The 121,513-nt window shown below is 42.1% G+C and overlaps 1 protein-coding gene, 1 long non-coding RNA gene and 1 pseudogene across 4 annotated transcripts; all 3 read right to left on the bottom strand.

Moving 5' to 3' along the window:
* Positions 1-3,125: 3,125 nt before the first annotated feature.
* LOC118374898 (homeobox protein Mohawk) lies at positions 3,126-30,026 on the bottom strand. 3 transcript variants are annotated; one of them, XM_052506924.1, is made up of 8 exons: positions 29,872-30,026; positions 28,706-28,997; positions 26,408-26,458; positions 26,066-26,225; positions 23,233-23,386; positions 21,114-21,455; positions 4,983-5,016; positions 3,126-4,499 (listed from the first exon to the last, which is right to left on the bottom strand). In XM_052506924.1, the coding sequence occupies exons 2-8, from the start codon at positions 28,885-28,887 to the stop codon at positions 4,304-4,306; spliced, it is 1,119 nt and encodes a 372-aa protein (XP_052362884.1). In that variant the 5' UTR covers positions 28,888-28,997; positions 29,872-30,026; the 3' UTR covers positions 3,126-4,303. The 3 variants fall into 3 exon arrangements, with proteins under 3 accessions (XP_052362884.1, XP_052362887.1, XP_052362890.1); XM_052506927.1 differs by lacking the exon at positions 29,872-30,026 and adding an exon at positions 29,677-29,861; XM_052506930.1 differs by lacking the exon at positions 26,408-26,458.
* Positions 30,027-41,094: 11,068 nt separating this feature from the next.
* On the bottom strand, positions 41,095-47,248 carry LOC127906103 (uncharacterized). The gene is made up of 3 exons (XR_008112906.1): positions 47,064-47,248; positions 42,304-42,503; positions 41,095-41,554 (listed from the first exon to the last, which is right to left on the bottom strand). It is a non-coding gene; the product is annotated as an uncharacterized LOC127906103 (long non-coding RNA).
* A 2,521-nt stretch (positions 47,249-49,769) lies between these two features.
* On the bottom strand, positions 49,770-110,498 carry LOC118383030 (outer dynein arm-docking complex subunit 2-like; annotated as a pseudogene).
* Between the last annotated feature and the right edge of the window lie 11,015 nt (positions 110,499-121,513).

Below are 121,513 nucleotides of genomic sequence, written 5' to 3'. Positions count from 1 at the left end.
TGGAACCATGGGTGGAGGGCTTTCCAGGGCCGGGCAGCACCATTCCGCTTGGGGTGTTTAGTGTTCACTGCTATTGGCTTGGGAAGGACTCCTTTAGACTCTCTGTTTCTGTCTTTTTTATCTCTCCCTCTGTCTCTCTCATTCTCTCTCTACCTGTGTATGTTTCTCTGTCTCTTCCTTTCTGTCTCTCCCTATACCTCCCTCTCTCTCTTTCTCTCTCTGTCTCCCTCTAACCCCCCTCCCTGGAGTGAGAGTACCTTGGCCCCGACCCCACGGTAGGGCTCAGGTTTGGGTGGCGAGCGGAGCAGTGGTGGCATGGTAGAGCCATTAAAATAAACTGAAGAGGAGAGGAAAGGAAAGGAAAGGAAGAGGAGAACACCACACCCAGAGGACAAGGACACACCTAGAGGCTCGCCTCTGTGCCATGAATTCACTCTTCCTCCAGCTTCACTGTGGAGGGGAGACAGCATGATCCCGACACAAAGGCTTGATTGTCCACTCTCTCCACACGGTCTCATTACATTACATTACATTTAAGTCATTTAGCAGACGCTCTTATCCAATAGCATTGTACACAATGCACGTGTATTCACCACAATAGGTATGAAAAAAGTTGACGCTTTAATAAGTCGATGTGCACAACACACAAAGAAGGCACAACTTTCTGAAAGCAATGTTTGAGAATCCCAATGAAGGAAGTGAAACAAGACCAGTGATACCAAACACCATAGCCCAGTGTAGCAGTGTATATGTGGCGACAGACACATCCCACTGAGGGGTTGTCTGATTTGTTTGTTTAGCTCTGAAAATGCTCTTTAGAAAACCACATCCCTCCTGTATTGTAAATAAATATGTCCCACATCTGTTGTTGAATCATGGCCTGCATCCCAAATGGCTTTTCACTGCTTTGACCAGGGCTCTGGGAATGGGGTGTGATTTGGGACTTAGTCATGGGAAGAATTAAGACCATCAGAACAGCGGTGGGTGACTTTTTTTCACTTAGGAAATTACATTACATAATTCATGCTCTCCTCCCTTGTATTTGTCTTCAGTGTTTCAATACTACTGAACAGAAACCAGACACTTGCATGTAGCTTAATTAATGGATTGCCTTTTCAGAAGAATTCACAGAAGAATTAGAGACTGAAGAAATACGTCAACAGCCTGTGTTTGAACCGGGGCCCAATCAGAGATCAATTGCTACATTATATTTTTGCGAGACTGTATGTTGAGGGATATATCCAGCAAACAAGACCGGGCTGGGAGGGAAGGACGACTTTAACCCAGAATGCCGAAAGTGAAAGTTTAAATGTGTTTTTAGCAGATAGCACTGTTGAGTTTGTTGTTTTGTCAGACAAATACACACAGTGTAGTTTCTTCTAAATCTTTCTATTTTATGTCAAATTTACTGATGCAAGAGTTTCATATTTGTTATCAAAATAAAAACAAAATAACATGGTTGTTTTTTCATGTTCGAAAGTTGACAGAAAAATAACCCAGTGGTTGAACAAAAAATTGTAAAAGTTTATATATTTTCCATGAATATATATTTTTTCTCAGGATCGCAAATTGAGCAATAAGGCAATATCATACAATTTCTTCAAGGGTTTATTCAATGTTTTGTGGAAGTAACCATAGTATCACGAAAGTAAATGTTACATAAAAGCGAAATCAGACAATACAATGAGATATTATTCATTTGGTCATTGGATAACAATCCAGTCTCTATCAAAAAATTTGAACTCATATAACTTAACAATAAAAAACGGACTATTGTCACCAGCTTCTTTTTTTTCTTTACAATCCTTAATAATTTATAGATTTTCAAAAATATGACAAAAATAAATTGCTCTCCGTTTGTCAGTTGTTGTTTTGAAAGCATGAGTTTGTGCACAGGAAAGGAAAATATCGATCACACTGAACCGAAGCTTTGGGGTACAGTTAAACACTGCGTATACTGAACATGAGGAAAACCTTCCTAAAATTGAGTTGCACCCCCCAGACGAGGTGTTCTTAATGTTTTGTACACTCAGCGAAGTTGCTGAGTGACTACAGGTATAACAATGGCTGTTCTGTTCTGTGCTTTAGAAGCCTTAGTTTCTCTGGCAACTGTGTTCCGTATGAAGGGGGTTGTGTTCCGTATGGAATGGGCTGCATTCCCTGTGAGGTGTGAGGGTTGTGCCCCAGCTAAACATATGGATGGATTATTAACACACTGAGCGAGGGAAAAGGTTACCCTACAGCGCCTCTTACAGGATCAGGTGTATAAAAAACACATGTGGACCGAAGTCTCCCGCATGAGAATATAGTGCCTGGGGATTGGCTAGTGTGATTCCTTAATTTATTACGCTGCTACCATAGGCACCCTAACAAAAATAAGTGTGTATATGTGTGTCTGTGCGTAGTTTAACAAGATATGTATAATAAACACATTGTTTTTCCCCCTAAACTCAATCCCATAAATTCTCAGTGACGGCTTTTCCTCTTGTTTCTTTCTAGTGGAGAACAGAGAGCTAAGTGCAGCTTATAACGGTTTGCACATTCAAGATTAAGAGTTGTTTCTAAAAGTAACTTTGTGCAGCTTTTCTCAATCACCCCTTGATCACAAGCACAGTCTAGGTTGTCAAACAAAGGGCCCAAACAGCAGAGAGAATAAAGAAGTGTACATTTTTGACACATAAACAGTACCTTGAAGATATACATACAATTAGTGAGTCGGCAGAAAATGACCGACGACAGTTACTCAAACAGTCCAACTTGGTTTCTCTCGGTTGCGTACTTGGCATCGGGGTTGCTACAATGTAAATAACCTAAGCACTGTACATACTTTAGAAGTATTTCAGGAGGATTCTTTCCATTCGGTCAAAAAAACAACACTTAATGCGGTATGGCTAGGTAAAACTTTGATAGAAACAGAACAACCTCTGCGACAAACAAACTCACAATAACAAATACTTGAACACGTGTCGCTTTGCCTTCTGAGATAATACTGAGGGGGAAAAAATTAGGTCAAACAGTAAGTCTCTCTCGTTCTCTCTCTCTCTCTCTCTTCTTGTAAACAGCAATTTGAATGTGATTCTAAACAGCTGAGGAGGAGTGTAGGATCAAACGGCCTGGTGAGCTAGTCTTTTTTTCCACTGTTGAAGTACCTTGTTCTGAACGGAAACATGTGAGAAGAGAAGGCAGCGACACTGTAGTTCATATAATACAACACTGATAACAGAAACAAAAGCATCCCTTTTAGTTCATGCCACACTTCGTTTCAACAGCACTTTGCCGACCAAACATTCGACCAGGTGTGTGTGTGCGTGTGACTGTGTGCGCCTGCCTGCGTGTGTATGTGCACGTGAGCGTGCCTGTATGATGGTGCTAGTTCAACATTTGCTTGGGCTTTCCAGGCTAAAGCCTTGATAAGAATACTTCCACGTTGGAAAATAAAATCCCTATGGAAAATATGATGGTGGTGGTGACTATCAACAGAACAGTGTATCTGCTGCTATCCTATCGATTCTAACCTTCATGTCAGTGTTAGTGTGTTTTGCTGCACTGGAGTGAACTTTATATATATTCACAATTATTGTTGGCAGGTCTGTTGTATTCTGTCTGAGACATAACAGTGTTCAATTTACAGTCATAATGAGGACTCAGACAAAACATACACAATGCCATCAGGGAGATGTGGCTTAACATGGTGTGTCTTGATAAATTAGATCAGTTCAGATGTTATTTAACAGCTGTGCCTCGATGATGAGCTAAATTCATCCAAGTTCTAAGGCACATATCAGGGAGAAAGGGACCGCTTCAGAAGAAGCTTATATGACCATATATTTCTACTTCACTCACCTAGCCACTTCAAATAGTCCTTTATGTTCCCAGAGACACTCTGTCTGTACATTATTTACCACACAGGGTGTGTTGCTCTGCTTCCAAAAGGCACTTTGGCAAAAGTACAATACAAATTTCGGAGTATAAAAAAGCGAATAAGTTAACATTACAAAAGTGTCTCGTTGAGAACAGAATAATGCAGTTAAAGATGATCATATCAACACTTGTCTAATGCATGTACTGCAGGTTTTAAAAAATAAAATAAAAACACATTGACCGACACACAAAATAGGTTGTCTTAAGTTCTGTTGCATTTATACTGACTTAAACCAAACAGAACCAAAGAAGAGAGTACTTGTTACTTGTTTCGTTTTTTTTTTGACTGACTCTTCAGAGTGAGTTTTCAAAGGGAATGTTGGTGTTGCATAGAGAGTGGAAGGGAAGATAAGTTGGAGGCAGACGACTCTGGTGATAGGCGCTAGTACTTCTGCACCAGAGGCACTTTGACAGTCTTTACTTCTGATATATGAGAGGACTTCTGGATGATGCAGCTCGTCGTCCCTGATGCATTGCTGTCCTTTCCCTGCGCCAGGTTAGTCAAGGCCATGGCTGCGTTGATCTCTTTCCAGTACGTCTCGTCTTTGCCCCGTACCTTCTCCTTCAGAACGCCACCCCTGAACACAACACACAGAGAGACAACGAACGCAGAGTTTAGAGGAGAGGACACTAAATAACACCGAGAGAGAACACAGATTTATAGGAGGGAAAACCTTACACAGCATGCAGGAGAGAGACAGAGAACGCAGTCAGAAGAAGGAGAACATTGCACAGAGAGAGAGAGAGAGAGAGAGAGAGAGAGAGAGCAGAGAGAGAGAGTAGAGAAAGAACACAGAGTGTCTGTGTCTACCTGTATGCTGTCCCCGAACTGCATTTTCTCTCACAACACACACAGAGAACGTCACAGAGTTAGAAGATGGGAAACTACACACAATGCAGAAGAGAGCATGCAGAGTTGGATGAGAGAGAGGTGAACAATACACACACAGAGAAGAGAGGCAGAACAAAAGCAGAGTTGGAGGAGGGGGAGTTCTACAAGTAGTTAATAATCATAGAGAGAGAAAAAAAACATGCAGAAGGTATCTGTAAAATACACTCACTTGTCACATTTACTTGATCCATGATCCATGGTTTCTGGAATCACAACAGTAAAATATTAAGGATTTTCTTGAGGGCTGGTGAGGTGGTGAGGTGGTGTGTGTGTGTGTGTGTGTATGTGTGTGTGCGCTGCAGTAACATGTGTTTCTCTGTTTCCGCTCTTGATTCAGATGTCAAAACAAATAGTAGCCATGTAATAATGGACTAAAGAACTAAAAAGGCACTGTAACAATCATATTTTGACATGAATCACACCTGCACTTTCTGATATTTATGAATCCTAAACTGTATACACTAATACTTTCCTTTGAAAATAAATGAGACTGAGAATATATGATTGTGTTGGCAGAGAGAGAGAGCAGGAGAGAGAGAGAGAGAGAGAGAGAGAGAGAGAGAGAGAGAGAGAGAGAGAGAGAAATAGAGATACGTATCTTCATATGCTTTACCAACACACACATACTCAAATAGTAGCCGTTTATAGCTCATATGAAAAACATTAGTCAGGAATAAAACAATGAAGTCAGTCAATCGGTCTGTTCACAACCAAGCCTGTGTTCTCACTGTGGGATTACCAGACAGACCTTAAGGTAGAAGGACTGTTATGATGGTGTGTGTGATTCTGTGTGTGTGTGTTTGTGTGCATGCTTGCGTCCGTGCATGTGTGAGCGTATGTGTGTGAGTGTATGTCTGCATGTGTGTGTGCTTGTGTGTGTTGGGTAATGGTGGCACAGTCGCAGCAGGCCTCATGTACTCTCACTAGCTGCCAAGCTGTAGAGAGCTTCGAGAGGGGGTAGGAAGTAGGGTGGGAGGGTGGGGTGGTGGTGTGAGGGGGCAGTGTTTGGGTCCAGGGCTAGCCTCTGCCTAGCGGCGAGTTCTAGCCAGTGATGATGATGACACTGGCTTGGGACCCTCCAAGCCCATTAAAAGAGACCAGAGCATCTGGATTTCCTGCTCATGAAGCCTTCAGGCAAACACTTTGAATTAACAAAACACATGGCGAAGGCCAATGAGCTGCTTTTAAGGAGGGAGGGTGTGAGGGGAGAGAGATGAAACTAAAAGGGAACCCGTGAGTGTCTGTGCTAAAGTTAACACTACCGCAAAGCTTCAGGTCTGTCAGATTTGCTGTGGAGTATTGTGCCTTTCTCTGAAGAATTTGTACAGTAATACCCAGCATTCTTTGCTTAGATAATCAGCTGTCCTGTGTTTGAGTTGAGCATTGAGTCTAGACCAGGCGACTGATTTGGGTGAGGCTCTATCTCTCTTTCTTTTTCTTCCATTTTCTCTCTCTCTCTCTCTCTCTCTCTCTCTCTCTCTCTCTCTCTCTCTCTCTCCTCTCTCTCCCCCCCTCTTTCTCTCTCATGTGGACGCCAGCTGCTTTCATTTACGATGATTGGCCTCCCAGATCGCCCCATAGACTCAAAGACACGGAGGAGAGACAGATGCTCGCCTCGCACCGCATTTCCCCTTAAAGAAAATGTTTGACAAGCAAACACTTGTACCGCCAACACCGCAAGTCATTTTGATCGTTTTGTTACACTAATGAAAATCCCCATCGCACATTTGCACTGGAATTTGTTCCCACACTTCTACGTAGCAGGGACGGAGGGTCGGGTGGGGACAGAGTTGTTAGTTACAGTCATTTCTCCTACACAACTGTGGAGCTGGAAAACCATGTCCTCACTTCCTCCTGCAAGGGTCCCAGAACCCCTCCGACACCGGAGAATGGACAGACGGATTTCACCACTGCGCACCGCCGCCTTTCACCTCACCCGTTCATTTTTCCAAAGACCTAAATCCGGAGTCCAGACCGGGAATACAGACTCCTGCAGGGCCAAACAGCAAAACACCTAATCATTCCAAACGCCTTTCTCTCCTCGCTGGCTGCTTGTTTTCCCGAAAACGTTCACATGTGCCGTGACCCGCGTTGACCTGCAAAACCCCAGGCTGATACGAGGCTGATTATGACATTTCCTGTTGTTTCCTGTTCCTCTCAGTAATAGTTTAACTCCACAGAGAGAGATGGTCTTTAGGGGGATAATGTCAACTCACCTTGTTTGAGATTCTAAGAGAGAGAGAGGAAAAAGTTGTGAGGCGATTACAAAGAGAACAAACTGCAGCTTGGGTTTCAACTCTTTAGAACATTCCTGAATACTCGTCTGGCCACATCTCTCTCTCCTTCTTTTCCTTTTTCTTTTGGTTCTTATCTCTCGCTTCATCCCTTGAGTCTCTCCCCTCTCTTTTGCTCTCTCTTACACTCTTTCCTTCTCTCTTTATCAGTCTCACCAGTTCTCTCTCTCTCTCTCTCTCTCTGTCACTCTTCCTCTGACTGGAGTGACGTACAGTAACACACTGTGTTTAAGGTGCTTCAGATTGACCGTTCACAGGCAGTCCAGCCAAAACAAATGCAATTATGTTTCTCCCTTTGCTTTCGCGAGGAAAAACTATATCTGTTATATGTCAAGAACAAGCATTTCTTCCACATTTCTTCCACAGGCCATTTAAAAAACCTTGAAATTAGTACAATGTGTTTTCTTCTTCACCCTCCTTTCCCTTTCCAGCTTTGCTCTCTGACTTCTGATTGAATTGACCTAATTTTTTACTTTATCTCTACAATATTAGGTGAAAACCCTTCTACTTTGTTAGACTGCTGTAATACTTCACAGGAATTTGCAGGGGTCTACTCATACATTAGTAATCAGTGGAAATGACAAATGACCCAATGGAATACGATCATTTTATGGTAAGAAAAGTGGAGGTGCCAAAACATGTTTGCTTCCCCTATTTTGATAGTGGGGGAGCAAGCACTCCGTTTTCTCTATGGCTCAGGTGCCAAAGGTTTAGTCTATTCCAGCATATTTCAAGGACATGTATCTCTATCTAGTCTCCCTGACTAATACCAGTACTAGAGACAGGATTGGGACTGATTTGAAATATGCTCCATTCATTCATTCTGTATAATCGCAGCTATGTAATTACATCCCAATTACATTGTTTTAATGTGCTGTAAGTTGTTATGTTCCTACATGGATATATTAGCACAATGTTTACTATGGTGTCAGGAAGGGTATGGATTGGTTGCTAATGACAACAAGCCATACAGCAATACCCTACAAGGGATTATGGCATTGCTACAAGACACCTTTTTGCCAATTGTGCGTCTCCCCACGGACCTCCCGGTTGCGGCCGGTTACGACAGAGCCCAGGCGCGAACCCAGAGTCTCTGGTGGCACAGCTGGCGCTGCAGTACAGCTCCCTTAACCACTGCGCCACCCAGAAGGCCTGTCAAATACTTTTCTATCGGATCAATTGCAACAGGCAAGCTCAATCAAGCACAGATTAAAAATAGACATTTTAAGTATTAATTGGACCCAGATCTGGTCTGCAGAACTCTCTCTGAGGCTGAAAAGGGTTCCAGTCCAGTGTGTTTCAGAGCAGGGCAGCCAGTGTCCAGATGCCATTGAATCCCCTCAAAGTCCCATAAAAGCCTTGTTTGTGTGACGCCTCCTGCAGGTTAGGAGCAGAGCAGAGTGGAGCAGAGGGTGGGGCCACAAGCGTGGTTTACCCAGAATCCCCGACTCAGACCCAGGCCAGAGCCCAGCAGGGCCACCGCCTCCGGGAAGGGAACGACGGATGGAGAGCTGAGCTGGAAATGGATCATCTCAAGCTAAAACTCAATTTCCAACTTCCTTTGCCTAAAACATCTAAAACTCAGATTTTTTTTAAAACAATGACCGTGCCAAACAAACTATAAATTGTCAATAAACCATAGCAGGTCCTTTTATTATTTTTCTGTTCTTTTGGGGGGTTTTCTCCTTCTTTGCTACTGAACTGAAAGTCAAGCAGTTAACTATGCTGTTGCCTTTCTGTTATACTGACAGCAGGATTTCATAGACCTTTTTTTAAAGATCGGCGAGGGGAAAGAAGTTTGATGGCTTCTGGCGTGGAGGTGAAAGTCCAAAAATATTTGTTCACTTAACATCACTGCGGGTAATAGAGGAGAGTGAATACAGCGGAAAATGTAGAAACAAAACATTGGAGCAAAAACAATCAACAACAAACTGACAAATGAGAGTGGGAATAAATTCCACCTGCTTAGAGAGGATGGGTATGCTTTATCACAACCAGCTGGTGCTGTTGTTAGCGACACACAACAATAAACACACCACACCAGCCTCTGGTGCACAAACCAAACCAAAGGCTGCGCTAGATTAGTGATCAGTGAGCTCAGCCTATTACCCGCGCAGCTCCTGAAAGCCAGACAAAAGAGAATATATATACATCACAGATGGGGACGGACGCAATCACAGACACCCCACTGATAGACCAGAGGTCAACCGACCAATGGAGAGCTGGACAGCACTGTGATCATCCAATCATGCGTCTCCGCTAACTGGAGAAGGTCAATCAGTATGTTATGACTCAGGAGTTACAGTATTAGATTCTGTCTCAAATAGCACCTTATTCCCTACATAGTGCACTACTTTTGACCAAAGCCCTTATGGGCCATGGTGAAAAGCAGTGCACTATATATGAAATAGGGTGCTATTTAAGAAGCATCCTAAGAGATGAGTAATCCTGAGTGCTGTCATCTCTAACAGAGAGGAAGCCGTTCAGTCTGCAACCAAGCTTTCAACACAACTTACTGGAAAAGAGACATTATGGGCCAAGTTAACTCTGTTCACTTCAAAAACAAAAACAACAACGGGCCATACTGGCGAACATTAGAAAATGTATTTCTCTGTCTCAAAATTCAATTAAAATCACTGATAAAGGGGTTAGGGCTCTATTTCATCTGTATCGCTGAAGCGCTACAGATTACGCGATAGGAATTTTAAAGATAATTTCCCATTGAGCCGACATATGCAGCATTTACAGTGAATCACAGGAGGTTTGTGGCACCTTAATTGGGGAGAACGGGCTCGTGGTAATGACTGGAGTGGAATTGGTGGAATGGTGTAAAATACATCAAACACTTGGTTTACAGGTGTTTGATGCCATTACATTGGCTCCTTTCCGGCCATTATTATGAGCCTCTCTCCCCTCAGCAGCCTCCTGTGCAGTGAATGCATGTTTTATAGTGATTGGGGTATACATGGGGGGGCAGTATCTACAGTGCATTCGGAAAGTATTCAGACCTCTTGGCTTTTCCCACATTTTGTTACGTTACAGCTTTATTCTAAAATTGATGAACTCGTTTTTTCCCCACATCAATCTACACACAATGACAAAGCAATGACAATGACAAAGCAAAAAACGTTTTTTATAAATGTTTGCAAATGTATAAAAAAAAAAATCACAAATATCACATTTACATAAGTATTCAGACCCTTAATTCAGTACTTTGTTGAGTCTCGAGTCTTCTTGGGCATGACGCTACAAGCTTGGCACACCCGTATTTGGGGAGTTTCTCCTATTCTTCTCTGCAGATCCACTCAAGCTCTGTTAGGTTGGATGTGGAGCGTCGCTGCACATCTACTTTCAGGTCTCTTCAGAGCTGTTTGATCGTGTACAACACCGGGCTCTGGCTGGGCCACTCAAGGACATTCAGAGACTTGTCCTGAAGCAACTCCTCCGTTGCCTTGGCTGTGTGCTTAGGGTCATTTTCCTGTTGGAAGGTGAACCTTCACCTCAGTCTGAGGTCCTGAGCACTCTGGGGCAGGTTTTCATCAAGGAGCTCTCTGTACTTTACTCCGTTTATCTTTCCCTCAATCCTGACTAGTCTCCCAGTCCCTGCCACTGAAAAATATCCCCACAGCATGATGCTGCCACCTCCATGGTTCACAGTAGGGATGGTGCCTCCAAATGTGAAGCTTGGCATTCAGGCCAAAGAGTTTAATCTTCATTTCATCAAACCAGAGAATCTTGTTTCTCATGGTCTGAGAGTCCTTCAGGTGCCTTTTGGCAAATTCCAAGAGGGCTGTCATGTGCCTTTACTGAGAAGTGTCTTCCGTCTGGCCACTTTACCATAAAGGCCTGTCAGAGTGACCATCGGATTCTTGGTCACCTCCCTGACCAAGGCCCCTCTCCCCCGATTGCTCAGTTTGGCCGGGTGGCCAGCTCCAGGAAGTGTCTTGGTGGTTCCAAACTTCTTCCATTTACGAATGATGGAGGCCACTGTGTTCTTGTGGACCTACTATACAGCAAAAATGTTTTGGTACCCTTCCCCTCGACCCAATCCTATCTCAGAGCTCTACAGTAATTCCTTCAACCTCATGGCTTGGTTTTTGATCTGACATGCACTGTCAACTGTGGGACCTTATATAGACAGGTGTGTGCTTTTCCAAATCATGTCCAATCAATTGAATTTATCATAGGTGGAGTCCAATCAAGTTGTAGAAACATCTCAAAGATCTCATTGGAAACAGGATGCACCTGGGCTCGATATCAAGTCTCAAACCGAAGGGTCTGAATACTTATGTAAATGATCATTATGATGCATCGTGTGTAGATTGATGAGGAAATGTTCTTATTTAGAATGACGCTGTAACATAACAAAATGTGGAAAAGGTCAAGGTGTCACGAACCTTGCCGAAGATGGTGCCTCTTCCTGTTCGGGCGGTGCTCGGCGGTCGTCGCCGCCGGCCTATTAGCTACCATCGATTCCCTTTCCGTTTGTTTTGGGTTATTGGGTAATTGGGTACACCTGTTTTGTATTTGGGTTTGTTTGTAGGGTATTTAAGGGCACTAGGCCCGCTGGGTATTTGTGCAGGCTTGTTTGTGTTACTCTGTGTTTGATGGTGTGAGTTATTCGTGTATTTATTCTCCGGACTATTTTGTCCTGTTGTTTGGACTGGCAACTTATATACGCCCTGTGTGTTGGCATGACTGTTTTGTTGCGCTGGGGAATAAATTTGAAAGAAAGACTGAACCCTGCTCTCTGCGCCTGATTCCACCCACCACTCCTAGTTGATCGTAACACAAGGGGTCGGAATACTTTCCGAATGCACTGTATGAAGATATTTGAATGGGGAATGGGGAAACATTTTCATGGTGGGAAATTCATCAACAAATATGAGGATACAAAAGACCTACAAAGAACATTTGTTCATGAAGCCAAAGATTCGCCTCTTCCTCCCTGTGAAATGCGTACTTAACAGGCCAACAGCACATTATGATCATCAAATCAACTAGATCACATGCATTTGACTGACTTGTCACATACTGTAACTCTCAAGGTAGAGCGCCTAGCCCCTCACATCAGATAATAATTTATGAAGTACTTTATTCAGTCATGATTGTTGAAAAATACATTAAAAACCCTATATGGACCCTATATTTATTCTCAAATAAACAAACCAAGGAGAGAAAAGAGTGAGGCAGAGAGACATATTGTAAATAGACTGTCACTAGTGACATGATGAAGAGCTTGGTTTTGTCCTCTTATTTTTGCGGTGGTTTTAAATGATCTGCACTTTTTCATAATGTCAAGGGGTGTCTGTGAATGAAGTTAGGGATGCCTTGGCACTTCTCTTGCCCCAGGACTGCCAACCCATCCCTGGGCCCTCCCTCCACCCTCCACCCTCTCTCTTGGGCAGCCACTCCGAGGCTGGGGCTCCATGGGCCCTCACTGGCACATTACTAGCCGTCCAGGGGCCAAAGCCAAAATATAAGCCAGTCACACTCACACATAGAGACACAAAGACAGAGAATTTATGGAAAATGTGCTTTCACTGCTTCCCTGCCTTGCTTACAATGACATGGCTTCGAGTTCATAACTTTTAAATTGAAAAAAGAAGTTCACAAAACCAGTGAGTGAGTAAACGCAAAATAGGCATAAAAAGATATGGTATTCTATTACATTGCCAATTTGCATGAACTTTTATATTCCTGTCAAGTACAGTACGTGAATCCAAACTAGCAGGCGATATTACAGAGTATTAGCATTCAAACCAGTCCAGAACGTTTCACCTTTCTAGGGATGCGTACCAAAAGGCACCCTATTCTCTACATAGTGCACTATAGGGAATAGGTTGCCATTTGGGATGGACACTAGGTTTCAGGTTTTCAGTCTGTAAATCTATCATGGCTTTGACTTGGTTGAGCGCTGCAGCACGTTGCTGAGTTGGATAATCCTCTAGTAAGTCGTAACTTTGCAGCCACAGAGGAGCCATTGTACTGGGAGTAATAGGTTGCATCCCAAATGACACCCTATTTCCTTTGTAGTGCACTATTTTTGACCAGGGCTCTAGTCAAAAGTAGGTAACCATATATGGAATAGGGTGCAATTTGGGACACAACACAGATTCAGGTCAGCAGTCACTGTATTCCTGCTAGAAATATTACATTATTGTTCTCTTTCTGGTAAGAACCCCATATATTACTGTAGCTAGTAATGACCTAGTAATAGTAATAACATCCAGGCTATGTTATAATAGATATTAACAATCCCAGATGCATAAAATATTAACCATGCACACTATATATAACTTTTAAAATGGCTTAGTCTTTCCTTTTTCCTATTCCTGCCACTTCTTCTACTACGTGGAGGCAGATGACACGGACCATGACATTCCCAGAACACAATGCATCAGTCAGTGATAGGGGGAAAAGATAACAATCCCCCCAAAAATTCATAATTTGTTTTTGGAGATGAAAACATAACAGTGTTTGGTGTGTTTAAACATGGCTGAGTTTCAGAGAGTCTGTATGTTATGTTTACGAGTGGCAGCAAACACTAGCTAATCAGAGTGACAGCCAAATGAGTGGGCTGGAGGAGAGCAATTCCTTGTTAATTAACTAAGGCTCATCTCTTTTTGTGTGTGTGTGTGTGTGAGAGAGAGAGAGAGAGAGAGAGAGAGAGAGAGAGAGAGAGAGAGAGAGAGAGAGAGAGAGAGAGAGAGAGAGAGAGAGAGAGAGAGAGAGAGAGAGAGAGAGAGAGAGAGAGAGAGAGAGAGAGAGAGAGAGAGAGACGTCGACCACCACCGCACATCAACATCCCTGAGGAAGATCTGAACCTCAGCAGAGATCAGCGTGACAGGGATTCCTACATGTCTGTTTGCTGCAGATGGTTGGCACGGAAACGGTCATCACGACAGCGAGCTCTGCTCCTCCTGCGGTTAGAGATTAAGGAGAGTTGGACACAAGCTCCAATCGGAGCCTTGTCTGAAATCTGTGGATCAGTACGTGCATACTTCAAACACTGACCTAAAGACCAGAGAGGTGTATGGTTCACTGGGGAAGTATTAATATGGTAACGATATCACCCGATGACGTAGACCGAATGGTCGAAGTGAGATTCAGAAAAGGCCCCATTCTTAAACTATTCAACAGATACTTTATCACGATCCTCTGTTTGAATGAACAGGTACAGACACAAAAAAAACACGCTGCTCTGAATCTGAACCAGAGCTAAAAGCTATTTCTGCTCCCAGCCTTTCTCAACAAACCCTGGTCCTCTGAGACAAATGGAAGTTGTTTGCAGTACACAAAATGCACTAAAGAAATGATGTACACCAAACTCTTTTGTAAACACAATTTGCTCGGGATTTTTAAGTGTTTTCTTGGACAAAAAAATCTGAAGTTGGAAGTTCCAACTTGGAACCCATATGATATGTTTGTGCTGCAGTCGTAACATCATATTTCACAATTCCCTGTGTGTGTGTGTGTGTGTGTGTGTGTGTGTGTGTGTGTGTGTGTGTGTGTGTGTGTGTGTGTGTGTGTGTGTGTGTGTGTGTGTGTGTGTGTGTGTGTGTGTGTGTGTGTGTGTGTGTGTGTGTGTGTGTGTGTGTGTGTGTGTGTGTGTGTGTGTGTGTGTGTGTGTGTGTGTGTGTGTGTGTGTGTGTGCGTGCGTGTGTGTGTGAGGGCCTTGACTCACTCCTGGTCACAGCTTCTACTCTCTCATTAAGCCATTCTCTCCCTTCACAGCCATCCCATGGGAACACTGTTGTGGGCAATTGTTTTAGACATGAGGCTGTTTGTTTTATTTTTATGAAACCAATTTGTGATTCTGGACGCTACTCAAACTTTGACGCTGACGACTAGCTTTTGATCAATGCCTCTGTCATTAATCTCCCACTTCTGACATCTATGTTAGGAGTTTCACTATAAACAGGGCCTGGGCCTATGTTTGTCACACTTAATTTCTCTATGAAACCGATTGTTCTGAATGAACTAGGCTTGTTCTGTACTACTCCGTTTCCGTTCTATTCGCATCACGCCCAATTTCTGTCTGGTAGGTGGTGGACAACATTTATCTTATAAATATAAAACCAGCCCAACCGAACTCAGCCCTCCTTTTCTTTCCATGTACCTATCCACTCACTAGCACACTTCGTACTCTGTACCACAAAATCAAGCCAAGATCAAGTTTGAATCAAGCCAGGATCCCACTTCTGTTTGCCACCATAAGCAGTTACCCACCACACCCAAAAAGACACAATGGGGTTGCAATACATTAGATATTCTACTCTACTCCACTCTATTCCACTCTCCGCTTTTGTGGGAAATACCTGATTTACTTCACATCCTAATCATTATGAATGTTTTACTATCGATGGCTTTTGTCGTTCTGTTGAAAAGTCTTCATTCTACCAGACACATGGACACACACACTCACTCATTCCAGCCTTTCAACAAAATATACTGGCGAAGAGAAAGAGAGGACGGCTGGTGTACGCCACGCTCTCTCTGTCTTTTACTAATCACAGCCGCAACGCTCACTTTCTTCTCCCGACAGCCCCCTCCACTCTCTGAGAAATATCTGGCCCCCCTCTAAAAGTCAAGATCTTTCTCACAGACACACACAAACATGCAGGAACGTGCACACACACAGACACCACACACACTGGACTTTAGTGAGTCTTGGCTGCCGGGTTGTTCTCTTGGAACAGCCTCTGTCCTGCTCCATCCCTCCATCCTCTCCCCCCTTCTCCCTCTCCTCCTTTATTATTATGAAAGGGTGGAAAGAGGAATCTGTGGCCAGTCCTCCCGTCCCTGCCTGGCTAGTTGGATTCCTAAGATGAGCCACTGCAAGAGGAATCCGCATCCATCAATGTCACAAAGGCTGTGTTTACACATGCAAACTAATTCTGATCTTTTGCCCAATTATTGGCAAAAGAGATGATCTGATTGGTCAAAAGACCAATTAGTGGTAAAAAAAATAAATCTGAATTGGGCTGTCTGTGTAAACGCAGCCACAGAGGCTTATTGTCATCATACAGAGCCAGTAAAGTATTGTCCTCTCAGCTCCCTGTGGCCGCCTAACAACTAGCTTCACTAAATTACACATCACTCAACGAACGCTACTGTCTGAGACGTTTCTCTTTTCTAAAATCAGACATTTTCCACTTTCCACCCATTCAACGGAATTGTACTGCTGCTTTATAAATCAGGACAGTACTCAGTTTCTTTCATAAACGTCCTGAGAGTAGTAGGTTGCGTTTACACAGGCAGCCCAATTATGATCTTTTTCAACTTATTGGTCAGATCAGATCAGCTCTTTCTACAATAGTTGGGCAAAATATCAGAATTGGGCTGCCAGTGTCAACGCAGCCATGGAGGAGTCATTGATCATGGGGATACATATCCAGCTGCATATAGTATTCTGTAGCTTATTAGACTAGACGAAAAGGAGACCAGCTCCACTGATAATGATGACTGTGTTCAAGACGTTGCCTTTTTCTTTCCACCTGTATGGGACGGCAGGCTGACACTCTCGCTATGTCATCGCTCCAAGGCACCTACCGAGTCAGCCTGGCAGCTACGAGGCTACTAAACATTTCCATTCAGGTAGATAGGATTTTTAAGTGCTTTTTAAACAGCTTTTTAGACTACAATTCTCTAGGATTCAATAACCGTCTAGCACTTGCTGTGACCTAATTCAACAGACCCTTATGAGTCTCAGAGGCCCTGTCAAACACTACTGTTTTCATTGAACATATTTCAGACTCAACGATGTGTTAAATGTTGCCTCCCTGCATTCGTAAAAAGTCACTTTGAGACCAATGTATTTTACAAATAATTTTACAGGTGCTCTTCAATCATAACGTGATGGTTGTCCCTGAATGTCAGTCAACGAATGGCCCTGTCTGTCTGAGAAAATGGCTGAATGGAAAAAGAGTGTGTTCTTCTCGAAATTACTGAGACGTTTTGGGCCTATGGAATATCGCAAACACATCAACCACATTTATCACTATTTAGTAGAAATAGAAACCATGCTGTCATGGTACTAAACTACAGACAATAATAGATTTTAAATGAAATTACACAATTAGGGAAATAGACAATAATTGATCATTTTCTTCTTCTTGATTGATCTACTTATCCAATCTCAACAGAACCTATAAAATATTTTTGGGGAAACTTGGCTGAACAAACCAACTGTTTAGTACATTTTTAAAAAGAGCACCATTAACTTAATATGAAATTCTAGCAAAAGAAATCACAAATTAAGGGCGCTATTCAATCCACTAAAGCAGGAACGTTGCCTTTAAATTTCAAAAATGCTATAAAGCTGAACTTCTGCGATGTGGATTGAATAAAGCCCTAAGTCATGTATTGATGATATATCAGTTGTGCTTACTTATACAGTACATTACACTACGCAGAACAGAACCTGAGAAAATGTACCACTGTCAAACCTCTGAGAAACCTCTGCCAAAGATCTTTCCCCTTTCGCAGAAATGAAGATAATTATTTGGCGTGTAATGATCTATATCATATCGGACGGGGCAAAATCTGGTAGTGAGCAAGAAGAAAAACATTCAGTGAGATTCCTGCCATTTAATATGCCATTAAAGGGTAATTTGGCATGAAACCACTGGCATGTGCATTAGACTTCTACTGTTCCTTGTTTTCAATGAAATTCCCAACAGGATATTTCAGAGATATGTTTTCTTTACGTCAAGCAAAAAAAAGGCTTTTGGTTTTCCCACTGAGTGCAGGGACAGAGAAAGCTTTCATCCCAAATGGCACCCTGTTTCCTATGTAGTGCACTACTTTGACCAGAGCCCATAGGGAAAAGGATGTAAGGAATAGCGTGCCATTTGGACGCATAGAGTAAATCTACACTCACCATCTCCTGCCACGTCTGACTGCTCTCTGAAGTCAGAGATAACACCCACGGCAGACATCCACCAATTGTCCCATTAATGGACATTTAACCAATGGGTTCTGATCAGCGGGCACGACACATTTGGCTTAAGCGAATCAGAAGTGAGGCAAAGGTAGGGGCTCATAACGAATGTGCCAGTGCCAAGAACTCTGAGAGTTCTGAGAGCTCAGTCTCTCAATCTCCTACAGCCCCTCAATCTCCTACAGCCCAGGCAGGCAGGCACGCACGAACACACTCACCCACACACACATGCACACGCTCAGACACACACACACCTCCAGTCCAGGAAGCTCAGCTCAAGCCTGAAATTTCAGACACTCTATAATTGTCAAAAGGCTCAGGAATTATTTCACTACTAAAATATCTGGAATGTTAAGTCAGGAGAAAAAAACTCCAGAGGAAATGATGCAAATTGGAGCTTAACCATTCTCTCTCTATCTCTCTAATTCTTTCTTTCTTTATTACTCTCGCTCTCTCTAACGCTCCTTCTCTCTCCCTCTAACTCTCTCCCTTCCTCTATTTCACTCTCTCTTACTCTGTCTGAGCCTCTCACTCTTTCCCGCTCTCTCTCTGACAACAAGATCAGATGTAGAATCATAGAATTAAACTTTAATTTAATTTGTTTTCTTTTTTGCTGAGTTTTGATGATGAGGGGCTAGCAGGTGTTCATGTGAACTTTCTTGTGAGCCCAAGCCTCAGATAACTTTCCGTGCATCGGGATTCAAGCTCCCTTCTTTTCTCGCATGTAACCGTTCCCAATAATGCCTGGCTGGCCAGCCCAGAAACCCAAGAGAGAGAAGTCACAGCCAAGACATTAGAATTACCATGGAGATAAAATAGTTACTTTCTATTAAAACATTATGTGGGCCAGGTAAATAATTCCTTATATATTTTTCTTATTAAATCGAGTCCTGTGCTGAAGCCTAAGCTAAGCCTCTCCCTCTCTCCCTCTCTCTCCCTCTCTCTCTTTTGCTCTCTCTCTCTCTCTCTCTCTCTCTCTCTCTCTCTCTCTTTTGCTCTCTCTGTCTCTCTCTCTTTTGCTCTCTCTCTCTCTCTTTCTCTCTTTTGCTCTCTCTGTCTCTCTCTCTCTCTTTCTCTCTTTTGCTCTCTGTCTCTCTTTACCTTTGTCTCTACCTTTTTCTCTCTCTCACTCTCTCTCTCACTTCCTCTCTTTCTCCGTCTCTCTCTCTCTCTATCCATCTCTCTGTCCCTCTTTCTTTCTCTCTCTCTCGCTCTCTGTATTTCTCTCTGTCTGTGTCTGGCTGGTGACTGCCGTGCTCAGCAGGTGTCTCAGTGAGAGAAATAGAGTTTTTCGGGTCAGGGAGTTTTAAGGATTTGATGGAGGATTGTAACAGTCGTGATCGCTGGAGAGATTCATTGGACTGCCTCCCCTATCCGGTTAAACATCACTTCAAATTCAAATCAAATTGTATTTGTCACATGCGCCGAATACATGCGCCGTGAAATGCTTACTTACAAGCCCTTAACCAACAATGCAGTTTTAAGAAAATAAAGTTAAGAAAATATTTACTAAATAAACTAAAGTTTAAAAAATCGTCCGGGTGGCCATTTGATTAATTGTTCAGCAGTCTTATGGTTTGGGGTAGAAGCTGTTAAGGAGCCTTTCGGACCTAGACTTGGCGCTCCGTTACAGCTTGCCGTGCGGTAGCAGAGAGAACAGTCTATGACTGGAGTCTTTGACATTTTTGGGGCCTTTCTCTGACACCGACCTGAAAGGCTTGGCCCCAGAGATCTACACATTTAGCCATATGATCAAGTTTGAATCAAAATTGGATAATATCCCTCACCCTACCCCATCCCAATCTCACTCTTCCACCTCAATCTGAATTCCATATAGGCACTTTTTAATAAACAGAGTCCCAGTTGTTCTAGAACTGAAGAGGAACTGTCAGAACTTCATGCAGCACTAGTAGGTCTGATTGGTAACAGCACCTGGAACCTGTGGGTGAAACATCATGAAACCATGAAGCCTTTATAAGACACAGCACATACAGCCGTTCTGATATCCAAGGCCAGCCCACAGGCACTAAAACCAGGGGTTAAGGGACACTGCACTGTGTGAAATTCATATGCCAAGTGGAAAACTCACATGCACACTCTTTGTTTCATGTGCCTCGCTCAAATATATCCATTTTTTTGTATTACTTTAGCTTTGGTTTTTGTTTTATTTGCACTGAGCCCCTGCTCCGCCTTGGGGAAAGCTGCACGCTCACAGACGCTGGCTCACACACGCTGGCACACACACACACACACACACACACACACACACACACACACACACACACACACACACACACACACACACACACACACACACACACACACACACACACACACACACACACACACACACACACACACACACACACACACACACACACATACACACACACACACAAGTTTCCCTCCCATGTCTGCCCTGTTCTCTCTCTTTCAGTAAGGCATCATGGCAGGATCAAAGACATGCTAAACAGTAGTCAGAATGTGAGTAAGTTACACATGTTCTTATTGTGTCTCTAGTGTTAAACCGTAAACCCCAGACCTAAGACAGGGCGAGACCAGGGTCTCTCTGTTGGTATGAACGGAACACACAGAGAGATTTATATTACACTTGGCCAGGTCCCAAATGGAAAAAGTAGTGCGTTAAATTGGGAATATGATGCCATTTGGGACACAGATTTAATCTAATAATAGACTAATTTAAGGCTCCGGCCAGGCTATCCTTTCCTATAGGTACCTAGGAGGTCCATTTCAGTAGCCACAAGTATCATATTAACTTTCACACATCTGAAATGAAAGGAGAGTGTGAGAACAGGGAGTACAGAGAACCAGAACCAGAACCAGGCTGTTGAAACTGGACAACAGGGAGTGGAACAGCAGTGGAACATCATCACAGCGCCCAAGAACGCCTTCCTCACAACGAATGGGCCAGATGGGGCTGAGGGCCGGGAATTAAAACAAAATGTGCAGATGGGGACAGAAAGAGAAAAAAGAGAAGAGAGAAGCAGCAGGCGGCTAAATCTTGAGGAAAGAATGTGAGAAGGAATGTAAGGACTCTTACCAGCTCGATAAACAAAGTTTGCCTCGGTTTCTGAGGATGACGGGGAGAGGAGATCATCGTCGTACTCATTGGAGCTGAAGGATCCTGAGTGGTTCCTCTTCCTGGCATCCATGACGGCGTTGGCTACCATCACGTGTCGCAGCGAATCGTTGAGGTAACGGTGGAGCAAGCTACTCTTGTACTTGGGAGGCGGAGTCACATAGTCCTCGGCCAATGAGGCAGCGGCGGCAGCCCGGAGCCCCACCCCCATCATGGCTGCGCCCTCTTTCTTGATGACGCTCTGGTACATGGGCTTGCTAAACTCAACGCCACTCGTCTGCATCCGCTGAGTGTTGTCCCCATCTACAACACCAGGGGGTGCCACCAGGAAGGAAACAGACAAAGTAGAGAGAGAAAGAAAGAAAGATCTGACATTTAGTTCCTCTGTCTGTATGCCCTCCAGTTTGCAGGACTTCAAACAACTACAGTAAAGAAAGACCTCAGCTATCAGCTTAAGACCAAGGCATTACCAAACCATAACGGTTGGTAGCCCATTTCCTCTCTATAAAAAGCACATTGCTGTTACTCTTTGCAGAAATAAATCCTTTCCAGGGAGCTCTTTGCGGCTGAGATTGAATTAAAATATTGGCCCCATCTGATGAAAGAAAATACAGAGGATAAAACACGTTGCTGAAAAACAGTAACCCTCTCGGGATGAGGGAAATCAAGAGAGCTCCACTCTAGATAGTGTCAGTGCCAAGACTGTAATTGGGTAATTTCGGCAGGTCTGAGTTTTGATTCAGTTTGGGCCAAATTATAATTATAGCTTTTACATATCAGAACCACATGGACAAATTTGCTTTCCTTCCCCCTGCTTTCTGAAGTAGATATTTGAGGCGTATATCGAGGCATACATTGCACATCCGAGAGTGAGGTTGAAATCGTCAGGTGACATGTAAAACAATCTAGCCAAAGGTTCCTTTTTTAAGCCTTTGACATTGCTCTTTCATGCCTTTCCTCAAGTCGGACATAAACCTGAGCTACATGTGACCTTTAGCCTCCCCCGGTCTGACCCCTGACCTCTTCCTGTTGAGGCATTGCCACGGCAACCTCGCCGACACTGAGGTGAAATATCTAACAGAGACCTTGACAGTTAGACTGAATAGATACAGGGTCATTGGGATCATGGTCTACTCGGTCTCATAACTAACTCTCTATAAGATCACAGTGGGGGATCTGATAGAGTGGCTTGGCCAGCAGTATATGGATCATGGCAGGGAGAAGAGCTGATAAAAAGTTCAGAACTGTATTATAACAAGAGAAGTAAGTCTCTGGGCACTGGAGAACACCATGCAAAGTGAAGACTGTGCAAACTATAGACATTCCACCCTGCCCACATTTGTGTGCCTCTCCTCCTCAACAAACCTAATTAGGGATTAAGAGACTGAGTGACACCACAGTATAGGGCACGGGTGTTTTTCTGTGTCACCCGGAAAGAGCTGAGAGAGAGAGAGAGAAAGAGAGAAATACACAGCTGACAGAGCCTCTCATTTCCAATTGCAGGCTGGGATCTGAAGGGGAATCTAGTCCTCAGCCCTGCTAGCCCAGTAGGGTGTCTTAATGACAGTGTGTCACAGCCTCTGAACCTCTTCTGTCTACCAGGACATACAGGGTGCGTCCCACATAGAACCCCATTCCCTATATAGTGCACTACTTTTGACCAGAGCCCGTAGGGTTTTTTTTGTCAAAAGTAGTGCACTATATAGGGAGTAGGTTGCCATTTAGGACACAACCACAGACAGGCCATTTATAACACCAGCACATGGCCATGCATAAATGGATCCTTACTTTGGAGCTGGAGCTGTCGGATACGAGGCATATGGGAGGAGGAAGATGCTTGTGTTTGGCTGACCTCATTTTCTGAGCTAGAGATATGATTTGAAGGATTCGATGAATGATGTTATGAGGTGTTATGAGCTGATACTTTGGCAGTGATGGGTGGTTACCTTTTGAAACATGTAATGTATGAGGTGTAATGTGATAGATTGGCCCTGGCAGTGAGGGTTATCTTTATTAGATTAGACATATGATGCTATATATAATATGATGGGTTGGCAGTGAGGGAAGGGTTGGGGCTTACCTTCTGAGCAGGTGTCATCGCTGCTGACACTCAGCCTCTCTGCGTTGCCTTGGACGTATTTGTTGTAGAGTTTGATGCGCAGGGCCCAGCTCAGGTCTGGCTGTCTCACTGTGTTCTTCAGCCTCCTTCTAGCGTTGGCAAACCAGTTAGAGACCTGAGAGACGGGGAGGGGGGGTGAGAGAGAGGGAGAGAGAGAAAAAAGAGAGAGAGAGAGAGAGAGAGAGAGAGAGAGAGAGAGAGAGAGAGAGAGAGAGAGAGAGAGAGAGAGAGAGAGAGAGAGAGAGAGAGAGAGAGAGAGAGAGAGAGAGAGAGAGAGAGAGAGAGGGCAGAGAAAGAAAGACAGAGAGCAAGGTACAAGGAGAGTCAGAGAGAGAGAAGAAAATGGGGAGAAATGGGAAGATAAGTAAAGAAAAAGAAAATAGAAATCAATATTATTGTTTGGATCCAAAACACCCCCACATCCATGACATTACACAGACTATCCTTTAGGGAAACGTCTGTTGTGCCTCCCTCCATCCGGCCTGCCTTACCCTGGGCATGAGAGAGACGGAGAGAGAGTCAGGTTGCCGTATGGCGGACCCTGATACCAATAACACCGCTGAACCAGAGTCGCCGAGACATCCCAGACACACTGAGGAAATGGGTCGGAGCAGCGATAAAACACTGTAGCATTCATCTAGTCTAGTCATCTATCGTCCTCTAGTCTATATCAAAGGCTTTCAAAATCCCATTCACAAAGGTTTAACACCCCCAAATGCTTGACAGGACCAGCGAATGTAACGTTACATTAACTTATTTCCAACCCAATGTACCCAGTCCTATGTGCTTATTCTGGATTCCAACACTCTCCTTCTAATATTTGTTTTTTTCAAGCACCCGTCTTCTCTAATGCAATGAAATGATACCCAACCCTGCCTTCTCCATTTCACAAGAACCAGAGCCCATCAGATGTTATACTAGAATATTTGTTCATGCTCAATAGACTTCAAGCAACTTATGAAAGGGTATATTAGAGTACTTATTTTTGGACCTTTCCTGTGTTTCAGTATCACGTTTCTCATTAACGAAGAGAGTCCCACGTCCCTTTGTCTCTAGCTGAGGGCATGTTACACTAGGGGCCTTAGCTGAGATGTCTACATGTGGCTTGGAGAAGGCTGAGAAAGACAGAGAGCACTTAGAGGTCTGAGGCAATTTGCTTATCAGCCTGTAGGAAAATATGTTATTAAGACTGAGACTGCGAGAGGATGGATGGGTGTCACGCCTGGTCTACATCCAAAATAGCACCCTATTCTCCTATATAGTGCACTACTACTAACGAAGGCCCATAGGGCTCTGGTCAAAAGTAGTGCACTATGTAGGGAATAGGATGCCATTTGGGACTCACACCTGATCACAATGACGGGTTACCACCACAGATATCAAACACAGTGTGATGATAATACACAGTGTTATGACACCACAGGGTTCATCACCTTGTTTCACAGACAGACAGACAGACAGACAGACAGACAGACAGACAGACAGACAGACAGACAGACAGACAGACAGACAGACAGACAGACAGACAGACAGACAGACAGACAGACAGACAGACAGACAGACAGACAGACAGACAGACAGACAGACAGACAGACAGACAGACAGACAGACAGACAGACAGACAGACAGACAGACAGACAGACACAACATTAACATAACATGGCATTGCACCCCCGTATAGGGTGTGTGTGGGCCTGAGTGTGTGTGTTCCATGTAAAGCATTCTTCTCCCCAAAACAAACAGCTTCATTAGGACCCAAAGGAAAAACAGATGAGGCGACCGAAGCAGGAACGGGGAAATAGCCGTGAAAGCCTTAGATCCCTCCCTCCCTCTATCATTTATGACCTTGTGTTGTGTGCAGATGACACAGCAACATGCAGATGTAGGATCTTAATTTGATCACTCTTTGTTGCTGAGGAAATTTAATTTTGTAGTGTATTCAAAGTTTTAAAATGTTTCTTAATTTCACTTTAAAATGTCAGACTTGATTTGCCCTTATGAAAAATGCATCAACCCCTACAAATAATGTCCATGAATTATAATCCACGTAATAATTTGCATTTCCTGTTGCTGCAGGATTATTTTACCATTATAGTAAACTGTCTCAAAATAAGATCCTAGGTCTGTACAAGCCCCATGTCAGACAGAACATACCATAGGGAGGAGCTCAGTTGTTGCGTTCTGTTGCTGCTCTCCCTATCTCACATTCTGGCTCTTTCTATTTCTATTTCTCTCTCTCTCTCTCTCTCTCTCTCTCTCTCTCTCTCTCTCTCTCTCTCTCTCTCTCTCTCTCTCTCTCTCTCTCTCTCTGGTGTTTGTCACTTTATGATGGAAACATAGTAATCTACAGGAACGCTATGCTCTATGACTCACAACACTAAAAGGTCACATAAGTGCAAACTGCCTATTTGCAAAGACAAGTAGGCTATAACGAGGCTATATTTTCAAACAAGTATAAACAAGCTTTAACAGGAGATATGAACAAGGAAAATATTGTTCATAATGAAAACCATAAGGTTAAATAAAGATGGATTATTCATAGAGACAATCGGAATGCCATGATTTTAATATAGACCATTTCTGTGACAAATGAAAATGTAGGCTACACTAGAATTCATTGTTATTTGGCCTTTTCACTATGATAATTACTACTATATATTTATCCATATACTGTTCTATTTTCATTTCAATACAATATCATATCAACAACAATCAAATTACGTTGTGGTTAAACTGCTGTTCCAATTGAACTGTCCTGAAATCTTGAAATATTTCAAACAAGAGAAAAACCCACCTGGACCAACGTCATTTGAGAGCCAAGGGCTAGCAGGATTTTCTCCGTTTTAGTCGGGTACGGATTGTCCCTGTGTTTGTAGAGCCACTGCTTCAGGGGCCGCGCCATGTCCTGAAGGGCCTGACGCTTGTGCCGCACCTTCCCGCTGTTCTGACGGCCCCTGCACAAGGGAGAGAGCGCGAGAGAGAGAGCAACAAGTGCGTCAGTCACTGCTCTAGAGAAAATAGGCCTAAATAATTGAATTGAGGCCCTTGTCAATAAACATTTTCGTTATGAAACAAATTTATCAAGAAAAATCTATATATTATTGACGTTTAATTTATGCGGAATAGTGGCACATACTTTTCTGATTTTGTTTTCATAACGGAGTTGTCAAGGTCGCAGACTGTAGGCCTATAAGAAATTGACATGATGAAACAATAGTGAATTTATAGAAAATATTAAAACATTGCTGTTAAGATTTTTTTTTGTAACACGGGGAAATTATTTTTGCTATTTCTCTTCGGAGGCTACAACGTATTTTCCCTTTATAGAAGTTGTTGGCAAAAACTTGATCAGTGATGCACAACTTTTACACTCAAGAGTAGACTAATTCGGTAATATTGTAACGACCCTGGGTTTATACTCGCGGATATCAATTACATTTAGCCTAGGGTTTAATTCACTGTGCATACATTAATTATACCTGAGGTAGGCTATATTAGTTCTAATATAGGCCAAAATACCATTTGGCTAATCAATTAAAGATAGTCTCTCATTAAAACGTATTTGGAAAAACAACGATAAAGGAATAGGCTATAATTACCAACATATCAATTTCATATAATTAGACCTACATCTTAATGCATTTTTGGGTGGGGAAAAACAAGTGACGTGATCTTAGATTGAATTCCTGGATGAGTGGTACTTTATAGATAGTAGAGAGAATATTGTTGTTTATTTACACACGCCCTAAAGTAGATATTCCGTCCATGTTGTAGTCTTACTTCATGAAGAAAGGCTATCCAGAGTCATAACACGTTAAATGGCCGTTGGAGAGTGTGTCATTTTTTCACCAAAGTGTGCTATATTTAAGCTGGCTCAGGGAAGCGTTTTATTGGTTGTCTGTTTTCTTTGCGGTGCTTCTCCTCCCGCAAAGCACGAAAACGTCGCAATTAAAAATAAAAAAAAAGCATTCCATTTTACACCCATGGTAGCATCTAGACGTGTCTCAAGTATGGCTACGTTTTGCGTGGTGCTGTCTGTGTAAGTGCTATCTTTCAACCAAGTGCAAAATAAGCTACTTCCAAATCGAGCAATAGCCTACGTATTTTGGTAACGAAACATTCTCAGACGTTGATAATTAAAGGGACTCCAAATGGGAGAAATGTTTTCTTGATACATCTCATCTGCTGCCTGTGATTTTTAAACCTGTAGATGTCACTATGGCCCTGCGATATTCCTGCGTTATCTTCTGTCTCCGAAGCTCCGTTGCAGATGTTAACATATTTTCTACTAACTTCAAGTCTGCCTGAAATTCATGTTCTACAAATACTTCCCTTCTAATGTAGATATGTATGTTAAAGGACATTTTACTCCCCTGTAGTGAATTTTGGCGACACACACCTCGTATCTAAATTAATATTCTTCATTAGTAATGATATTCCTCGCGAAGCGGCACCTCACCGCATTGTGTTATCTATCCCTCCGTCTCTCAGACGTAGCTCAATAACTCCGGCTCTGACGGAGACCGTCCGTGTGTAGGACGTTTGCTTAAATTGACTAGTGATTCACCCAACATCACGTTTGATTCGATGCTGGTGCCTATCCAAAAATAGAAGGGACTACTGTACTTGTCTGTAAATACATTGCGTCTTGAGTGTAAACAGCCCATGACTGGAGTCAATCAGAGGAATTGTGACTCTCTGAGTACTGATTAGATGAAAATAACGCATGACATTAATCCCTTTTTTACTCTCGCTCTCCCTCCCAAATAAAAATGCCATGATTGACTACACCACACATTGAGTTGAAGGGCACATTCATATATTGGAAACAGGCGAAAAGTGTTTTATACACGCTACTGAACACAGGTGGCCTAGATATTAATCTGTATATTATCTGTGAATATCAACACTAAAATACAAACCAGGTTGTAATAGTAAATAGTCATTTCCTGCAATTTCCCTAAAACGATGAGATTATATTGCATTGATGGGAAAATGAAATATGCATGTACAACCTAATGTGGTTCATATTTTGCTAAGATGTGCTGTGATTTCATTTTAGATAACCTTTTGTCTGAATGTATCATTTAAATGACTGTTTAGAACATATCCAAAACAGTATTAGATAACATTGCTTTCGAAAAGCCTACCTCTTGCATTATAAATACGTAATTGCACATCAAGCACACTTGGTTACCTGGGGTCACCATCATAAAAAAAACACGAATCTGCACAATTCAAACTTGCACCATCGACTTCTTACACCTTTCACACAATGTGTATCAAATCCTTATTCAGTTGCGCCACCAGAAAGGTTCCGTTACCCAAATATGACTTTACAATGCAAACCGAAGTGCATTCATTAAAACATCTAAACACTGTTGCAAGTTTTGTCGTCTGCTTTGTTAATGAGAAGTTTGAATGAGTGACATACCTCCTGTGTCTGATGCCGTTGTCTTTGATAACTTGATGATTGCTTGATAGCAGGTCTGGATGAAGGTCCGGATGCTGTCCATCTATTACCTCTAAATAATTGATGCTGCTCCTCTCGACCTCCTTCGCCTTCTCATCGAAGAGGACCTGGTTACTCAATTTGTTAAACACAATAGTATTCATCTTTGGTTCGGTATTCCTCTGTTATCTCTGCTTCGTAAAATTATATTTCTCAAATATTGTTGCACTTCACTTCTTATTGAAGCTGCTGCCCCAGTGTCCCGGTGAGTCCCCTGTGAAGCAAGTGGAATATTGATTCAAAATTCATGCAGCTGGGGTTATCAGATTCAGATTGTTATCATTTACTAAAGTTGGATATATGGTTTTGAATCTATGGATAATATGATGATGCGCAAAAAATCAAAGTGCATTATATTGTATCCTAATTCATGGTAGATCCATTTACGCAATAAGCGAAAGCCTGAATGAAACCACAGAGACAGTAGTGTTCTTGACTATACTCAAAGACCATCCATCTCAATAAAACACATCCCTCTGCACTGCTGTGCGGTGCCATGAATCCATTAAGCATTCATGTGAGCGATATTTTCATATTTTACTCACTAAAATATATTCACTAGGCTACAAAATGACTAAAATGTCAAAACAACCTCACCATACATACAGAGAATGTCAATACATTGAGAAAAAATACGGTCCATCAGATGTGCTAAATGGGTCCACAGCCGCACGGGCTCATTCGTAATGTCATTCCATCGCCTTTCCCCCCTTGATTTTAGAGATACAATGCATTCCACTCCACCACATGTTGCCATGAAATCTCTCTCTATCGTCGTCAGACATTTCAGAGGTGCATTTGAGCTGACACACAAAATAGTTCAGCTATACATTTTGTTTGATTTTAAACCGTCAAGGTTTATGATTTACAGTTAGAGTAGCCTACTGTCATACCGATAAATATTTCTGGCTTAACATGAGCATGACTCCAGTCACGGGAGGGATATACCGTGCCATCACCATGGAACAATGTTGCCAGATATATCCCATTCCGGGGATAAGGTAACGCGCTTTCAAGTTGAGGTAGACGTTTTTCCATTGTAGTCACACATAAGAAACCCCATCAGACGGTGTCTCGTTCTCAGTTACCTGTACCGCAGCCCGCCTGCGTCTTGTGTAGTGTGAAGTAATCCTGCTTCCAGTTGTCCATTCCCTGCTCACATGTTCCCGTTCTAAGTTCCTTAGCTGAAACCACACGAACCGCGGTCGCCTCTCTGCTTTATTCAGTGGCCTCCGATTCTCAGCCCGGGAATCTGAATGTGTCACCCTTCTCATGTTTCCTAGCACAGAGCCCCAGCATGCGAACATAAAGTTAATGCTCTATGCCTGTTCCGCGGCTCGCATAGCCTTAAGGCATCGGGGATACAGCGCTGCAGTGTTTTGCTGCTAGTTCGCGTCTAGACTTTTTCCATCGGTCTATTATTGCACTCGATATCAAATTTCTAAGCAATAAAGTATATATTAGTGAGATTTTTTGTTTCATTCTATTGTACGCACATTTTCTTGAGTATGTTGCAGGGGTAGTCTGAAGCAACACATTCTCACCAAATAACGGCCCCTGGCTTGGTCAACTGCATCTGTGCAGGTGCTCATGAGTTTCAGCTATAGGTCGCAGTCAATTGGAGCGTGTAAAATGCGAGGTTATTTACAATTATGGACTTGAAATGTAATTCTTATTCCAGACATCAGTTCATTTTGAGCATTTTCAATTTTATGCACAATCTGCCATAGTGCTTATGTTTTGAGTAAAGCCTATCAAAGGCTAACGTTTAAAAGTAGGCCAAGTTTAAAAAATGTTGTACTTTTAAGAAATACAACTATATAGCATTTGCTATTTATAACGTTAGCCTTATGTTATCACTTCTGGCAACACTTGATATTTTGTTGAGCTAACATGCTCCTTGGTTTTTACAAGGTCATCAATCCAGCCCTGCTGTAGGAAAACAGAAAACAGCATATCTATAGAGTCCACAGTTTTTTTTTGTGTGTGTGGTGGCATTCAGGAAAAATGTTGTGCTGTTATAGATAGCCTAGCCTATCACTGATTGCCACTGATGAACCCTTTCATTTACTGTAATTGCACACGTTTTTTTAAAGGGGCAATCTGGGATTGGTACATCCATTTTTGGACTTTGAAACCAGGTGACCGTTTTGTTGATGTTTAAATCCCAGACGGCTCCTTTAAGGCCATTCTGCCTGAGTTAGAAATGCTGTGCTCTTGAGTTGTTGCCTTTTCGGGTTTATCCAAGGTAGTGATTCTCTGTATGTGTCTAAGCAGCAGACCTATATAGATGTTTAGAGACCCATGCAATTATTGTTTATTTGTGTTTATTTCCATTTAATGGGGGCTTTGAATGTTTCTGTCATGTAATAACTGTAATTAAGGTTAGTTTATTAGCTCAATAAGCTAGCTATGTGTGATATCTAACTTGGCGGCATATGCACCTTCTGAAAGTAACTCACTTTACCTGCCCCTGATATGATCTTTGACATTTAGGGTCACCTTTAAGGGTCAACATATCACCCTGAGATGAACATGTATAGTGGCTCCTCCTTTCAACAGCATATCTAAATCTACCAGTTGGGCCATTCTACCATGTGGTGCCTTTTCTGTCCCCAGGAAATACATATCACTTCTTATTTAAAGTAGAACCTGGATTCCAAAAGGCTTTACATATAACATCAAGTGTCCTTTACCTTAAAAACACAAAATTAAGTATCTTGAAAGGGAATGTTATGTATTTAGATTTGTTTTAATGTGGATGTCATTATTTTTGCCATGTCCCTGGGTGATATTCATCAACTTCTACAATAAATATTAGCCATAAAGTAATAACATACAGTGAGGGAAAAAAGTATTTGATCCCCTGCTGATTTCGTACGTTTGCTCACTGACAAAGAAATGATCAGTCTATAATTTTAATGGTAGGTTTATTTGAACAGTGAGAGACAGAATAACAACAACAAATCCAGAAAAACGCATGTCAAAAATGTTATAAACTGATTTGCAATTTAATGAGGGAAATAAGTATTTGACCCCTCTGCAAAACATGACTTAGTACTTGGTGGCAAAACCCTTGTTGGCAATCACAGAGGTCAGAAGTTTCATTCAGTTAGCCACCAGGTTTGCACACATCTCAGGAGGAATTTTGTCCCACTCCTCTTTGCAGATCTTCGCCAAGTCATTAAGGTTTCGAGGCTGACGCTTGGCAACTCGAACCTTCAGCTCCCTCCACATATTTTCTATAGGATTAAGGTCTGAAGACTGGCTAGGCCACTCCAGGACCTTAATGTGCTTCTTCTTGAGCCACTCCTTTGTTGCCTTGGCCGTGTGTTTTAGGTCATCGTCATGCTGGAATACCCATCCACGACCCATTTTCAATACCCTGGCTGAGGGAAGGAGGTTCTCACCCAAGATTTGACGGTACATGGCCCCGTCCATCGTCCCTTTGATGCGGTAAAGTTGTCCTGTCCCCTTAGCAGAAAAACACCCCCAAAGCATAATGTTTCCACTTCCATGTTTGGACGGTTATGATGGTGTTCTTGCGGTCATAGGCAGCATTCCTCCTCCTCCAAACATGGCGAGTTGAGTTGATGCCAAAGAGCTCCATTTTGATCTCATCTGTCCACAACACGTTCACCCAGTTGTCCTCTGAATCATTCAGATGTTCATTGGCAAACTTCAGACGGGCATGTATATTGGGGCAAAAAAGTATTTAGTCAGCCACCAATTGTGCAACTTCTCCCACTTAAAAAGATGAGAGAGGCCTGTGATTTTCATCACTTTAACTATGACAGACAAGATGAGAAAAAAAATCCAGAAAATCACATTGTAGGATTTTTAATTAATTTATTTGCAAATTATGGTGGAAAATAAGTATTTGGTCAATAACAAAAGTTTATCTCAATGTTTATCTCAATGTTTATCTCACTTTTCAAATAAACCTACCATTAAAATTATAGACGGATAATTTCTTTGTCAGTGGGCAAACGTACAAAATCAGCAGGGGATCAAATACTTTTCCCCCCTCACTGTATTTAAATTCTTCTTTTATCCTCCTCATATTTATTCTATTTATTATTGTTGTATTTAACATTGTCTGTGTGTCCCTGATATCACTTTCCACCATGTTCATTTGTAGTAATTCTCCTTTAAGAAAACAGCCCCTTCCTACAATGACATCTCCTTCAGTAAGTGTCATCCTTTGTTTGGTGCAATGCTAAATCAATTAAAACACGAGGTTTTATCTATTTTCCATGTTTTATGATGTTAGCCTGTTCGTCTCACTGATACATTTCCACCCCGTTAGGCTAAATTATAGAGAAAATTAATCAAATGATAAAAATGTTAAAATACATTTCATATAAAAGTTCAAGTCTTCTTCAAATATTTACCATTATGCAATCTTAATCTCAATCACCTAGAGAGCTAGGTTCCACTCCGTTAGTTCGGATTCTGCAATAACTGTATGGGATTATGCACCTAAAATGGATGCACAGCGCATTCAGAAAGTATTCAGACCCCTTAACTTTTTCCAAATTTTTGTTACATTACAGCCTTATTCTTCAATGGTTTCCTCATCAATCTACACACAATACTTTATAATGACAAAGCAAAAACAGTTTTTTTTTAAATTTGTGGCAATTTCTTACAAATAAAATCATGAATACCTTATTTACATAAATATTCTGACCTTTTGCTGTGAGACTTGAAATTGAGCTCAGGTGCATCCTGTTTCCATTGATCATCCTTGAGATGTTTCTACATCTCGATTGGAGTCCACCCATGGTAAATTCAATTGATTGGGCATGATTTGGAAATACACACACCTGTCTATATATGGTCCCACAGTTGACAGTGCATGTCAGAGCAAAAACTAAGCCATGAGGTCGAAGGAATTGTCCGTAGTGCTCTGAGACAGGATTGTGTCGAGCCACAGATCTGGGGAAGGGTACCAAAACATTTCTGCAGCATTGAAGGTCCCCAAGAACACAGTGGCTTCCATCGTTCTTCAATGGAAGAAGTTTGGAACTACCAAGACTCTTCCGAGAGTTTGCCCCCCAGTCAAACTGAGCAATTGGAGAGTTGACCAAGAACCCGATGGTGACTCCAGTGTTCCTCTGTGGAGACAACCATCTCTGCAGCACTCCACCAATCAGGCCTTTTTGGTAGAGTGGCCAGACGGAAGCCCCTCCTCAGTAAAATGCACATGACAGCCCACTTGGAGTTTGCCAAAATGCACCTAAAGGACACTCAGACCATGAGAAACAAGATTCTCTGGTCTGATGAAACCAAGATTGAACTCTGGCCTGAATGCCAAGCGTCACGTCTAGAGGAAACCTGGTACCATCCCTACTGTGAAGCATGGTGGTGGCAGCATCATGCTGTGGGGATGTTTTTCAGCGGCAGAGACTGGGAGACTAGTCAGTGTCAAGGGAAAGATGAATGGGGCAAAGTATAGAGAGATCCTTGTTGAAAACCTCCTCCAGAGCACTCAGGACCTCAGACTGGGGCGAAGGGTCACCTTCCAACAAGACAACGACACTAAGCACACAGCCAAGACAACGCAGGAGTGGCTTCGGGACAAGTCTCTGAATGTCCTTGAGTGGCCTGAATACTTATGTAAAAATGATATTTCTGTTTTTTATTTAGAATAGGTTTGCAAACATTTCTATAAACATATTTTTGCTTTGTCATTATGGGATATTGTGTGCAGAGTGATGAGGATTTATTTATTTTTATTCCATTTTAGAATAAGGCTGTAACGTAACAAAATGTCGAAAAAGTCAAGGGGTCTGAATACTTTCCGAATTCACTGTAGATGTGCACTATCTTTTCACACATACACAACATGACCAAAAGAATGTGGACACCTGCTCATCAAACATCTCATTCCAAAATCATGGTCATTAATATGGAGTTGGTCTCCCCTTTTCTGCTATAACAGCCTCCACTTTTCTGGGAAGGCTTTCAACTAGACATTGGAACATTGCTGAGGGTACTTGCTTCCATTCTAGCCACAAGAGCATTAGTGAGGTCGGGCACTGATGTTGGGCGATTAGGCCTGGCTTGCAGTTGGCGTTCCAATTCATCCCAAAGGTGTTCGATGGGGTTGAGGTCAGGGCTCTGTACAGGCCAGTCAAGTTCTTCCACACCGATCTCGACAAACCATTTCTGTATGGACCTCGCTTTGTGCACCGGGCATTGTCATGCTGAAACAGGAAAGAACCTTCCCCAAACTGTTGCCACAAAGTTGGAAGCACATAATCGCATATAATATCATCGTATGCTGTAGTGTTTTAAGATTTCCCTTCACTGGAACTAAGGGTCCTGAACCATGAAAACAGTGCCAGACCATTATTCCTCCTCTACTAAACTTTTCATTTGGCACTATGCATTCGGGTAGGTAGCGTTCTCCTGGCATCTGCCAAACCCAAATCAGACTTGTTGGAGAGGTGGTATCCTATGATGGTGCCACATTCAAAGTCACTGAGCTCTTCAGTACTGTCAATGTCTTCTGGCTGTGTGCTCGATTTTATACACCAACAGGTGTGGCTGAAATAACCAAATTCACTCATTTGAAGGGGTGTCCACAAACTAGTTGCATACCCAGGGCTGTTAGGGCTATATCCCAAATGCGACCCTATTCCCTACACAGTGCACTACTTTTCAGTGGTGTAAAGTACTTAAGTAAAAATACTTGAAAGTACTACATAAATAGTTGTTTGAGGTATCTGTACTTTACTATTTATATTTCTGACAACTTTCACTACATTCCTAAAGAAAATCATGTATATTTTACTCCATACATTTTCCCTGACACACAAAAGTACTCTTTACATTTTGAATGCTCAGCAGGACAAGAAAATTATCTAATTCACACACTTATCAAGAGAACATCTCCGGTCATCCGTACTGCCTCTGATCTGAAGGACTCACTAAACACATGCTTTGTTTGTAAATTATGTCTCAGTGTTGGACCGTGGCCCTGGCTGTACATAAATAAAAAAAACAAGAAAATGGTACCATCTGGTTTGCTTAATATAAGGAATTAGAATTTCCTTAGACTTTAACTTTTGATACTTAAGTATATTTTAGTGATTACATTTACTTTTGATACTTAAGTACATTTAAAACAAAATACTTTTAGACTTTTACTCAAGTAGGATTTTACTGGGTGACTTTCACTTTTACTTAAGTCATTTTCTATTAAGCTATCTTTACTTTTAATGAAGTATGACAATTGTGAACTTTTTCCACCACTGCTACTTTTGAAAGTAGTCCACTATATAGGGAATAGGGGGCAATTTGGGACACATCCTAGATGCAATTAGTAGCCTTGAGACTTGCAATTCTGGCAATTATAGTGTGTTAAGGAATACTGTAAATGTTTGGGCACACTATGCACTTCTAACATTTCCTACTTCTATGTACCTTTAAATATACCGTATGGCCTCCTAAAAATCCATCAATGCCTTCTGAATCTCCTGAATATGTAGGTTTCATGCATTTCACATGTGTCTTTTATTGTTTCATATCTTTGTCGTTGACCAAAAGATTTCATGCCGCTCACTCTGTACGTGTGTTTTTCTTTGAGAAACTGACAGCAGAAAGTTGGGCTGTGCTTTAGCGTGACGCATTGCACGGAGGAGAAGGATATTCATTAATGTCAGAAACATAGCTGGAGAAAAACAGGATCCAATTCTGGGGAGGGAGAGCAGAACATGAGAGACAGGTTATGTATCAGGACGCCTGTCTCTATTCTATTGGTGGAATAGAGACAGGTAATAGAGACAGGTAGGTTGATTGACAGGGCAATCAAATGACTGGCCCTTATATAGCTTTTGAGTAGAAACCTTGAGCACAATCATTTTGCATTTGAATAGCTACCTCTGAAGCATAATCTTCTGAAAGTCTCTCATTTCAGGTATAAATGTGTCTTTAAAAGTGCAGAAATACGTCGTTACAGGTACTCAGTAGGAAGTTCTGTTATACCTCACAGTTGATGTGTTGATTGGGTATCATTCCTCTGTGTTGATGTTTCTCCCTCTGTTGTCCAGAGATGAGCTGTGATAACTTGATGAAAACACCATGATGAAAACTCAGGGATTATATAATTTTTCTTGGGGAGCCACAAGGAGCACAGCTCTCAGGTTGATTCTGAACAATGAAGAAAATCTGGATGGCTTATGGCTCACAGCTGTGTGGGAGTGTGTCTACGCCAATTCATCTCTGTCTTAGTGCATGTGTGTGTGACTCTGCATGTGTCTGAGCAGATTTACAAGGTACTGTACGTGTGCAGTAGCAGCCTACAGTGTATCAGTGTTTCCCAAAAGGTATATATCACAGCTATATCATTCCAGCTTGTGGTGTAAAGACTGGGTTTATCATAGTATATATTAGCTTTATGTTAGTAAATGATTACTTTTGGGTCAAAAGTTCATTTTTGTGAACACAATGGTAATGCCAGTTTTATTGATAAAACACCACAGGTTAACGGCTGAGCAATATTTGTCTATAAATCTCTTGCCCTTAATGGAAATGTTTCCTAATGCCCTAGCCATCACTGCCCTGCTCTCCTTGGTCTGTAGAACCACAGGTAGGTTTCCTCTTTGAGCAAACCTCAAAGTACATGGGCTGTTATTACTAATGTAGGTATTATTTATTAATATTGTTGAGACCTTTATGGAGACATTACTCTACTAGCCCTGAAACATGACCCAGACTGTGGTATTTGCCCACTAATTTATCTGTTTATTTATTGTCGGGCCAGCTAGTTATTTACACTTTATGGATGGGAACGTCAGGATTAAAAACGTCTCGAAACCACCCAGTAATGCAAGTGGATTACAAGAAGCATTTAACCTTTTGAAGGAATATTGAATTCTGAGAGCGCACATGATCCGTGGGGAGGGAGACTGTCACACTGCCTGTAGCCCGCTGGGCAAACAGTAGGAGAGTGTTACGACACGCTACCACACTACTGACCAACCAACAAACAGGCCTGGCTAGCCCTAGATGTTTGTGTGAGAGAGCTGATATGATATAAAACCACATTTACAGATTGAGAACAGAGGCTGTGTTGAGTCCCATAGCCGCAGGAAGTAGTTTGTGGGTCAGGGTGCTGCAATTGTTTTGCATATATATTTTTTCGCCTGGGCTGAAGTGGTCTATATTGTCTGCTAATACAGGACCAGTAATGGCCCAGTGCACTACTTTTGTGATTTAAAAAAAAAACAAATGTGTTTGAGTATTTACCAGCATTTGTAACTTGAGTCTGATAATTATCTATACAAAGTAGTTAATATGATAATACTTGTGGGAGAAAAAAAATAGTTGCTTGATATACAGTTCCAGTCAAAAGTATGGACTCAACTACTCATTCCAGGATTTTCCTTTATTTGAAATATTTTCTACATTATAGAATAATAGTGAAGACGCCAAAACGATGAAATAACACATAAGGAATTATGTAGTAACCAAAAAAGTGTAAAACAAATCTAAATATATTTTATATTTTTCAAAGTAGCCACCTGGGGAGATGTGAGGTTTTCAGAAACTTCAAAAGAAGTATTCCATTCTGAGACAGTTGAGCAGCTCGTATCCCAATATTTCACTACCAGTTCCTACTAAATGTATTGTCTTGTATTGTATATTAAACAGTCAATATGACCTTTGAACCTTGGTTAAGCCCATCACCTGACCTATAGAGAATTACAGTAGTACGAAGTCTGGACTGTGCGTGTATTGTACAGCAGAGTCATGCTATCGGTCAGAGGTACTAGTCAGTCTAGCGGGTGTGGCAGCCAGGCCTTCACATTTCCTTGAACCTGGGGACAACAGACCGGTCAACAACAGTCAGGGATATCCCTCCACTATGTCTGTCCCCTGTCAATGAAGCCATAAGAAGGAGAGAATCTCCAGTGATGGCGACTAAAGGGAAGGGACTGACCAGACGTAATTGCTGCCTCTGCCAAGGCGTGGAGACACAACCTCTAATTTTCCATGAATAATGTACCTGTGCCAGCCAACAGGCTACAGAAAGTGGCAGTTTCCTTTCTCAGAGGGATTGTGGCTCCGCTAATACACTCAACTGAACTGTGGGTTTATGACCAATGGGCCAGAGGACCAGAGCTCAGAGAAACCATCTTACTAGTTATTACTTCCCTTTCCTTTCCCTGATGTTCTTCAAAGTGCAGCACAGGGCTCAGAAACACAGTCAAGACAAGAAACACATTATTTATTGAAGATAACAAGGAGGATGCTTTCAATTGGTTAATTAGTCACCTTGACTGAGCAGCATACATTGGGAAGACATTGTGAACAAGAGGAATATATATATATTTTATTTTTAATCACTGTGGATAATGCTATTATGCCCCTTGAACTCCCAGGCAGCATTGCATCTGCCCCTCCTCTCCAATGGCTAAAACATGTAGTGGAGTTGTACATCTCATAAATTCCTTTCCTTCAGCAGAACATGCAACATTTGTTTAATGATGTTAGTTATGCATATCCTTCCAGTCAGCAACCTCCAAATTTAAACACTTAACAGAGAGAGAGAGCGAAACAGAGAGAGAAAGAGGCAGAGAGAGAGAGAGAGAGAGAGAGAGAGAGAGAGAGAGAGAGAGAGAGAGAGAGGGAGAGAGAGAGAGAGAGAGATACAGAAAAAACAGAGAGACAGAACACAACATGAGGGGCTTGCTCAAGCATCTGCTTGTTTAGGTTACCAAATGCTTCTCATTTAAACGTTTCCTAAAAATCTGTTTTCAGATATGGCATGTTTTTTGAAAGGTCGTAAAGTGCTGCATGAGAAATGAAAGTGCCATTAATCACTGGGGAATTTATTCGTTTTGAATCGTTTCGATACAATGGCCTTCCTCAGCCCAGCTCCAGCTCCTCGTTCAGATTTTTGGAAGGAGCTCCGTCTTCAGAGTAATCAAGTTAAAGTTCACTCTCTCCTCTCTGTCTCCGTGCTCCCACAGTAACCCCCAGTGACAGCTGGTAGTGTTTAAAACATCACAAGAGTGATGAAGATTTCTCGACCACATATTTTTGATGTTTTGCTAATTTTCAATATTAGCTCAGCCAGGCTGATATTATTAATGATGAAAGTCCCTTGAAATGTTTTATGGGAGTCAGGAGGAGTCAGTAGTCTCAGTGGGTGTGTCCCAAATGGAACCCTATTCCCTGTGTAGTGCACTACTTTTGACCAGAGCCGTGTGCACGATATAGGAAATAGGGTGCCATTTGGGATGCCTCCAGTGGCTCGGTGGCTCAGTGCAACAGTAAGCCTGGGAGGCTAATTAGGACCAGGACACTGGAGCAGCCAGACCAGAAGAGAGGTGGAGCAGCCATGGCCTGCCTGAATGCAGCCCATTGTAAAACAATGGAAACTAACATGGCCTGTTTTGACTAAGGACACTGGACACAAGACAGAGGAGGAGGAGAACATACTCACTCATCAAGTTTCCTACCACACTAGTAGGGATGTCTGAGCATAAGCAGCAATTCATTCTTCTTATTGAATCCCTTCACGTTTGTTATGTTTTGTTTTCTATTCAATAAAAAAGCAATACATTCTCCCTTTTTTATTCATATCATTATTTGTATAAATAGGCAGCAATAGTTATTGGATCTTAGAAAGATTCTGGTCACGTATGAGTCGTTTAATGGGTATTGTTGAGCAGATGCCATGCTAGTTTTTTGGTTCTAAGGTGGTCCCAGTGCCCACAAATACTTATTTGCTTGTTTTTTTTTACAGGCAAAAATAATGAGGACATTTCAAATATACATTTTCCCAATTATAATGGCCATGTCTACCCATAATGCAACAGATAATACATTAGGTAATTGTGATTAATAGGGAAACTGCTCATACCAATTACATGTTAAGATTCATATTTACTCATATTTGTAGTGCAGGAGGGACCTTCTATTATATTCTGAGATGTTATCGCCGTATTCTGCCCGTTTACGTCAATGTTGATTGAATTTATGAGTATCATTCAACATTTACGAGAATATCTTCTTGATTTTGTATACAGACAGACAGACTGTTGAGCAAATAAGCAAACCTAATATATACTGACCCAACAATGCATTATTATGTTCCCAATATCTCTCAATGACTCATTGAAGGTTGCGTCTGTGTTTGTGTTCCCTGTGATTCACAGACATATTTTCAGTTTTAAGGTGCATGTGTTGAAGTGAGTAACACAACCAGATGTGGTCTTGTTTAGATATCAGTGTCTCATGTTTATTACATAAGGAATGTGACTGAACAATACATGCTCTAAACCGCTTCACTCTCAGGTATAGGGATGGGGTATCATATAGGACATGTTTGCATGTCCTATATGTTTGCTTGACCTCCAAATGAAATAATGATCTAAACTCATGGGTAGCATGGACTAAAAGCTTCCCACTATGACAGATGGAGGCAGAAGGAAGAAGGGACACAATACACATGCATCACTCATCATATGTGATTTGAATCACACCTATATTCTGTGGGATGAGTGGAAAGGATAGAGGCATAGTGAGAAAAGTCTCTGTGGATGGAAGGCTACTGGAGTACATCTGGACCCATGACATCCAATCAGCAATAAGAGGTGATGATGAGGACACAGTAGCTGCTGGGGAGGTCGTTGTGGTTAACCGCATCATGCCTTCTTATTGGCCAGGGCAAAGACGGCGGATGTTAGCCACACAGCCAGCGGCTGCCTCCAGAAGGACCTCGTCAGTGGAGCCTATCATACCTAGTAGGAGCTAAATGAGCAGGGAGGAGAGAGGAGAGGACAATGTTAACCATCATCATCATCATCATCATCATCATCATCATCATCATCATCAGTACAGCGGGGGGATGACAGGGTTAAAGTCACTACAATCTGTTCAATCTCATTCATTCATGTAAGGAAGCAGTTGGAGAATCAGAGGTGATATGACACTTACATACTGTAAATCTCTTGATAATGGAAAGTGTTGTAAGTATCAAGTAGTTTGTGCAAAGTCAGATGCTACTTGCTAGTGCACACACTGCCACTCATGCTACAATGCACAGTATACGGTAGCTGTGACTTGTCTGTGACAGGCTCCTCCGTGTGTCTCTCTCTCTCACTGTTTGTCGCTCTTTAACCTCCTAACCAGGCCATGAGCAAGGGACATGGGTTACAGCTGCAAGCAGCACGTCTGCCTGCCTCTCTCTGCAAAGTTTGTTCAGATGAAAGCATTTGTCTAGCATGCAGCAGCAGAGCTAGGCATTAAAAACCTACTCCAAAGGTCAGATTATATCCGACTATTACTGCTGCTTGTATAATGGATCTGCTGTTTGATCTGTTTGCTGAACATGTTCTTTTGGGGGCCCCACATTTTGTTTTTTTTACATCAAATACATTCAAACGTTTTTATTGTGTTCGAAAGAGGTACTTATTATACTGTCACAACATGTAAACCTATGGAGATTATTTTATTTGATTTAAACAGGCAAGCCAGTTAAGAACAAAATTCTTACTTACAATGATGGCCTAGCCCGGGCAAACCCGGACGACCCTGGGCCAATTGTGCCCCGCCCTATGGGACTCCCAATCACGGGCGGATGTGACACAGCCTGGATCTGAACCAGGGACTGTAGTGATGCCTCTTGCACTGAGATGCTGTGCCTTAGAACGCTGCGCCTCTCAGGAGCCCAAATGGAGGAGCCTGCCAAATAAAAAAACTATATGGGTTTTAGTATGGTATCTTTGCTTTTTTCGTGTTTAAAAAGAGACTACATCAAGCTTGTGGGCAGCTGCAGTGCCAAATCAAAATCAAAGTAAATGCAGGCACAAATACTCTGGCACAATGGACATTTTAAATGTGTTCAATGTGTGCTCCTTCATAAAATCACAATGGTGTGCCGCACAACTTAGTTTTGGATTCTTTCTGGTTTGCATCAATAATAAACAAAACAGGTTACTTCAAATCTCTGAACTAAACACTCCAAAGCTCACAAGTCCCAAAGAAAATGTATACTTGACAGTGCATTAATCATCCAGTATATTCTAGGTACTTTTCAGGCTCTAAAGTTTGAGGCCTAACTCAAAAGTAATCTTTAAAGCTCTGTAAAATAGCAACTTTTGTAGTTGAAGTCTTGTATAGCAAGAATATGTTGAACCAGGCTTTGGAAGCGTGTATGAGCAGTCAACCAATTGTGTCCCTACGTTTTGGTGTTGAAACGACACATCCTTGGTGATCATTTAAGTAACACAGCAAACAATATTCTAAACAGTGTCCTGCATTCAAAGAAAATTATCCTACTTTAAGACCTTCGTAAACAACTAACTCCCCCTCACTAAATTGATTCAGACTCATTTCATGAAACGGTATGCCTGCCTCTCCAATGGTTTAGCTCTCTGGTCTCTGTGCCTTAGCCTGACTTAACTGGTATATATATATATACACACTGCTCAAAAAAATAAAGGGAGCACTAAAATATCACATCCTAGATCTGAATGAATTAAATATTCTTATTAAATACTTTTTTCATTACATAGTTGAATGTGCTGACAACAAAATCACACAAAAATGATCAATGGAAATCAAATGTATCAACTCATGGAGGTCTGGATTTGGAGTCACACTCAAAATTACAGTGGAAAACCACACTACAGGCTGATCCAACTTTGATGTAATGTCCGTAAAACAAGTCAAAATGAGGCTCAGTAGTGTGTGTGGTGTCCAAGTGCCTGTATGACCTCCCTACAACACCTGGGCATGCTCCTGATGAGGTGGCGGATTGTCTCCTGAGGGATCTCCTCCCATACCTGGACTAAAGCATCCGCCAACTCCTGGACAGTCTGTGGTGCAACGTGGCGTTGGTGGATGGAGCGAGACATGATGTCCCAGATGTGCTCAATTGGATTCAGGTCTGGGGAACGGGCGGGCCAGTCCATAGCATCAATGCCTTCCTCTTGCAGGAACTGCTGACACACTCCAGCCACATGAGGTTTAGCATTGTCTTGCATTAGGAGGAACCCAGGGCCAACCGCACCAGCATATGGTCTCACAAGGGGTCTGAGGATCTCATCTCGGTACCTAATGGCAGTCAGGCTACCTCTGGCGAGCACATGGAGGGCTGTGCGGCCCCCCAAAGAAATGCCACCACACACCATGACTGACCCACCGCCAAACTGGTCATGCTGGAGGATATTGCAGGCAGCAGAACTTTCTCCACGGCGTCTCCAGACTCTGTCACGTCTGTCACGTGCTCAGTGTGAACCTGCTTTCATCTGTGAAGAGCACAGGGCGCCAGTGGTGAATTTGCCAATCTTGGTGTTCTCTGGCAAATGCCAAACGTCCTGTACGGTGGTGGGCTGTAAGCACAACCCCCACCTGTGGACGTCGGGCCCTCATACCACCCTCATGGAGTCTGTTTCTGACCATTTGAGCAGACACATACACATTTGTGGCCTGCTGGAGGTCATTTTGCAGGGCTCTGGCAGTGCTCCTCCTTGCACAAAGGTGGAGGTAGCGGTCCTGCTGCTGGGTTGTTGCCCTCCTATGGCCTCCTCCACGTCTCCTGATGTACTGGCCTGTCTCCTGGTAGTGCCTCCATGCTCTGGACACTACGCTGACAGACACAGCAAACCTTCTTGCCACAGCTCGCGTTGTTGTGCCATCCTGGATGAGCTGCAACCCACTTGTGTGGGTTGTAGACTCCGTCTCATGCTACCACTAGAGTGAAAGCACCGCCAGCATTCAAAAGTGACCAAAATATCAGCCAGGAAGCATAGGAACTGAGAAGTGGTCTGTGGTCACCACCTGCAGAACCACTCCTTTATTGGGGGTGTCTTGCTAATTGTCTATTATTTCCACCTGTTGTCTATTCCATTTGCACAACAGCATGTGAAATGTATTGTCAATCAGTGTTGCTTCCTAAGTGGACAGTTTGATTTCACAGAAGTGTGATTGACTTGGAGTTACATTGTGTTGTTTTAGTGTTCCCTTAATTTTTTTGAGCAGTGTATATATCTCAGAGAGAGTACATTCCTACTGTGATTGTTTTCAATTAAAAGGGTGAAAAAGACACAGCAATAGCTTCTTAGAAAGAGCAATTTATCAAGCTATAATTTTGCTAGGACTGTCAGGGTGTGGTCTGAGTGGGGAGGGGAAAACTGGAAAATAGCTCTTCATGTCAGAGAGGTTTGGAACTGTCTTTCGTAGTGGTCTATTTACTCAATTACCACCTGGTGATGACACCAGGCCCAAAACTAAATTCCACCAGAACAGGCTGAAATATCAGCCAGCTCTTACACTAAAATGGCATGATCACAATTTCACAAATCCAACATAGTGTGGAAATATATAAGAAAAATCATGTTTTTGACTGCACTGGGCCTTTAAGAGGTCTATATATTGACTAATATATAGTGTGTGTGTGGGTGTGTGTGTGTGTGTCTGCGGGCGCGCGCCTTAATGTGAATCTCTGCCATCTAGTAGACCCTCACATCATGCCTCATTGACTCTTATCTCCAACTGTTTGAACCAGCCTGCCCTTGGCCCTGATAGGGAGTTCAGTACTGGGCTGATCTTTCCAGAGCAGTACTTGTCTCTGTTCTGTTCCCATGTTATCATTGTGTTCATAATGTAAGTCAATGGGAGGTTGAGGTTGAACTCTGACTCTTTCCGTGAAACATGTAAACTTAAAATCCTGCTCCGCACATTTGTGTGGTTAGCTAGCGGCCTAGCGCAGTGCCAGTGAGCAGAGAAAAGACATTCCCAGAATGTTCTGCTCAAAGATAAATAGTGAAAGGAAAACAGATGAAAGATGAGGCTTCTATCTCCTCTCCGCGTATGAGCAGTGAGCACACAAACAGACACACTCTGGGCGAACATTCAAAACCCCCAAAAGGCTGAGAAAATAATACTGCCATTCCCTTATATTCCCATTAGTTCCCTGATTTGGACATTTAAAAAAAAAAAGGATGTTGTCCTATGAATACTAGTCACTTTCATTGCATCAGTGTATCACTTAGTGTTTCTGTGCCAGTAACACTAGTTTATATGTTGTTGTTTTTTAATAGCATCCAAAACACCTTTGAAATGCAAACTTCATACACACAAGTCTCTTTTGTGAAAAGAGAGGATGCCTGCAAAGTGCCAGAATCAACGTTTTGCCAACTTCGTAGCATGTTATTCAGACGTGGCCAAATAAGGTCTCCCCAAGCCCACAGCTAGGCTAAGATAAGCATGTCTCTCTTTGCATTTCTTTTCCCTCTCTTCCTCCTCCTCCCCAGCTGGGATCTCAAAGACTATAATGCACCACTTGTTAGAATATTACCAAACCGCGGTAACATGAACACTCGCACGACCCTGGTTTGAGAAAGGAATCAAGAGGGTCTGAGGTTTTTAACCTTTTACTGCAGTGGGCTAAATCAGGGTCACACAGAGTGTTTCTTGGTAGTCTTAAACAATCTACTCTGAAACAAAAGTGTACACCTCACACACATGGTTATGGGTTTTTAAAAAAACACCTGCAGCATGTCAGATATTTAAATGTATTCCATTTGAAGTTTTGTATCCCAATATTACACTTTATATATATGATAGAAGACTTAAATAGAACAAAACTCTTTAACATAAAAACATTGGATTTTCAGATGGTTTTTAGAAATAATGTTTTCTCAATCGCTTTGGCTCATTTTCTTAAACAGTCTTAACATTCTCTAAGCTGTAAGTGCAATTGTCACAACTGTATTATGGGACATCCCAATTCTATTGCATGTCTGCAGAATGTAGTAACTCACCCAAAACATTTAATTCATGCTTCAAGTTATTGTGTCATTAAATTGGCCAATGCCATCAAAATTAAACGTTTTTTTGTCATCATACTGGTTAAAATGTTTAGATGTTTTTTCAACATGGCAGTCAACCCTGGAAGTGTTTGTTACATACACATTTCAGTTCTGTTCTACTTTTTTGTTGACACTGACTGCTTACTGTACTATACAATAATTTCAGTTTTGTCTAGCTGAATGCTATTGTGTATCAAGCACACTGAGCTTTTTAGATACCGATTTTAACAGTAGGTCAAAGTTTACTGGGAAAAGTCAATACTGTAGTACACAGAAAAAGGATATGCACATTTGTATGTATACAGAACATTTATTTTTGGAGCAATGTGTTACATGTAAACAGAAAATGTACATTTGCATGTCAATTTTTACATATATAGTGAACAGAAAATTTGCCACGCAAAAAAACTGCAGTAGTTCTGTAAAAAAACAATAAATTGTACCTCCTAACACTACAAGTTCCCATCTTCTTGGTGGACATCCTGTCGCTCTTGTTGGTCTGGCCGGAGACTTTCTTCAACATCACATCTGATGTTTTCCCTTGAGATGCACCGGTGGGGAAAAATCTCCTTGCGTGGTGCAACCGTCCCCTGCAATGATAGCCTGTGATGTCCTCACAAGCAGCATTCACGGCATCTAAACAGAGACATCTGATCTTGTGCCTGATAATCATATACTCTCCACCTCCATGCTGAACAAAACTCTTCTTTCGGATTCAGGAATGGGGAGGATGGTGGGAAGGAACTCCATTGTTATCGTTTCATGTGTAGCAAACCATTTCCTAACAATGTTGGTTCGGTGGAAGCCGACCATTATCACACACAATTACATAATATGGCAAATCTGGTCTAACGAAACCTCTTTGGTGTTCTGGTATTAGGTCTCTGTAAAGTGTATTTAGGAAGGCCAGGAGAAGTTGGGTGTTATAGGGCCCAATGTGTGGAATATGTGTGCTCACACCATTCTCAGAAATGGCAGCACACATTGTAATGTTGCCCCCACGTTGGCCTGGTGTGGCAATTGTGACTCGGTGTCCAATGAGATTGTGGCCACGCCCTCCTGCCTTTGGCCAGATTGAACCCAGCCAAGTCCACAAAAACAAGAATGTGGGTCATTTCATGTCCTTCCAGCTCCATTATTCTCTATATAGCAACAAAATAGATGGTTCGTTTCACATAGCCTATTCTAGAATTAGACAGTTTAGTAAAGTATAAATGTTTTCTGTTCTTATGGGTATTTACAACTTCAAGAAGTATATACAAGCATCATTGAAGTACAGTAAAACTCCCTGTACAATATACCATGTGCACACCAATGGTTTACCTGAACATACCACATCTCCTACCTGGACATACTGGTACCACATCTCCTACCTGGACATACTGGTACCACATCTCCTACCTGGACATACTGGTACCACAGCTCCTACCTGGACATACTGGTACCACAGCTCCTATCTGGACATACTGGTACCACAGCTCCTACCTGGACATACTGGTACCACATCTCCTACCTGGACATACTCGTACCACATCTCCTACCTGGACATACTGGTACCACATCTCCTACCTGGACATACTGGTACCACATCTCCTACCTGGACATACTGGTACCACATCTCCTACCTGGACATACTGGTACCACATCTCCTACCTGGACATACTGGTACCACAGTTCCTACCTGGACAAATGTCGTGTTCTTGCTGATGGCTGAATACAGCTGCTCTGCCAACAGCATGAGGTCGTTGTGCAGTCCTATATATGACATGTAGAATTCACAAATACACCGTGCTACAGAGTAGTATATTGTATTCAAATGTTGCTCTATTACTGTATATTCCTCATACATATCTTAAAGTACATTGTGATTTTCAGACTTGCATTTACCTTTACAATAGTTGCTCTGTTGTTGTCAATGAAATCCTGTAATGAAAGTAAAATAATCTGTACATATTTACCTGTTTTCCCTACGGAATGTTTGCACAATTGATGACACTGTGGACCTGTTTACATTAGGCTGAACACTATGACCAGCCTCTTCCATTGTAAGACCGTGGTTTATGACACTGTGGACCTGTTTACATTAGGCTGAACACTATGACCAGCCTCTTCCATTGTAAGACCGTGGTTTATGACACTGTGGACCTGTTTACATTAGGCTGAACACTATGACCAGCCTCTTCCATTGTAAGACCGTGGTTTATGACACTGTGGACCTGTTTACATTAGGCTGAACACTATGACCAGCCTCTTCCATTATAAGACCGTGGTTTATGACATGTCCCACAATTGTGGCTTTGATTTCATCAGGGACTCTTATTCTTTGCATTCTACCTCTTCCTCTATTATGTCTTCCCCTAACACCACCACCATGCATTCTTACACATCTTCTTTTTTCACTTCCACGAGCATGTAGCTGCTGTTCAGGGTTGTGATGTTCCTCCTTGTTAAAAAATGGTAGTAATTGTGCAAGCTCCATATATATGCTTCCAAATTTGATTGGTTGATTGGTAAGATTGTGATTCCTATTTCATTACTATGTCACCTGGCAGGTCATTTTCCAATTTAGCAGACATCACAAATGTTTCATGTCATTGATATTTATGGAATATACATGCATGTCTGACAGATTTTGATAATTGAATGTTTGCATGTGATGGCTCACATGATGAAAGAATGTTTAGAAGTTGTGAAGAGTATGACCATTTCACTGAGAATCAACTCATCAGTTTTGATCAGCAAGCCATGTGCATGTAGTTATTGTAGAAATTGTTTACAATTGTACTCACTCTTTCGCACACCTGCCAAAACACCTGCAATTTGCTTAAATGAATGCGATATTCAACAACAGATTTTTACCTTGTCAGAGCATGGGGATTTAATCTTGCAACCTTTCGGTTACAAGTCCAAAGCTCTAACCACTAGGCTACCTGCCTCCCCTCTCTAAATCCTCCATGAAAGCACCTGGGTCTGACAACCAACCAGGCATTACAGGACTGGTCCTGGAACTTCTGTCCTCCTGGCCCAGTGTTCCCATGAATATATACCAAATGGCACCCTATTCCCTATATAGTGCACTACATTTGATCTGGGCCCTGGTCAAAAGTAGCACACTAATAGGGTGCCATTTTGGATGCAAACATTGTGTTTCAGGCCCCTGCTCCTTCCACGCAGTGAGCGAACAGCTCAAACAGGCCGCATTTAGCTGAGCTGAGCTCTGGGCTGAGGGGAAGGGGAGTTACTGAGGGAAGTCAAGGTAAACAAAATTCCCTACGGCCTCAACTGAGCCAGGACCGTTTAGCAGTCGTCCCCCATCTCTCTGTCAGTAGCGTCTGTCAGTAGCGTTCAAATCATTGACTTGGGGGGGTTGCCTCAAGGAAGGTTTACTGTACTGTAAGACTTAGTCTAAATCTATACTGGTTCCACACACACATATCCAACCTGAGAGAGCTGCTGGACTGGACATCCCTCCTCATCCCAGACCAGACATTAGAGAGAGGCTGGAGTCACAGCACTAGGCAGCGTAACACATAACACACTACTTATTTCAAACATACAGTACAGTAGCTAGTTGCACAGAGCAGCTCCAGTGGCGTGTACTAGGGGTATCATCTGCTCACCACATCCAGTCCACAACCTGAAATCCTGTTACAGATAAAGCATGACTAAGAGGAAACTTCAGAAATATTTGCTGCAGTGTTTTTTTCCTGACTGCTGCTTTCACTCACTCTTTCACTCTACCTCCTTCTCCCACTCTCTCTTTATTCTATCCCCCCTCTCTCCCTTTTCTTGTTCACTCGTTTACTTTGAGCATACAGTACACAGAAAATGAAAATGAAAACACAGACAGTGCAAAGCAAAGCACTGGAGGAGTGTAGAGCACCCGTGGCAACAACAGCACAACATTTTTCTCATTTAGAGATTTAAAGCCATAAAATACATACCAGCTACGAGATGGCAACGGCCAATTTCTGGAATACCTTCAGTTGAAAATTACCAACAATTACCATCTGCATTTTGTAATTTACATCAATTTACTTCACAAAGCTTTCTTGTGAAAGAGCCTCTTTAATACAGAAAGTTGTCTGAAGCTGTCCACAAGGATTTATGGTTTCAGCAAACAATCCCCAGCCCTCTGGAAGCAACGTAAAGCAAAGAGGAGGGTGTGTTGATTTTGTACAAGGGACAAAATCAAGCACCATCCTTATAAAACTGTGAGATACCAAGTGTAGATGTCAAATCAAACGGGAAGGGCAATTCATCTTGGCACTTTTTCTGCTTAGCCCTGGTACACACTTCCTCTGGGAAAGCTAGCAGCCCCCGAAAGCTCCTCATTCCTGAACTTGTTCACAGAGCTGCCCAATAGAACCAGGGAACGGAATGCAGGACAAAACACACAATAACACAGTGGCAAAACACAAAACCTCGAAGTGAAGCATTTTGTACACCTAATGAAATCACCGAGGCAAACACTAAAAAATTGTTTTTGGGGTATTAACTCTGCTCATATAAGGATGTTTTCATATTTTTCATGCAACATTAAAAGTTGCTTTAACGTTTAAATACAGTTTATGAAATTTGACGAGTTGCAATGAAATAGCATTTGGATATTTTAAGACCGAGGGACAGAAAAAAAAAAGAAGCGAAAAAACTCAGACAGATCACTAATGTCTTTTCCAGTGTAAAATACTTTCTTTTCAATGCTTAATTTCCTCTGCTAAGCTTAGGGGACTGTGTTATACACCATTAAGAATGCTGGGGAGGAAAGTTACAGTACTCTGAGTGCAGAGAGAGAAAGAGAGAGAGAGAGAATCCTACAAAAGCATTATACTACTTGTGGTTGTACATGTTTTGAGAGCTTTTCAATGGCAGAGAAAATACCCTTTGATATATGGTTGCAATAATACAAGAGGCAGTCTTGAATTTTACACTCCGCCGTAAATTAGACCGAATGTAACATTACAGAAAGAGAGCCCAGCGTCGCTCCTCGATAAACCCCACTCAAACAAGGATAGGAAATATTGTTTTAACACACCAATCCATAGATCATAAGCAGGATGTACATTTTTTTTATATAGACTTTATTTAACTAGGCAAGTGAGTTAAGAACAAATTCTTATTTAGATTGACTGACTACCGGGGAACAGTGGGATAGCTGCCTTGTTCAGAGGAAGAACAACAGATTTTTACCTTGTCAGCTCGGGGATTCAATCCCAGCAACCTTTTGGTTACTGGCCCAACGCTCTAACCACTAGGCTACCTGCCGGCCCTACATAATGCGGCCAGGCCTCAATGTCTCACTTGGTGTTGCCCCACTGGGCACATACATCAATTCAACATCTATTCTCCTCTGGGTCAACGTAAAATCATTGAAATGACATGGAAACAACATTGATTCAACCAATGTGTTCCCAGTGGGGCAATACTGAGGACTGGCCACCCGTCAGGGCCTGGTTCCTCCCTAAGATTCTTCCTGCCTTCCTAGGGGGTTTTTCCTCACCACCGTGCTTCTACATCTGCATTGCTTGCTCTTTGGGGTTTTTGGGCTGCATTTCTGCATAAGCACTTTATGAAATCTGCTGATGTAAAAAGGGCTTCATAAATGCATTTGATTGATTGATTGACTACAGACAGGCTCTGGTGCTGTAATGTTTCCAAGCGTCAGGCAGGTATACATCCACAGAATGTTAGTATGAACCCAGTCAGACTGAAACAATGCAGCTGCCATGCGTGTGTTTCCTTTAACTGCTCAGATGAACAACAATTTAAACACGCAATAGTGGTGTAACATAACGTGGCCTGCCTTTCTTTCTTAATTAAGCTCTTTAAAATCCCCAAAATACATTTTGGATTTGTGTTGAAACAACTCACTCTGCACTGGGTACATTAATAAGGGCAAACAGAAAGAGACTGATTAACAGGGTGGGATGCAGGGCGAGCAGACACGCACACACGTACACAAACGTGTACGCACAGAGACACAAACACACTCACACAGCTGTCCAGGTTTTGTTGTGGCTTGAACCACAAAACAATATTCTGCTTAACGACTTTTGCAAATTGGACATTACTCTTTCGGAACACCCAATGTTCAGTCCAGCTACCAATCATGGCTAGCGTTGAACCACATACACTGCAACAGCAGATCAAGCTAAAGTACACCATTAAATGAACATGGGAACAAATATTTGGCTGCAATGGCAAAACCACTTCTTAAATTTATATCGCAGTTGTTGTTGAAAAAAAAAAACTATGTGGTCACAAAAGATTTCTCGTGTGAAAATCCTGTTCTGAAAGTAATGTGATTGAATTAGAAAAAAAAAACTGGAACATTTTCCCAAACATTGCATTATGCTGTTCTCTACGACATGACATTAAACACAGTTTAATCTAAGCTTCAAATATTTACATTAATGTCACATAAATATAAACATGACTAGTTAGGAAAAAGCTTTGGAAAATGAAAATAATAAAGAATATTATTCTGTACGAAACACGCACTGTCCCTATTCTGAGTCAATTATGGATTATGACAAAAGAACATTGAAGTACCCCCCATAACATAGTGGTGTTCTCCTTTAGCTCTAGACAACTGTGGCCCTGTTCCTTGGGCCTAAAACATGTCACTGCCGCATTCTGCTCTCATGTCAGGGAACAACTCCTAGCAACAGTTACCCAAGATACAGCCTATTGACTTGCTCTGTAATGGCATCTAGGGTCTACAAGGGAAGTGGCACTTTGCACACACTGAGTTGTTTGCTTTACTGAATTCCCATGACGGTTAGAAAGTGGAGTCATGTTTCGGACAAGAATAAAACTAGCTTTGTTTCTGCTCCGTTGGTCAAAGGCTCTGAAAATAGTTCGTTTTTCAGCGTTTATCACCAATGTTTTCACACATCACTAAAACAAAGTAGAGTGATGGGGCTCAGAGACTTTTTCATCAATGCTGATTAAGTATTTTGTCTCAAAACACCAACTAAAATGCAAAAAATAACTATGTGCAATTACATTATACTGAAAATCTAAAGGAATTACTCTACCAGTCAAAGTTTGGACACACCTACTCATTCAAGGGTTATTCTTTATTTTTTACTATTTTCAACATTGTAGAATAATAGCGAAGACACCAAAACTATGAAATAACACATATGGAATCATGTAATAACCAAAAAAGTGTTAAACAAATCAAGATATATGTTATATTTGAGATTCTTCAAAGTAGCCATATATTTAGATTTGTTTAACACTTCTTTGGTTATTAGATGATTCGATATGTGTTATTTCATAGTTTTGATGTCTTCACTATTATCATACAATGTAGAAAATAGTAAAACATAAAGAAAAACCCTTGAATGAGTAGGTTTGTCCAAATCTTTGATTGGTACTCTATAAATAAACATTTAAAGAAAGTTTATGAAGGTGTGCGGAGAATGCTCGGAGGAAATGATCTTGAGCAAAGATATTAATGAAAATATATGTATTTTTTACTTTTGACCTTTTTTCACCAATTTTGTGATATCCAATTGGCACTTGCAGTCTTGTCACCTCGCTGCAACTCACATATGGACTCGGAAGCCAGCCGGAAGCCAGCCGCACCAATGTGTCTTAGGAAACACCGTACAACTAGCAACCATGTCAGCGTGCATGCACCAGGCCCGCCACAAGAGGCGCTACAGCGTGATGGGACAAGGACATCCCAACCAGCCAAGCCCTCCCCTAATCCGGACGATGCTGAGCCAATCGTGCCTTGCCTCATGGGTCTCCCGGGTTGCGGCCGGCTGCGACACAGCCTGGAATCAATGACCAATCAGTACCTTGACCACTAGGTGTGGAAAGGACAAGTGCTTGTGAGCAAAGAAGTGAACATACCTTCACCACTCTGTTCTCATGCATGGTGATGTAGTTGCTGGGGTTCTGGAACAGGGTCTGAGCTGCGGTCTGGTGGACCGAGGAGTCCTTGGACTTCAGTTAACAAACGAGGGGGCAACGGCCTCCCCAAACGATACCCTGTTACTGCCGCACATGCAGCAGCGGGCGACTGCCTCAGCCAGGTAACGACACAGCTTATCATCAGTCTGTAATACAGAGAGAACAAGACATCAGACATCTATGGGTGCATCTCAAATGGTACCCTATTCCCTATATAGTGCACTACTTTTGACTAGGGCCTATACTATGAATACTACTCAATAGAGCTTGTTTACAGGGATCTAAGAACTATTAAGTTACTTTATGATAATATAATAGATAGTCAATTTATAATTGGACTGAATATTCCCGGTAAATACTAATTGAGAAGGATTATAGGTATTTTATGTCCTCCTTCATTGAGATGCACACACTTGCCAGTACCTCCTTGTTTTTTGATTTCAGCAAATTAACAATCAGTTCCAATCCACCGACAAAGGAGCGCACCATTTACCCTACATCCTAAATGTCAAAAGCCTGTTATTAGCTTGGCGCTCTCAATTTGTAAAATAAAGGGAGCAGAATTCAGTGTAATGGGCAGGGAGGCAAGCTGGGGCATTTGAGCAGAGCAAAGAAAACGAAAGATACACACATGCTAAGGAAAAATAAAAAGCCTTTTCATCAGCCTTAGCAAAAATCAAAACCCCATCAGTGCCAGTCAGCCCAATCGGAGGTAATGTGAGTAGCCATGGTTCTGTCCTGCTTTCCGCTCCACGGAAAGTGCCATTGTCAATACGGATGGGCTGTGTGGTGTGCCAGTAGCTATTCCACATCAAGCACGCCAAATAGGTGAGATAGGTTCTGTTTGTTATAAAAAGCCATTTACAGAAATCAACAGAGTAATTTGGGGGGGATTTCTTGCCAAGTAATACGAGGGCCAAGGGAAACTAATACTTCTACAGCAGACCTATCTAATGTCAGCTTATCCATTTGGATGATGAGTTATTTGGACTTCCTTTTCTACCCCTCCATGTAGGTTAGGCCAACACTGTTCAGTACACTAATACTCAGAATGCCTACAGATGTTCTATCTTCATTTGATCACGCTGTTGTTGCAGAGAATTTTCCTGTGCAGCAGGAAATGCTAATTGCAGTGTATTCAAGGTATAAAAAGACTTCTAAAGTTTGAAATTTCCACTTTAAAATGTCAGATTTGATTTATCCTATCGAAAATGTATCAACCCATACAAAAAGGTCCATTAATTATAATCCACATAATAGTTCACATTTCCTGTTGCTGCAGGATTATTTTCCAGCTGTGAGAAACTGGTCAAATTAAGATAGCACATCTGTATCTAATGACCTTTCCATGTAGCCTACACTGTTCAGAAAAACAAGGGACCGGAGTCAGTCACAAAGGAACTGAAGGAGTCAGTGTGTTTCCCTGAGCGTTCAGGCCAAGCTAGCACCATAGACCCTGATTTGAGTTCATGGGCACCAGTAATGGGCTGATACCACAGGAGTCTCAGACACTTATGGGGCTACCGCTGCTGGTGAGCCTCTTTCAGAACCACCTCATTGAGGCTTGGCAGATCGGGATGCATTTTAAATCATACATCAACATAATCGTCACCTAAGGGGGGAATATACAGCATCAAAGGTGCTGTAAAGTACTTAAGTAAAAATACTTTAAAGTGCTACTTAAGTCATTTTTTGCGGTATCTGTACTTTACTATTTTTATTTTTGATTACTTTTACTTTTACTTCACTACATTCCTTAAGAATATTATGTATATTTTACACCATACATTTTCCCTGACACCCAAAAGTACTCAATACATTTTGAATTCTTAGCAGGACAGGAAAATAGTCAAATTCACACACTTATCAACCTAACGTCACTGGTCATCCCTACTGCCTCTGATCTGGAGGACTCACTAAACTCTCATGCTTCGATTGTAAATTATGTCTGAGTGTTGGAGTGTGCCCTGGCGTTCCGCAATAAAAGAAAAAAAGAAAAAGGTGACCTCTGGTTTGCTTAATATAAGGAATTTGAAAGTATTTATACTTTTACTTTTGATACTTAAGTACATTTTAACAATTACATTTACTTTTCATACTTACGTATATTTGAAGCTACATTTTTTCAGACTTCCTCAAGTAGAATTTTACTGGGTGACTTTTACTCATGACAGTTGGGTACTTTTTCCACCACTGAGTAACAAGGTATCATACACAGCTACTGCCAGCCTGTAATGTCTCGATTAATATGGAAATAATGAACCAAGATTATGGAAAGCGTATAATTAGAGAGGGCAGAATGATAATTGTCACAAAGCACGCTCCATCTACATCTCCATCAATATTATATCGGCATCTACGACATTATTGCCTCAGTGATTAAGACCTTTAAAACATGTTTTGGATAGGGGGCAGTATTTTCACATCCGGATGAAAAGCGTGCCCAAAGTAAACTGCCTGTTACACAGGCCCAGACGCCTGTTACTCAGGCCCAGAAGGATATGCATATAATTGGTAGATTTGGATAGAAAACACTCTAAAGTTTCTAAAACCGATAAAATAATGTCTGTGAGTATAACAGAACCTATTTGACAGGCAAAACCCAGAGGACAAACCATCCAGGAAATTTAAATTGATTTCTATGGGAACCTTAGATTTCTGTGGCACTTAGTTGCAGTTCCTATTGCTTCCACTAGATGTCAACAGTCTTTAGAAATTGCTTGATGTTTTTCTTTAGAGAAATGGAGAAGTATGGCTATTCAGAACGAGGGTCGAGCCTAGTGTATTCTTTTGTTTGGGGCAGGCGACCTGAAACTCGCTACATTTTCATTTTAGCCACAATTGAACACAGTGTATTCCGTCTTAAACTTTATCGATTATTTAAGTTTTAAAATACCTAAAGATGTATTATGTTTGGACCAATATTACAGGTAACCTATTAGATAAATGGTAGTCATGTTGGGCGAGTTGGAACTGGTGCTTTTCTGAACCAAACGCGCCAAATAAATGGACATTATAACGACGGAATTAATCGAACAAAAGTACCACTTGTGATGTTTATGGGACATATTAGTGTGCCAACAGAAGAAGATCTTCAAAGGTAAGGCATGAATTATATCGTTATTTCTGAGTTTTGGGTCATGCCTGGTGGGTTGAATTATGATTGTCATGAGTTTGTTTGATGGGGTGCTGTCCTCAGATAATAGCATGGTTTGCTTTTGCCGTAAACCCTTTTTGAAATCTGACATGGTGGCTGGATTAACAAAATGTTAGGCTGTATTTTGGTGTATTGCACTTGTGATTGTATGAAAGTTAAATATTTCTAATAATTTACTTTGAATTTCGCGATCTGCAATTTCACCGGATGTTGTCGAAACGTTCCGCTAGCAGAACCCCTAAAAGGTATACGGGTCAACATTCACAAGGCCGCATGCCAGACGGATTACTAGGACGTGTACTCTGAGCATGCGCTGACAAACTGGCAAGTGTCTTCACTGACATTTTCAACCTCTCAATGTCTGAGTCTGTAATACCAACATGTTTCAAGCAGACCACCATAGTCCCTGTGCCCAAGAACACTAAGGTAACCTGCCTAAATGACTACTGACCCGTAGCACTCAGATCTGTAGCCATGAAGTGCTTTGAAAGCTGGTCATGGCTCACATCAACACCATTATCCCAGAAAACCTAGACCCACTCCAATTTGCATACCGCCCCAACAGATCCACAGAGGATGCAAACTCTTTTGCACTCAACACTGCCCTTTCCCAACGGGATAAAAGGTGATAATAATGCTATGTGAATTCTCATTGACGTGGCTGTAGAGGAACAGGTTGAGAGCTTCAAATTCCTTGGTGTCCACATCACCAACAAACTATCATGGTCCAAACACACCAAGACAATCATGAAGAGGGAACAACAAAGCCTATTCCCCCTCAGGAGATTGAAAAGATTTGGCATGGGTCCTCAGATCCTCAAAAGGTTCTACAGCTGCACCATTGAGAGAATCCTGACTGGTTGCATCACTGCCTGGTATGGCAACTGCTCAGCTTCCGACTACAGGGCACTAAGGAGGGTAGTGCGAACGGACCAGTACATCACTGGGGCAAAGCTTCCTGCCATCCAGGACCTCTATACCAGGCGGTGTCAGAGGAAGGCCTAAATAATGTCAAAGACTCCAGCTACCCCAGTCATAGACTGTTCTCTCCACTACCTCACGGCAAGCGATACCGGAGCACCAAGTCTAGGTCAAAGAGGCTTCTAAAACAGTTTCTACCCCCAAGCCATAAGAGTCCTGAACTTCTAATCAAATGGCTACCCAGGCTGACTATTTGCATTGACCCCTATTTTACGCTGCTGCTACTCTGCTACTTTATTATCTATGCATAGTCACTTTAATAACTGTACCTACATGTACATATTACCTCAATTACCTTGACTAACTAGTGCCCCTGCACATTGACTCTGTACCGGTACCCCCTGTATATAGCCTCGCTATTGATATTTTACTGCTGCTCTTTAATGATTTGTTATTTGTATTTCTTGTTTTTTTTAAGGTATTTTTCTTAAAACTGTATTGTTGGTTAAGGGCTTGTAAAGTAAGCATTTCACTGTAAGGTCTACACCTGTATTCGGTGCATGTGACAAATAACATTTGATTTCATTTGAATAATCATAACCCCCTCCCTTTGGAGGTTGTGTGGGGTTGTGCTCACTTGTAAAATACATGTACATCTCAATGGGACTCACCTTGTTAAATAAAGGATAAATAAATCAATAGCCACACCAGTTAACCACAATCACACTAGCCTCAATGTGTGGCCTATTTCACAAGGGACAAATCAAATCAAATGTTATTGGTCACATACACATGGTTAGCAGATGTTAATGCGAGTGTAGCAAAATGCTTGTGCTTCTAGTTCCGACCATGCAGTAATATCTAACAAGTCATCTAACAATTTCACAACAACTACCTTATACACACAAGTAAAATAAAAGTAAAGTAAGTAAAATAATGCATAAGAATATGTACGTATAAATATATGGATGACTGATGGCCAAACGGCATAGGCAGGATGCAGTAGATGGTATAGAGAACAGTATATACATATGAGATGAGTAATGTAGTCTGTGGCATTAAAGTGGCATTGTTTAAAGTGACTCGTGATACCTTTATTACATCCAATTTTTCATTATTAAAGTGGCTAGAGATTTGAGTGGTTGCAGTCTGATGACCTTGAGATAGAAGCTGTTTTTCAGTCTCTCTGTCCCAGCTTTGATGCACCTGTACTGACCTCGCCTTCTGGATGATAGCAGGGTGAACAGGCAGTGGCTCGTGTGGTTGTTGTGGTTGTGTGGTTGTTGTCCTTGATGATCTTTTTGGCCTTCCTGTGACATTGGGTGGTGTAGGTGTCCTGGAGGGCAGGTAGTTTGCCCCCGTTGATGCGTTGTGCAGACCTCCCTACCCTCTGGAAAGCCATACAGTTGCCGTACCAGGCGGTGATATAGCCCGACATGATGCTCTCGATTGTGCATCTGTAAAAGTTTGAGGGTTTTTGGTGACAAGACAAATTTATTTACATTTACATTTAAGTCATTTAGCAGACGCTCTTATCCAGAGCGACTTACAAATTGGTGCATTCACCTTATGACATCCAGTGGAACAGCCACTTTACAATAGTGCATCTAAATCTTTTAGGGGGGGGGGGGTGAGAAGGATTACTTTATCCTATCCTAGGTATTCCTTAAAGAGGTGGGGTTTCAGGTGTCTCCGGAAGGTAGTGATTGACTCCGCTGTCCTGGCGTCGTGAGGGAGTTTGTTCCACCATTGGGGGGCCAGAGCAGCGAACAGTTTTGACTGGGCTGAGCGGGAACTGTACTTCCTCAGTGGTAGGGAGGAGGTATTTAGCCTCCTGCTGTTGCCTTCTTCACCACGCTGTCTGTGTGGGTGGACCATTTCTGTTTGTGTATGCCGAGGAACTTAAAACTTTCCACCTTCTTAACTACTGTCCCTTCAATGTGGATAGGGGGGGTGCTCCCTCTGCCCTTTCCTGAAATCCACGATCATCTCCTTTGTTTGACGTTGAGTGTGAGGTTATTTTCCTGACACCACACTCCGAGGGCCCCCACATCCTCCCTGTAGGCCGTCTCGTCTTTGTTGGTAATCAAGCCTACCACTGTGTCGTCTGCAAACGTGATGATTGAGTTGGAGGCGTGCATGCCCACACAGTCATGGTTGAACAGGGAGTACAGGAGAGGGCTGAGAACGCACCCTTGTGGGGCCTCAGTGTTGAGGATCAGCGATGTTGTTTCCTACCCTCACCACCTGGGGGCGGCCCGTCAGAAGTCCAGGACCCAGTTGCACAGGACGGGGTCAAGACACAGGGTCTCGAGCTTAATGATGAGTTTGGAGGGTACTATGGTGTTAAATGCTGAGCTATAGTCGATGAACAGCATTCTTACATAGGACAGGATTGCAGGCAGTGAGGAGTTTTGAATGGAGCCTTCTAGCTCTGACAGACCAGGGCTCAGAGACATGGTGGTGTTTCTCTCTCCGCTCCCCTCAGATGTGGTGCCAGAAGACGAGCAGTGTGTGCCGGGCCAGAACCAGGGCCAGGAGCTGACCACCCCTCCGCTCCACTCTGCCCCAACAACACACAGCACAGGAAGCATTTCCTCAGGAATACTGATGCCACGACTCACCAGCAACAGGGGAAGCGCTTCTCAAGCCACCAGCTGTGAAAGACTAGTGAGGATCCCTTTCATGGCCTGGACAGAACCCCTGATCTCTGAAAACCGCACCATTATGAAGCTACACACGTAAGGCCCATGTAATCCTGCTGTCCCTTTCCCCAAAGATAAAATGAAATAGAATACACATTATCTGGTCGGTGTGCGTGATGTAGCCGAGACCCGAGGGAGAGGGAAGGAAGTGGCACAGCACTTCCCAAGTGGCACAGCAGAGTAGTTTGCCCTGACCCTCTCCAGCAAGCAATCAGGCTCCTACTTCCATATGCTGCTATACGGTAGGCTACTATGTTAAATAGAAAATACACCATTCACTGCAAGTTGCCCATGTCCTAGCAAATTAATGATGCCCTTCATTACATGAGCAGCAGGGCAGGTTACATCCTTGATTGGGGGAACAAAGCTAATTGATTGATTCAGTGCAAAGCCCCAGCTGACTGCCTGCATGCAATAATGACTGGGGCTTTACTCACAGCAGAGAGCTGGCCAGGCAAGCCAGGCAGGCCGGTAATGGGGCGTACTGTTCCTGAATCCTCTATGTGTCTAAATGTGTCTGAGGACGAGTAGAGGTATGGACTGGACTGAAGCATCCAACAGCTGCATTTACACCGTGATTCTCTCAAAATTCATTGTGGAACTGCTAACTAAAACCACATGGGGGTTTTATCTAAATAACTACTACTACACCAAGCAGTGTCGAATTCCCCTCGCTCTCCTCGACGGGCAAAACCCTGCACTGTTTAGCTCTTGTCATTGACCCTGTCTCAGAAATCAACCAAAGAGCATGTTCATGTATTCCTACAAAAATTGGCACTGTAGAGTCCAGACAAACATTGTCAAACTTTGTTAGCGTTCAAATAGTGAGTTGAGCTGCGGCCGGTCCTCCTCTTCCATATGGTTGCCATATATCATTTTTGCGACACTTCTGAGCCAGAAAAATTCCTTCTAGCGAGTGAAAATCTCCCTCACCTTAACTGAGACACCTGCCTGAACTGGACCCAGTGTATCTGTTTAAACAGACTGTCCGATTGACATCCTGTTTACGTTAATCATGTCGATAATCTAATAGAACAATGTTCCATTTGTATTTCTGAAAAAATATACAACAGCTCAAGGGGGGGTATATGTCTATTGAATGCAATAGACTGTGGGTACGTCCCATATGGCACCCTGTTTCCTATATAGTGCACTACTGGTCAAAATAAGTGCACTATATAGGGAACAGGGTGCAATTTGGAATGCAGAGTGTATATGCATGCTATACAGTCGGACCTAATGTTGTGAGGACTGTACATTAGAAGTATGTTCAGCAGCCTAGATTGGATATGCAGCATGGGGTCACAGGAGACACGGCCTGCCTGGAACCCTGCTCGTTGTGTAAGAAGAAACTGCTGCTGGTTGTGTGACACTGTAACTCAGAGCATGTTGAGAGAGGATTTTCAACAGAGGAATCAGAACATGCCACAGGATATTACTCCAAGTCCCTGCCTGCCTGCCTGCCTGCCTGCCTGTCTGCCTGCCTGCCTGCCTGCCTGCCTGCACTGTTTCCCAGTTCACCAACAAAGATCAGAGTGTTCTGCTTTATATTAGTGGAGGGTTCATGTAAGCCTATAGTGACACAGCACTGCCCCTGCTACAACCTCTCAACACCAGATTGACTTTAAAACTGCAATATGTAACTTCATTCTCATTGAAAGCCAGTCTAAGAAGCCAAAGATCTGTTCTATCTGTGATATTTCTATGCTTCCCGGTTTTTAAGTTTAGTTTTTGAGTCTTTTACATTCGATTTTGTACACCAGCTTGAAACAGCTGAAAATACAATATTTGTGGTTATGGAAAATATATTTCACAGCGGTTTAGATGGTACAATGATTCTTTACACTATACTTGCTTGTTCAGTCACATAAACTCCAAATTAGGCAAACTAGAATTTTTGCAGCCAGGAAATGGCGGAGAGATTTCTGCATAGTGCATCTTTAAGGACAGAGTGCCTTGAGGAGGCAGACATGATGATATAACAGGCTGAACAGTGACAGAGAGAGGGATCCAAACACGATAAACATATTACAACAATGATCAACTTGCAATATAACAACAACTTTTATGGCAAAGACAAATTTGTTGTTGAGCAGAATTGTCATTATAATTACAAACAAATGTGCTACTGTGAGTGAAAACAAAAAGTTTGGTACTGTACCTTTGCATTTTCAATGCATGGACAAATACCCCATGCACCACTGGCCTGGACATCTGGATTTGGGTTTTTCAAGAAGGACCAAAGCAGGCGCACTCCATCCAGACGGTCAATGATCCTGTTGAGGAAGAGAAAAAGGAGAAGAGTGAGAGAAAATAGAGAGAGAGAGTGAGAGAGAGAGAGAGAGAAGAGAAATAGAGTGAGAGAGAGACAAAGTCAGATAAAGAGAGAGAAGAGAAAGGAGAGAGAAGAGGAAGAGAAAGGAGATTGATATTACAGTGGGCACAGTCAGTGTTATCTGCACCATACTTTCATAGTTAAGAGGAGCATTTGAGAGCTTCTCTTTCTCAGAACTGGCTGGGCTGGTCTGTGCCATACAGTAGCAGTTTGTCCAAGTCCAGGCCCTGAAAACCCATCACAGGGCAGGATCAAAGGTATCAGACATTTAGCTGAATGGGTTTTCAATCATAAACCAACCTTCACCAGTCCAATTCGGTTTCCACCACAGCTCTAAAAACCCGCTCTCTGTCTCCTCTTGTAAAGTGAATCTCCATGAGAAATCACTGACCACCTACGTGATGTTAGGCCAAAGGTTAACTGGTGTAGATTCATGTATAGTGAGTGAAGTCCATACAGATATTTATTTATAGAACCAAAACAACATTATGCTGTACGGTGGGTAGTTCAGGGGTACTTCTTTCCAAATCAAACAGAGCCAGTAGACAGGTCTCTCTATATTTCATTGCGTCTGAGTTGAAGTTTACTTAAGCATAAGCCATATTTCATGCTGCGTACATGACTGTAGTTAAGGCTGTAGTCAGGGTCTGGGAACCCAAAGAATTACGCCACAGTGCGCCCGTTGTCTGGTATAAATAACATGTAACGTGTTTCCCATGTGTGCTTCCACCAACAAGGCCGACATTGAATGCTGTCATAATTAATTAAACACTCCCTAATCACGGTATCTCCGTGACTGCAAACGAACGAGCACTCATCAGAAGAAGTCCCCTGCGCCATCTGTCTTCCGTTTGCGCATAAATCAGTCTGGGGGATCATAACATAAGATTCCAGTCCGTAGGGCCTCCTAAATCAAGCCCAACAACAAACTAAACTTCATCAAGTGCCAGAAAAGTACTGTCCTCAGAAGAGCAGGTATGAAACACGTTAGCATGAAGGAGACAACTGACAGTTTGGATGAGGGATGGAAACAGGGAGACCACAAAGTCTCAAGCACAACGTGTGCTCTTTCTTGTAAGTTACAGAGAGTACTAGGAGGGATTGAAATGTGATATTTTCCTGTGTTGAATATTTATTTTGTCTATGATTTCATGAACCTATACAGTGCAATAGCTTAGAATAAAAATAAGCGAATAAAATAATTAGTAACTTATATATAAATAAATAGTCTTATCGATAAGTTTGTTTTGAATAGTTGTCATGCCCTGACCGTAGAGAGCTTTTTATGTCAGGGGGGGGTACTGTCACGACTTCCGCCGACTTCCACCGACTTCCACCGAGGTTGGCTCTCCTGCCCGTTCAGGCGGTGCTCGGCGGTCGTCGTCACCGTCCTACTAGCCACTACCGATCCCTTTTCGTGTATCTGTTGGTTTTGTCTGATTGGTTTCACCTGTGTGTTGTTTAGTTAATTAGTGTCTGTATATAATGTAGGTTGTCCCGCCCTTGTTTTGTGCAGGATTGTTTATTTTGTCATTCATTTCGTCTGTCGGTGTTATTGTGTTTCTTATTCTCCGGTTAGTCTGTTATCCTGTGTTGGATAATTTCACCCTGTGTGCATTTGGGTTGACCGTGTTTATTTTGTTCACCGGAGAAGAAACTTTATATCTCTATCTGCTCTCTGCACCTGATTCCACCCACCTTGATTAGAAGTGACAGTGGTGTTAACATGTGAACTCTAAATTTAATACATGTGAAAATATGGTTTCAACATGTGAAATTTAAGCTCAACATGTGAAAACAGCTATCTCACATGAAAAAAAAGCTATTTGTGTTAATTTTTTTGTAAGGGAACAACTTATTTTCCTGGCCATGTGATCCTGCACCAGAAAAACAAAGCCAAACAAAGCCAAGTTAACTGACATGGATTTTGCGCCTGAATTTGGAGCACCAGACTTTGGACCACAGACAAACAGACATCACCCTGTAGTCCAGTAAACCATTGAGACAATAGCAGGCCCTGGCCCTTAATCTGAGAACTAGCTCTGACCATACGTGGTCTGGAGCAGGAAACAATCAAATGTGAGCTATGTTAATTGCTCAAGCGAACTACTGTACACACAGGTCCTCAAAATAAGTCACTGCCACAAGACATACAAAAAGCACATGTGGAAATAATGACTTTAAACTAAATGTGAATGCAAAATGACAAGGCCTAAATATACATTCCATGTGAAAACATGGACCTGAATGAATGGGTTCTGATGTAACATTCTGCCTGGGCTGTGTGTTGAATGTCTTCGAGAAATTAGGCTAGGTAGCCTAATTGCCGAATGGCCTTATTTCTTCACAACAACGTTCTGCACTTTTTATTGCACCACTGTGGTTCTGCTTATCATAACCATATTACTTTTTCCTGACAATGGCGTTAATGGCTCGTCTAACAAAATGAATGAGTTATTTATTTGCGTCCAGTGTTAATTAAGTAAGGGTCTTGCCGTCTGTAACAGCCTTGTAAAAGCAATGAAATTCAGATGGGTCTGTATACTGTACTGTTTGCAGCATTTGGGAGCATTGAAACCAAATGAGCACATACTGTAGTCTAGAAGCAGGACTGGACTGTACGTGTTCAGTGTTTGTTTTTACAGCCCTGAGGGCTTGGATGGCTGAAGGTATGCTACCCTGACCAGCCTAGCACCATGAATGACCACAGAAGTACAGTAAAACTGTGGGACGCGCCACCACAACCATATTTATCACAGCAGGGTCAATAAACAAGGCTTTTAAAAGTGTCACTCAGCTGAAAAAGAACATGAAACATTAAACCTACCTGGTAAAGATGAGCGATTAAGATCATAGCCTTACATTATCATTAGGACACATGCCAAGTTGTGTCATAACACTGTATGTCAACAACATTATTAGAACCAATTATGATGCTGAATGGCCGCTAATAACAGAGGTTATGACACATTTTGAATAGCTTGCAATGACATTGCAGTGCATTAAAAACAAGGTGCTTACCACCACTGTTGATCATCTGAACTGGGTGGGTGATTTACACCACATAATTAAATATGACTTACGCCATGTTCTCTGGCTCTGTGGTGCAGGCCCCCACAGCCTTGGTGACGTTGACCAGCAGAGCCTGGTTCCGGGTCAGCAGGTTGACCAGGGGCTGGATGCCTCCACATTTCCTGATGGTGGCCCTGTTGGCTGGTTTCTGGGCCTTGTACTCCTGGAACCTGAGGGAAGGCATAGCACCAGGGTCAATCAATCACTTAAGTCAACCATTCACTTTAATCTTTATATAGCCTTATATGTTATATGCTGCTTTGGACATACGTGTATGGGCTTGAAGAATAGGACAGTGATAGACATTTTAAATATTTGAGTCACATAATTCTCAATCATAATCAATATCCTGTTGATCAATGGTTCCCAAACTTTTTATAGTCCCATACCTCTTCAAACATTCAACCTCCAGCTGTGTAGCACCAGGGTCAGCGCAATCTCAAATGTTGTGTTTTGCCATAATTGTAAACCTGCCACACACGATTACATACGATACTCTTTGGGCTGAGATCCCGCTAACGGGATCGATATGAGACAGCCAGTGAAAGTGCAGGGCGCCAAATTCAAAACATCAGAAATCCCATAATTAAAATTCCTCAAACATACAAGCTTTTTACATCATTTTAAAGATACACTTCTTGTTAATCCCACCACAGTGTCCGATTTCAAAAAGGCTTTTACGACGAAAGCAAACCAAAACAATCATTTTAGGTCAGAGCCAAGTCACAGAAAAACACAGCCATTTTTCCAGCCAAAGAGAGGAGTCACAAAAAGCAGAAATATAGATCAAATTAATCACTAACCTTTGATGATCATCATTAGATGACACTCATAGGACTTCATGTTACACAATACAGGTATGTTTTGTTCGATAAAGTTCATATTTATATAAATAAATCTCAGTTTACATTGGCGCGTTACGTTCAGTAGTTCCAAAACATCTGGTGATTTTGCAGAGAGCCACATCAATTTACAGAAATACTCATAATAAACATTGATAAAAGGTACAACCATTATGCACTGAATTATAGATACACTTCTCCTTAATGCAACCGCTGTGTCAGATTTCAAAAAAGCTTTACCGAAAAAGCACACCATGCTATAATCTGAGTACAGTGCTCAGAGACCAAAACAACCCAAACATATATCCGTCATGTTGTGTAGTCAACAGAAGTCAGAAATAGCATTATAAATATTCACTTACCTTTGATGATATTCATCAGAATGCACTCCGAGGAATTCCAGTTCCACAATAAATGTTTGTTTTGTTTCGATAATGTCCATAATTTATGTCTAAATACCTCCTTTTTTGTTGGCGCGTTTAGCCCAGTATTCCAAATTCATGACGCGCGATCACTAGGTGCAGACGAAAAGTCCAAAAGTTCCGTTACTGTCCGTAGAAACATGTCAAACGATGTATAGAATCAATCTTTAGGATGTTTTTAACATAAATCTTCAATAATATTCCAACCGGAGAATTCCTTTGTCTTCAGAAATGCAATGGGATTCAAGCTAACTCTCACGTGAACGCTCGTGGCCAGCTCATGGCTCTCTGGCTGACCTCTGACTCATTCCCCTCTCATTCGCCCCCACCTCACAGTAGAAGCATCAAACAAGGTTCTAAAGACTGTTGACACCCAGTGGAAGACTTAGAAAGTGCAATTTGACCCCATAGACACTGTGCTTTCGATAGGGAATGAGTTGAAAAACTACAAACCTCAGATTTCCCACCCCCTGGTTGGATTTTTTTCTCCGTTTTTTGCCTGCCAAATTCAAACAGTTTTAGAGTGTTTTCTATCCAAATAATAATATGCATATATTAGCAACTGGGCCTGAGTAGCAGACAGTTTACTCTGGGCACCTTATTCATCCAAGCTACTCAATACTGCCCCCAGACATAACAAGTTTGTAAACATAAGAATGAGTGTGAGTTTTTGTCACAACCCGGCTTGTGGGAAATGACAAAGAGCTTTTATAGGACCAGGGCACAAATAATAATAATCTATAATTTTGCTCTTTTTTTGACCATCTTACATATAAAACCTTATTTGTTCATAAAAAATGAATGAAAATGAATAACTCGCCACAGGTTAATGAGGAGAGTGTGCTTGAAAGGATGCACATAACGCTGTAATGTTGGATTGTATTGGAGAGAGTCTCAGTCTTAAATAATTTTCCACACACAGTCTGTGCCTGTATTTAGTTTGCATGCTAGTGAGGGCAGAGAATCCACTCTCACATAGGTACATGGTTACAAAGGGCATCAGTGTCTTAACAGCACGATTTGCCAAGGCAGGATACTCTGAGTGTAGCCCACTCCAGAAATCTGTCAGAGGCTTCTGATTAAATAAAAATTTCACAGAACTGCTTGTTGCGCTTGTTGTTCAGATATCGGTAAGTGGACTGGAGGCAGGGCAGAAAGGGATAACAAATCCAGTTGTTTGTGTCATCAATTTTGGGAAAGTACCTGCGTAATTGCGCACCCAACTCACTCAGGTGCTTCACTATATCACATTTAACATTGTCCATAAGCTTGAGTTTGCACACAAAAAAAATCAAACAATGACGGAAAGACCTGTGTGTTGTCCTTGTTAATGCAAACAGAGAAGAGCTCCAACTTCTTAAACAATTTTGTCCCGCACATTGAAAATAGTTGCAGAGAGTCCCTGTAATCCTAGATTCAGATCATTCAGGTGAGAAAAAGCATCACCCAGATGCAAGCAGTCAGACAAGTGAAAATGATGGTCTGTAAAGAAAACTTTAAGCTCGTCTCTCAATTTAACAAAAACGTGTCAATACTTTCCCCCTTGATAACCAGCACACTTCTGTATGTTGTAAAAGCATTACATGGTTGCTGCCCATATCATTGCATAGTGCAGAAAATACACGAGAGTTCAGGGGCCTTGCTTTGACAAAGTTAACCATTTTCACTGTAGTGTACAAAACGTCTTTCATTCCCTTGGCAGCAAGAGCCTCTTGGTGGATGCTGCAGTGTACACAAGTGGCGTTGGGAGCAACCGCTTGCACTCGTGTTACCACTCCACTATGTCTCCCTGTCATAGCTTTTGCGCCATCAGTACAGATACCAATATGAGCAGCAGCTACGTTTGGCTACATACAGACCGGTAGTGGAATTCCCACAAGAGAGTAACGGTTAATGTGTGATCTGAGTGGGCATTCTATGTTGGATGTCTTGTTTGTCTATTTTTATGTCTGGCCTGATATGGTTCTCAATCAGAGGCAGGTGTTGGTCATTGTCTCTGATTGGGAACCATATTTAGGTAGCCTGGGTTTCACTGTGTGTTTGTGGGTGATTGTTCCTGTCTCTGTGTTTTGCACCAGATAGGACTGTTTTAGGTTTGCGCATGTTTGTTGTTTTGTTAGTTTATTCGTGTACAGTTTCTTTATTAAAGTACAATGAATAACCACCACGCTGCATTTTTGTCCGCCTCTACTTCACCTAAAGAAAACCGTTACATAATGTGATTGGATGTCAATTATTTAATTAGGCTACCTGTATTTGACATTGTGTTGTTATTTCGGTGAATACTAATTTTAATTTTATTTTTGGCAGTGAAACGAGGCTACTCAGACGAAGAGAAAACCTCACACAAATGTTTAGCCATGTTGGATTTTTATAAAAAAATGTTTTTCTATGTGAATCACATTTTAATTTGGAGTACCCCCGACAGCATTGCGCATACCCCTGGGGTACTGTAGAAAGTGTCCAAGGTCATTTGGTTTTGGTCACGATCCACCCAAATATATTCTGTGCAAGTAAAACAGTAATGAACGGAGCGGCTGCCAAAGCTAACTTTGACTGATTTAACGTAGAAAAACAATGTTATTCATATGGCCACCACTGAAGTGTTATCTGCAGGTCACTCATACAGTAGAATTACCTTGTAATTGCACACATAACTTTTGATAAATGGATTGCGAGTCATGTCTATTTTTGTTAAACCGATCCCAGCTTGCGTAATTACGATGTCAAAAGGAACATAACACAAAAGCTTCCCGAATCAGCCCCTCATACAAACAGAGGGCTCCACACAAGTGCAAGCATTATTAAAGCTTGTCAAAAGACACAGGAACCACAGTGAGGCTTCTGTGTAGCAGCTTTATGATTGATTGTTTTGCTCCATCTCTTTTTGTAAAGAGCTCTGTTACAGTAACACATTCATTCCAATTCGTGGTGCAAAGAACTTGAATGCTGCCTGCCTGCCCTTTTATACCACAGCCAGTTAGTTTTTAAGAAGTAATTTCAAGGACCACGGGAAAGGAAGAGACCCTCCAAGACGCTCAATGGGGATCATAAAGGGACTGGGAGACTTTCAGATGGATACATTCTAATGCTTAATGTAGAACAGAAAATTGTACTCACTTCAAAATGAAGGCCTGAATAGGCCTTGGGCTCCGGTGAGCAATTTTCTGTAGATAGAAATGTGAGGCAAGAAAGAAGTATCATTACGATACATAATTATGGTCTGTTCATCATAGACTCTGGAACAGAGGTAAGAGAAGGAGGACTGGATGGATAGTCAGTAATTGTATCTGAACCACACAATCTTGACCTCAAACATTATTGTGTTGGCAAATACAAATGAGTTTTGGCAAGGAGCACTTTCCATTGCAAAGTTATTCCCTCACTCTTTTGTTACACAGAGCTTAGTTTTACAAAGCGTTTGTGTGTGTCCATAACACCAAAGTATATATAGTTCGAAGCGGACACATATCAATGCACCTATAAACCTGCTTTTAAATCTGCACGAAACAACGGTCCAAAACATTCCTAGTGCGAGACGGAAAGATTGAAAGGACTTTTTTTATGAAGGCTTTTCATACACATAGGCTATAGGTCCAGTCTCCCTCCATATTGCAGGCCTTATGAAAATGTTAATCACTGGACATCTAGACGATGTAAAGCTTTAAAACAAACACACTTAAGTTATGAAGGTAATTATATTTTTAACCGTCAATCATCTCTCCTTTTGATGCATCATTAATCAGGCAAATAGCTAACAGATGCTGCTTCTTCTGGATTTCTGGTCTCCCTACCCACATCTCAAGCCCACATCCAAAATGGCACCTTATTCCTTATTTCGTCCATTATTTTTGACCAGAGCACTATGGGCCCTGGTCAAAAGTAGTGCACTACATAGGGAATATGGTGTCATTTGGGAGGTAACATTTAGGGCCCTCCTGTAACATACAGCCAGGCCATGTTAAAGATAACTCACAAAAAAGCCTGCTGTTTGCTATTGGCCACAAAGGCTTGTGTAAGTTGTTCATGTACTACTTGTGAATACAAAAAAAGGTCAACCATATTCCAAAACGATTTTTGCCTCAAAACAACACTCGGCCCATGATTGCTTCTGAAATGAACACATGCCCTGAACAACTCTCCCTGAAACGCTCTATTACCGTTTGCAGCCTTTCTTGCTTGACAGTAATGGCTTGGTCATTTTATTCCAAGCCTGCGTCTGACCTTGACATTTTTATATGTTATTCAAATAATCCTGAGAGAGTAAAAAAAAAACTCAGATCCACTCGCAGATGTAAGTGTGTATTGAAACACTCGGTGCTATACTCTGCATCACGCTGGTTTCCTCTCTTCCCTGCCTGCCTGGACAACCCACGGCCACATTTCTACCTTTGTTCACACCCAACCCCTTGAGCCGTCCCAAAAACTAAACTAAACACAAACGCTACACAGGAAAGTAACTGTTAAATCTCTCACTCTCACTGACTGGATTCCTTAGCTATTTATCACATCCCCACTTAATGTGTGTGAGGGCACCCTTCTGAGGGGTTTGATGTTTGCTAATGAAGTGTCACCCAATTGTGGTTTTGTATGCGATTGTTGGTATCATTCTAATCATTGCTATTATTATTATTATGGCCCTTTTTGCATAGCAACAGTGTTATGAGTAATTACGCTGCGGCAAGCAGCCTGTAATGGGAGCAAGTGCATGGAGGTGCCACATTACTCATTGCCAGTGCAGTTAACTTGTTTTATCGCCTTGCCAGGCTGGACTCTGAAGGGCTCCCAATCTCTGCCATTTTTTTAATGCAGCAGAACTGGACTGAATATGAAGGCTTGTTTAGTAGCCAAAGGACTGAAAGGCAGTCTGAAAGGTTCACTTTGTTCCCTGAAAACCCATACTGTATAAATTCTTTAGTCTTTACAGCTAAATATGTTGCCAGCCAACACTCCTCTTTCTATGCAAACAGAACATACACTTTTGTTTATGACAACAACCACTGGTCCAGTTGTCCATCATGAACTTGGCACCAGAGATAGTAATCTGCACATGCTCTTTCCATGACACAGACTGACCAGGTGAATCCAGGTCAAAGCTATGATCCCTTATTGATGTCCCCTGTTGAATACACTTCAATCAGTGTAGATGAAGGGGAGGAGACAGGTTAATGAAGGATTTTTAAGTCTTGAGGCAATTGAGACGTGGATTGTGTATGTGTGCCATTCTGAGGGTGGATGGGCAAGACAACGTTTTTAAGTGCCTTTGAACGGGGTATGTGGCAGGCACACTGGTTAGTGTGTGTCAAGAACTGCAATGCTGTTAGGTTTTTCATGCTCAACAGTTTCCTGTGTGTATCAAGAATGATCCACCACCCATCCAGACAATTTGACATAACTGTGTGAAGCATTGGAGTCAACATGGGCCCGCAACCCTGTGAGCGCTTTCGACTGCTTGTGGAGTCCGTGCCCCGACGAATTGAGGCTGTTCTGATGGCAAAAGGGGGTATTCAATATTAAGAAGCAGTTCCTAATGTTTTGTACACTCAGTGTATAGCCACCAGTTTAAAAGAGAGGGTTATTGGCATACTTCTGTAATGGGATCGTTGTTTAATTGAATGTGGCAACAGGCACCTGCTTCCAGTTGGGAAGACTTAACTTAGACTCTAAAATGTAGGATATCATTCTGTCAGTTATGAAATATGAGTTAGAGAGAGATCGGTGTGAGTGCTACTGGGCCCTCTGCAATTTTATATCCTTACAGGGTTTTTGAGTCAAAGGCTAGACATTTCCACATATCTTAATTCATCACATATTTTTTTTAAACACTTTTTAAATATATAAAAAGACAGCCTTATCAGTTTGTCGGCATCGTTTCTGAAAATAAGCCTTGAATTTATTAAGAGGTTACCGTGGTATAAATGAATGCATATGGCTTGTATTGTATGTCCCCCGAGTAGCTCAGAGTAAGAAAATAAATACAGCTAAATCAATTTCATTTTTAGCAACCGTCAACAGCTGTCAGGGCACGATTTCCGTCCGTTATTTATTTTTAGGGGAAATGACTAACATAAAAAAAATTCAAACGCTAAATAAAGCTAACCAGGAAAGATTCCAGAAAGTGTCACTGTTGAAGAGGACTAAATGACAACGAAGTAGGCATTCGTAACATGACAAATGTTTTAAGATTCTGTCAGCTTACATTATGAAGTAGTACTTTTTTAAGGCAGCTTTCTCTCAGTCTGCTTGGCCATACTCAATACTAATTGGAGGAGAGCTGCTTCAGACTAACACATTATTGGGTGTCTATAAAATCAAGACTTTACTTCATCTTTCGTTAACAGTAAAAAAGAGCACATTCCTCCTGCAAACATTCATGTAAAAGATCAGAGATAACAGAATCCGTGGCAGAACTACATTTTGCCCAAATAATCACTTTGACCAGACACAACGTAAAGGATGAGATGTGACAACATTTGGGAGTGAAACATGTGAGACGGCAATATGAACAAATGAGAGGTCCTGCAATAACACAACACGTGATTGCAGCCCTTCGACCCTCATCCCAACTGCTGTCGGCTTTCCACTGGAACGTAATGTAGACACATCTGCCCAAACTATCAGCTTAGCTCTCTAAAACACGGAAAACACTTGCTCACTACGCGACCAAACATATTTTCAAACTATTCCAAGCACCTATGGCTACCCATTGAATAAATGCTGAGTCAAATATCTCTGTACTTCTGCGTGGGGGGGTTTGTCAAAGTCAGGGCTGGACCCCACTACAGTAAATAATATTTAATAAATGGGATCACAACCAGCAAACACACAGTTTAACTCTGGTGCTGGTTAGGCTCAAATCTGAGTGGGGCTGGAGTGATAATGAAGGGAAATAATAAGGGGGCGTAACGTTACTTAGCCACGTTCTCCATGCTGATGGAGCACTTCCAGATGGCCCCTGTGGTGGCGGCCAGGAGCTGCTTGTTGTCTGCCTGGCTCAGCAGAGTCACCAGGGACTGCAGGCCCTCGTACTGACGTACCAGGTCACGGGTACGCTTGTCTTCTGCACTCTAACAGAGACAGGGAAAGACAGGCAAAATATACAGCTTTTTGGGGCTATTAGTACACATCTCAAAACGATGATGGACCTATTTTTGGAAGTTCTTTGCCCTAATGCTTATGCATTGTTCACATTCCCAGCATCAATGTACATTTTTGCTTGTTAATGGGTTCCTTTTCAATGAGAATAGGTATGGACCTAAGACAGGAATTTAACTGGGGGGGGGGCATAGGACCTGAGGCATAGGTTTTTCACAAAGTCCTCGATCATGCCCTCAGTCTGGATGGCAATTCTGTATTTACGTAAATTAAAGTGTAGGGAATCAGAGACAGTGTTTTGGGTTCCAATGATGAATCACACAGTGGTTCTCTTCAGGGTGGCACTCCATGCCTTAATCTGCTGAACATGCTTCCCACACCATGGGTGCACCCGAAATGGCACCCTATTCCCTATGTAGTGCACTTCTGTTGACCAGAGCCTCACAGTGAGCCCCTCACCTCTGAGGCACACCACTCCTGCAGGGTTCCCATCACAGGGATTAGTGTGTTCTCATGGGGAGACTTGAGCAGGCAGGCCAGATGAGGGATTCCCCCAGCCTTTGCGGATGGCCTCCTTGTTCCTGGTGCTCTTTCTGCAGCTCCAGAGGACCAGTGCCCTGCAGCGAGCCACCTCCACGCCTTTCTCCTGCTCCTTTATCAGGGCCACCGAGTCAGGCACGCAGTCTAGTAACTCCACCTGGGAACACGTACACAGAGTCAGACACACACACACACACGCACACGCACGCACGTGGAACGGATGTGAAATGGCTAGCTTAGTTAGCGGTGCGCGCTAAATAGCATTTCAATCAGTGACGACGTCACTTGCTCTGAGACCTTGAAGTAGTAGTTCCCCATGCTCTGCAAGGACCACGGCTTTTGTGGAGCGATGGGTAACGATGCTTCGTGGGTGACTGTTGTTGATGTGTGCAGAGGGTCCCTGGTTCGCGCCCGGGTAAGGGCGAGGGGACGGTTTAAAGTCATACTGTTACACACATATACACACACACACACAGAACATGTAGACACACAGAGCACAACACACACACTCGATGATCCAGTGTGTATCAAATACAATTTATATCAGACATTGCGAAAGTAATGTCAGATTTGTTCAGTGGATATGAAATCCACAGGAGATGCTGTAATGATAGCTGTGGTTTCCATTGACGCAATGTATTAAACGAGAATAACAAAATAGTTGGCCATGGTCAGGTGCATAATTAAATCCTATTACCGTGGGGTCTGAAAGAATAAAAAAAGAGACTCAGCATGTGGAAAAACAGCAGGTCTACGTGTTGATGTTACGATATTGAAATGCCAGAGTGCCCCTTTATGACCGTCAGCCTGTGTGTCAGGGCTGTGCTAATCCATAGTTCCTGCACGGCCACTGACACAGAGCAGGCAGAGCTATTACACATGTTATGCAGTTTAAAGGTGGTCTCAGTCTGTAGTTTAGCGTGAAGTTAATCTCTCCTCTGCAAATGACTGCAATGAGCACATCCGATTTGGTAATTGACATAAATATACAAGGCCCACAGGCTTTAATCACAGGTCGCTCTGTCAATAAACATCAACTCAGGTCCGAGGATGTCAAAGGACATTCTATCTGTTTCCCCCTGATTGACTTTGATGTTTGTCACATGAGACCAAGGAAAGGGGGAATGGAGGGTGGGGACCATCAGGGAACTTAGTGTATGGAAACTCGAGGGAGCTAGAAGAGCCAGTACTGGGAGGAGTTTGGTTGGGCTGTGCTGTGTGTTGGTGTGTAGTGGAGGAGTAATTCTGTGATGTGTGTTGGTGTGTAGTGGAGGAGTAATTCTGTGCTGTGTGTTGGTGTGTAGTGGAGGAGTAATTCTGTGCTGTGTGTTGGTGTGTAGTGGAGGAGTAATTCTGTGATGTGTGTTGGTGTGTAGTGGAGGAGTAATTCTGTGATGTGTGTCGGTGTGTAGTGGAGGAGTAATTCTGTGATGTGCGCTGTTCTGTAGTGAGGGAGTTATTCTGTGTAGTGCTGTGCCATGTTGGCCTATGTTGTGCAAGTTTGCGCTTTGCTGTGCTACAGTACAGTATGTGATTCCAAATTGGCTCTGTCGTGGGTTAGTTAAAGCGTGCTGCTGGCAACAGCAGCAGGGCTGTGAGTTCAATTCCCGCATGGGTCACACATACATATATATTTATGTGTCACTGTCAATGCCGACAGTTGTGCAAGTGTCTTTGGATGAAAGTGTCTAAATGGCATTATTATTATGTTCCCTTGTGCAAGGCTATGCTTTGCAGTACAGTATGTATTTTACAACCATACTCACCAGTCTCTTGATTCCTCCGTGCTGTCTGACTGTCTTCTTGGCCCGTCGGAACGTGACCATGTTGGCAATGGCGTCTGCGGGCCAGATATTTCAGGTCATTGTCTGGGGAGTCAGCAATAGCCCGGCGGATCTGACTGCTACGACTGATCTCCTTCAGAATCTTCAGAGAACCTAAATCTAAATCAAACACACAGATGATGAGTCAACAAAGCATACAGTATCTCTTTCAATCAAGCAAACATTTTTTGGGGCCTATATTAAGAAGAACTGTGAAGCCAATGGAAACAACATGAGGTACATCTGTCAACAGGAGCACAAATAAAGAGAATTGTGTAAACCCCCAAAACGTGCCACATTTTCTGAGGAGTTTTAATATAAAGGCATGCTGTATAAAAAAGCACCCAGGCATCTCATTAGGTCTATTGGAGTCGAATTGATATCCTGTGTCCTTAAAGGCACCGGGCCTGCCTGCTCAGGCCTGCAGTCAGTATACTCTTTGTATCTGAAACACTAGGCTGGCACACACAGCACAGCTCTGTTCCCCCCGCCGAGCAACCAGGTCCGCTTTTGGCAGGGAGCAGGGACTGGGAGGGCTACTCACTTTGCATTTGATTTCTTCTGTATCCAGCAAGTTAATGAGGACTTCAAGGCCACCTACATCCCGGATGGCCAGTTGGCACGTCTGCTGGGCTAAATGAAAGTCCCTCATGGAGCACAGAGCAAATCACAGTGGCCGTCTGGTTGCCTCCCTGAAATAATAATGAAAGCAAGGCACCAATGAATGAATGAAACCGCAGACAGAGAAAATAAGAATTAAAGAGACATTTAGAAAAGGGAAAACACAGTGTCTCCCCTCCTGCCATACTTTTCTCCCCCCTGTCTTTTCTTCCTGACTCTCACTGGCTTCAACCATGCCTGGTGTGGCTATGTTGTTTGCCACAGTTTGGTAAGTGTTTAGCTTTGTGACACTGAACACTGGTAGAGATAAACTATCCGATACAGAATGGCACTCTGACCACTAAGCTGCCTGCAGTCAGACAACCATAGACAATGACCTAAGTTAGAGATTAAAGAGAAAAATGAGCATCGAAATGATGAACATAATAATGAGTAGGCACTTCAAAAGACTCTGTTTTGACAGTTGCTATACACACACACAATAACTCAAGGCTTGTTTCTAACCAATTAGCTACTTAGTAACTACTACTAAGCAAACAAGTGGTTTGGGGGTAGAAAATATATGGGCAGATGTCGGTTTATTGCTTCTTAGGTGCAACATACAAAACAATGTAAAAATGTAAAACAGGTGACTTGGGGTCATTCTCCTGCCATTCTCGGTTACTTTTTAGTCTGCATTGTGTTTTTTCGTTGCATGGTATTGTGTTTTCATAGTCAGGTTTCAAGTTTGAAATGTCACGTGCACAAGTACAGTGATGACTAGGATAGGATAAGTAATCCTTCTCACCCCCCCTAAAAGATTTAGATGCTTGTAGACTATTGTAAAGTGGCTGTTCCACTGGATGTCATAAGGTGATTGCACCAATTTGTAAGTCGCTCTGGATAAGAGCGTCTGCTAAATGACTTAAATGTAAAATGTAAATGTAATGTTTTTTTTTTTCTTGCAAGCCCTAAACCCAACAACGCAGTAATCAATCAATAAACAAATGAGAAATAAAAAGAAGAAATAAGAAGAATACAAAAAAAAGAAGATACTGTATATACATGATCCATTCCAATATTTGCAATATTTGTAAGGGGCCAAGATGACTAGGCAACAGGGTGTATGATGAATAGAGCATCAGCAGTGTAAATTATGATTGAATGTGAGTGTGTGTGTGTGTAGAGTGACTAGCGTCAGTATACGTGTGTGTGCATATTATGCGTGTGTGTTGGAGTGCCAGTATGCGTCAGTTTGTAGAGTGCTTAGAGTGTACATAAAAATGAAGAGTCAACTCAGTCTGTGTATCCATTTTGTTAGCTATTTAGCAGTCTTATAGCTTGGGGATAGAAGCTGTTAAGGAGCCTGTTGGTTGGAATTGATGCACAGGTACTGCTCCAAATCGAATCAAATCAAATTAATTTATATAGCCCTTCGTACATCAGCTGATATCTCAAAGTACTGTACAGAAACCCAGCCTAAAACCCCAAACAGCAAGCAATGCAGGTGTAGAAGCACGGTGGCTAGGAAAAACTCCCTAGAAAGGCCAAAACCTAGGAAGAAACCTAGAGAGGAACCAGGCTATGTGGGGTGGCCAGTCCTCTTCTGGCTGTGCAGGGTGGAGATTATAACAGAACATGGCCAAGATGTTATAATATATATATAATAATAATAATATATGCCATTTAGCAGACGCTTTTATCCAAAGCGACTTACAGTCATGTGTGCATACATTCTACGTATGGGTGGTCCCGGGGATCGAACCCACTACCCTGGCGTTACAAGCGCCATGCTCTACCAACTGAGCTACAGAAGGACCACCACCATGTTCAAATGTTCATAAATGACCAGCATGGTCGAATAATAATAAGGCAGAACAGTTGAAACTGGAGCAGCAGCACGGTCAGGTGGACTGGGGACAGCAAGGAGTCATCATGTCAGGTATTCCTGGGGCATGGTCCTAGGGCTCAGGTCCTCCGAGAGAGAGAAAGAAAGAAAGAAGGAGAGAATTAGAGAACGCACACTTAGATTCACACAGGACACCGAATAGGACAGGAGAAGTACTCCAGATATAACAAACTGACCCTAGCCCACCGACACATAAACTACTGCAGCATAAATACTGGAGGCTGAGACAGGAGGGGTCAGGAGACACTGTGGCCCCATCCGAGGACACCCCCGGACAGGGCCAAACAGGAAGGATATAACCCCACCCACTTTGCCAAAGCACAGCTCCCACACCACTAGAGGGATATCTTCAACCACCAACTTACCATCCTGAGACAAGGCTGAGTATAGCCCACAAAGATCTCCGCCATGGCACAACCCAAGGGGGGGCGACAACCCAGACAGGATGACCACATCAGTGAATCAACCCACTCAGGTGACGCACCCCTTCCAGGGACGGCATTAGAGAGCCCCAGTAAGCCAGTGACTCAGCCCCTGTAATAGGGTTAGAGGCAGAGAATCCCAGTGGAAAGAGGGGAACCAGCCAGGCAGAGACAGCAAGGGCGGTTCGTTGCTCCAGAGCCTTTCCGTTCACCTTCCCACTCCTGGGCCAAACTACACTCAATCATATGACCCACTGAAGAGATGAGTCTTCAGTAAAGACTTAAAGGTTGAGACCGAGTTTGCGTCTCTGACATGGGTAGGCAGACCGTTCCATAAAAATGGAGCTCTATAGGAGAAGGCCCTGCCTCCAGCTGTCTGCTTAGAAATTCTAGGGACAATTAGGAGGCCTGCGTCTTGTGACCGTAGCGTACGTGTAGGTATGTACGGCAGGACCAAATCAGAGAGATGGGTAGGAGCAAGCCCATGTAATGCTTTGTAGGTTAGCAGTAAAACCTTGAAATCAGCCCTTGCTTTGACAGGAAGCCAGTGTAGAGAGGCTAGCACTGGAGTAATATGATCAAATTTTTTGGTTCTAGTCAGGATTCTAGCAGCCGTATTTAGCACTAACTGAAGTTTATTTAGTGCTTTATCCGGGTAGCCGGAAAGTAGAGCATTGCAGTAGTCTAACCTAGAAGTGACAAAGCATGGATTAATTTTTCTGCATCATTTTTGGACAGAAAGTTTCTGATTTTTGCAATGTTACATAGATGGAAAAAAGCTGTCCTTGAAATGGTCTTGATATGTTCTTCAAAGGAGAGATCAGGGTCCAGAGTAACGCCGAGGTCCTTCACAGTTTTATTTGAGACGACTGTACAACCATTAAGATTAATTGTCAGATTCAACAGAAGATCTCTTTGTTTTTTGGGACCTAGAACAAGCATCTATGTTTTGTCTGAGTTTAAAAGTAGAAAGTTTGCAGCCATCCACTTCCTTATGTCTGAAACACATGCTTCTAGCAAGGGCAATTTTGGGGCTTGTGGTGAATGTGGTGATCGATGGTATCAAAAGCAGCACTAAGGTCTAGGAGCACGAGGACAGATGCAGAGCCTCGGTCCGATGCCATTAAAATTTAATTTACCACCTTCACAAGTGCCGTCTCAGTGCTATGATGGGGTCTAAAACCAGACTGAAGCATTTCGTATACATTGTTTGTCTTCAGGAAGGCAGTGAGTTGCTGCGCAATAGCCTTTTCTAAAAATTTTGAGAGGAATGGAAGATTCGATATAGGCCGATAGTTTTTTATATTTTCTGGGTCAAGGTTTGGTTTTTTCAAGAGAGGCTTTATTACTGCCACTTTTAGTGAGTTTGGTACACATCCGGTGGATAGAGAGCCATTTATTATGTTCAACATAGGAGGGCCACGCACAGGAAGCAGCTCTTTCAGTAGTTTAGTTGGAATAGCGTCCAGTATGCAGCTTGAAGGTTTAGAGGCCATGATTATTTTCATCATTGTGTCAAGAGATATAGTACTAAAACACTTGAGCGTCTCTCTTGATCCTAGGTCCTGGCAGAGTTGTGCAGACTCAGGACAACTGAGCTTTGAAGGAATACACAGATTTAAAGAGGAGTCCGTAATTTGCTTTCTAATAATCATAACCTTTTCCTCAAAGAAGTTCATGAATTTATCACTGCTAAAGTGAAAGTCATCCTCTCTTAGGGAATGCTGCTTTTTAGTTAGCTTTGCGACAGTATCAAAAAGGAATTTCGGATTGTTCTTATTTTCCTCAATTAAGTTAGAAAAATAGGATGATCGAGCAGCAGTAAGGGCTCTTCGGTACTGCACGGTACTGTCTTTCCAAGCTAGTCGGAACACTTCCAGTTTGGCGTGGCGCCATTTCCGTTCCAATTTTCTGGAAGCTTGCTTCAGAGCTCGGGTATTTTCTGTGTACCAGGGAGCTAGGTTCTTATGAGAAATGTTTTTAGTTTTTAGGGGTGCAACTGCATCTAGGGTATTGCGCAAGGTTAAATTGAGTTCCTCAGTTAGGTGGTTAACTGATTTTTGTCCTCTGGCGTCCTTGGGTAGACAGAGGGAATCTGGAAGGACATCAAGGAATCTCTGTGTTGTCTGTGAATTTATAGCACAACTTTTGATGTTCCTTGGTTGGGGTCTGAGCAGATTATTTGTTGCAATTGCAAACATAATAAAATGGTGGTCCGATAGTCCAGGATTATGAGGAAAAACATTAAGATCCACAACATTTATTCCATGGGACAAAACTAGGTCCAGCGTATGACTGTGACAGTGAGTGGGTCCAGAGACATGTTGGACAAAACCCACTGAGTCGATGATGGCTCTGAAAGCCTTTTGGAGTGGATCTGTGGACTTTTCCATGTGAATATTAAAGTCACCAAAGATTAGAATATTATCTGCTATGACTACAAAGTCCGATAGGAATTCAGGGAACTCAGTGAGGAACGCTGTATATGTCCCAGGAGGCCTGTAAACCGTTTGCTATAAAAAGTGATTGAGTAGGCTGCATAGATTTCATGACTAGAAGCTCAAAAGACAAAAACGTCATTTTTTTTTTGTAAATTGAAATTTGTTATCGTAAATGTTAGCAACTCCTCCGCCTTTGCGCCTTTGCGGGATGCATGCGGGATGCACAGGGGATATGGTCACTAGTGTAGCCAGGAGGTGAGGCCTCAATTAACACAGTAAATTCATCAGGCTTAAGCCATGTTTCAGTCAGGCCAATCACATCAAGATTATGATCAGTGATTAGTTCATTGACTATAATTGCCTTTGAAGCTTCCTATGTGGGCAGAGAGAACAGCCCATGGCTTGGGCGGCTGGAGTCTTTGACGATTTTCCAGGCCTTCCTTACACACCACCTCGTATAGAGGTCCTGGATGGCAGGGAACGGGGCTGTCCCCACCACTCTCTGTAGCGCCATGCGATCGAGGGCAGTGCAGTTGCCATACCACGCAGTGATGCAGCCAGTCAAGATGCTCTCAATGGTGCAGCTGTAGAACTTTCTGAGGGCCCCCCCATGCCAAACTTTTTCAACCTCCTGAGGGGTAAGAGGCGCTGTCGTGCTTTCTTCATGACGGTGTGCACGTGTGTGGACCATTTTAAGTTCTTAGTGATTTGGAAACCGAGGAACTTGAAGTTGCAGTGTATCTTTTGTGAAATGTGAAATGGTTTAGATCAGGATGGGACAAAAGCATCTGACGGCAGATAGAAACAGAAATTCCACACAGTAGGTAGAAAATACAGCAGTAAGCTGATGCAATACATGACTTTGAAATGTGACACGACATCTTGAAGTCAAAATCTCCTGGCAATTGAACAATTTGAATCTTATTGTTTCATTTTTTTCAATTTTTTTCCCAAATGTTTTCTTTCTGTTCTCGTTTTAAATTAACCACAGATAAACCTAGAAAAAAAGCAAGTTGCTTTTATTAGTTGCACACTTTATTAGTTGCACATCTCAGCCTCAGGACCATCTCAAACAGATGACTCTACCGACACAGAGGAGACTCGAACGTCTTACGTAATGAACGTATCAATGTGAGAGAGAAGAGTTCTTTAAAGGGAATATCTAGAACATGTTTTAACTATACATGACATAGTATGTTCTATGCAGTTCATGTTTTGGGGGTACAGTCATAGCAGAATGTACTGTATCAGGGTTGACTGTGATATGAAGCAGTTGTTTGATCAAATCGTTCATCCCCAAAAAGAGGTAGCCTGACACACTGTTGGGAGTGGGATAACGGGCACATGTGTTCCCCATATTATGATGTTGGCCTAAATGTGAACCATTGGTCTCGTAACAGCAGTGGATCTCCTGCTTCTTTTTTCTTTCCTCCACCACTTCTCACTCTTCAAAGGATTCAGTGGGGCTAGGATCATACCTTTTAAAAACAAAACGCTACGTTTAGAACTGATACCACAGAGAAAACATCATATGCTTCCATTTTTGTTAGCTTACGTCTGGAACTATTGTAGACATTCTTTAAAACATTGACAACATCTGACAATCTTTTATGATGGACTGTCCTCCAGCTAGCATGATAGGGGCAGATGCGCAGCCAGAGGGGGCAGCCTACAACTCAACCACTATATGTCTGACTACGTCCCAAATTGCACCCTATTCCTTAAATAGAACACTACCTTTGACCAGAGCCCTATGTCGGGAATAGGGAATGTGGGGAATAACGGAATAGGATGCAATTTGGGAAGCAACCTTTGTCTGCATCTAAACACTACAGATTATGAAAGACACATGGAAAAAACTGTAAACACAACTAATGACTGGGGTTTACATAACATGATGAGACAACATTTGTATACAGTATTTATGTGACTTTTGTGATTCGCCACAGACAACAATACTGCATAGGTTTACTGCAGAGGTCAGGCTAATATGTGTTTTGTTTAGAGTAGTTTAAACCCAGGTGAACTGTAACGGTCGTCGTGGGTGGAAGAAGAGGAGGACCAATGCACAGCTTGGTAAGTGTCCATATTGTTTTAATAAGAACACTGAACACTGAACAAAAACCGACAAAACGAACAGTCCTGACCGGTGACGCAAAACACAGAGTTGAAAAGAATCACCCACACCACACAGGTGGGAAAAGGCTACCTAAGTATGATTCTCAATCAGAGAGAACGAACGACACCTGCCTCTGATTGAGAACCATACCAGGCCAAACACAAAACCACATCATAGAAAAAAGAACATAGACTACCCACCCCAACTCACGCCCTGTCCATACTAAAACAAAGACATAACAAAAGAACTAAGGTCAGAACGTGACATGAGCACCTTTTTCTTATGACCCGTTCTGCTCCGTAAACCCACTGCTGAAAACACTGAGGGACCCACTGCTGAAAACAATGAGGGACCAACTGCTGAAAACATTTTGCTACCAGCGGGATTTGGCAATAACAATAGCAATTTCTAAATGTCTTCACAAATTACATCCAGAGGAAAAATATCTTTAAATATCGCACATTACAAAGCAGGGAAAGAATGCAGGAGATTCATAAACTCTCATGACCTGATAAATGTAGTCACTTACCAATATATAAAACAAGCATTTATTATGGTCCTTTAATCCAGACACATACATTACAAACAGAGCAAGTGCAACAGGCACTATGCACAAATATAAATATACAATACCAGTCAAAAGTTTGGACACACTTACTCATTCAAGGGTTTTTCTTTATTTTTTACAATTTTCTACATTGTAGAATAATAGTGAAGACATCAAAATATGAAATAACACATATGGAATAATTTAGTAACCAAAAAGTGTTAAAAAAAAGTATTCTTCAAAGTAGCCACCCTTTGCCTTGATGACAGCTGTGCAGAGTCTTGGTATTCTCTCAACCAGCTTCATGAGATAGTCACCTGGAATGCATTTAAATTAAAAGGTATGCCTTGTTAGAAGTTCATTTGTGGAATTTATTTCCTTCTTATTAATGTGTTTGAGGCAATCAGTTGTGTTGTGACAAGGTAGGGGTGGTATACAGATGATAGCCCTATTTGGTAAAAGACCAAGTCCATATTATGGCAAGAACAGCTCAAATAAGCAAAGAAAAAGGACAGTCCGCCATTACTTTAAGACATAAAGGTCAGTCAATGCGGATTATTTCAAGAACTTTTAAAGTTTCTTCAAGTGCAGTCGCAACAACCATCAAGTGGTATGATAAAACTGGCTCTCATGAAGACCGCCACAGGAAAGCAAGACCCAGAGTTACCTCTGCTGAAGAGGATAAGTTCATTAGAGTTACCAGCCTCAGAAATTGCAGCCCAAATAAATGCTTCACAGAGTTCAAGAAACATCAACTGTTCAGAGGAGACTTTGTGAATCAGGCCTTCATGGTCAAATTTCTGCAAAGAAACCACTCCTAAAGGACAACAATAAGAAGAAGAGACTTGCTTGGGCCAAGAAACACGAGCAATTAGACTGGTGGAAATCTGAACTTTGGTCTGATGAGTACAAATTTGAGATTTTTGGTTCCAACCGCCTTGTCTTTGTGAGACGCAGAGTAGGTGAACGGGTGATCTCCACATGTGTGGTTCCCACTGTGAAGCATGGAGGAGGAGATGTGATGGTGTGGGGGTGCTTTGCTGGTGACACTGTCTGTGATTTATTTAGATGTCAAGGCACACTTACTCAGCATGGCTACCACAGCCTTCAGAAGCGATCCACCATCCCATCTGGTTTGCTCTTATCATTTGTTTTTCAACAGGACAATGACCCAAAACACACCTCCAGGCTGTGTAAGGGCTTTTTGACCAAGAAGGAGAGTGATGGAGTGCTACATCAGATGAACTGGCGTCCACAATCACCCAACCTCAACCCAATTGAGATAATATATGCCATTTAGCAGACGCTTTTATCCAAAGCGACTTACAGTCATGTGTGCATACATTCTACGTATGATGGTTAGGGATGAGTTGGACCGCAGAGTGAAAGAAAAGCAGCCAAAGTCCTCAGAATATGTGGGAACTCCTTCAAGACTGTTGGAAAAGTATTCCAGGTAAAGCTGTTTGAGAGAATGCCAAGAGTGTGCAAAACTGTGGCTACTTTGAAGAATCTGAAATCTAAAATATATATTTTGATTGGTTTAACACTTTTTTGGTAACTACATGATTCCATATGCGTTGTTTCATAGTTTTGATGTCTTCACTATTATTCTACAATGTGGAAACTAGTAAAAAATAAAGAAAAACCCTTGAATGAATAGGTTTGTCCAGGCTTTTGACTGGTATTGTACATATTGTATGTTTTATTGTCACATACACTGGATAGATGCTGTGAAATGTGTTGTTTTACAGGGTGACCCGAAGTAGTATCTCACCTTTGGAGTAAATTAGGGTTCCTCAAGAGCACACTAAGCACTAAGAAGTGCCCTGGGAAGCAGACATCACACAGAGGGAATTTACGTGTTAAGATCGCTATGGAATTCACACCAGACACGCAGGGCGGATGATCATCATTAATCAGCGACTCAATAGTAATTTCTCAGGTAAATGAGGAAGACCATTGTATAAAAAAAATTATCTACCTATCCAATAAGATTATGGAATCAACAACTGATTTACGCAATAAAACACAATAAGAGATCAAATTTAATGTAATGGTTCAGACCTCCTCACCACCAAAAAACTGAAATCTGGCAGAAACCTTCACTGCTTGATAACTGCTTGATACAACTCTTCCAAACAGCAAGGTAATAACATGGGCATGGGTGTGTGCGTGTGCGCGTGCACGTTTGTTCGCGTGCGTGTGCATGTGTGTGTGTGTGTGTGTGCCCCAACAGAGCTGGATCTATGACAGATGGAATGAAGCCACAATCTGTGTTTCTAGTGTCTGTGTTCCTCGACCTCGATCGGTGTAAGATAGAAGCAACCAGCTTGGCAGTGTCCGCTTCCTGGAGAGTGCATGTGATTTTTACTCTTCTGCCATTTCTGGAGCAGACTAGCTATGTAGGGTACAGATTAAGAAGAAAAAAGACAGAGCCTTCTGCCAAGTCCATTATGGGTAACGAATAGGGAAAGAATGATTGGTGGTTCTCTCTTACTTCATATTGGACATAGGATATTCTATAAAATAAAATGTTGAGCATATGACTGGCCTTGTAGCAGCTAGCGAAATAATACAGTTTGTGTCAGGCTTCCAAATGTTTTGTGGTATTTTGTGTCACTAAAAAGTTGTTTCACTTAAAAGGTATGGAAACATGTACAGCTGTTCTGTAAAACATTCTCTAGACATAAGTTACAGCATTCATAGTGGAAATTACTTAGTCTGGTGGAGGAGTAGGCCACTTAATTTCTCTGAGTTTCCAAAATAATTGTTCAAGCTTATATGTGTTGTATTTATATTTAGCCTTTTAGTCTAAGGCTTCCAATCAAAAGTTACATTTTTTTTCTGGTGCTTAAGAACCTTTTTCTGAGAAAGGTTTTTATAACATGTTAACAGAGCTGAATACTCAGTTCAAAGCTGTGAAACACCGAATTCATTAGAAATATCATTCACTTGTAGAAATTAAGTTAATGTGAGGGTAGTGACTGACCCTGGCTCTTTTGCAGGGCAGGAGAACATGAGGTAGTTAGGAAAAGTGTTCTCCTGAGAGAACGTGGGGCCTGTATTTCCGCTACTGACCAGCAGAGGGTGGACAACCTCAACCATGGTTACACAAAGTGTCATCGTGGATGGACGTGGGACCCCACTCAATACCCGGGTGATTCTATTATGACGCCTACTTACATCACCATCTTACATTTTACTTGGAAATTAATGTATTGTTTAAATTATAAAAAAGGATGTACACCTCATCTATCAAATCAAATCAAATTGTATTTGTCACATGAGCCGAATACAGCAGGAAATGCTTACAGTGAAATGCTTACTTACAAGCCCTTAACCAACAATGCAGTTAGGAAAACACCCCCCAAAAAAAAAAAAAAACATAGAGGTAAGAATATCAAATAATTAAAGAGCTGTAGTAAATAAGAATAGCTGGGCTATATACAGGGGGTACCGGTACAGAGTCAATGTGCGGGGGAACCGGTGTCGAGGTAATTGAGGTAATATGTACATGTAGGTAGAGTAAAAGTGACTATGCATAGATAATAAACAGAGTAGCAGCAGCGTAAAATAGGGGGCAATGCAATATTCTGGGTAGCCATTTGATTAGCTGTTCAGGAGTCTTGTGGCTTGAGGTTAAAAAGATGTTCAGAAGCCTCATGGCCCTAGACTTGGTGCTCCAGTACCGCTTGCCATGCGGTAGCAGAGAGAACAGTATATGACTAGGGTGGCTGGAGTCTTTGACCATTTTTAGGGCCTTCCTCTAACACCGCCTGGTATAGAGGTCCTGGATGGCAGGAAGCTTGGCCCGGTGATGTACTGGGCCGTTCGCATTACCCTCTTTAGTGCCTTGTGGTTGGAGGCTGAGCAGTTGCCATACCAGGCAGTGATGCAACCCGTCAGGATGCTCTCGATGGTGCAGCTGTAAAGCCTTTTGAGGATCTGAGGACCCATGACAAATATTTTCAGTCTACTGATGGGGAATAGGTTTTGTCCTGCCCTCTTCACGACTGTCTTGGTGTGCTGTGTTGAACGCTGAGCTGTAGTCAATGAATAGAATTGTCACATAGGTGTTCCTTTTGTCCAGGTGTGAAATGGCAGTGTGGAGTGCAATAGAGATTGCATCATCTGTGGATCTGTTGGTGCGGTATGCAATTTGGAGTGGGACTAAGGTTTCTGGGATAATGGTGTTGATGTGAGCCATGATCAGCCTTTCAGAGAATTTCATGGCTACAGATCTGAGTGCTACGGGTCAGTAGTCATTTAGGCAGGTTACCTTAGTGTTCTTGGGCACAGGGATTATGGTGGTCTGCTTGAAACATGTTGGTATTACAGACTCAGACAGGGAGAGGTTGAAAATGTCAGTGAAGACACTTGCCAGTTGGTTAGCGCACGCTCGGAGTACACATCCTGGTAATTCGTCTGGCCATGCGGCCTTGTGAATGTTAACCTGTTTAAATGTCTTACTCACAACAGCTGCAGAGAGTGTCCAGAACAGCTGACGCTCTCATGCATGTTTCAGTGTTTACTTGCCTCGAAGCGAGCATAGAAGTTACTTAGCTCGTCTGGAAGGCTCGTGTCACTGGGCAGCTCTCGGCTGTGGTTCCCTTTGTAGTTTGTAATAGTTTGCAAGCCCTGCCCCACCCGACAAGCATTGGAGCTGGTGTAATACGGAGGGCATAGTGGGATTTCTTATAAGCTTCCGGGTTAGAGTCCTGCTCTTTAAAAGCGGCAGCTCTACCCTTTAGCTCAGAGCGAATGTTGCCTGTAATCCATGTCTTCTAGTTGGGGTATGTACATACAGTCACTGTGGGGACGACGTCCTCAATGCACTTAATGTTCCGGGAAGAATCCCGGAACATATTCCAGGCTGTGTTAACAAAACAGTCCTGTAGTTTAACATCTGCTTCATCTGATCACTTTTTTATAGATCAAGTCATTGGTGCTTCTCTCTTTAATTTTAGCTTGTAAGCAGGAATCAGTAGGATAGAATTATGGTCAGATTTGCCAAATGGAGGGCGAGGGAGGGCTTTGTACTCTGTGAGAGCTGTGTACTTTGAGAGCTTGAGCGCTGTGTGTGGAGTAAAGTTGGTCTCAAAAAATGTTCCCTCCGGTTGCACATTTAACATGCTGATAGAAATTGGTAAAACTGATTTAAACCTCTTAGGGCTAGGGGGCAGTGTTCGGAAGTTCGGATGACTGACGTGCCTGTTACTCAGGCCCAGAAGCTAGGATATGCATATAATTGGTAGCATTGGAAAGAAACACTCTGAAGTTTCTACAACTGTTAAACTAATGTGAGTCTTACATAACTGATATGGCAGGTGAAAACCAGAGGACAATCCTTTCTGATTTTATTTTTAGGTCACAGGTCATTTCAATGCTAGCCTATGGGATATACAATTAAAAAGGACTCAGATTGCAGCTCATATGGCTTCCACTAGATGTCCGTCTTTAGAAAGGGTTTCAGGCTTGTTTCTTGAAAAATGAACAAATAGTTGTAGTTTTTCCAAGGTATTGTTGAGTGTGTTAATGAGGTGCGAGCTCTTCATTATTTATCTTCCCTATTGAACATACTATTCTCAGTCTTAAATTGTATAGTTTATATGGGTATTAGATTGCCCGGGGATTAATTAGAAACATCGTTTGACTTGTTTAGGCAAACTTTACCAGTAACGTTTTGGATTTGTTTTTATGAATATTGACGAGTGGATTACTGAAATCAAAGGCGCCAACTAAACAGACTTTTTTGGACATAAAGGACTTTATTGAACAAAACGACCATTCATTGTGTAGCTGGGACCCTTGGGATTGCAAACAGAGGAGGATCTTCAAAGATAAGTGATTTGTTTAATCGCTATTGGTGATTTTTGTGACGCCTGTGCTGGTTTGAAAAAGTATTTTGATGTGGGGCACTGTCCTCAGATAACAAGAAGTTAAGCTTTTAAATGATGTAGGTGTCACGATCGTCGTATGGAGTAGACCACATATGTCAGAGTCAAGGCCCGCGGGCCACATCCGGCCCGCGAGAAGGTTTTTTACGGCCCCTGGGATGATCTTGATTTATTATTAGAACCGGCCCGCAGACCGCAGCAAGCCGGCAGCCCGCAGATCTTTTACACGCACCAATACTACATTTCCCACAATGCAACGGTGACGCACCGAGCAGTAGGCTGCTTCATTTCAATATTTATTGGCACAGCAGTTGTCAGCATCACAGTAAAATTAACTTTCAGATACCCATCAAAAATGGCAAAACGGAAGGTGGACACTGAGAACCGGGGTTTCAAACAAGGTGGGAGTCGGAGTATTTGTTCACGGAGGTAGCTGGAAAACCTGTGTGTCTTCTGTGTGGAGAAAGTGTGGCGGTACTGAAAGAGTATAATCTGAGACGACATTATGAAACGAAACACGCGGACAAAAACAAGAATATGGACATGGAACAAAGGCTACAAAAGGCAGAGGAATTAAAACGAGGCCTCAAATCTCGACAGGCTCTGTTCAAAAAAGCCAAATCACAAGGCCAGGCTGCTGTCAAGGCCAGTTTTAGAGATCGCTAAATCAGCCCGGCCATTTACGGAGGGGGATTTCATCAAAAACTGCATGATTAAAGTTTGTGACGAAGTTTGCCCAGAAAAAAGGCAACTCTTTTTAAATGTGAGTCTGAGCAGAAACACCATTGCCGAGAGAGTAGACCAGTTGTCCATCAATCTAAAAGAGCAGCTTGTGAAAAAGGGAAAAGATTTCATTGCATATTCCTTGGCTGTGGATGAGAGCACCGACATTTCTGACATTGCCCAGTTGTCAATTTTCATCCGCGGAGTGGACTCCAGCCTAAGCGTGACAGAGGAGTTTTTGGCTTTACGTCCTATGCATGGCACAACTACGGGGCATGATTTGTATGAAGAGGTGTCAAGATGTGTAAATGAGATGGAGCTGCCTTGGGAAAAACTCGTGGGTTTGACAACCGACGGAGCACCTGCGATGTGTGGACACAGGAGCGGACTGGTGGCGAAGATACGGGAAAAGATGCAAGAGGAAAACGCGACAGGTGAGCTGACAGCTTATCATTGTATCATACACCAGGAAGCGTTGTGCGGTAAAGCCTTGAAAATGGAGCATGTAATGAGCATCATCACGCGCACAGTTAACTTTATCAGAGCCAAAGGTTTGAATCACCGCCAGTTCAAGGCATTTCTGACGGAGTTAGAAACGGAGCATGGTGATTTGCCTTATCACACAGAGGTGCGATGGCTAAGCCAGGGAAAGGTGCTTCAAAGATGTTTCGAGCTTCGTGAGGAGATTTGTCTGTTCTTGGACAGCAAAGGGAAAGACACAACACAACTCCGAGACGAAATGTTTCTGTGTGAAATGGCTTTTCTGTGTGACATTACGAGTCATCTGAATGCAATGAACTTGCAGCTGCAGGGTCGGGATCGTGTCATCTCTGATATGTACAGTACAGTGAAGGCATTTAAAACCAAACTGACTCTGTGGGAGACGCAGATGCGGAAAGAAAATTTGAGCCACTTTCCCAGCTGCCAGACCATGAAAGAGAAGCTCTCTACCAGTGCGTTCCCGAGCGCACAGTTGGCTGATAAAATAGGTATGCTTGCCGCTGACTTTCGACGCCGATTTGCTGACTTTGAAGCACAAAAAGCAGGTTGGAACTGCTCGGTAACCCATTTGCTGTTGACGTGGAAAGCTCACCACCAAACCTCCAAATGGAGTTGATTGACCTCCAATGCAATGATGCACTGAGGGCAAAATATGCGGCAGTGGGTGCTGCGGAGTTCGCCCGTTTCCTCCCGACACAATGCCCCAGCTGCGCATCCAGGCTGCTCAAACGTTGTCTATGTTTGGCAGCACATACCTGTGTGAACAACTGTTTTCTTTGATGAACTTGAACAAAACATCACACAGAAGTCGACTTACTGCTGAACACCTCCACTCAATTCTGAGGATTTCCTCAGCTCAGAGCCTTACCCCGAACATTGATGAACTTGTGGAAAAGATGGGACACCACCAAGTATCACCCTCAACCTCAAACAAGTGAACATTACTGTGCAATCACATATTTAGAGTTTTTACTCAGTTCAAGTTTAAAAGTTAAAGTTTAATATTTGTTTTCACTGCATGTTACTTCTCCTTAAACAAAGTGTTGTTTTTGATTAATAGATTTTTGCACTTTATTTTATTGTATTTCAATCCAATTATATTTAAAAAATATTTCAGTTGAGTGGATGATAGAAAATTGCTATTATTGTTTTTTTCTTTGAAGTAAATTTAGCCCACTTTTGCTAAAATAGAAAATATAGGCTACTGATGGTGCCTTGAATACCGGTTTCTTTCATTTAATGTTCATGTTATGGGGATTTTTATATAAAGGAAATTTGTATTTTGTGTCTGTTGAAAATTAAAGATTACTGACAGAGCCATAAGAAAATATTGCTTTATTTATCTGATCATATTGGAATATATTTGTTAGGTTTTCAGTAGGTTCAATTAGGTTCACTAGACTATATGCGTCATTTAAAAATTTTTCAATGAACATTCGAACAGTCCGGCCCTCGGCTTGTAGCTAAATTTTTTATTTGGCCCTCCGTCCATTTGACTTTGACACCCCTGGAGTAGACCAAAGCACAGCGTGGTTAGAATACATTCTTCTTTATTAATGAAGAACACAAAGAACACTTAAACAAAAACAACAAAACGAATAAGACGAACGTGACCACTATTTAAACAATGTGCTAACGTGCAACATAACATAGACAATAACCCACTAAATACCCAAAGAAGATGGCTGCCTAAATGTGGTTCCCAATCAGAGACAACGATAAACACCTGCCTCTAATTGAGAACCAATCTAGACAACCATAGACCAACATAAACACCTAGATGAAATCAACCCCATAAATCTACAAAAAACAGTAGAAACACCCTAGAATAAGACATAAACACACATATCACCCATGTCACACCAAAATAATACAGAAAACAAAGAACACTAAGGTCAGGGGTGACAGTAGGACACTTGTATGTTCATGAATGTTTAATATTACTATTTTGTCATTTGAATTACCGGATGTTGTCGAATTTGATCCCGGTAACAGGATCGGATCCCTAAGAGGTGATTTAAGTTTCCCTGCATTAAAGTCACCCCCGGCCACTAGGAGCGCCGCCTCTGGGTGAACATTTTCCTGTTTGTTTATGGCAGTATACAGCTCATTGAGTGCGGTTTTAGTGCCATCATCGGTCTATGGTGGTATGTACTGTAGACAGCTATGAAACATACAGATGAAAACTCTCTAGGTAGATAGTGTGGTCTATAGCTTATCATGAGATACTGTACATCAGGCAAGCAAAACCTTGAGACTTCCTTAGATATCGTGCACCAGCTGTTGTTTACATATATGCATAGGCCCCCGCCCCTAGTCTTACCAGAGGCTGGTGTTCTATCCTGCCGATAGAGTGTATAACCCGCCAGCTGTATGTTCTTAATGTCGTCGTTCAGCCACAACTTGGTGAAACATAAGATATTATAAGATATTATAGTTCCCGTTGGTAGGATATACGTGCTTTCATTTTGTCCCATTTATTTCCCAGCGATTGAACATTGGCTAGCAGGACAGAAGGCAAAGGCAGATTAGCCACTCGTCGCCTGATTCTCACAAGGCACCCTGATCTTTTTCGGCAAAATCTCAGTTTCCTCCTCCAGTGAATGACGGGGATCTGGGCCTGGTCAGGTGTCTGTAGTATATCCCTTCCCTCCTACTCATTGAAGAAAAACCCTTTGTCTAATCTGAGGTGAGTAATCACAGTTCTGATGTCCAGAAGCTCTTTTCGGTCATAAGAGATGGTCGCGGCAACATTATGTACAAAACAAGTTACGAACAATACAAAAACACTAACAAAATAGCATGGTTTGTTAAGAGCCGATAAGACGGCAGCCTTCCTCTGGCGCCATCATTGTCAATTGATATTGAAAGGGTTACTTTACCTCAGGACATAAAACAATCATTATATGATTATATAAACTAAGGACATATCCTCATGCTTATATATACAAATATATGTGGCACAAATCTATTAGGCACAAATAAGGGATCATCTAATGTGGCAGAATGAAGAAGACACCTGAAGCCATGCAATAAAAATGACCACATTCTAGGTAAACACTTACACAGTACACAACCTTTGAGTGTGGTTTGGTAAGTAATAAACTTGTTAACAATGTTGGCACCTACATATAAATAGTTTTTTCACATAAGCCACTTGCAATCACCAGCAACACTTTATCAAAAACAGCAGAGCACAAAGTAGGGTAATTGGTAGCAGCTACGCTGAAAGCATACTGTATGTATAACTGTTAAATTGCCATATATATCTAATTCTAGATAATGAAGCAGTGGCTTCAGCTTGTAAAACAAATTCCCTGTGGTTACCAATAGTGCATATTGATGGCAATTACGTGGTATATGTGTAAACTATACTGTGTGTTATTCAATCTGCACAAAGAGAGAGTGCTGACCGTATGGGCACTCTAAATATACTGTATAGCCGACAAGCCTTGTTTCTTGCCACACAAAAAGCTGTTAACATACACACAAGCCTCATCTATAGCGTTTAAGTCATTGCGGCAAGCAACATGTTAACATCATTATAACATCATTTCATCAAGCAAAATCATAACTCATTAGATGGCATACTGTATGTGTGTTCACAGGCACATGTTACATACATTTTAGGACTTTTCCATTCATGATATATAGCCATTGGTTCTTAACGAGTACACTTTATAAATGCCCCATGAGCTTAGTTAAACTGTCTATTCCCATCAGAACCCCAAATTTAAGCTTGGTTTACTTCTTTGTTCATAAACAATGTAATTGTAAACCATCACTGTATTGCCTCAAAACATGGTTAAAACTATCATGGATGGTCAGTCCTGCATCTATAAGCTCTGTCAATTAATTTGAGAATGTTTACACTTTTTCAGCCCCATCTCTCAACAGTGGTGGGATGTATACTTTGTTATTGCAGATTGCCCTTTTTAAGACATACTTATTTAAACGCATGCAGTGTAGGCACACATATTAGCACTCTGGGTAAATATCCTTGGATAAATAACCCATTAAACACAACACAGATCATTCATGTGTTGCTTTATGAAAGTCTCAATCTTCCTCAAGTACAAATGTCTGTCTATACGGCTGAGATGAAGAAGAAAAAAACTGTTCTTACTTCTAAAATAAAACAGATATTTAACTTGGCCCGGGGTTAGTTTTAGCTTCTGATGGTAATGATATTATAAAATGACTACTGGACAAACCCCATAAATAACTCCACTGTGTGGTTCCCAGACAGATATAATGCTGCCTAGGAAGTACAGGTTTACAAATGCATCTTGTTGAAGGCACAAACTCTCACTGTGAATTCACTCCAATCCCCACTCAAAAGTATAATGAAATTTGAAATGTTCCCTTATCAGACATTGGCCCAGCTTCTTCAATATCATTTACATTTTAAATCTGTTTTGGAAAGGAAAGTAACTGCTCTTTCCCAAGAAGGACTTTTTATTTCATTATCTCATGTTTTGTTAAGCTAAAAATATCTACCTGGAACTGAATTTGCATGAATGTTTTCTTTAAAAGATTTACCACCAGTTGCCCTATGAATGATCGTATTAGGGGGGCCCAATTGCAGTACGGTATGTAAAAACATGGACAGAGCCAAATACTGTATCTCAGCTTACAAAGCTTCTGCTAATATTTAATAGTCATAGATCATAGAGATACAAAAGAATGTCATTCATATTTCATTACTATAGCGTAAATCGATTTAATTAGTACCCAAAAATGAAACACATTTGAATTTCAGTTAATTCTGTAAATTACTATATCGTAAATAGAGATTCAAAGTGGAGAGATTAGGTTATGATTATCATTAAAGTATAGGCTAACCATAATATCATATGATTGCAGTTACATCAGGTCATGGCCCTAAACGGTATGTAAGCACAAGTCCAAATAAACTGACCGGTAATCACAGAGAGAGAGAGGGGAGAATTCCTCTCTAATCAGGCAGTGGAAGAGGTATTCCCAGTCAGTCTGGGCCAGTGGTGCATTAGTCCTCTCTCTCTATTTTCCTTTTGTGTTTTGACACATTAATATTCACCATATGCACTGTCAGTCCTTTCAGAGCCGCGTTTCATTTATGCTCTGTGGTGTGGGTAAACAGTGTGCCCAGCTGCTGTTTTTAGACAGCTCTGCTCTCTTCTCTCATATGTGTTGGCTCACATGTGCACCCAAATAGGCCTATTTGAAACCAGGAATCCACAAACCCAGTCCAACCACTTCTATAAACATCCTACTACGAAGCAGGCGCTTTAAAACAGGAGCGCATTATATATACTTTTATATCTAACGTCATTTTGTATATAGTGATCGACAACTTTATGTCGTAAAATTCACGCAAAGCAGGCAGGTGGAATTATTATGTTAAGGAGATTGCTTATTGTTCCCTCTCGGGTGACATTAGGACCATTGTGACTATCACAATTCTACAGACACATAGCCATAGCTTAAAGGGATTACATTTTTAGACAATTTCAAGAAGTTTGAATATTGATTCAAGTCTGCATCAAAATTGCTGTATGGATCACAGGAAAAGGACCTGGATTTGATTGTTTCCTGTCCATTGTGACCTGCCTGGCCTGCTAGAATAGTAGATGTTTTCAACAGAACAGAACAACTTGTTTTCTGTGAAATTCCCAAAGCAGAGTGCTGGACCAGGCCTCTACAGACTTTATTGTACTGTACCTTGAGGAATATGACCAGTTTCTGGATCTTCCAGTACTCAGAGGACAGGTCTGTGTTGCTCTCCGGCCGGTGCTCTGGCTGCTCCTTGTCCTCCTCACTCTCAGATGAACTCTCGCTGAAGTCATCGGCGCCTCCTCCTGGGGTCTTTACTGAAGAACACAGACACAGCAGGAGATAAGAATCAACATCAAGTTTTGTGTAACAGCTATACAAGTACATATCCATACACAGGAAGGGTTTAAACTTAAAATATTATATCAGTATATGATACATAACAAAATATGAAGTTTTCCTTTTGTGATTTAAAATAACTGCAAGATTATTCTACACAACAAGCACCATTAACAATCTGAAGTTAATCGGATTTGTCAGGTTTGAACTTTCTCACAATCTAAGCAGCAGCCATGAATAGAGAGAGGGATTAAAGTAATGGGCAAACTGGAGTCGTCATCATACTAAACAAAGCAGGCCTCTCTTTTTCTACCGTAGCCTTCATACTATAAACGCCAACAGAAATGCAGATGGCTTTTAAAGTCAGTTGCACCACTCAAATAACTGTATCATGAAAACGGTTCACCGCGGAGCAATGAAATTTGGTACACGTTCAAATGGGGCCGCGGGGAGATGGTTCCTATTTACACAGATAGCATTTCCAGGGGAGGCCATTATCAGAGGAAATCAGCCGATATGACCTTTTCTCAGGCAACGCAGATGGGCCACGATAAACACTGAACCAAGCCTTAATTAAGCAGTGAAGCGCTGTTCCGATGTGTCTGCTTTGACTACTGGCCTGGAGTAACGCTAGTAGACTCCCAAAGGTCCCTTTCTGTACGTGTACCAAGTTTCTCTGGTTCAAGGCGGGGGGAAAGCTATCAGCAGAACAGTGGCTAGAGTCGACCCAGTAACTTTACTAGCAGACCTGTATACACTGGCATTCACAATTATGGGGACAGCTGGAAACATCGCTGCCAGGCACCAGAGGAAAGGCAGGGAAAGCGTACATCAGACCCATACATTGGCTTATATAAAAACACTTATTATCGGTTTCCACAGAAGCTATCACTACGGGTCACAACTAAGGGTTGTGCCACGTTTTTTCTGTGACTTCAGCAATCTCTTTCCTGTAAGCTGCTTGCTCTTCTGTAGGACTCGAAGGGTTCCTCGTTTATGAAGTGTGAGGAGGAAACCCCACCAGGTGACTTACCTTTTACGAGACGACTGCCTACCAGGTGAGGAAGACACCGAGAAATCTGCTTTTCTTCTGCATCTTCTCTCCTCCGTCTCAGCAAACGTCTCATTTGCTGCACTCTTTTTGGATTTCTTCTCTGTTACCCTCGAAAAATGTAATAAAATAAGAGGGGACATCATTATGTGTTTTTCTATTTTGGAAATAGTTATTCATCGTAACATATCATCATCATTTATGCATTGAGGGAGGAGAGGGATGCAGGGATTTTGGGCTTTTTTGTTGTTGCCATTTTAGATAGCTTTGATCCAGAGCCAGCTGCCTCAAAATGGGGACACTTATCACAAGGTCCAGCTACAAAAGCTTAAACCCCTGCTAGATCTATTTATCAATCAAAGAACATGTGATACATCATGTTTGTGAATTTTACTCCTGTGCCCAACTTGTCTGTCTGTAATTGTACAGTGGGGTTCCAAGCAGGGAACACATCGATTAACTGGGATCGTCCATATAATCAGGAATATTTGTGCTTGCCCTGAAAAATGTAAAGCCATATAAACCATCTCTTTCTAATGTGTGACTGCTGGCATGTGGAGAAGACACACTGAGACACATGCAACCAGTGAAGTGCGCCGACTCCAGCATCACTTCCTTCTTAAAATCTCGTCTATTTGAGCATAACGTTCCCAAAGGCATACAGAACGTGTAGCGTTGCAAATATTCCAAAGACCTCCAATACATGGAGTGGAATTATCACATACTCATATGGTGATGCAAGACCGAGGTTCTTCTATTTCCAAGATGGTTATAATTGTTTCTTTGCCGCCTGGCTTGTTCTGCACAAGCTGTTGTCTCGCCTTCTCATGCACATTCTTTTCCTGATGCTCGTAAGGCCTCTGGGCTTGGCCTTGTTCCTCTGTATCAACCGATTCCACATGTTGGATCTTTTGTGTTGACGGAGGTTCTTCTTGAACGGCAGAATCCCGTTGAGGAAGAGAATAAGTGAGGAAAAAAGGACCTCTCAATTTGCACCCAAATGCTAGCAGTGATACATACAATAAATTTGGGCCGTAAAATTATATGGACTTGGGTCCTTAAAAAAGTTCTTCCTCTGAATGATTGTTCTTTTAACAAAGTCTTCGGTCCTTTTGTGATTTCTTTCAAGTTATAAAGCATATTTTCCATTCTGCAGCTGACATGTGGCCTCCTCATCCAGTTATTTGAGAGACACGTCACACATTGGTGTCTGAAAGGGTTGCCATTCAATTCTTCTCAGCCCAAGAAGAACCATGTAAAAACTCACCGGGGTTTGATTCAGTCACTGTTCATAATAAAACTGAACTTTCTCAACAGTCCATACTGCAGCAGAATAACAATCCAGCCTTTATAATTGAGCGACAGTAATAAAATGACACATTCCCAGTGCTTTACTACACAGAAGAGGTTCCCCTCTATTAATTGGCTGAACAACGTCAAACGTTTATTGTTTCATTTACAGTCCTCGCGCTAAAATCTTGCAGCTTGTCACAGACAAAGGAGACCCTTTGTTTCACTGTTATTCAGAGATGATTTTTACATTTTTGAAGGTCTTTTTACCCAACTTTACAACCTAACGTAAGAATGCCAACAAGACACATATGCATGGTTCGCAGGCAGGGAATGTTTTTAAATCAAAGGCACCTGCTAGGCAGAAAATAGCTTGCCTCAGACTCCCATTGGTTGCAATAAGCTAAATAGTTTTTTTTTAAGAAGTAAAGGTGGAGAAATAATTAACATGGAATACTAAGGCCGTGTTCATACGCTCGGGCCAGGCACGCTCGGTCACTTTCCAAAACCAGCTTGTTTGTCATAAAACCCAAAGTGACCTGCTGTTGGAACAATGCAGGCCAATTCAGGCCACTATGGCTGCATTTCAGGTGTCCAACCGTACCTCTTTTTTTCATGATACTTGAAATGGACAGAAGGAAGCTTCCAAACTCTATGGCACGTTAGAGCAACACACACAGCACAGGGACGGCTCTGTCAGAGCAAGTGCACAGACACTTTTAAGCAGGTCTGACGCCTGCCTGCCTGTAACTCTCCTCAGACTTCTGTCGGTCTCGGCAACACTTTTTTTTTTTTTTTTTTTTACTACAGGCGACTTCCAAATCATTACATTGGCACTATTCATCTTTCTCCACTTGTGCCTTGTTCCAAGCCCTCACTGAGAGACCCGAGACTCCAAATATTTACACATGTTTATTGGACTTGTATCCATTGTATCTAATTACTTTCTCCATACAGTGATGGAAAATAAGCTAAATAGTAGCTGTCAGTGGAAGAGATGTGCGAGGCTCCTTGTGGAGAGTGAACATGACAGCAGAGCTAGATTGATTTCAGGATTTGAATAACAAAATTCTGAGGGTGCTTTGGCATTTTTTGCATGTGATCCCACATGCATAACACAGACAGACACCGTGTCCAATTTATAATCACGTAGTAGTTTAAAAAACCAGTCAGTCCAACACTACACTGAGAAGTTGAGTATCGGACTGCGGTGTGTGTCCCTGGTGCTGCACTCTTCTCCTCTGGCTGCCTCCAGCTTATTTGATTGAGAATGTCTGATCTAATAAAACTGTGAAAAATGATCTGCTTCCTCAATGCTGGAAACGAGTAGATCATGTTCAGAGATTGGTGTTGTTATCTTTGGCTATCAACCTGTCGAGCTTCATGTTGACTTGGGACACCACCACTTTGGGCTCTTAGCGCTGCAATCAGAGAGCGGGTCCCAGCCGGAGCTATTTCAGATGGTGTTTCTGACCTGACGCGGACGAGAGCCTACTCCTTTCATGGGCCACTCGGAAGGGATCTTGTCCTCAAGAGTGAGTGCAATTACTTTATTACTGTATGTCTGAAACGGTTTATACAGCAGTGCCTGTTGCACCGTAACAATTATATTGTCAATCAATAGAAAATACCGTTATCTGCAATCAAATCGGCAGTCACTGCTGAGTCAAGCTGATCATTTCACACACACGAGGTGTATTTGAAGTCATGCAGAGAGAAAATGGTTTGGTGGAGCGTAAAAAGGGCAGAAAAACATGGCCTGATTTGAGTGCAGAACACTCCATTACATCACCATGCCATGATTTGGATATTGCTGTAGTAACTTCATAGGAGAAAGAAGTATGCAGAGAAAACCTGTGACTTCATTTGTATCTCGGCAAACCCGTCTCACAGTTGTGTTTTACGGCCTACTGTCCATCATCCTCAGAACGACCAACGGGTTCAGCCTCATAGCATCACTCAGCACAGACACCGGACTCATAAAACATTAAAGCCTGTATGGCCTTTTTACACAGTGAGCGCAGCAGCCTGGCACTGCTCATTGGGGTTTATACATCCCTCACTTACCCTTCACTCAACTCAACCCATCTCCATGGCACTAAACGCTCTATCACCAGCTATAAAAACGTCAAACTTGCTGGTCAAGCACAATTCAATTGAAAGAAAGGATGAGGTGGCTCCTTTTCATCAATAATGTAGTTATTTAAAATTGGTAGATTTCCTCACTGAATCTGCTTAACATAATGTAAATGTCTCTGTAACATCCATGGATTATGCATTTGGGGGTGAGGGGGAGGGGGGGGGGGGTACAGATCGTACTACGGACAACTTCTACGTCAAAGCAGACATTTCCTTTTTCTTGAGCTATTGTCCATAAAGCAAACACTCACATACCAGGATTCTAAAACTGTGGTGGAATAGACTAAATATATTATTGTTCGCCCCCACTTTATATCTGCAAACTATATTATTGTGATAACATCTATTCGTTTATTTTAAAGAGAAAGAAAGACTTGTAGACAGGGGTAAAAGGGAAAATCAGTTTTGATAATCACATCTCTGTTTCAATAGCTCAGGTACAGAATTATGGTGATCATAAAGCATCCCAGTAGAAATCATCAGGAGCAACATTGATAATAGTCTTTGCTAACAGAAATGAACGATGCAAAATGGAAAATACTGTTATTAGTTAAGGTACACTATTTGTAGAAACTAGTTTACCCATAAGACTGTCCAAATAGACAAAAGGAAATGAATGAATATAAAAATGTATATATCAATATAATTATAGCAATTATATAAAATATTTGGTGTAATTTCCTAGAGTATAAATACTATGTAGAACGTGTATAGCTAGCTGTATAGCTAGCTTGCCTGTAAATTATATAACATTTTCCAACAATACATTATTGAGTCACTCATGACAAAAAAATATGTCCAAATATTCAGCTTTCCCAACCAAAGCTTGAAGCCATTATTTGTTCATTTATCAAATCACAGGAAACAGCACTACTGAATGAATCACATGGCAAATTCAGAGCAACACATGATTCTGTCTGTGTGAGTAACTGGACTGTTTCATTATAATTTTTTACATTCTTTTCAACTGGGGTGATTTGGAAAGTAAGGTTAGGTACCGAGGCTACAGCTTCAGAGAGTTTTCGTTTCAATCTGAGAACCAGACACTAGCTCACAAGTGACGATGAGTGCAGATTCTGATTCACAATCTCAAACTCACTCTAATACGTATAACAGAATATAATATATGATCAGTCAAATGCGTACTGCGTCATCTGGTTACTGACAGAGAAAATATTACTCAGAGATAACAACAACCTTTTGTTTGAGATACTGCTCCTCCATGTCAAAAACCTACCTGTTTATTTATGTTCTCAGCAAGATGGGGAGACTTGCTTTTCAGAAGTGTTACCAGGTCTTTGTAAACATTGCTTGTTCTGTCATAGGCATTTCCCTCACCCTCCTGATGACATTTGATGTATCAAACAAATGTCACAGTATTCCCATCTGTCAGAACAACTGAGGTTAGAGTGCCAAGGTTTCAAAATGCAGCTTCACAGGTTGGAATTCAAAAACCGGTGTGCGCCGCCTCTAACCACTACACACATTACGCTCAACTCTGTAATCTTTGAGGTTTAATTTGTGTTAATATACCGTCAATGTCAAACATGTTGGAATGCGGGTTTCAGTGTCCTGAACTGAACCATTCCCAGGTGAGGAAAGGGAGACGGGCAACATACTAACGGGCAGGCAGGAAGTGACGGAGGGAGTGAAAGACACTGAGCCATGTAATATGTTCTCTTTAATTAATTGCACACATGTTACGGTCAATGGGGGTTGTTTTAAACGTTTACCACCCCAGGGCAAACTTGGAATCCAACCATACAATGAACGTTGCATCAGTACATAAATCGCAAAACTTTTCAGTGACACTTTACGTAATGTTTTCTGAAACTTTACGGGCATTCGTTATGATGAATGATATTAATATGAACACATGTATTGACTTTCCGTGCTTGTTCATAACAATTGTCAAATAAACATGTGCTGAAATATATAGATTATTACACCCATTGATGCCTAAAGCATTTATGACAAAACACATCCTGTAGAAAGAAAATCTAATGCTGAGTGTAAGATCACGCCTGACTAAAATTCAGGTAATGAAAACTGACATTCAGTGACACTAATCTATCGCTAGCTTTCTTACCCCGTTGAGAAAGACTCCAGCTGTGCTGAAGGTGATGTGCAAGGGTTGAGTGTCACACGGCTGTACCACCAGGTGACAGATTTCACCATGCACCTGCCTTCAAGGGGGAGTGCGACAGCCATTGGTGAATTCATAATCTACAGAAAAAGAAGAAGATGCCAGAGCACGTCAGTTCAGTGTACAATGTATGTTAATCAAGACAGTATACAATAGTGCTCGATAGGGAATTAGGTGTAAAACGCAGCATCATATAATGCAAAATACATCATACAGGCTGTATTTCTGTATTTTGAAAACTGGGCAGCTACAAAGGGATGCACAGCCGAGAGCTGCCCAGTGACACAAGCCTACCAGACGAGCTAAATTACTTCTATGCTCGCTTCTAGGCAAGTAACACTGAAACATGCATGATAGCATCAGCTGTTCCGGATGACTGTATGATCACGCTCTCTGCAGCTGATGTGAGCAAGACCTTTAAACGGGTCAACATCCACAAGGCCGCAGGGCCAGACAGATTACCAGGACGTGTACTGCGAGCATGCGCTGACCAACTGGCAAGCGTCTTCACTGACATTTGCAACCTGTCCCTGACTGAGTCTGTAATACCAACACGTTTCAAGCAGACCACCATAGTCCCTGTGCCCAAGAACACTAAGGTAACCTGCCTAAATGACTACTGACCTGTAGCATTCACGTAAGTAACCATCAAATGCTTTGAAAGGCTGGTCATGGCCATTTATCCCAGAAACCCTAGACCCACTCCAAATTGCATACCACACCAACAGATCCACAGATGATGCAATCTCTATTGCCCTTTCCCACCTGGACAAAAGGAACACCTATGTGAGAACGCTATTCATTGACTACAGCTCAGTGTTCAAACCATAATGCCCTCAAAGCTCATCACTAAGCTAAGGACCCTGGGACTTATCACCTCCCTCTGCAACTGGATCCTTGACTTCCTGACGGGCCGCCCCCCCAGGTGGTAAGGGTAGGTAACAACACATCCGCCACGCTGATCCTCAACACGTGGGCCCGTCAGGGGTGCGTGCTCAGTCCCCTCCTGTACTCCCTGTTCACTCATGACTGCATGGCCAGGCATGACTCCAACACCATCATTAAGTTTACCGATGACACAACAGTGGTAGGCCTGATCACTGACAACGATGAGACAGTCTATAGGTCAAGTCTAGGTCCAGCTTCTACCCCCAAGCCATAAGGCTCCTGTTCATCGAATTAAAGGGCTCCTCTCTGTTTATTATCTATGCATAATCAGTTTAACTCCACCTACTTGTACATATTGCTTTTGTTATTCTACTGCTGCTGCTTATTTTACTTACTGCTGCTGTTTAATTATTTATTACTTTTATTTTCCAATTTTATACTTTTAACAATTTTTTTCTTCTTAAAGCGTTGTTGGTTAAGGGTTTGTAAGTAAGCATTTCACTGTAAGGTTGTATTGTTGTATTTGGCGCATGTGACAAATACATTGATTTGAACTTGATTGCTGACATGCAAAACATTTTGGGACTATATCAACAATGGACTAACGAAACAAATGAAACATAGACTAAAGAAACAAATACCAAAAGATCGTTTTGGGGTGGAGTTTTCCTTCAAGGTATGTAGGAGGAGAGGATCAGGGGGAAAATAAAGTTCCAATACAGGTTCAAAGAGTGCAGAATCACAGGAAGAGAAATCATCGAGGGTGCCTGAGCTGCCAGCGAGTATGATGGATCATTCCACCATAGAGAGAGCACAAGGCTGCGTCCCAAATAGCACTGTATTCCGAATAGAGTGCACTACTTTTGACCAGTATTGTACAATATAGGGAATAGGTTGCCATTTGGGACAAAGCCCAGGCCTGAAGACAGCAGCCCAGGTTACTTAGAGCTCGCTGTGATTTCACCCTCTGATAAATCTTCTGATAAATCATCCTCTGAAAACAGCTAGGCTGCAGAGCATCGTGACACACAAACCACCATATTTTAATGTGCGGTATCTCAGGTTGGAGGCCATTTACATAGAAGGTTTAAATGTTCCTCTGTAAATGTTCCTCTGTAAGGGGACACATTTTTCAAAATACTGAATTGATCACTGTGGTTCTGTGGCATGTAGGGGAGGTGTGTTTTTTGACGAAAGTTGAATTGTTTATGGCGTTGCAAATCTGCCGCGCCGACTAAGGCAAGTAAAAATATATATGAATGTATCAGTAAACTGAAATCTGACATATATAATGACTTCCATGTTTTTTACGGGTGAACACAGACATTTTATATTTTTAGAATATCCCAGTATTACCCCCTAATAGCAATCACTTTCATTCACACCCCCCCCAAAAATGTGAGAAATGTGAAGATAATTCAAACATGATGTGTATTGAACAGACTTCAACACCTTTTTCTCCCCTTCACTGCAGAAGTGTTTCAACAGCTCGACATCATTCTTCACTGTGGCAGGACTAAGCCTCACCTCCCTGTACAAAAAATACAAAAAACAAAAACAAATACAGATAATTAATCTTGGGCCCTTTTGTGGTTCTTCTATCTAGTAAGAAACTGTTTCTAATCAGAGTCAACCCCATGTGTTTGGACTTGTCTGAAGTCAAGTGGGAGTCAGTGTGTATTAAGATGGATTGATTCGTTGTTGATAGATAGAGAAGCAGACCGAGTGAGGAGGAGGAAAGGAACCCACTGGGAGATCTGCTTGAGGGAGTTGCTGAGGACTTGAGTGTCCAGCTGCTGCTGCAGGATGAGCAGCTTCACTTTGATATCTTCCTCCTTGGCCTGGTCCCCATCATTCACCTTCTCCAGGAGATACAGCACTGAGCTGTCCTCCCCATCCACTGTTGCAAAACTAGGCCCCAGCATCTTCGCAACAGGGTCGGCTACAAATTACAGTAAAAAAATTGAGCATATCTTTATTTGACCAGATTGTCCCTTAGAGGCCTTATTTAAAAGAGAATCCTGGTCTGGGGTAATATAGACATACAGTAGATGTATGTTTTCCTTTCTCAAACTAACATAGCTATTAGCTATGGGGTACAGTAAATATAACTGTGAGTAATTGCAAACATAATCTGATGCCAGTTTCTAATTGGATAAAAGTAGAAGATAACAAGGACAAATGAATGATGTCCGTGGCTTTACGGGAAGTATGTAGCCCGACTACTCAGGGACAAATGGGATACAAATCTCATTCTGTGGTTTACATGGTTTTACCTTCCAGACAAGCTCGGACCTCCTTCAGCCTCTTATCCTTTGCCAGCTGCACTATTTTGGAGAGCTGACTAAAACTGTGAACAGAAATGCTCGGAGGAGTGATTTGCAACATACTGTAGGACGCCCATCCTTGTCCGTTTCCTGCGACTTTATCATAGGGCAACTGAAAAGTAGAGAAACACACATTTTATTTTTCTATCGAGGCACACTTTTCCTATTCTACCGTGTCTGTGCTAATGTCATAAATATGCCTTTTGGAAAGAAAAGTAATGTTCTCAGTGTTCACAATTTCCACTTTTCTTTTATCAGTGAAATCTACAGTAGCTAAGAGCCAACTGTGGGATAAAAAATGTGTGTGCTGTGCTGGTAACTTTAATTATTTACTAGGACCACTGCTTATACCTAATGTATCGATTTGTTTGTAAAACATCAGTTAATTGATTAAGTAGGGGTTGTCAAAAAATATGGGTGTAGAAACCCCATTAAATTGACTTAAAGCCTCAATCTGGAGTTGGTGTTTCAGCAAAGAACAACCGTGCCGCTTAAAGGAGTGTAACTGTTTTAGCACGTACATATACTGTTGTTTGATATCTTAAGACAGTTGTTGGTCCATATCCCACATATTTAGATACTTTACAGGAATCTCATGATATGCCATTTTATTTTCCTTAACTAGGCAAGTCAGTTAAGAACAAATTCTTATTTTCAATGACGGCCTAGGAACAGTGGTTTAACTGCCTGTTCAGGGGCAGAACGACAGATTTGTACCTTGTCAGCTCAGGGATTTGAACTTGCAACCTTTTGGTTACTAGTCCAACGCTCTAACCACTAGGCTACCCTGCCACCCCATTTGTCCATAGGATCCCATTAAAATGTGAAATATATCCATATATCTATATCTATATATCTACATATCTATATCCTAATACACTAAAAATGACATGTAAAGAAAGACCTTGGAGAAATCACTTTTTTTAATAAATATATATATTTTTTATGCTTACAGTGCCTTCAGAACGTATTCATACCCCTTGACTTTTTCCACATTTTGTTGTGTTACAAAAGTGGTATTAAAATGGATTTAATTGTCATTTTTTGGTCAACGATCTACACAAAATACTCTACAATGTCAAAGTGGAAGAAAAATTCTGACATTTGTAAAACATTTATGAAAAATAAAAAACACTATTGATATCTTGGATAATTCAGTAATTTTGGCTTAATCTGATAGTGTGCCTTCAGTTCTTTATTAAAATATATCAAAATAACATGTGTACACAAGTAATTATGCCGAAAAACAATATTCAGAAATGTTTGTGTTGCGGTAATGAGATAATTTACAAAAAACATATTTTTTCTGTAAAATGTTTTTTCATTCGGTAAGCAATGTTAAAAAATATTAGAAATGGACTTTTATTTCTTTGGACCTTTTTTTGGACCTTGAAAACTGATGAGGTAATGAGCATTTTTGCATTGGTAATCATGGAAATTGTGTTAAAATGAATAATATCTGATCAATAAAAACATAACAATAATTATGAAAAGGATAAATACAGATCCTAATCTTGGCGATCCAAGAGGAATTATGGAAAATGTGTTCATTGTTGTCAAGTGCCAGTTTTGTGAGAATCACCCATCTAATCACATGCAGACAGCTAGGAAAAATAGCCAAATATCCTGACGAAGTAGTGTAGTTTTCTTGTTTTCTGTCCTAGCTACTGAAGTTGAACAGAAAACAGATTCATTCAATTGTACATATGAGTGCTGCTGCAGGGCTCTAAATACATTTTAACGCCATGAAAACATCCCCAGTGAGTAACATTAACATTACACAAACAGCCTGCCTCATGATTACCTGATGTCATACTCTGTTTAGAAATCAGAAGCCTCCAAAGAGCTAGTCCACTGCAGCGGCTCATTGAACACATGTTTAGCCTCCCGAGGGTGTCTGGAGCTGAACTGCTCCACAAACTGTAGGATCTCTTTCAGCGGAGACTCGTTGACTGGGGTGATCTCCAGTTTGCCCGTCCCAGAACTTGCTGTGGTCCATTGCAAGGCTCTGGTCAGTGCTACAGTAACCCCATGGTAGCAGCTGAGGCACTGGCAACATCCTGAAACTGGCAGTCACATAAGACTGCAAATGGCTGGCTAAGTTTACAGCCTGTTGTTAACTGTGAAAAGGAACAACTGGCTACAGTAGCCAGCTGACCCCATTGCTAACTTAACATCATTCCATCAAAACCTGAAACTTCAAGACATATTTTAAGCGTTTGTACAAATGTTCTGAGTACAGTGAACATTTATAGTTAAACATTTATATTTTCCATACAGTTTTTATATCTTGCAAACTATCTAACCAACTATTCAAAGTATTTTGTTTGAGGACCACCAGCTAGCTAGCTATCAAGGTTAGCGGTTAGTCAGTTTCCTTGGAAACAGCCAATTGTAAAGCCTCCTCCGGTTGCTAGGATACCACTCAACAACTTATGGAAGATAGGTCAAAAGGAACAAGATTCGAAAATCACAACTCTATTCCTCTCTCCCTGCCTGCAGCCTGCTGGTTGGCTATTTGCTTTAATACAGTGTGATGCCTTCATTAAGTTTTCTGTGGAATCTAAAGTAGGATGTCCACAGAAACACACATTTGAGTGCCTCTTTATAAACTCCCTCTAGTATAGATGTATGATTTGGCTTTGGCTGTGTTTTACAGACAAACATTCTGGGCAAACTGAAAAAAGTCTATTTGAAGGAGATTCTGCAAATAAAGTAAACCAGACTTGATTCATTCAATAATTGAGATCACTCCACCATTCACCTACTGCATCAAAAATGTTAATTTTCAAGACAAAAACCATGTCATCTGGCTATAATTTCCAAAGTTGATTATTGAAGTGATTTCATTATTTCAGGTTGGCATATTTTGTAGTTGAGAATTTCCAGGAGAATGAATTATAGGTATTGGTATGTTTTGAGATTGGTAAACTATACACAAATCAGGCCTAGTTGATTAACCAGATCCAATTGCATATTTTCCTTTTCAGGTAGATGCAAAAGGAAAATAACCAGATGACTTGCAAAGCTTTGATTGTGCACAAGTGTGGAACCTTCCCTTCCTTTAGCCACAAAGCCCCATCAGAAGTGAGCTCAGAGTCAGACAGTTAATGGGGCGATCCAACCTCCACAGAAAGGTAGCTAGTCTGACTCTGCCTTTGTCTCAAATGGCAGCCTATTCCCACCATAGTGCACTACTCTTGACCAGATCCCTATGGACCCTAGATAAAAGTAGTGCACTATATAGGGAAAGAGTGCCATTTATGATGCAGCCTCTGTATACCATGGACTCCTCTCCTTGTTTTGGCTAAGCATGTGCCCCAGACCATGATTTATAACTGTGGAGCAGACATGTTTACATTTGATTTGAATAACCCCCTCCTCCTTCATCCTCGCTATGCTGAATGAACAGCCACAATTTGTGCAAATCAGTGCTGTGTGTCTTATTGTCTGGCAGCTGCCTGCCCTGCCCACCCTGCCCAGGCTGTGGTGTCCCATGACTCATTGGGAATGACAACACACACAGAGTATCCCATGGCCCCATGGCCAATAAAACCACTTACAGTGCCTTGCAAAAGTATTCATACTCCATAGATTTCTTCACTTTATATTGCGTTACACACTGGAATTTATTTGTAACAATCTACACAAAAGAACTATATGTCAAAGTGGAAGATTTTTTTTGTTTGTTTAGAATAATATAAATTAAATAACAAGCATAAGTATTCAGCTCCCTGAGTCAATACTTGTTTTTAAAAAAAACACAGTTAGACTCACCGTTACAGCTGTGAGTCTTCTTGGGTAAGTCTGTAAGAGCTTTACACACCCGGTTGTGCAATATTAGCTCTTTATTATTTTCATAATTCTTCATTCTCTGTCAATTTTCAAATCTTTCCATAGATTTTCAAGCAGATTTAAGTCAAAACTGTAACTTGGCCACTCAGGAACATTCACTGTCTTCTTGGTAAGCAACTCCAGTGTCAATTTCACCTTGTATTGTTGGTTATTGTTACTCTCCAGTGTCTGGTGTAAAGCAGACTGAAGCAGTTTTTCCTTTAGGATTTTGCCTGTGCTTATCCCATTTCTTTTTATCCTGAAAAAATGTCAAGCATACCAATACCATACGTGAAAATAAGGAGGCAGATACTCAGTGGTGTGTTGGATTTGCCCTTAACATAAAGCTTTGCATTAAGGCCAAAAAGTGTATTCCTTTGCTGTGTTTTTTTGCAGTATTACTGCATACAATTATTTGAATTGTTCTTTTCACTCTGTCATTTAAGTCATTATCGTGGAGTCACTACAATGTTGTTGATCCGGCCTCAGTTTTCTCCCATCACAGCCATTGAACTATTAAAAGCCATTCAAATCATCAATGTCCTCATGGTGACATCCCTGAGAAGTGTATTCCTGTCCTGCAGCTCAGTTCAGGGGGGTTTAATACATCATCCACAACATAGTTATTAACTTGCTTAAAGAGATACTCAATGTCTGATTTGTTATTGTTACCCATCTACCAATCACTGCCCTTCTTTACGAGGCTTTCAAAAAGCTCCCTGGTCTTTGTAGTTGATGGACAGGTGAGGGAGGGAGAAAATCTCCTGTTTAAAGTAGGCAGCAGGCCTACAGAGCTGAGGTTAATCCAGTCATCTGGGTTTGAGATATATCCCCGGGGGGGAGCAGTAGCTCATACCTGAAAGAAAAGAAAATCAAGAAAAATCATCCTGAGTGTTGTTGTTACAAGGAAGGATTTATGAGTTCCCCGTTTCAGGTATTTCATTTGGAACAAGGGGTCTGTGTAAATGAAGAAGCACGGAGAAGAATCCACGTTAGCCACAGCGAGGTGCTGGCGCAGGCCAGTGGTTTCGGGCACAGGAGTCCAGACAAGCTTGTGTAGGAGTTTGGATAGAGGAAAGGGGGATATGAGAATGAGAGGAAAAGAAAAGGAGAGAAGGAGGATGAATGACTGCCTTAATATATCTGGCCCATGGTCTCATTAGCAACTCTAATTGCTGTTTGTTAAAATGTCTAAATGGAACAGTCTGGAGCCTCCAGAACCTTTTCAAAACGGAAACAAATATGGCTCTGCAGTCCAGGGCACCTGCTGAGTCTTAGATGCACTTAATACAACCAAATAAATAAAACCAGTCTCCGTGCTTCCATTCCAATGCTTGACTGGAGCTGTTGATTGAATTGCATGGAAACATGCTGTGGACTTATAGAGAGAGAAGTACTGTGCCCTGTGCAACCCTTTGCGGTGCTGTGCTTTTAAAACATTGCCGTCGTGATTGCATCCTTCCACAGTCCATTCAATACTCAAACCATTTCCATTAACACTGAAATTAAATGTACACAAAGAATGTGTGTGAGTACAGGAGTGATGAAGTGTATGGACCACTGTTCCTCCTGTTATGAAGGCAGTATAATACCGTATCTCCTGCTGTATTTTCCCCTCCCATCCACACTCACACAGTCCACAGAGACCTATTATTATTATTATTATTACAGGCTTCACTTCAAGTGCAGTTCAGGGCTGTGGTTAAGTTAACTAGGGATGTGTCCCAAATGGCACAATATTCCCTATATAGTGTACTACATAGGACTCTGGTCAAAAGTAGTGCGCTGGGGATTAGGGTGCCATTTGGGATGAAGGACATAGAACAATCCAGGCAAGGACTGGGGTGACACTGGTCACAATAATGAGCACCTGCAAGATCTGTCACAGATTAATTTTCCAAAATAGAAAATAGTAAAAACGCGTCTAACAAGAAGAGAACATTATATTACCACATACTCCTGTTTTAAAGCCGTGGTAATTTTCCTATAATCTGCTGTGTTTTGTAGGGTCAGGGAGTTAGAAGGGGGTCAAATGTTGCTCTGAGACAGATTCAGACTGAGTGACTTATGATGAACAAGACTTGATGACCTGTCATATAACCTTTTCCGGGGAACAATTTACTGCAAACATGCTATTTTGTAGAGTGGCCCCACAGCACAGTATCTCAGGGCACAGCGAATAGGGTTATCTTTTTTTTGTTAACTTTACTACCTCACGTTGCAGCTCTATTTTATCATTAGATATAAACTAGGTATAAACAGGATTTGGGTCATTCTTAAATAATCACCCAGTTTATTGACTGTTTGGACAGGCAGTATCACAAGTGAGTAGCGAAAACAGAAACCACAATAGTGCTTTTGGATCTTGGTTCTGTGAGGATGGGCTGATAGGTGAGGCAGACAAAACAGGGGTGCCAAAGAAAAATGCACTTCACTGACAAACCCAGGTTGAGGAGCATCTCATTGTGTCTGTGCGCGTATGTGTATTTCAATTCATGGCTGCTGCTTATTCAGATGGTTTCAAATGGTTTGTTATGAGGGTAATATAGATGGATATGCAAACGTTGTGTCAACGTCAGTGAATTGGTTAATTGGCTCAACATCTATAACCGTTCTGTTTTCAGTGGACTTCAAATATATAAAATATAAGCAATGAAGTCCATTATATCTACACGAAACTAGTCTCACAGTAAGAATAACAAAACCCGATATTGTTGAAACTGTTTACTCCGTAACAATTAATATCATCACTAGGGCTTCTTATGGATGTAAACCTGCAATTTTGGTTTTCAAAAGTTGAGTATATATTTCAAGTTGTTGGTGCCAATGGTTTCTTTGGAGCAGGCGGTTGCTTGTCAAACATAGACGTAAAACAACCGTTATGAATACATAGATTCATGGAATGAAAGATCTTGAATCTGTATGTATTAAAACCCATTTTTGTTTATTTTGCTATCTGGTGGCACTGGCAAAACCCCACCAATACCTCTTGCTAAATATAATGTACAACTTTTTATTTTAAAAGTGGGTTTGGATTTGTACTAGTATTGGTTAACCTCAAAACATATCTTTTAGAAAATTTGAAGTTGAATATTTCCAGCCGTTGCTAATGATTGGATGTCCACACTGTCATCTACAGAACTATATTTATATCTACAGAACTATATTTATATCTACAGAACTATATTTATATCTACAGAACTATATTTATATCTACAGAACTATAAGTCCACAAGCTGTCATAAAAAAATAATCTTAATTTTACCATGTTTTTATCATACCAGGTTTTACATGAAATCAGCAGGTTTGTCAGATATTTGTAGATCTATATAAATGTCCATGCAGTGTAGGGCAAAACAGACATTATGTTTATATCAGCATGATTTGTTCATCATAGAACATACCACAAGCAACATTCTGTTTTCATATTTGGGCTATCAGGAGTAAATATTTATGCTACAAATTATAAAGGATAATGTTAGAAATATACTACTGTGAACAGATCCAATTACTGAGTCAATTTGTTTGTCATTTAGGTTTTTTGAAGCTAGGATGACACTTGTAGCTACAAAGTAATATTGGACAGATGTCACCAGCTGCTGGACTGCTGTTGTGACCATTGGCAGGATCTGTCCTCTATCGGGTCTGTCCCCTATCGTGCGTCCTGATAGGTTCATCCGAGGTCGAGTTGGCTCCAACCCCACCTATTTACCAGTTCAGTCCTTCTATTATCCCTCAGCGTACTGAACTAACCAAGCACCACTCTGTCAGACCAGCCCTTTTGCCTCTCACCATACCCCCTTACCCCCCTTTAACCACCCCTCTTTCTCTCGCCCCTGCTCTCCGTGCTTGGCGCAATTTGACTTGTGTTTTAAAATCTCCTCTGGAAGACATCAGGGCCTCCTTGTTCCTCCGCCTGTCTGTTGCTCGGTCTATCTCAGGATGAACAGACAGAGAGAGGCACTGCCATGTGCTGGGCTTGGAGTGGGGTGAGAAAAGAGGCAGAGAAAGGGGGAGGAGAGGAGGAGAGAGGAGAGGAAAGGTGAATGGAGAGGGGTTCTCCAAGTGGGGCAAGAAAAGAGGCAGAGAGAGCAGGAGCAGTGGAGGAGAGGAGGAAGGGGAGCGGGGGAGGCAGGCACTAGCATGCACAGAGAGAGGCAGAGAGAAGTGGAGGAGAGGAGGAGAGAGGATGAGGAAAGTAGAAGAGGAGAGGGGTTCTTAGGCGCTACTCCCTCCCCATCAGTGGTTGAGGAGGTGCTTTTTGAGTGCTTATGTTGCAGCCACTCCAACGCTGGCACCAAGCTCGCCATAGAGTGAGACGCAGACAGAGGGAAAAGAAACCAGTACAGGGATAGCAATGACTATCTGGAAATAATGACACATTAGTTAGGCAAGACAAGTCACATGAGAAAACAAGGGTTTCCTGTGAACAGACAAGAAATGTTCATAAACAGTAGTCTGTGTGTGTGTGTCCCAAATGGCACCCTATTCCCAATGTAGTGCACCATCAGGCCCTGGTCAAAGGTAGTGCACTACATAGGGAATAGTTTGCCATTTGGGACTCATCCTGTGTAAAGTCCAAAGGGGAAGTTCACTAGACAAGTCGTGTTAAGGGAGAATCCATCGGTACACTCACTGACTTTGAAGTGAGGAACTTGGAAATACAATTTGTTACTGAGTACAGTGTATTGCTGAATGCTGAAGGCCTATGAACACGGAGAGCTTTCCAATGCTAACTATGTAGCTAATCACAGAACACAGAGGACCAATCAGTCTGTCTGCAGGCTATGTGTGTGCCGCTCCGCTCCAGAGAGAAAGGGGGCTGGACCTGGCCATTGGACCTCTGCTGGTTGTGGGCATTTCCCATTTCCTGTACCAAACAGCAGGTTTCAGAGGGTGGTGGTGGTGTGTGGGTGCTCCCTGTCTTCTGGCTCTCCTGTCAGCCCCGGCCAACCCGGCCACAGTAGGAAGGGGCGACAGATAGCCTAGTGGTTAGAGCGTTGGGCCAGTAACCAAAGGGTTGCTAGATCGAGTCCCCGAACTGACAAGGTAAAAATCTGTCTTAACCCACTGTTTCTAGGCTGTCATTGTAAAAAAGAATGTGTTCTTGACTGACTTGCCTAGTTAAATAAAAAAGAAGCCCCCTGTTCTCCTCAGCCAAACCCAACCACCACTCCCTTTAAGGATCCCTCCACTCCTACAGACCCAACCTAACCCGCCGTATCAACATTTCTCTGAGAACACAACTGGTGCTGCCATTATTTCGCCACATGTCTCCTACAAGGCCAGATTGGCCAATTGCGTACAGGCAGAAATATGTGTCTTCTAACACATGAACATGGAAATAAAATAGACCATAATATGGTAAAAATACATGAATACAAACAACAGGTTGTCACGCCTGCTCCCGCTCTCCCTCTCTGGAGCTCGAGCTCAGCCGGATTGCCGGGCTCCCACGCCTCAGCCAGCTTGTCGGGCTTCTACACCTCAGCCAGCATGTCTGGCGCCCATGCCTCCGCCGGCCCGACAGGCTCGCCCAGGTGGGACTCAGGGTGGCACCCCTGGGGGGGGGGTCCTGTCATTCCTGCTCCACTAGAAGCTCTCAACCTGCTCCTGTCGATGAGAACGGGGCATGCTCTGTCCTCCTTTTCCTGTAGTCCACAATCATCTCCTTTGTCTTAATCATGTTGAGGGAGAGGTTGTTATCCTTGCACCACATGGCCAGGTCTGTGACCACCTCTCCATAGGCTGTCTCATCGTTGTCGGTGATCAGGCCTACCACTGTTGCGTTGTTGGCAAACTTAATGATGGTGTTGGAGTCATGCCTGGCCATGCAGTCATGGGTGAACAGGGAGTACAGGAGGAGACTGAGCACGCACCCCTGAGGGGCCCCGTGTTGAGGATCAGCATAGCAGATGTGTTGTTACCTACCCTTATCTCCTGGAGACGGCCCATCAGGAAGAATGCCATATGTGCACAAAGCTGTCATCAAGGCAAAGGGTGGCTACTTTGAAGAATCTAAAATCAAATTATTATCTTTTTTTTTTAAACACTTTTTGGTTTACTACATGATTACATATGTGTTATTTAATTGTTTTTATGTCTTCACTATATCTTCACTATAGAAAATAGTAAAAAATAAAGAAAAACCCTTGAATTAGTATGTCTGTTCCAAACTTTGACTGGTACTGTATGTAAACTCAGCAAAAAAAGAAACGTCCCTTTTCAGGACCCTGTCTTCCAAAGATAATTAGTAAAAATCCAAATAACTTCACAGATCTTCTTTGTAATATGAATATGCACCAGTGGAACGGTTGTTAACCTCTCTAGCGTCCCACCTGGCCAACATCCAGTGAGATTGCAGAGCGCCAAATTCAAATACAGAAATACTCATTATAAAAATTCAGATAACAAAAAATATTTTACATAGGTTTAAAGATGAACTTCTTGTGAATCCAACCACAGATTTAAAAAATGCTTTACGGCGAAAGCATACCTTATGAATTTTTGAGAACATAGCCCAGCAGACAAATCATAACAAACAGTAACCAGCCAAGTAGAAGAGTTACACAAGTCACAAATAGAGATACAATTAATCCCTTACCTTTGATGATCTTCATATGGTTGCACTCAGAAGACATACATTTACTCAATAAATGTTTCTTTTGTTCGAAAAAGTCTCTTTATATCCAAAAACCTTTGTTTTGTTCGCGCGTTTTCTTCAGTAATCCACAGGCTCAACCACAGTCAAAACAGGCAGACGAAAAATCCAAATTGTATCCGTAAAGTTCATAGAAACATGTCAAACGATGTTAATATTCAATCCTCAGGTTGTTTCTAGCCTAAATAATAGATAATATTTCAACCGGACAATAACGTTGTCAATATAAAAGGTAAACAAGAAAGGCACTCTCTCGGTCGCAGGCATGAAAAAGCTCTGTGACACGGCAGGGTCCACTCATTCAGTCTGCCCTTACTCCCTCATTTTTCAGAATACAAGCCTGAAAAATTTCTAAAGACTGTTGACATCTAGTGGAAGGCATAGGAACTGCAATTTGAGTCCTAAGTCAATGGAAACCGTAATGGCATTGAATAGAAAACTACAAAACCAAAAAACAACTTACTTCCTGAATGGATTTTTCTCAGGTTTTTGCCTGCCAAATCAGTTCTGTTATACTCACAGACACTATTTTAACAGTTTTGGAAACTTTAGAGTGTTTTCTATCCAATCTACCATATCATTTATTCTGGGCCCGAGTAGCAGGCAGTTTAATTTAGGCATGCTTTTCATCCAAAATTCTGAATGCTGCCCCCTACCCTAGAGATGTTTTAAGACACTAACAGCTTACAGACGGTAGGCAATTAAGGTCACAGTTATGAACACTTAGTAGAAAGGCCTCTTTAGTGTCCTGACTCTGAAAAACACCAAAAGAAAGATGCCCAGGGTCCCTGCTCATCTACTTGAACGTGCCTTAGGCATGCTGCAAGGAGGCATGAGGACTGCCTATGTCGCCAGGGCAATAAATTGCAATGTCCGTACTGTGAGACGACTAAGAAAGCACTACAGGGAGACAGGACGGACAGCTGATCATCCTCGCAGTGGCAGACCATGTGTAACAACACCTGCACAGGATTGGTACATCCGAACGTCACACCTGCGGGACAGGTATAGGATGGCAACAACAACTGCCAGGGGTACACCGCACAATTCCTCCATCAGTGCTCATACTGTCCATAATAGGCTGAGAGGGGTTGGACTGAGGGCTTGTAGGCCTGTTGTAAGGTAGGTCATTCACTAGACATCACTGGCAACAACATCGCCTATGGGCACAAACCCACCGTCACTGGACCAGACAGGACTGGCAAAAAGTGCTTCTCTCTACTGTTATTCTGACATTTCACATTCTTAAAAAAATAATCCTAACTGACCTAAAACAGAGAATTTTACCAGGATTAAATGTCAGGAATTGTGAAAAACTAAGGTGTACGTAAACCTCCGACTTCAACTGTCGTCTATTTCCCCTTCACAACACCACAGCGACTGTGCTAATTTCACTAAGGCAGTCTCGACCTCCATACCTCTAACATTAAACATGACAGTTTCAGGCTGAATAATGAAAAACTGGGTACAGAGGGGTCGACAAGTCTCTGGGGAACAGCACAGCGAAAGTTTAGGAAAATACAGGTGGACAGCTTTGCGGCGCCGTAACATAGTCAATGTGATCACACAGCCTCGGCCCCTCTACCTTGTTTTACCTCCACACGTCAGAGGAATTTCCACTACAACTAACGATGGACCTCTCCCCCTGAACTTTCCCCCCTTGCAATCATTTTCACATCACACAGGGGGCCTCTCTCCAACCTTAACCTGCACAGCCTTTACAGGCAATGCATACAGAGGCTGTGTCCAAAATTGAACCCTATTCCCTATAAAGTGCACTAGTTTTGACTAGGGCCAATAGGACCCTGGTAAAAAAAATAGTGCACTATTTATGGAATAGGGTGCCATTTGAGATGCAGCCCTAATGTATACATATGCCACCCAGCATTAATGACCTGGTGACTGGTCCATGCTATGGGTATTAGAGCGAGCCTCAGCTCAGTATGTTGTTATAATTCTCATCAGGGGTTTGTACACTCACTCCTAGACATGGGCTTGCTTCCCAAATGGCAGCTGTGCACTACTTCTGACCAGGGCCCATAGGGCTGCGGTCAAAAGTAGAACACTATGTAGGGAATCGGGTGCCATTTCGGACATTGCCATTCAGCGGTATGAAGGGCATCCCTTGTTCACTCCTCTCCTCTCCCCTACGTTCCCCAGGCTCTGTGTAATTGAGTAATACAGCTCAAGGTAACAGGGCCTGAAGACCTTTGCCTACAGACATGAGGTAATGTGTTGTTAATTAGCAGAAGAAAGAGACAGGGTGGGCAGAAGCCCTAGCCAGAACTGGAGCAGACTGGGGATGTGTCCCAAATGGCACCCTATTCGCTATATAGTGCTCTACTTTTGACCAGGGCTCCATTAAGGACACGGCCTGGTTGGAACTCTCCCTCCAGTCAAGAGCATTTAGCAGGGATGAGGATTAAAGAGAAGTAAAGCCTGCAAAGGTCAAGGGATGGTGATGGGCCGGATCCCAACATGAAAGCAGGGACAGAGCGGGATTGAACGGGCTACTATTGAGAAAGAGAGAGAGAGAGTGAGAGAGAGAGAGAGAGAGAGAGAGAGAGAGAGAGAGAGAGAGAGAGAGAGAGAGAGAGAGAGAGAGAGAGAGAGAGAGAGAGAGAGAGAGAGAGAGAGAGAGTGAGAGTGAGAGTGAGAGTGAGAGTGAGAGTGAGAGAGAGAG

This window comes from Oncorhynchus keta, chromosome 4, assembly GCF_023373465.1.
Source record: "Oncorhynchus keta strain PuntledgeMale-10-30-2019 chromosome 4, Oket_V2, whole genome shotgun sequence".
Lineage (NCBI taxonomy): Eukaryota > Metazoa > Chordata > Actinopteri > Salmoniformes > Salmonidae > Oncorhynchus > Oncorhynchus keta.
The sequence above is the reverse complement of the archived record's forward strand: the minus strand, read 5'-3'. Positions and strand labels throughout refer to the sequence as shown.

Coding starts and splice junctions, on each gene's coding strand:
- LOC118374898 (XM_052506924.1), bottom strand. CDS start 28,887: ATGAATACTATTGTGTTTAACAAATTGAGTAACCAGGTCCTCTTCGAT. Junction 26,226..26,407: donor ATGAAAACAAAATCAGAAAA/GTATGTGCCACT, acceptor TCCCTTGTGCAG/GGGCCGTCAGAACAGCGGGA. Junction 4,500..4,982: donor GGATCAAGTAAATGTGACAA/GTGAGTGTATTT, acceptor TGTTGTGTTCAG/GGGTGGCGTTCTGAAGGAGA.